The 144,179-nt window shown below is 44.1% G+C and overlaps 1 protein-coding gene across 4 annotated transcripts in view; it reads left to right on the top strand.

Annotated features, from left to right (window-relative positions):
• The window catches only part of BNC2 (basonuclin zinc finger protein 2), a 553,266-nt gene extending 550,220 nt beyond the window's left edge, over nt 1–3,046 (top strand). For all 4 annotated transcript variants that reach the window (XM_066604357.1, XM_066604358.1, XM_066604359.1 and 1 more), the window contains one exon: nt 1–3,046. This exon is cut by the window's left edge and continues 896 nt beyond it. The gene's annotated coding sequence lies outside the window, so the exon portion shown is untranslated.
• The last annotated feature ends 141,133 nt before the right edge of the window (nt 3,047–144,179 follow it).

A 144,179-nucleotide genomic window follows, 5' to 3' on the forward strand; every position in this document is an offset into this window, starting at 1 on the left:
AACACGCAGTCACTTATACCTTTCCTTTTTTTCCTTTATTTTGGTTTAAGGAATGAAGTACTTGGTTATCTCCAAAGATAGTGTCTTAATATTCCAGTGACTATTGCTTGCAAAGAAAATTAATGAACATTTCTTTTCAATTTACAAAAAAAAAAAATAAAAAAAATCACATCTACATAGGTATTTTTGGGAGAAGACTACGCATGGCAGATTCACCTGTAAATATGGAGTCCCATTCGGTGGACAGTGTTGTATTGATGGTTGTGTACTCCTGGTATTTTGTTGCAGTTCCATCCAACTGTATGCAAGATAACAAGCCACTGTCTAGCTCTGTTTCTTTATTTTAGCTTTAATGCACATTTTTTGTTTCGCAACACAGACACCAAAACGTGACCATTTTAGGACTACCTGCTAGATGTAGTATTATCCTGGTGTTGCATGCTTAAAGCACTATCTATACATTGTTCTTTTTTTTCCCTTGTTGTCTTTTGTACATTTGTATGAAAGCAGTCATGCACTTTCCACACCCAGACACTACATTGGTGTATATAATGATATTCTTATTTTACCTCTTCAGTGCTGAGAGAAGTATGATCTTGGCAAAACTCTCCCACCTCCCGTGCTGAAGTGAATAAAATAATTGTCATTATCTTGGGACGACCTTATAGGGCCGGTCAGCTTAAATGGCATGTTTGCCAAAACGGAAGAAGTATTAATAGAGTTTTGCAAAATGTTACAACTGCCAACTTTGCACATATGACGAAACTGCATAAAATTCTGATACATTGTAAGCCATAGAATACGGAGCTCTCAATTTAAAAAAAAGTTATAATATTACAGAGAAATCATATTATGATAGTAAGAGGAAATTTTGGCACTCTAACCCGGGCATCCCTATCCCTTACGTGGAGATCTTATATAAGGTTGCTTGTATACACAGTATATTGTAATGTAGAATAATCAATATTTTTCCAGGGCTTACAAAGTTCATCTACATAATGATTCCATGAAGGGGCCGGAATACCAGTCAGATTATTGGATAATGTACAACTGATTTTATATTTTCAGCGGTAGTAAATTTGTAGCATTGTATATGCCGGTTTCCACTCCGATGAGTGATGAAATCTTATTTTGATGTACACAAGTGACAGTATTACAGGAAATTACAACATTTTCAGCATTTCAAGCTAGGTTTATAGAAATATTGTTGAAAACAGTGTTTCTACACAAATGGTCCAATTGCAAAGCAAAGTGGTGTTCACTCTAAAAGTATTGTAGATAGAGGCTGGTTGAATACAATGTAGTAAGCGGTTCTTTCAAAATAAATGTCTATTGTGTTAGGCTTCTTTTCTTCCAAAAATACCCTACGCCAACCATAAGACCTCATCTCCAAGGCTAAAGTACCAGAATTCAGCTCGAATAAAATGGTCAACTTATTTAGGTACAAGGGGCATTTATTCTTACTCGTTTTACAAAATTACAAATTCTATAGTTTAGTCAAAAAATCTTGGTAGCCTTGAGATTCTGTTTGAAAGATCAGATTAACCATAAATTGAAATTATTGTGACTTTGTAAAAAAATATATATATTTCAGTGATTATTCACTTTAACAAAAACTCTACCAACAACTGTGCTCCCTGACCAGAGTGAAAGACATTTATTGTAAAAAGTAACTGTTCCCTCGTAAATAGTTTTGCAAACGCAAGATGTTCAACCCTCCAGAGATAATTCTTATGTCGCAAGTCATCTTCCAGTAAAAGATTTTAATAATACATCCTAACTTTACAAGGCTGGACCTGTATGTAATAAACAGTTCCAGATGATTCCTCTAACCTCTCCCGATAGAAGACTTGGCCACAGTCCGTCCCTTGATATTTATTTCACCAGAAACAGGCATGAGTATTAGTGTTTTTTTGCGCTTTTTGGCGTTGGCCTGGGAATTGAGATATATAGATTGGAAATCAACAAACATTTCTCTTAGCATTTGGGTGGTCACAAAGGCCTTGTGACTCTATAGTTATCACAGGTTCCTCACATTGGGTCAAAAGTTGAAGCACTTACAGTACAATGTAAAAAACTGAGAATCATATGCTTGACCTCAAATGGAACAGATTTGAATTCCAATAAAAAAAAAAAAAAGAAACAATTAGGAGAGAAATAAATTTGCCTCCTTTTCCTGTGAGATTTCTGCAGGCAAAAAAAACATAAATGGATAAAGTTAGTTAAGAAAACAAAAAAAAACTGAAATAAAAAGCGCAAGGCACTTTTTTCTTGAAACTTTGGTGTGTTTCCGATGTTTACGCATCTTGCCCAAGCGAGTGCACCGTTACATTGCTGCAAACTCTTCTAGAAGGAAGATTTTACTGGTGTTCAGCGTTCTGCCAAAATTGTAGATTTCTATCTGCATCGAAGCCTCTGTTGTCCAATTAATACCTCCGTCAACCAATATGAACTATAAGATGCATCAATGTACGTTCTCCATGTAGAATTCCAAGGCTCTGAATATCATATGTTTAAGTTACGGCATCGGCTATCTATGATTATCCTCGCCTTTCTTATATTTGCAACCAATGTCTCATGTTTGCCAAAGGAATTGATTCTATGCGTTCTTTTTTGTTGTCTTATTGTACATGACACTCATCATGGATTACAAACATACACATTTCTAGCAGACAGTATTTACAATGACACTGATTGCTGAAATTTTTTTAAATAAAAGAACTGTTGGAGATATTGGCCTAAAAAAAGGAAAGACCGCTTATGATTCTTCCTGGGTCAAAAAAGTGATTAAAAGACTGAAAATACTTGTGAAAACAGTAAAAGACTTTTTTTTTTTTAATTTAAACTTACATTTGTCCAACACTAATGTTTACTGAGAAAAGCTGAGGAATTTTTGATGACCATTTTTTGGGAAGTGTCACTGAGTTTTAAGTACTACTCTCGGTTAAACTGAATAGTATTCAGCTTAGTTTTTATACCGTTCATGTATACTGTATGTGTTTGTTAAATTGCAACCGGATTAAGTAAAGTGTACTCTTCTTACTCAGTTTGTATGTGTGTCCATGCTGAAACTCTCTTGTACTGCCTTTTATCTACAAAACTTGGGGAAGGTCATTGTCTCAAGACATAACGAACCGTTTCAAATCCGATTAGTTTTTACTGTGCAATGAAAACATGTTTTAATAATAAAAAGAACAAAGTGGCAAATTTACATACATCATTTCCTTAATTCCATTAAGATATTTGCCCAGAGGAAATCCAAAAATCATGATTATAAATAAGGAAGCACAAAATAGGATATCTATCACTACTAGCTAGAGGCTGTACCATTTCTGCCTGCTGGGTGGACAGTTTAATTATCATTATGTTCGATATTTATTTAAATGACCTACACACCTTAAGTGTACAGTCAGGAGGATGAGCTGTGATCTCCTCTATTATAACTGTGTGATAAGAGCTGTCTCATTATCATCAGTAACTGTGATAAGAGTGCCTATGTTGCCCTGTGGTAGAGTCCATGTAATATCAATCTCTCAGTCCGTGTGATGTTAAGTTACAGACAGCATAACGCTAAGCAAGAGGTGTTTCACTGCATCAGAACAGTCGGCTGGAGGTTCCATCATCGATGAGGCTGAAAATCCAAGAAGAAAAAGTGGTGCATTCAAAAGTCATGCAGGTGGATGGAAAGGGGGCAGACCCCATTATAATAAATAGGGTCCACCCGGCGCTGTTCAGTTCAGTCCAGAAACGGAACCGTTAAGCTGTAGGGATTCCTTTCTCCTGCTCCCCGATTAGAGTAGGAAAGCAGAATCTGCAGCAAGGTGTGGAAGCAGCCTAAACCTGAGCGGGTCAGAACTGAGATCACAAGACCATCTGGATACAGCAGCGAGACGTGAATAGTGCTCCAGAGGATGGAAAACGAGAGAAGTAAGGAGGTGAGATAATTAAAATTGAACTCACCCGACAACACCGGGCCAATAAAAGAAAGGCATCGGTTTGTCAAAATCCGAGATAGCGTGTAGCTCAGATTGGTATCTGAAGTTTTTCTGCCTAGGTCCAAAAAGTAGCAGCCAGCACTGGTCAAATTAAGACATCATCTAGAGAGCATCATGGTGGATTGCAAAGGTGAAAATAGCAAGCAAGGAATAGGAATAGACAGCGACAAAAGACTAAAATTACCAGCGCTCCAGTGGGGATGTCAGAATTAGAAATATAGAAACATTTCTAGGAAAAAGTTTTCACTTACTCCACAGGGGTGCCTTATGAACGGCACCCCTGAATCCCAGAATGCAGGCAATTATCACAGGTGCAACAAGGAAATGGTAGTTTTAATAATATCATGCAACGCGTTTCGGCCTTGTCCTAGGCCTTTCTCAAGCAATAGAAAATGTTGGGTGAAGGAACGCATAGGAAAGTATGGGCTTCACATACAGGCGATTTGTCCCACTGTTGCATTGCGCAATTTTGTCACCCATGTGAAACATGTCTAAGTCCCATTGAGGAATTGAACATGCAATCACATGTATAATAGTACATTGTGTACCACAAAGTGTTTCTGTGTTTAAATGGTCAGGATCGGTCATTGCAGGGTTTATCCTTGGAGCTTGAAAGGAGTCTATCAGTGCTAGTTGGGGGCAGGAGAGATGGGTAGAAATGTACTTGTATTAATGCTTTTAGGAACCCCAGCAGTCAGAAAACAAACTTTGATGCCAACACCGCAAGAGCTCGAGAGGCGGAACCTCTCAAGCAAGCTCCCTCCTTTCTGTCCATTGAGTTGATTCACAGCTTTGATGGACAGTCAATTAGAGAGTCAAGCAAACAATAACTTAACTTTCTATACTGCCGCGTTCCATAACCTATAGCATTTTTGCTTTTCCACTTACATAGCTGTTAAGGACTTGTTTTTTGTGGGATGACTTGTAGTTCTTACTAGGCCCATTCTGAAGTACGTGCTCCCCCCCCCCCCCCTATTTTGTGGGAGGCAAGTTGAACAGAAAACAGCTTTTCTGGCTATTTATTTTACAGTGTTTACCATTAAATTTATAGTATGGGTTGTTACGGATGCCAAGATGACCATTATGTGTTGTGTTTTATTTATTTTACTAATGAAACATTTTGCAACAAGAAAAGTTTTATTCATCCCTATAAAACCACTTAGGACTTGCGGTTAACATTGGCTGTTGCATCTGATCAGTTCAACAACTGGGTTGTAGAGCCAATAAAAAGTCTAATTAGGCACAGAAGATTGATTAGAATAGCACTTGCTCATCTAAGAGTTATAAAGCAAACTAGCTGATATACCCGGCTTCGCACGAGTTAATTTGGTACTGGTGTTTATCTGGTGTTCACACGGAAAATCTTATGAAGTTGTGGTTACTTTAGAGATACTGAGGAAAAAAGTATGTTCACCATTTTGCATGGTTCTTTGTGTTAGCCAGGAAACACCACAGGAGGTAAGCATGCAACGTTTCCTTTATATAAAATTACATCAGGAAGTGAGAGAATTAGATTACGTACATAAAATTTGGACGCTAATTCTTTGGCGCTTAGAATTGAATAATCGAGTTGGCACACATTAGCTTTTCTTATTTATGACAATCAATGCTTGTGCCAAATTTCAAGTTTCTATGACATCAGGAAGTGAGAGAATTAGATTCCGTATGCAAAATTTGGACGCTAATTCTTTTGCGCTTAGAATTGAATAATCGAGGTGGGACCCATTAGCTTTTCCTATTTATGACATAATCTACGCTTTTGCCAAATTTCATGTTTCTACGACCTCGGGAAATTGGAGAATTAGTGGCGAGTCAGTAAGTGAGGGCTTTCGTCTAATTTTTTATTTATATATATATATATATATATATATATATATATATATATATATATATATATATATATATATATACATACATATATACACACACACACACACACACATACACACATATATATATATATATATATATACACACACACACATATATATACACATACATATACACACACATACACACCTATATATATACACATACACAAAGACACACATATATTACAGTAAGTACATTTACTCTTAATATTTTTATCCTGTAAGCTCTCTGTAGATACTGCACCACAGAAAAGGAGATGGGTTCCCTTTTTAAATTCATTCATTCATTCCATATAAGATCATGGAAAAAACTTTTGTTTTGAAACTTTTTGTTTGATCGCTGTGCTGTAATGCATTCCTGATTCTGATTGCAGAGCGGACTGGATCCCCTTACACTAATGAAAAAGCACAGCATAAACTCAATTCACTATAGACACTGGATAGTCCTATTTAAGTATTAGGAAAATACAGTATTTGAATAACATGTTCCTGTAGCTTCAGAATATTACCCAGTAGATAAGCAGTCGCTGAAATAGCTGCTTTGTAAATGGCATTCTTGAGAGAAGGTCATGCAGACGAACTATTTATTTGCATATATTTTAGCGAGTAACACAAATGCCCCTAAAGGTATTTTCAATGTTCAAACAACTTTAACATATAAAATTCTACTTCTTCCCCTCCCTTAATGCAATTTCTACTCATTCTGCAATTGACAAAATTGTGCCATAACCCAGGGCTACAAAAATAAGCCACTCTGCTAATACAAATATATGGCTGAACTCACACTAGGAGGCTAAAGAGAGTAAACAATGTATTGATTAAAAGTTATGGATGGCACATGCAAAGCAAGAAACCAAAGTCATTTGCAAGTAGAAAACTCAATTAAAAACTTTTGCTTGCTTATTGTAATTAGGTCTTTTCTACAATCAATATTCTCCCATTTAACACAAAAATCCACATTAAAGTAATGACAACCACTTGTGTACAAACCCCAAAATGAGATCGTAGACAACCTAATTTTTAACTAAAACCTACATCTCTATATATCAATTTTTTTTAGAACATAAGACACTTTTTTGCAAGAAAATGATCCTAAAAAGATTTTTTTCTAGTCTACAGTTAGGATGGCCCTGTCGTGCCAGACTACATGACTAGCTCCTTAAGGATCAGGCAAAGTGTTCTGTCTGCTCATTGCTAGAATAATCCTCCACAGCAACACCTATGAGTCAATATTTTTTATGGCAAAGTCAGACGAGCATTTTTTTGCGCGCGCCTATGTGCGCAGAAAAAGCGCATCTGATAGAACCATTGGTTCTCTATGTAGTGTTCAGATGTCTGTCTTTTACAGGCGCAAAATACTCACACCTGCAAAAGATAGGACATCCTGTGTGCCTGGAAGGTCCGTGCTGTGCATAAAATATCCCTGCAGGGGAGTCCCCTCATCACTGAACACTGTGACCAGTGTTCAGTGACAAGGGGACTCCGTGCAGGAATGAAGGAATTTCCTGCCGCAGCTGTGGCAGAGGATCGCAATCTTCTCCAATTGCTTTCAATGGGGCCGGCGCTGCAGCTGCCCTATTGAAAGCAATGGGATACAGGCAACCCCCGCAGTGAGTGACAGCTGAACGCTGCCTGTGATTGGTCACAGCACTCAGCCAATCACAGGCAGCGCTTAACCATTCAATGAATGGCTTAGCGCTGCATGTGAATGGCTGAGCGCTCAGCCAATCACACCAGCGCTTTCAGGTGGTGGGGATTTATAAATCCCTGCCTGCTTAAAGAGCTTCAGAACAGTGCCAGAGACCAAGCAACAAGATGCACTGGAGCCCCTACAGCGGCAGACAGATGATGTATATAATTTTTGTTTATTTCTTAAACCAGCTAGGGATGATTTTTATGGAAGGGCTTATATTTCAAGCCCTTCCCTGAAAATCACTGCGGGGGTTGCCTGCATCCCATCGCTTTCAATGGGCATGGAGCTTCGGACACGCGCATTTTGCACATCAGTACAGCGCAGATGCGCACAAATACACACTCGTCTGACTCGTTGTAATACATATTAAGTGCCAAGACTAGGGTTGTAAGCCGAACCAGAATATCAATGCACATACAACTATTTCAGGATTTGTGGCCCTTATTAGTGTACAGTAGGATATTGGTTGACTAGATGAAGAGCCATCGATTCGAGTCTAGGAGATCATGTTTCTTGAGCACCAAATGATTTCAGTGAATGTTATGTAGGTCATACAAGTTAGGGATGGAATAATCTCCCATAACGTCTCTTCTCATTACAGATGACAATACTTTTGAAAAGTTTGGTTCAGCTGGTTTGCAGAATTTTGGAGAAAAGTTGGGTTTGAATTAGTTCAAAGCTTCAGCAATAATAATGATCCTGGCCACACAAGGGTGGCAATGGTGGTAACTAAGGTTTAGATTTGCTGCAAACCACAAACAGGGTTTGACTAGTTTGATTCACTCAACACAGCTTATGATGACGCTGCATCTTTGGTACTGTAGCTACAAAAATGTTTTCTTATTAGTTGTAGCTGTACATTCACATGCATTTCTGAAATTCCAAGTCATACTAATAACAATCGACATTGTATGTGCTTGTGCATCTTCAAAGCACAGGTATATTTTCTATATTGAATACATAGCTTCCTCTAGGATATTGGTGCAAATACCTATTAAAAATTCTAATATTATTTTATCTACTAAAGAGACACAGAACCCGCTAGCTCCGCCCCCTTACTTGGCTAGAGAGGGATCACTGATAACCCCTCTAGCCCCACCCCCTAGCCCTCCAAATATGGGGAGATATGTCCAAGGTCCCCTGCAGCTCCGCCCCCTCCCACTCCTCTCTCTCGAGGAGGGGGGGGGGGGGTCCTAGCCTGCTTTGCGATCTTGACCTATTGATTTCATTGGGCCAGCGCTGCTGCTGCCAGAACCTATTGTACCATATCACCTACTGTTTTCATTCTTCTTTGCGATGCGAGGTTAGAATGAAAAGATCGCTAATGAGAATGAAACCATTGAAAATCATTGGTTTCATTATAATGCGTTTTCACTGACTCTCGCATCGCAGGGAAGTCGGATCGCCAGCGGGTAAGAGCCCTTAAGGTTACAGTAGCATGCCCTGTTTCTCAAACTTGTACCTACACACATGACAAAACAGTACCTTATATATTCTGGCTGATGTGGTTAACCCTTCTGGATAGATTCCAACCTAGACAAGATGCTGGCTTGGGCACGATTCACAGGAAATGGAAAACAAGGAATTTCAGGGTGAAGAATCAAATCCATACTTTTATTAGGTATATATTAAAAGTATCACCGTCAGACCCCTGGTTCAGCTATCCCCTAATGTGCTTCAGACTTTTCAATTCTTATTCAAGGTACAGAGAACCAAATACAACATGCATAATTTAAAAACAAGACAAACCAATAGACAACTGACAACTTGAGTGGTATGAATGCTTAACCCTTAATGTGCCAGGCATGAAGTAGATCACCATGTGAACATGCGCCCAAAACATCACATGCTGGAATATCTCCAAATTATGTTTGCTTAATGAAGATAATTAAGGACTTGTCTCCAATTCATGTCATATGGTGCTCTAGGGATACACTTTAATATCCAATATGCTTGAGTATATATTAAATATTGCCAATCCCCATCCCTAGGTGGTTTGTTGGCCCATTAAATGACAGAAAAGTTTAAGTAGAAACATCCTGTGCATGTGTGTCCACAAAATGTTGAGTGAGCTCTGATGACTAAGGCGATTGTTTGGCAATATATGATAGATGGTCTGATATTCTCACTTTGAGTGGTCTGGACGTGCAACTTCTATATGAAGTCTGGCATGCAGTGCAATAAACACAATAAAATGACATGATCTGATCTGCAATTAATGAATGTATATTAGGACCTCTTGACCATTCATTAGCAAGGAAAAAGAAAGAAAGGCAAAAAAAAACAAACAAAACAAAACAAAAAAAACAAAACACATCCATTCAATGCATTTGATTCCAATATATTCATTCAGGAGAAAGATTATGGTCGCATTAAAAAAAAAACCTGGGAAAAATAGCACATACACAATAGAGATGAGCGAGTATACTCGTTAAGGCGCATTACTTGAGCAAATAGTGCCTTAGCCGAGTATCTCCCTGCTCGTCTCTAAAGATTTGGGGGCTGGCGGGGAGCGGGGGGGGGGAGAGAGGGAGAGAGAGATCATCCCTCCATTCCTCCCCGCTCTCCCCTGCCGCTCGCCCCCACCCCCCGAATCTTTAGAGACGAGCGGGGAGATACACGGCTAAGGCACTACTCGCTCGAGTAATGTGCCTTAGCGAGTATACTAGCTCATCTCTAATACACAACCATTTTCAGGTCGTCGATTTTATACATCGCATTAAAAAAAAAAAAAAAAAAAAGATAGGTCTTGCCCTATCTTTTGCCGAAATATGCTGGAAGCTCCCATAGACTTCAATGGAAATTGGGGCTACCTGGTGTACCATGATGGGAAAAGACAACCGCTAGCCCGAATGAAACATTATTGGTCATTTTGAGCATTTTACAGCGATCACTGGTTTTCATCACTTCTGTGTATTTTTTGCCGATACGCAGCAGTGGCCCATGTCAATGGCTGAAAATATGCGAATGAAGATGAGGACTCGATCGCAGAAAAACTTTATTCATGCGATTATATGGTGACGGGCGAACTTATAAACACATTCGGTCATGTGAAGGAGGCCTAACTTTGGCAGGAAATCCAGTTCAAATTAAAATCTTGCATTTGCTGACAGTGGTTTTCTATAGATAGACAAGACGTCATGCAAAATCTAATCATCACCAAAAGCATACCATCAGATCCGGCCTCCGTGGAGAATGTACTAAGATGATCATGCTCATAGGTTTCTGTATACAATGATAATAATCAACAACTTAACCAAAGCTCGATACTCAGACAGCTCAAACCCTGGATGTTAAATAGGGAAGCTGGTTTAGCAGAGAAAAAGAAAAGAAAATGTCTATTGGTTGATAGACCCCAAAATTACTTCAAGCCATTGCCCACCTTTTCTAGAGCCTTCAGTGATAATTTTGATCAGATTAGAAGTATTTTTTGCAAACACTTGATATTATACCAAGAATAAAAACGTTACTCCATTCTTGGTAATAGCTTCAGAATGGTAGCCAAGTGAGGGAAAGCTGTAGCTCAGTTCTCATCGCCTGGGTAATATTAAGTTCCCCAGAGCACACCACATGGTGGTCTACCAAAGATTTTTTTCAAATGCGGTCAAAAACAATGCTTAGTCTGTAAATATGCAGTCAATCGTACGCTCTCAGTTACAAATGTGAATGGTCGAGAGGTACTAATCAATACATTCCTCAATTGTAGAATGCATCATGTCATTTATGGTGTTCATTGGACTGGATGCCAGATTAAATACATTGGTTGCACATCTCGACCAATTAAAGTGAGAATATCAGGAGATCTATCATCTATTGCCAAATAATCACATCGGTTATCAAGGGTTGCCTGATATTTTGTGGACACACACACACACGCACAAGGTTTCCCCTTTTTCTTTTTTGGCATTGAACAGGTCAACAAACCACCTAGGGATGGGGAATGGCAACATTTATTATCTACTTGAGAAGCATACTGGCACCGTGTGGCATGAATTGGAGACCATTGATATCTTCATTAAAGATAGTTTAGAGATATTCCAGCCTGTGATGTTTTAGGTGCATGTTTATATGGTAAATTCTGTTCATGCATTCAACAGTAAGGGTTAAGCATTCAGACCAACCAAGTTCTCAGTTGCTTCATTGGTTTGTCTTGTTTTTAAATTGTTTGTTGCATTTGGGTCTCCGTGCCATGACTACAGACTGAAAAGTCTGAAACACTTTGGTCGGATAGCTGAACCAGGACTCTGCTGACCACCATTATACTTTTATTATATACTTAATGAATGTGTGGATTTTATTCTCCGCCTTGGAACTATTTTTTTCTTGCACCTACATACATTTATGGTTTGAGCTTAAGCTAGCTCTTTGAGCCAAATGTCAGGTATCAGACTTTTGAATACTACCGGGCACCCAGGAGAAAAGACAGAAGTCGAAAGGAATGAAAGAAGTATTGGTCACATAAAAAAACGACAAAACCTACGGTGATAGTTCATGAATAAAGCTATAATCATTATACTAATACATGCTATAAACAGATAAACTATGCCTGGTCTAGAAGTCCTGTTCTTGAACACCAGTAGTATCTTAAGTAGGAGTGTTATAACAGTTTCTCCTCATGGCTGCAGCTCACAGTTGGCAGCGTCTATTCTCCTTTAGTCTCTGGCCAAAACTCACATACAGACTCTCATAGGTTGGAAAAATCAGCCTGCTCATAGTGGACGGATGAGTGGTCTGAAGGGATAAACCACCCCTATGCCACCTTGTCACACCACATCTCTGCGTAGCTCACACATAAGCTTGGTCAACGGCTTCCAAATCCCTTCAACCACATGAAGACCCACCTCTGCAGGGAAGACCTGTTTTTATATGCAGGCACACCCACATAACGCAGTCAGGCTTCCACACATGATTTACACTGCACCCGCCATATGGAATATACTGTCACTTAAAGTGGAAGCAAAACATTTAAATAACAGTATTTTTCTCACCAGCATCCAAATTATTGGCATTTCAAATCCAAACCAGGTGGCAACTAATTGCCCTTCTACACTGTAAGAGAACCTCATGGTTCTTCTTTGCCCGAGTGAACGAGCTGGTGACGTCATCAGCTCATTCATGCAGCCTGTTTAGACAGGCAAATAGTCATGAATTTCTCGTATAGTGTTTCAGATACCTATGTACAAATAAGGGAGATGAAACAATACCTCTGCAGCGCCACCTATTGGAAAGCAGCATTCCTTCAAGTCAATGTTAGACTCTTTTTAAAAGCCTTCTAACAACGACTGGGAATTGAAAGCCAAGCCAGAATCCATACACAGATCAGAATACACTGTATGGATTCTGGCTTGGTTTTCAATTCCCAGTCATTCTAACAAGGCTTGTAATCCAACATTGACTTGCAGGAATGCTGCCTTCCAATAGGTGGTGCTGCAGAGACATTGTTCCATCTTCCCTATTTGCATATTATCCAGGGGAGCATGAATGGCCTTATAAGTCTCCTCACTCCCTGTCTAGGTGCTCTCCCTAATGACAAAAGATAGCATTCCTGAGATACCTATGCGAAACACAGTATTATCAGTGCTTAAACATAACAAGAATCCAACGAGTCGGTGATAATTTTACTCCGGTTGAAACCGAACAACAAACCAGAAGCACTTGATTCTTGCTCGTCACTCAGTCGTGGTCTCACATTCATTATCGTTCACGTTTGGTCATTTGAACAATTCTTGGAACGATAACCTTTCCGTCTAAACGCACCTTTACCTGTAGAATTGACCAGCCCGTGCCATATCTTATAGGACTAAAGCATACCAGAGCTGATCTAGTTAATTATCTCTAAAGGGTGCAATCATACTGTATTCTGCATATAGATGTGAATACTCTACTTAATGTAGGATTCCCCCTTAATAGGCTTTTGAATGGTGAAGTTTATACAATGAAACATAAAAAAGTGAAGAAAATAATTGAATACAATGTAATCCACCATGAACACATTTCTATCTGAGTATGCCTCACTAATAAAAATGAGCAGTTAAAGAGAATTCTTTGAAGAAATATACAGGACATGCCCCTTTGTATTTGGGTAATAAAATGTGTAGAGTTAATAAAAAGTCGATACGTTTCCATGAGCTACAAGTAAGGGACAGCTGCGCCATATCATTATCCTTTTGTTATGGTGACTACAGCATAAAGAGAATACAATGTCATATATGATACAGTTTGTCCAGCTGTAGGCAGGCATTGCCTTCTAATACAGGCAAAAAAAAAAATGACTTTCCCATGCCATGATGGGTTTCCAGACAATTCACTGACCTTGGAGTGGTCATGGATTTAGAGCAAATCAACCTTAGCATCTGATACATATGTTGTATAGGGTGATTCCAGTTCATCGGCTTTCATTGAAGTATATGCATAATAAGTTAGATGGTAATAACAGGAATGATTACAAGTATGGGAAATGTTGCATATACCAAACAGCTAAATGTTACTTTACAGAAATGTCAGCTCCACTTTTACTCACCCATGCACAGTTCACATGCGCTCTTCATTTCTCCAATCATCTCTCAGCCATCTGCTTACCCTCTCCATCCTCCTGCTATAATCTGAAAAGGACATCTCTCCAAACCCAGGTCCACTTTCTGTTTTACTTAACTACAGTATAACTTCTTACTTGCCCCACTACTGAATCTCACAGAAACATGGATTCAACAGTCGTTCAACCGCTTCCCTTGCTGCCCTATTCTACGATGTCCTATACCACTTCTCACATACACCCAAACCTGAGAACTGGTGTGGTAGAGGAATAGGCTGTCTTCTCTTTTCAAAATGCACTTTCCAGGCTATTCCCCCTGTACGTCATTTATATTCTACTCTTTCGAGGTCTACACTCTTGGACTCTTCCACCCATTGTGCATGCGAGTGGTGATAGTCTACCACCCTCTGGGCCCTCCCCACCTGTTTCTGGATCACTTTGCCCCCTGGCTCTCCCACTTCTTATCCTGTGAGATTTCAATTCTCATTTTGGGTGACTTTTATGTCCTTACTGACAATCCAATCTGCCCACCCATCTCAGCTTCTATCACTAACTTCCTTCCTAGGCCTTACAGGTTTTCCCAGGCACAGAGGCAGCAATAGGCTTGACTTGGTAATCTTCCATTTCTGTTCTGTTTCTGACCTTGCAAACTCCTTTCTCTCACTTCTGACTACAAATTTCTTTTCTCAAGTATACTTACCTCTCACAGGACTCTCCTGCTACATGCACACAGAAATCCTGCAATTTATACACTCCTTACAGTCATTGTCCTTTCCGTCTCTTGTCCCAATCTGCCTGCCAAATACTGCAATAAAACTTTGAAAAGTGCCTTGCATAAAGCAGAAACCTCCACACTCTGAATCTTCCGATACACACTGTGAAAAACAGGTTTCCTTCAGCGGTGCTCTAGTTCTGATGAACATCTGTAGAGAAAATCACAAATGACGGCAGATTTTCTTTACTATTAATTCATTAACAGAAATTACGACCATGCCAAACAATTCTACATCACGACTCATCTCCTCACTATCCAATTGTAAGAGACGTTCCAAAAAGGGTTAACTTGTCGCTATGGCAACAATTTGTGAATTACGACAAATCAGCCCGTGTGACAATTTTTGCGACAATTTGAATTGAGCACAACTAAAAGAGCATGGACTGATTGGCTGTAAAAGGAATTGTTTTCTGCAGAGCAGCAGCAAAACAGAGATTGTAGTTGTTAATGTAAGTGCTGCTGGTGGAGCAGACTAAGGGTGGATTCACACGAGCGTGTTTATGTGCTTACAGTTGTGCCCACAAAAACACACTCCTATTAGAAACATTGGTTCCCTATGGTGTGTTCACATGTCCGTGTTTTACAGGCGTGCAAACGTGCGTACCTGCAAAACATAGGACATGCGCGCACCATGGGTCCGTGGTGCACGTCAATATTCCGCAGTGGGGAGACCCCTTGTTACTGAACACGATGACAGCACTGTCACAGTGATCAGTGCCAAGAGGACTACCCGCGGGGGGTAAAGAATCCCCTGCCACAGCTGTGGCGAAGGATTTCTTCATCTCTGCAGGGAGTAATGAAATAACCCCTGCCACAGCTGTGACAGAGGATCGTGATGTTCTCCCATTGCTTTCAATGGGACTGGCACTTCTGCATTTCCATTGAATGCAATGGGCTGCTGGCAAGCCCTGCAGGGAATTTCAGGGAAGGGTTTTAAATATAAACCCTTCCCTGAAAATCATCCCTATAAAGTGTTAAAAATAAAAAAAAATTATACTCTGCTCTCCTCTGCTGCCGGGACTCAGGCGTGTCTAGCCTGTATTTTCCCTGCACTGCTCTGAAGCTATTTTAGGAGGTGGGGATTTAAAATCCCCGCCTGCTGAAAGGGCTGTATCTGATTGGCTGAGCGCTCAGCCAATCACAGGCAGCTCTGAGCCATTTATTGAATGACAGCTGAGTGCTGCCTGTGATTGGTCACAGCACCTGGCCATTCATAGAATTCAATGAATGGCCAAGAATTCAATGAATGGCTGAGAGCTGCCTATGATTGGCTGAGCGCTTAGCCAATCAGATACAGTCCTTTCAGCAGGCAGGGATTTTAAATGTGAAAAAGTGGTTCCAAACACTTATTTAGAATGAAAACAGATTGTCAGATGGTTATCCAATTTTTCATACAAGTTGCCGGGGAAGGGGAAAACCTGTTAGGCCATATCACCAAAATAGGATGAAACTGAAAGGGAGGAGACACAGATTAGATATTAGAAAAAAAACTTTGACAGTAAGGGTTATCGATGAATGGGACAGGTTACCACGTGAGGTGGGCAGTTCTCCTTCAATGGAAGTCTTCAAACAGAGACTGGACAGACATTTGTCTGGGATTATTTAGTGAATCCTACATTCAGCATGTAGTTATGCCTGATAATCCTGGAGGTCTCTTTCAACTCTACCATTCTATGATCCTATCACTTGTAGTAAGTGATATTCGTAGAACAGAGTTAGAGTAGATAACAGTAAGTAACTATAATGTGATGGTCTGGTTGCTTGTTTACTCTTGAGGCCCATTTATACACACATCTTTCAAAAGATTGAAAGATCAGCAACTGTTTTGCATAAAGTACTAATAGGCACTAATTGCCATTAGTACTTTATTAGCTTCATTTGCATGCAAATGGGAGCGGTTACAGAACTCAGCAGGAGGTCTAAGCTCTTTAATTAGCTCCATTGTTCAGCCATTGACTTCCCATGGAGAATTCAGCCCCATGGACAGCAGACACAGTATGCGGTCCTGCTCATCAGCTGTTTTGCCAGCTAAGCTGAGAACTGAGAATGGCTGTAACAAGGTTATCAGCTGTTATCAGCACTCCCCGGGCAGAACTAAGCATGTGGTCCTGCTTATCAGCTGTTCTGCTAAACAATGGTTTTTAAACAGAACTGAAAACCATCGTTCAGCCGATACTAAAACAGCCAACCTGTCATGTGCTGCCAACTATTGACCCATCTGTAATCTCCCCTTCATGTTCAAACCCTTGACACATCTGCTCTGCTCTCACCCAGTAACCTATCTCTCAGATAACTCTTCTTGATTCCTTACAGTCTGGCTTTCATACTTTACATTCAAAGAAACTGCTCTCGTTTAAATGTCTAATCTTCTCCTGACAGTTAATTGAAAACTACTTTCTATCGATTCTTCTGGATCGCTCTGTAGCGTTCAACACTGTAGATCACCAATTTCTCAGTATGCTTCACGCCCATTGGCCTTAAAGAAACTGCTATTGCCTGGCTTTCTTCCTTCCTCTCCATTCATTCAGTTTATCATTCGCCAGCGCTACAACTTCTACTCTTCTCCTTGCTGTTGGGGTTCCTTAGGGTTGGTCCTCTTTTTATATCTATACAGCACCGATTGGACAAATTATCAGCCACTTTGGCTTTCAGCATCATCTCTATGCTGTTAACATTCAATTATACATTTCTTGCCATGACATCATACCACATCATTACAAAGTGCCAGTGAATGTCTGTCCACTGTGTCTAACACCATGTCATCAACTCGATCTCATATGGAATCTCAAAAACTGAACTTTCTTGTGTTTCTGCCTTCTACTAACCTCTGGAATGCTGCAGAATATCAGGTCAATGGGTCAATGTGAAGTCTAACTTAGATTTTTGCATATGCCATTTGGTGACACATTAGATAGTCTGCTGTTTCCACTGAAATTGACCAATATCAATGTAATGAGTATGGCCAGTTAAATCTATATTGTCTCATTGACCCTCCCTTTTTACCTACTGCTTTGAGATGGTTCTTCTCAGTTACTGTAGCCTGCTGTGTGACACACAGAGGATGTAGCTGCAAGATCAATTGCTAATAAAAAGAGTCTGTGTGCTGGGGACTCTATTGGTAGAGTTTACTAAGACTACCTGAATACAGCATACCCATTTGTCTATACCCATCAGGGGCACAGCTAAGCAGCTCCCGCTGCTCTGTCCTTGTTCTCCACTGCTGGAAGTCAGGTGAGGACGCAGCATCACATAGCAAGCTCCTGGCATGGATGCTCAGATCCTGGGCACCATGATACTAAGAGTTCTCTGTGGCCTCTGATTGGTTGTTGCGGTCACCTGACTTCTGGTGGTGGACGACGGAGATGGAGCAGTAGGAGATGATTAACTGTGCCCGAGGGGAGGAAGACAGATGAGTATGTTTTTTGTTTTTTTTAACTCATGCCCATCCCATAAAAGTTCTTATATTGAAACTACACAACCCTTTTAGGGCTTTGCCGCTCTAAGTCTACTGCAAGTTGGAGTGGTAGGAAACAGACTTCTATTGATGCAATAAATTAGTATAACTTGGACTTCTGACTAATTTCTGGTTCAAAAAATGTTTTTATGCATTCGCCTTAAGACACTGGAACAACTGAGAATTGACGTAGACATTTTGTACAGGAATGGTGTAGTACATATCATGAAGTAGAATGGAACATAGTAAACATTAAATCCAGGCTAAATCTAGTCTGTAACATATAAACCAAATGGAGCATAACTTTTGACTAGAGATGAGCGAACGTACTCCGAGCTTGATACTCGTTCGAGTATTAGCGTGTTCGAGATGCTCGTTACTCGGGGCAAGCTCCACGCGATGATCAAGTTACTTTCACTTTCATCTCTGAGACATTAGTGCGCTTTTCTGGCCAATAGAAAGACAGGGAAGGCATTACAACTTCCCCCTGCGACGTTCAAGCCCTATACCACCCCCCTGCAGTGAGTGGCTGGCGAGATCAGGTGTCACCCGAGTATATAAATCGGCCCCTCCCGTGGCTCGCCACAGATGCATTCTGACATAGCTCAGGGAAAGTGCTGCTGATGGTGGAGCTGCTATAGGGAGAGTGTTAGGAGTGATTTTAGGCTTGAAGAACCCCAACGGTCCTTCTTAGGGCCACATCTGACCGTTTGCAGTACTGTTAAGGCTGCTGTGAGCAGTGTTGCACTTTTTTTTTTTGTATATCGGGCGTGCGAGGTATTGCGTCCTCAGTCTGCAGTAATTTTACATAGATTAGGGCCAGTAGTGGTGAGGCAGGGACAGTGGGAAAGGTGAAAGAGATATACTGTCTATATAGGCAGTGGGCTTTTTCAAATAAATTTGGGAAAAATACTATCTTTGGGCTGCCTGTGACCGTCTTGAGTGTACTGTGTCTCTGCTGGGGGTAGTAGTCCTAATTAATACGCAGCTAAGTGTTACAGCAGGCTTGCGCAAAATTCTTTCCTGGCTCTGCGTTGCCCGTTACATCACCGCCATCATCCCGTCCAGAGGGAAACAGTATACATATATACGCTGCCTACAGTATCTGTCTGCTGTCTCAGCTCAGCCTTAAAAAAAAATAGAAGCAAAATACTTAAGGTCTACTAGTGTCCTTTGGACACTTGACTGCTTCTGTGCTGTGAATTCCACTAGCTCAGTCATACGCACCTAAGTCTCACTACAGGCTTGCGCAAAATTCTTTCCTGGCTCTGCTGTGCGTTCCGTAAGCGAAGTCAGCCTCCAACCACAGGCCAATAAGCGGCACATTTAATTACAGCGTTCTGTTTCTGCACTACTGTACTACACCATGCTGAGGGGTAGGGGTAGGCCTAGAGGACGTGGACGCGGGCGAGGACGCGGAGGCCCAAGTCAGGGTGTGGGCACAGGCCGAGCTCCTGATCCTGGTGTATCGCAGCCGACTGCTGCGGGATTAGGAGAGAGGCACGTTTCTGGCGTCCCAAGATTAATCTCACAATTAATGGGTCCACGAGGTAGACCTTTATTAGAAAATGAGCAGTGTGAGCAGGTCCTGTCATGGATGGCAGAAAGTGCATCCAGCAATCTATCGACCACCCAGAGTTCTACGCCGTCCACTGCTGCAACTCTGAATCCTCTGGCTGCTGCTCCTCCTTCCTCCCAGCCTCCTCACTCCATTACAATGACACATTCTGAGGAGCAGGCAGACTCCCAGGAACTGTTCTCGGGCCCCTGCCCAAAATGGGCAGCAATGGTTCCTATCCCACCGGAGGAGTTTGTCGTGACCGATGCCCAGCCTTTGGAAAGTTCCCGGGGTCCGGGGGATGAGGCTGGGGACTTCCGGCAACTTTCTCAAGAGCTTTCAGTGGGTGAGGAGGACGACGACGATGAGACACAGTTGTCTATCACTCAGGTAGTAGTAATTGCAGTAAGTCCGAGGGAGGAGCGCACAGAGGATTCGGAGGAAGAGCAGCAGGACGATGAGGTGACTGATCCCACCTGGTTTGCTAAGCCTACTGAGGACAGGTTTTCAGAGGGGGAGGCAAGTGCAGAAGCAGGGCAGGTTGGAAGATTCAGTGAGGTGGCCAGGGGTAGAGGCAGGGCCAGACCAAATAATCCACCAACTGTTTCCCAAAGTGCCCCCTTGTGCCATGCCACCCTGCAGAGGCCGAGGTGCTCAAAGGTCTGGCAGTTTTTCACTGAGAGTGCAGACGACCGACGAACAGTGGTGTGCAACCTTTGTCGCGCCAAGATCAGCCATGGAGCCACCACCACCAGCCTCACCACCACCAGCATGCGCATGCATATGATGGCCAAGCACCCCACAAGGTGGGACGAAGGCCGTTCACCGCCTCCGGTTTGCACCACTGCCTCTCCCCCTGTGCCCCAACCTGCCACTGAGATCCAACCCCCCTCTCAGGACACAGGCACACCCATCTCCCGGCCTGCACCCACACCCTCACCTCCGCTGTCCTCGGCCCCGTCCACCAATGTCTCTCAGGGCACCATCCAGCCGTCGCTAGCGCAAGTGTTTGAGCGCAAGCGCAAGTACGCTGCCACGCACCCGCACGCTCAAGCGTTAAACGTGCACATAGCCAAATTGATCAGCCTGGAGATGCTGCCGTATAGGCTTGTGGAAACGGAGGCTTTCAAAAACATGATGGCGGCGGCGGCCCCGCGCTATTCGGTTCCCAGTCGCCACTACTTTTCCCGATGTGCCGTCCCAGCCCTGCACGACCACGTCTCCCGCAACATTGTACGCGCCCTCACCAACGCGGTTACTGCCAAGGTCCACTTAACAACGGACACGTGGACAAGCACAGGCGGGTAGGGCCACTATATCTCCCTGACGGCACATTGGGTGAATTTAGTGGAGGCTGGGACCGAGTCAGAGCCTGGGACCGCTCACGTCCTACCCACCCCCAGAATTGCGGGCCCCAGCTCGGTGCTGGTATCTGCAGTAGTGTATGCTTCCTCCACTAAACCACCCTCCTCCTCCTACGCAACCTCTGTCTCGCAATCAAGATGTGTCAGCAGCAGCACGTCGCCAGCAGTTGGTGTCGCGCGTCGTGGCAGCACAGCGGTGGCCAAGCGTCAGCAGGCCGTGCTGAAACTACTCAGCTTAGGAGAGAAGAGGCACATGGCCCACGAACTGCTGCAGGGTCTGACAGAGCAGACCGACTGCTGGCTTTCGCCGCTGAGCCTCCAACCGGGCATGGTCGTGTGTGAGAACGGCCGTAACCTGGTGGCGGCTCTGCAGCTCGGCAGCCTCACGCACGTGCCATGCCTGGCCCACATCTTTAATTTAGTGGTTCAGCGCTTTCTGAAAAGCTACCCACGCTTGTCGGACCTGCTCGGAAAGGTGCGCCGGCTCTGCGCACATTTCCGCAAGTCCCACACGGACGCTGCCACCCTGCGCACCCTGCAACATCGGTTTAATCTGCCAGTGCACCGACTGCTGTGCGACGTGCCCACACGGTGGAACTCTACGCTCCACATGTTGGCCAGGCTCTATGAGCAGCGTAGAGCTATAGTGGAATACCAACTCCAACATGGGCGGCGTAGTGGGAGTCAGCCTCCTCAATTCTTTACAGAAGAGTGGGCCTGGTTAGCAGACATCTGCCAGGTCCTTGGAAACTTTGAGGAGTCTACCCAGATGGTGAGTGGTGATGCTGCAATCATTAGCGTCACCATTCCTCTGCTATGCCTCTTGAGATGTTCCCTGCAAAGCATAAAGGCAGACGCTTTGCGCTCGGAAACGGAGGCGGGGGAAGACAGTATGTAGCTGGATAGTCAGAGCACCCTCATGTCTATATCTCAGCACGTTGAGGAGGAGGAGGAGGAGGGGGAGGAGCAAGAGACAGCTTGGCCCACTGCTGAGGGTACCCATGCTGCTTGCCTGTCATCTTTTCAGTGTGTATAGCCTGAGGAGGAGGAGGAGGAGGATCCTGAAAGTGATCTTCCTAGTGAGGACAGCCATGTGTTGCATACAGGTACCCTGGCACACATGGCTGACTTCATGTTAGGATGCCTTTCTCGTGACCCTCGCGTTACACGCATTCTGGCCACTACGGATTACTGGGTGTACACACTGCTCGACCCACGGTATAAGGAGAACCTTTCCACTCTCATACCCGAAGAGGAAAGGGGTTTGAGAGTGATGCTATACCACAGGACCCTGGCGGACAAACTGATGGTAAAATTCCCATCCGACAGCGCTAGTGGCAGAAGGCGCAGTTCCGAGGGCCAGGTAGCAGGGGAGGCGCAGAGATCAGGCAGCATGTACAGCACAGGCAGGGGAACATTCTCCAAGGCCTTTGCCAGCTTTATGGCTCCCCAGCAAGACTGTGTCACCGCTCCCCAGTCAAGGCTGAGTCGGCGGGAGCACTGTAAAAGGATGGTGAGGGAGTACGTAGCCGATCGCACGACCGTCCTCCGTGACGCCTCTGCCCCCTACAACTACTGGGTGTCGAAGCTGGACACGTGGCCTGAACTCACGCTGTATGCCCTGGAGGTGCTTGCTTGTCCTGCGGCTAGCGTCTTGTCAGAGAGGGTGTTTAGTGCGGCTGGGGGAATCATCACGGATAAGCGTACCCGCCTGTCAACCGACAGTGCCGACAGGCTTACACTCATAAAGATGAACAAAGCCTGGATTTCCCCAGACTTCTCTTCTCCACCAGCGGACAGCAGCGATACCTAAACAATACGTAGGCTGCACCCGCGGATGGAAGCTACGTTCTCTATCACCATCAAAAACAGAGACCTTTTAGCTTCATCAATCTGTGTATTATATTCATCCTCCTCCTCCTCCTCCTGAAACCTCACGTAATCACGCCGAACGGGCAATTTTTCTGAGGCCCACAAGGCTCAGTCATATAACTTTTGTAAACAATACGTTTAACTTTTGTTTATACGTTTCAATTCTCAATTCAATAAAGCGTTGAAACTTGCACCTGAACCAATTTTTATTTTAACTGGGCCGCCTACAGGCCTAGTTACAATTTAAGCCACATTAACCAAAGCGATTAATGGGTTTCACCTGCCCTCTTGGTTGGGCATGGGCAATTTTTCTGAAGTACATTTGTACTGTTGGTACACCAATTTTTTGGGGCCCTCACCTACATTGTAATCCTAGGACTTTTTAGCCCACCTGCATTAAAGCTGACGTTACCTCTGCTGTGCTGGGCACTGCAATGGGATATATTTATGTACCGCCGGTGGGTTCCAGGGAGCCACCCATGCTGTCGGTCCACACGGAGTTGTAACTGCATGTGTCCACTTGTAAAGAACCCCAGTCTGACTGGGGCATGCAGTGTGGGCCGAAGACCACCTGCATTAAACCTGACGATACCTCAGCTGTGATGGGCACTGCAATGGGATTTATTTATGTACCGCCGGTGGGTTCCAGGGAGCCACCCATGCTGTGGGTGCACACAGAATTCTCATTGCGGAGTTGTACCTGCCTGTGACTATTTATAAAAAACCCCGGTCTAACTGGGGCATGCAGACACCTTGACAGAATGAATAGTGTGTGGCACATGGGTTCCCCATTGCTATGCCCACGTGTGCAGCTCCTGATGGCGGTGGCACAGGATTGGATTTCTCATTGCTTCTGTACAGCATTATGGGCTATCGCCCCACCGCTTTTAAAGAGTGTCGCTGCCTGGCCGTGCCAACCCTCTGCAGTGTGTGCCTGCGGTTCCTCCTCATGGCAGACGCGCTCATACATAGACATGAGGGTGGTGTGGCATGAGGGCAGCTGAAGGCTGCGCAGGGACACTTTGGTGTGCGCTGTGGACACTGGGTCGTGCGGGGGGGGGGGGGGGTTGGGCAGCATGTAACCCTGGAGAAGTGGCAGCGGAGTGTCATGCAGGCAGTGATTGTGCTTTGTTGGAGGTAGTGTGGTGCTTAGCTAAGGTATGCCTTGCTAATGAGGGTTTTTCAGAAGTAAAAATTGTTGGGAGGGGGGGCCCACTCTTGCCGCTATTGTGGCTTAATAGTGGGACCTGGGAACTTGAGATGCAGCCCAACATGCAGCCCCTCGCCTGCCCTATCCGTTGCTGTGTCGTTCCCATCACTTTCTTGAATTGCCCAGATTTTCACAAAATGGAAACCTTAGCAAGCATCGGCGATATACAAAAATGCTCGAGTCGCCCATTGACTTCAATGGGGTTCGTTACTCGAAATGAACTCTCGAGCATCGCGAAAATTTCGTCTCGAGTAACGAGCACCCGAGCATTTTGGTGCTTGCTCATCTCTACTTTTGAGCCTTGTTGTTCTTCATGAGAGACAAGGACCAGATGGAAAAAGAAACTTACCACTAGGTAGGGAATAGTAAGAAAAGAGGGACAAAAACCTAAGACGAACAGAAAGAACAAAAAAAAAAAAAAGTATAAAAGTTTAGAAAGAGGATAGTTATATCCTAAGGGAGGCAGGGAGGGAAGGGGGGCGGGGGGGGGGGGGGGGGGTATTACCCAGTGTGAACCCGTCATCAAAATACAAGCTCATATAGCTTTTCTAATTAGTGCTTTGAATCCAAGACCTTCCTGAATCATTCATGTTTCAGCATCTGACGGTCTGAAGGGCTAATCTAGTTTTAATTTGGTTTACCATTGTATTGTCTGCATACACACACACACTATATAATATATATATATATATATATATATATATATATATATATATATATTACACACATACATACACACACACATATATATATATATATATATATACACACACACACACACACACACACACACGGGCAGAACGGTGGCATAGTGGTTAGTACTGTTGCCTAGTAGCAGTAGAGTCGTTGTTTCAAATCTGACCAAGGGCAACATCTATATGGATTTTGTGTGTTCTCCCGCCTTGTTTGTGTGGGTTTCCTCCACATTCCAAAAACATACTGATAGGATAATTTCATAGAACACTACTTAACCTCAGTGTGTGTCTGAAATAGTAACATTTGGAGATGGAATGAATCAATGGTGACAATATCTGTACAATGCCGCAGACTATAGTTGCGTTACATAAGAAACAGGAAATCAATAAATAAGACCAACTATAAAGTTTAGTTGTGGGTCTCAGGTGTAACAATCTTTTGGCTTAATTCTGAAAATATGATACTGCAACATATGATATTTTAGAGAACTGTGCGCTCCTTTTTGGACCTATTGTCCTGTTTTTTTTACCGACGTGCAATAGCGTGAAATTTGAACGCTAACCCCCCCCTTCCTCAAAACAGAATTTGAGCTGGTTCATGCGCTATATACTCGATAGCGGCGAGCGTTTTTGTGCATGCGCCAGTCAGTTTTAGCCCTGAAGTCCATATCAATGGTTGGGTGTGGGATAGCATGACTTGTCTGTACAGAATCTCATGACTTATCTTCCTCACCCCATAAGATGCCTTTATTGAATGAAATAGAACAAAAATAAAAGAAGTTTATGCTTGATTTTGGGGTTTTTCATCCAGCTACTGTACAATTCTTCAAAATATAAGGGCAACATTCATGAGTTAACCCCTTAAGGACACGTCCTCTTAAAGATGATGATTTTTTGGGGGAGATTTTCATCTCCACTTTTCAAAAACCATGACTTTTTCATTTTTCAGTAATTTTTATTGGTACCACTTTGGGGTAACATGAGGCTTTTTGGATCACTTTTATTGTTTTTTTCTTTTTTTTGTAGGCAAAATAAACAAAATAAGCATTTTGCTTCACAATAGCAATCACAGGCCATGGCAGGCCTGGACACCAGTGTATGGCGTCTAGCTACCATGGCAAATGATCGCGGAGGGCCGATGATGTTGTAGTGGCCTGAAGTGAATGGAAAGTTCCAGAGTGTGTTTAAATAACCCATGTAGATCTTGTGCCTTTGTAATGTCCTTGTTTTGCTTGTAGCATAAATCAGTGTTATGTGTATTGCATGTTTGAAGCCCCCCAAGGGTTAAGTGTCTGGGTATGTCTTGAAATGTATCATTCGTCAGTCACATGATTGTGATAGAGATAGATCTCTATCTATCTATCTATCTATCCACACACACTCACACACACGTGTGTGTGTTCGCAAGGTGTGAGAGTTGAGAGTAGAGTTGCAAGGTGTATGGTAGTTAAGAAGGAGAGAAAGCGAGAGAAGAGTCTGCTTGTACTCAGACACCTTCAGTCTGGGTGTGGAGAAGATGGAGGAGGCTGAGAGATTGACGGATGTTCTGCCTCTGTGGATAATCTAAAGCAGGAGAGAAAGCAAGACGCAGATAACTGGGACTGTGGACTTTTTAATGTATGCCCATGTCTACTTTGCCAAATTCTACCATTGGACTGTATCCTGTGTTGTTCAGTGAAGTGCACATCAAACGTTCCCGGTGTGTCCAGAAAACTACTACCTTGTGTGGGCTCTGTTTATTCCAAAGAAGAGTCGTACCAAAGAAAAGGAACTGTGGCCTCACCCATGACAACTAAAGACTTTCAGGTAACTTTTCCCCGTTTACCATCCCTTGTCTATTTTCCTGTGACCTTCCCCTGTTGCGACACAGATAGGTTCTGTGCTACCTGGAACTGGGGAGAGGATGGTAGAGCCACCGTGACAAGTGACCATCTCTACCCCCGCTGTCTCCTCAGCTGCGGGCCTGCTCTGCGGACACTGCAATGTCACAGAGGGAACGTGCTCACTTTGTGAACCTTTTATACACCATGTACATTGATCATGGCATGTAAAGGGTTTATAGCAGGGAATGGTGTTCTCATCGATCCCCACTGTGGCAGTGAAAGGCTGGCTATCAATCACAGCGGGCACGGCTCACTTCTGTCCTATTGCGTTAACTACCACCTTGCCATGATGTAAACTTACGTTCTGTGGCATTAAAGAATTAAATGACCCCAAGTGAAGATCAGCTGGTTTGAATAGGCTCTCTATTGTAGATCCTGAGAATTAGTAATAGATCAAATGAAGAAATCTTCAAAATATAGGGCTACATTAAGCATAGAATGGTTTAAAGGAACATACAAACTTTGAAAATAATTGCAGCCACCATGGAACTACTTAAAACATTACTGGGCTCAATTAAAGCATTTATGTAACATCTTTAAAAAGCACCTTATTCAAGAAACAAGCCCAATGTTTGCACGGCGCAGCGTATCAACTGGCAGTAGTCAGAATAGGAATCGTCACAAATGAAATATACAATAAAAAATAATGCATGCCTTTTATAATGTGCACTTTACAGGAGCTCACACATTGTTAAGAACTCAAGTGGTTAATACACAGTAAGGGCATGTTCACATGGAGTCATTTGTAACAGATCCATAATGGATTATTCCAGTGTGAACATGCCAGTATGTTTAGCAGCAGAACTCCAAGGCTGATGTTATGTTTGCGTGGGCAAATAAACACCAGGCCCGATGACACGGGTTAGGGGAAACTGACCCTGTGCTGCAGAGAAGGTGACAACGCCCTACCTACAAGCAGAGAGATCACCTCAATAAAGGCGGCCCCATGCTGGAACCTCGGCCCTGCTCTCCCTGAAAGGGTGACACTCGCAACCAGGCGTTCCGCACATTAAACATTGACACATTAAATGCACATGACACATTAAATGCACAACCTCACTTACCACACAACCTTGCACACTAAAGCAGATGGCAAAGCTGAATATAAAAGTGAGGGATTAGTTCGTACATTGACCAATGAACTTAAGCTGCAAGGCACCGGCAAGGCTCCTCGTATCTTGCAGTACCTACTCTAGCAAGACACTAAACAGGCAGCACAGGACACTACACACACAGCAAGCTGCAAGCTGACTAGACCCTACTCACACAGCAAGCTGACCAGCCACTACTCACACAGCAAGCTGCAAGCTGACCAGATACTACCCACACAGACAAGACTGAGGAAATACAGCTTCCTCATTGCAGAGGGGCTGGGATATATATCTACACCCAGACCCAGGGGATTGGCTGACCTGAACAACCACACCCAGCCAGCTCAATTAACCCCTACCTGTGCAGGTGTGCTCCTGGAACCCAGTAGAACAAACTCCAGCAGCACAACATAACAGCTGAGCATTGGAGTTCTGCCACGGATGTGCATGCGGGTCAAAAAATGGGTTTAGCCCAAGCTAATTGGCCCAATTTGCTTGTGGCTGTCCAACAGGGATTAAACACAGAAACCGTGTCCAGCATTGACATGTCAATTCTTTTTTTCTGAGACGTGGATTTCAAACGTATGAATTACAGGGCGGATTTCCATAGTATTCAGTTGAATGCTAAAATGGTGCAGATTCCAAAGCAGATTTCAGTGTGGAATTCACACTGAAATTCCGACATATTACAGTCTAAAGCTGCGCTGTAGTAAATAACATCAGTATAGTAATAATATTTATGTAAATGAAACAAATAAGTACCAGCAAGCAAACAAACAGCTGATTGCTTGCAAAAGCTCTCTTACCCACAGACACCATACAGAAAAACATTTCAAGACACGGGCCAAAATACAGGTTATAGCTGTGACCAACACCGGTTAGAGAGGAAAATGAGGGGCCAAAGCTCAATTTTCTTAAAGACTGGTGCAATCAATAATGGATTATTATCAGAAGTACCCTCTCTTGGGTGCAATGGCCCAGGTTGGTACTGCAGAGTCCTATTGAAGTCAATGGGACTTAGCCTGCAATACCCACCCGGTTTAGCTGGAAGTGGGACAAACCCTCTAAGGCTGGGTTCACACAGGGCGGATTTGCCGCGGTTTTGCCGCAGCAGATTCGCCCGCGGCAAAACCGCCCGCGGCCGCTAATCTCGGGATTAGCCAGCCATGTGGATGAGATTTCTCAGAAATCTCGTCCACACGGGATGGCTAATCCGCTGCGGTAAATCCGGTTGAAACCGCAGCTGCGGCATCCGCAGCCGCGGTTTCAAAATTAGCAGCATGTCTGTTTACTTTCGTTTTTTTGTTTATGTCGCGGCCGCGCTCTCCTCTATGGGAGCGCTGGCCGCAACGGAAAAGCATGCGGCCAGGCCACTTCAAAGCCGCCGCGGCTTAAACCGCGGCAGTTCTCCCGGCGGAAATCTCGCGGTTTTTGCTGCAGCCAAACCGCGAGATTTCCGATGGGAATCCGCCCTGTGTGAACCCTGCCTAATGATCATTTTTTAACCCATAGGTATTCTTAAAAAGATTTCAGCGCCTACATCTGTGTAGGTTTATAGATTTTTGTATGGAAGCAAATTTATGGAGCTACACTTGTGGAGATTATACAGTTTTTCTAGGTAGTGATTAGAGATGAGCGAACGTACTCGGTAAGGGCGATTTCGCAATCGAGCGCCGCGATTTTCGAGTACTTCACTACTCAGGTGAAAAGTACTCGGGGGCGTTGTGGGTGAGCGGGGGGTTGCAGAGGGGAGTGGGGGGTAGCAGCGGAGAACAGGGGGGAGCCCTCTCTCTCTCCCTCTCCCCCCACTCCCCGCTGCAACCCCCCGCTCACCCACAGCGCACCCGAGTACTTTTCACCCGAGTAGTGAAGTACTCGAAAATCGTGGTGCTCGATTGCGAAATCGCCCTTACCGAGTACGTTCGCTCATCTCTAGTAGTGATCTCTGGGGTTGTGGTGTATACAACTTATTAATGGTATATAGGGCAGGAACTCAAATTCCACCCAACTTCCATTATACAACTTCCATTTAGCCTAGGACATAACCACAAACTTTTTTTTAAAGAGTTAACCTTGCATATGAAGAGTGTGTGGTCACCAAAGATTAGACAGTAGTAAGTAGGTCCAGTGTTAAGTAGTCCTAGAGGCCATCTGCCAATGAAGTAAGAGTTTAAGTCAAGGTTGTCGGTGAGACCAATACTAGAGCCTGAACCTCTAGCTACATTAACAGTCAGCTGCATCGAATTCTGTCCGTTCTGATGTAATTATTATAGATAATTTTACTGCTCACTTCATGTGATAGAAGAACAATGTTGTATCTAGTGGAGCATGCTGGATTATAATCCCCCATGTCATAATGTGTCCTGTGTAGCTGAAAAGTGAAACATGAATGCATTGTGATGTAGACGGCAGAACCAGTGATACAAACATATCTGCGCCGGGGGAATGAAAGCTTAGCATCATACTGATATAACTGCTTCGGCATTCATAGCTGTACACATAAATACTGCATGAAAACCAGACATGCTCTTTCCATTAGTGACATCACACTGTTAACCCACTCAGTGCCAGATAGCGAAAAAACAATGAAGCCTCCACTAACATTCCTGGATGTTACAGGTAAAACATATCAGGGAAAAGATCTGTTGCCATAATCCCTTCTAGTCTTCATACTTCAGAGATTCCGATGTCCGATAGGTGCTGATCAGGGCCGTAACTATAGAGGATGCAGGGGATGCGGTTGCACCCGGGCCCAGGAGCCTTAGGGGGCCCATAAGGCCTCTCTTCTCCATATAGGGAGCCCAGTACTATGAATAAAGCATTATAGTTGGGGGCCCTGTTACAGGTTTTGCATTGGGGCCCAGAAGCTTCAAGTTATGCCTCTGTGCAGCATGGTTTAGGTATGGGTACGGGTACAGATACAGATAGAGGGGGGGCCCCAGCTCACCTTTTGCATCAGGGCCCCCGAGCCTTTAGTTACGCCCCTGGTGCTGATAACAGGAAGACCCAACTGCAGACTGGAATAACGACCAAAATGATCATTTTACTTTAGCAGTAAAACAATGTTGATCAATCTGACAGAAGAACTAGTGATCGTTTACGGTGGTAGAGACTGCAATATGCGTTTTTGCTGTCCTATCTTTTGCAGGTGCGTGCGTTGGCATGCCTGTAAAACACGGACATGTGAACACACCATAGGGAAACAATGGTTCTAATAGATGCGCGGTTTTGTGCTCACATAAACACGCTCGTCTGAACGAGGCCTAAAATCAATAAAATACAAAAAAAAAAAATTACAAATGCAGAAACACCTATTATGTCTTTTTTCTTTTGACACAGACAATGTGGTGAACACAGTAAAAATATTTAAAAAGTAATATTGGAATTGTTATTTTTCTTTTGCTTGCCTCCCAAAACATGTAATAAAAAAACACTTCAAAAGTCACATGCACCTCAAACTGGTACCAATAAAAACAAGAACTCTTCTCACAATAAAACAAACCCTCACATAGCTATGTTACCGAGAAAAATAAAAAGGTTATAGATCTTAGAATGGGGGATGCAGATTCAATGTTTTTTCTTTAACGACATGTTTTTATTGTACAAAAGTAGTAAGAAAAATTTTCAAAAATCGCAGTAATTGTGCTGATTCAGATAAGAAAATTATCATTCTATTATTACTGAATGGTGAATGCTGTAAAAACTAAACCCAAAAACTGTATATTGTATACTGCTTTGTATTGCCAATAAACTATTTGGATGAAGATCTTGTGCCACCACCCTTCTCCATGCTCTGGCTAACCTGGATTTGAGGGAGAGTTAGCTGTGGTCCAAACCCCCCTCAGTGAAGCAAGTTCTATTCTTCTCTACTTTATCCTTATTACAACTAGCGCAAGGATTGTTTTTTGGGAAGAAAAGGGATTTAGCAGCAGCACTTGTAGACCCAATCAAGGTAGGACTAACAATATGCAAGAGCCACTCAGGGACATGAATCGTGTCCCACAAATAGTCCAAAAGCTATTGTCCAAGCTTGACAAAGGCCACACTGGCTGAAATGTAGCTGTGATGTCTTTTGTTATGGGAGAATAAAATTGACGCATTGAGTCTTTTTGCACCCTTATATGCTGCCACGGTACTTCTTTTCAAGGATCGTTTTTTGGTCATCTTTGACTTTACTCTACTATTCATAGGGGAGGTGATATAATATGTGTGGGTACATTTGATATTGTGTGGGAAGTAGATATACTTTGTGTGGGACGACATGATATTCTGGGGAGGGGTATTATCTGGCGGTAAAAGATTATGCTAGGGGAGAGAGATGATACTGGGGTTAGTGAGATGATACTGGTGATAACAGAGGCAGGGGAGCTATGATAATGACGGATGAGGTAGGAAACGGATGATATTGGGGGGTGGACATGATATGGGATGGTGCAGATTATGAAATCTGCAACACATGTCCATTCCACTGAGGATTCCATGCAGATATTTTCTCCACCATGTAGATGACATTTGTTAAAACCTCTGATTATAGTTTTAGAACATTAACATCTACTATAGCTGTTATGTCTATTACTTAATATATGTTGTGATCACCGATACCAAAAGTAGAATTTTTTACATCTGTAGGGAGGATTCAGACGACCGTATACCGGCTCGGTTTTCACGCCGAGCCGACATACGGTGTCCTTGTCTGCAGTGGGGGGGAGGGGGGGGGATGGAAGAGCCAGGAGCAGGAACTGAGCTCCCGCCCCCTCTCCGCCCCTTGCCACTATTTGCAATAGAAGGGGGCGAGACGGGAGCGGAGCTAAGGCCAGGTGCTTAGCTCCGCCCCCATCCCTCCCATTGCAAATAGTGGCGAGGGGCGGGGAAGGGGCAGGAGCTCAGTTCCTGCTCCTGGCTCTTCCATCATCCCCTTCCCCCCCTGCAGACAAGGACACCGTATATCGGCTTGCCGTGAAAACCGAGCCGATATATGGTGGTCTGAATGCACCCGTAGACAAAGAGGCCAAGAAAAATTGTTGGGCTGATTTTAACGAGCATAGTAGTATGTTAAAAGGAATTTCATTGGTAGTCTAAGATGCAGGTAGATGTTGTACCATGGCGCAGTGCTGTCAGATGGAGGTGGAGGCAATTTGTTACAGCAACATAAACCTTTTACTATAAAGAAAATAGTTACAGTTCAGCACTCCACAGAAGTGCAGGACAATAATGTTGCATACCAATAAAGCTCAACTTCACTCAACACAAAAGAAATGGCAATTTAAGCAGTTGTCCTTTAAGCAATAAATGCAACTTAATCGTAATTGTTCATTAAACGATGAACCTTTTCTAATCTCTATCTATCAACACTATCTACCAGTACTCTGGGTACCGTAGATTAACACTTCAAAGCAATTTTTTACACTTGAGCTCATCACATGAAAAGATCCATTTTTTGTCAACTCAACGACCAGACATTGGAAACTCAACGGTCTCTCTATTCTCCACCTTTACCGTCATTTCTCTTTTTATGCTACTTAATCTTCCTCACTTGTCAGCTCTCCCCCACTTGCACACACTGAACACTGTCCTGCTTCCAGTCCTATGAATGGGAGAATTTGTCACTTGATTATTAACTCAGCATTGCTCCACTTTACAGCAGTTTGTCTCTCATTTATCAGTCTCTCCCTGGTGTCCACATCAACATGCATGCACCGACCAATAGCTACCACCACACAGATAACTCACCATATCACTTCTCTTCTATTGGGTGGGGACTCCTTTTCCAGCACTCAATGCTCCTGTCATTTTCCCCCTGGCACATCACTGGAAGGGGGCAGAGTTTAGCCGCTGCTGCTCAGGCAGTTCAGTGGAGCAAACGAGGAGCGCTCCCAACACCCCTCTACAAAAGCTCAGAAAAGTGTTTGTGCAATTGGAGGTTGCAGTTAAAAAACACTTTAATGGGTTAGGGAGAAACTGGTTGCACTTTAACTGGTTGTATTTTAACCTTTGACAACCGCATACTGTACATGTGGTCATGAGGGATATGAAATAGACTTGGGACTAGAGCTGAGTTCATACCTGAAGGGTGCTGGCTGTGTAAAACAGCTGACATCAGCCCGCAAGGGCTGCAGTTGAGGCTAGGCCCCTAGTGGGACTAAAACACAATGTAAAACAATGGGATGATGAAATCTTAAAAAAAAAAAAAAAAAGCATAATTAATATCGCTGCGTCCATAAAATGCGTCCTGTACAGTGATAGCTATAATATTACACAGCGCTAGAATTGCATATTTTTTTTTTGCATCACCCCATTTCCCCCAAAAAAGTAATTCAAGCCATAACCAATAAAAGCTAAATCTTAGCAGACAAATGCAAAGCCTTATAGCCCCATAGATGGAGAAATTAAAAACAAACAAAAAAAAAAAGTTAATGAGCGTCAGTGAGAAAATCTTTATAAAAAAAAAGTTGTTTTTTTAAAAAGGTAGTAAAACATAAAAAACACTATGCAGATTGGGTATACTGTAATCGTAACGAACCACTGAATAGGTTGAGCAGTCATTTTTACCACACCGTGAACATCAAAACAGAAACAAAAAACAATGGCGCAGCTGTATTTTTTTGCGCACCCCCCATCACAAACCAATGCAAATACGTCCATTTGGAGAAGCCCTAAGCCCCGCAGGGGACATGGAACAATCAGGATGCATTCCTGTTATTAAATAAATAACAGATAGTCTCTAAAATAGTGTTTTAACAGCATGTAGACGTTCTAATTACTCCTCGCCATCCTCTGCATACATGACAGGGATAGCCTTACTGGATGCTTGCTGCAGAATTCTACATTTCTTCTGTTACATTGTCTCAGACATACAATCTGCCAGCTTTGCTACTTTTCCATGTTTAGCTACGGCATGGACTGGATTTCCGTGCATTAGAGTCGTCGTCTTTGTGGCGTAGATGTAGTCATTTCTGCAGCTATTTCTAAACAAATCATCATCTGATTAATCTGATTTTGCAGTAACTAAGCAGCTCCTTGTTCCAGTTCATGCATTCCTTTGTAAATGTAGCGGGATGATAGAAAACATGATCACTATGATGGAAGAATCGGAAATCGGAGATAAAAAGAAAAGCTTTAAGTGACTGTGAAAAGCATTCTCGGTGCAGTTTTCCTCTTGTGCCATTGATGTGTCAGTGCAGTTCTGCATGGAAGCCAAGGCATAATTATAATCTTTTCATGTGTCATAACACATCTCTAATTGGCATGACTTCCCTCAAACAGATTTTTTTTTTCGCACACAGGTTTTCAGAACCAGTAAAGGGATGTACTCCGGCACCCATACAGACAGCTTTTGGCAAAGAGCGAGAAAACTGCCTGGGCAATGGCCAACCAAACACCCACAGAGACACTTTAAAGCTTGCCGCTTGCTTATTCCTGCTTTCAAAATTGACAATACAACACTGGATTAAGTGCCACTAATTTAATAAAAGTCATCTCATGAACATGTTCATGTACAAGAACCTGAGGATACAAATGATCAGCCTCGGGGAGACTGTGTATCAAAGGCCACTAGATTTCAAGGATAGAACAAATTAAAAACCCCCATTCTCTAAGATTGCTCAGTTTTAGAACATTTCTTGAAGGAGGAATGACATATTTTCTAAACCTGGCATTGAATGAAATATAACACTATTATATGGTAGATGTATTGCAGACCTTTGTAAGGTATAGTAACTTGTGAAACGAAATCCAATCTTTTCAATGCTGAAATAAACAAACAATAGACTTGTGTACATATATTTTATTTCTAAGGCCTCCTTCCCACAAATGGATTTACGCCGCGTAAATTCGCGGCAAAAATCCGCTGCGTTGCCCCCTGCTATTAGGTTCTATTGAACCTAATAGCACAATGCTCACGATGCGGAATTCCACCGCGGAATTTCGCACCGTGAAATCTCCCGTCCTCACCCGCAGCATGCTCTATTTGCAGCGGGTGTACGCGCTGACGGCTTCCATTGCAGTCAATGGAAGCCGTCCGTTCACGCTATCTCCCGCTGTAACACAGCAGAAGATAGCGTGAAAACGCTTCCCCGCCTACCGCCGCCGCGTCATATGACGCGGCCGGCGCGTCATGTGACACGGCCGGCCGCGTCATGTGACGCGGTGGGCGTGTCACATGACGCGACGGCGGTGGACGGGGAAGCGTCTTCACGATATCTTCCGCTGGTAAGTATGGGGTCTCTGGGGGGCGCCGTGACGGGCTTCACTGCGGAATATTCCGCAGCGGAGCCCGTCACGCTCGTGTGAAGCCGGCCTTAAAGATAGATGTTTTTGCAAACAGTACTGTGCAAAAGTTTTAGGCAGGTGTGTAAAAAAAATGCTACAAAGTAAACATTGATTTGATTTAGGTTTCTCTTTTGTTCATTGACTTTGCATTTTGTTAAGGGCTTAATCAGATGGGCGTGCTTTAGTCCCGTTATGAAAATCACAGATACATAATAGGATGAAATGAGACCAATGATTTCAATGGTTTCATTTGCATTAGCAGCATTTTCAGGCCACCCAAGAAAAGATAGGACTTGCCCTTCGCACATGTAGTTAATACCAATGTCACCCAACAATGACACTGCGGTGGGCTGTTCAGAAGACAAAGGGAGTTCGCTCGCTCTGTCGGGCGGTTTAAATACTAATGGCAGATTTGACAGTTGCACATAAAAGGTTAATAATAGAGATGAGCGAGTATACTCGCTAAAGGCACATTACTCGCTCTTAGCAGAGTATCTCCCCACTCGTCTCTAAAGATTTGGGGGCCGGCGGGGGGCGGGGAAATCTCTCTCCCCCTCTCTCCCCCCCGCAACTCACCTGTCACCGGTGCCGGCCCCCGAATCTTTAGAGACGAGCGGGGAGATACTCAGCTAAGGCACTACTCACTCTAGTAATGTGCCTTAGCGAGTATACTCGCTCACCTCTAGATAATAACCACAATCAGCGTTATCTCCGATTGTGGCTGCTGGGGACAGGTATCAGCTATCAAAAGGAAGCAGGAAAACGGAGCCCCGGGTGCAAGTGTGAAACCACCCTTAGGGTACTGTATCCAAAGTTATATATTTGGGATATCATCTCAAATATGTAATATCAAAGTTTAACTCTGCAGTACTAATGACTTTCGTAGAATTTAATTGGCTATGAGAAAGGGAACTTTTTGCATTCTACAACTACAATACTTTCTACATCCTCAAAGCTTCATCAGATACATTTATGAGATACTCACAACTGGAGAAATCAGTTGCCTGGATACCTTTTCAATTTGCAAGTGTAATATCTAGAATAGCTTAGTAGTAAAAACCGCATAAAAGTAAAATGTTAACATTGTAGTAAAGATCAAAGTCTTAAATATAACAATTTTCTCATGGTTGTTTCTTATAGTATAAATAATGGTTTTAAACATGTGTGTATATATTGTAGTGAGCTCAACTTTAAAGGAAACATTTTGAAAGGCCACAGAAACGGGGTATTAGTAAAATATTTAGTATTCCTTAAGTTGTTCCTCTCATTACTGATTGTTTCGACTTCCCAAAAAATTATACAAAATTAATAATCTTCATTGATCATTTATAATGATCCTGTGTTTAAGATACAGGAAAACCCTTTTGTATCAAATTTTGTTTGCCTTTGCTTGTATAGAACCATCATATTCCACAGAACCATGCAGAGATTTGCTCATTCATTGCCCCCAATAGGAGTCACAATTCCCTATTTTAAACACAGACTAGGGTCAATTTCATCAGAAGCCAACTAATTTATCAGTATGTTTTTATAGTGAGCGAGGAAAAACATGCAACACAGGGTGTACATACCAACTCCTTGCAAAAGGGTCATGGGTCAGATTCAAACCCAGAACCCAAGTGTGACAAGGGAAGAGCGCTAACCACTGAGCTTCTGCATGTTCTTGGCACCTACTGACAGAAGACGCCATGGGGAAATTGGAAAGGCTACTGAATATTTTCTGTTTGTTTTTGATAAATAAGTTAATTGACTGGCAGAAGTAATGTTTAGATCATTAGAACACAATGATGGAATAAGATTTAAAAAGAATGTGAACTTACTCATAACTCACTAAGCAATGTTGAGACTGCAAACTCATTACATTAACAAAAAGCCTAATAATTAGAGATGAACGAGCACCAAAATGCTCGGGTGCTCGTTACTCGAGACAAACTTTTCGCGATGCTCGAGGGTTCGTTTCGAGTAACGAACCCCCATTGAAGTCAATGGGCGACCCGAGCATTTTTGTATATCGCCGATGCTCGCTAAGGTTTTCATTTGTGCAAATCTGGTCATTTCACGAAAGTGATGGGAACGACACAGCAACGGATAGGGCAGGCGAGGGGCTACATGTTGGGCTGCATCTCAAGTTCCCAGGTCCCACTGTTAAGCCACAATAGCGGCAAGAGTGCCCCCCCTCCCAACAATTTTTACTTCTGAAAAACCCTCATTAGCAAGGCATACCTTAGCTAAGCACCACACTACCTCCAACAAAGCACAATCACTGCCTGCATGACACTCCGCTGCCACTTCTCCTGGGTTACATGCTGCCCAACCCCCCAACCCCCGCACGACCCAGTGTCCACAGCGCACACCAAAGTGTCCCTGCGCAGCCTTCAGCTGCCCTCATGCCACACGCTGGCCTCATAGCGGGTTGGCACGGTCAGGCAGCAACCCTCTTTAAAAGGGGCGGGGTGATAGCCCATAATGCTGTACAGAAGCAATGAGAAATCCAATCCTGTGCCACCTCCATCAGGAGCTGCACACGTGGGCATTACAATGGGGAACCTATGTGCCACACACTATTCATTCTGTCAAGGTGTCTGCATGCCCCAGTCAGACCGGGGTTTTTTATAAATAGTCACAGGCAGGTACAACTCCGCAATGGGAATTCAATGTGCACCCACAGCATGGGTGGCTCCCTGGAACCCACCGGCTGTACATAAATGTATCCCATTGCAGTGCCCATCACAGCTGAGGTAACGTCCGATTAAATGCAGGTGGTCTTCGGCCCACACTGCATGCCCCAGTCTGACCGGGGTTTTTAATACATAGACACTGGCAGGTACAAATCCCTAATGTGAAGTCCCTGTGGACCCACAGCATGGGTGGCTCCCTGGAACCCACTGGTGGTACATAAATATATCCCATTGCAGTGCCCATCACAGCTGAGGTAACGTCAGCTTTAATGCAGGTGGGCTAAAAATTAGTAGGATTACACTGTAGGCAAGGGCCCAAAAAATTGGTGTACCAACAGTACAAATGTACTTCAGAAAAATTGCCCATGCCCAACCAAGAGGGTGGGTGAATCCCATTAATCGCTTTGGTTAATGTGGCTTAATTTGTAACTAGGCCTGTAGGCAGCCCAGTTAAAATAAAAATTGGTTCAGGTGCAAGTTTCAACGCTTTAATGAGCATTGAAACGTATAAAAATTGTTTACAAAAATTATATGACTGAGCCTTGTGGGCCTAAGAAAAATTGCCCGTTCGGCTTGATTACGTGAGGTTTCAGGAGGAGGATGAATATAATACACAGATTGATGAAGCTAAAGGGTCCCCGTTTTTGATGGTGATAGAGAACGATGCTTCCATCCGCGGGTGCAGCCTACGTATTGTTTAGGTATCGCTGCTGTCCGCTGGTGGAGAAGAGAACTCTGGGGAAATCCAGGCTTTGTTCATCTTGATGAGTGTAAGCCTGTCGGCACTGTCGGTTGACAGGCGGGTACACTTATCCGTGATGATTCCCCCAGCCACACTAAACACCCTCTCTGACAAGACGCTAGCCGCAGGACAAGCAAGCACCTCCAGGGCATACAGCGCGAGTTCAGGCCACGTGTCCAGCTTCGACACCCAGGAGTTGTAGGGGGCAGAGGCGTCACCGAGGACGGTCGTGCGATCGGCTACGTACTCCCTCACCATCCTTTTACAGTGCTCCCGCCGACTCAGCCTTGACTGGGGAGTGGTGACACAGTCTTGCTGGGGAGCCATAAAGCTGTCAAAGGCCTTGGAGAGTGTTCCCCTGCCTGTGCTGTACATGCTGCCTGATCTTCGCGTCTCCCCTGCTACCTGGCCCTCGGAACTGCGCCTTCTGCCACTAGCGCTGTCGGATGGGAATTTTACCATCAGTTTGTCCACCAGGGTCCTGTGGTATAGCATCACTCTCGAACCCCTTTCCTCTTTGGGTATGAGAGTGGAAAGGTTCTCCTTATACCGTTGGTCGAGCAGTGTGTACACCCAGTAATCCGTAGTGGCCAGAATGCGTGTAACGCGAGGGTCACGAGAAAGGCATCCTAACATGAAGTCAGCCATGTGTGCCAGGGTACCTGTACGCAACACATGGCTGTCCTCACTCGGAAGATCACTTACAGGATCCTCCTCCTCCTCAGGCCATACACGATGAAAGGATGACAGGCAAGCAGCATGGGTACCCTCAGCAGTGGGCCAAGCTGTCTCTTCCCCCTCCTCCTCATGCTCCTCCCCCTCCTCCTCCTCAACGCGCTGAGATATAGACATAAGGGTGCTCTGACTATCCAGCGACATCCTGTCTTCCCCCGCCTCCATTTCCGAGCGCAAAGCGTCTGCCTTTATGCTTTGCAGGGAACTTCTCAAGAGGCATAGCAGAGGAATGGTGACGCTAATGATTGCAGCATCGCCGCTCACCATCTGGGTAGACTCCTCAAAGTTTCCAAGAACCTGGCAGATGTCTGCCAACCAGGCCCACTCTTCTGTAAAGAATTGAGGAGGCTGACTCCCACTACGCCGCCCATGTTGGAGTTGGTATTCCACTATAGCTCTACGCTGCTCATAGAGCCTGGCCAACATGTGGAGCGTAGAGTTCCACCGAGTGGGCACGTTGCACAGCAGTCGGTGCACTGGCAGATTAAACCGATGTTGCAGGGTGCGCAGGGTGGCAGCGTCCGTGTTGGACTTGCGGAAATGTGCGCAGAGCCGGCGCACCTTTCCGAGCAGGTCTGACAAGCGTGGGTAGCTTTTTAGAAAGTGCTGAACCACCAAATTAAAGATGTGGGCCAGGCATGGCACGTGCGTGAGGCTGCCGAGCTGCAGAGCCGCCACCAGGTTACGGCCATTGTCACACACGACCATGCCCGGTTGGAGGCTCAGAGGCGAAAGCCAGCGGTCGACTGCTCTGTCAGAACCTGCAGCAGTCCGTGGGCCGTGTGCCTCTTCTCTCCTAAGCTGAGTAGTTTCAGCACGGCCTGTTGACGCTTGGCCACCGCTGTACTGCCACGCCGCGTGACACCGACTGCTGGCGACGTGCTGCTGCTGACACATCTTGATTGTGAGACAGAGGTTGCGTAGGAGGAGGAGGAGGAGGGTGGTCTAGTGGAGGAAGCATACACCGCCGCAGATACCAGCACCGAGCTGGGGCCCGCAATTCTGGGGGTGGGTAGGACGTGAGCGGTCCCAGGCTCTGACTCGGTCCCAGCCTCCACTAAATTCACCCAATGTGCCGTCAGGGAGATATAGTGGCCCTACCCGCCTGTGCTTGTCCACGTGTCCGTTGTTAAGTGGACCTTGCCAGTAACCGCGTTGGTGAGGGCGCGTACAATGTTGTGGGAGACGTGGTCGTGCAGGGCTGGGACGGCACATCGGGAAAAGTAGTGGCGACTGGGAACCGAGTAGCGCGGGGCTGCCGCTGCCATCATGTTTTTGAAAGCCTCCGTTTCCACAAGCCTATACGGCAGCATCTCCAGGCTGATCAATTTGGCTATGTGCACGTTTAACGCTTGAGCGTGCGGGTGCGTGGCTGCGTACTTGTGCTCAAACACTTGCGCTAGCGACGGCTGGACGGTGCGCTGAGAGACATTGGTGGATGGGGCCGAGGACAGCAGAGGTGAGGGAGTGGGTGCAGGCCGGGAGACAGTCGTGCCTGTGCCCTGAGAGGGGGGTTGGAGCTCAGTGACAGGTTGGGGTACAGGGGGAGAGGCAGTGGTGCAAACCGGAGGCGGTGAACGGCCTTCGTCCCACCTTGTGGGGTGCTTGGCCATCATATGCCTGTGTATGCTGGTGGTGGTGAGGCTGGTGGTGGTGGCTCCACGGCTGATCTTGGTGCGACAAACCTTGCACACCACAGTTCGTCGGTCGTCTGCACTCTCAGTGAAAAACTGCCAGACCTTTGAGCACCTCGGCCTCTGCAGGGTGGCATGGTGCGAGGGGGCGCTTTGGGAAACAGTTGGTGGATTATTCGGTCTGGCCCTGCCTCTACCCCTGGCCACTGCACTGCCTCTTCCAACCTGCCCTGCTGCTGCACTTGCCTCTCCCTCTGAAGACCTGTCCTCAGTAAGCTTAGCAAACCAGGTGGGGTCAGTCACCTCATCGTCCTGCTGCTCTTCCTCCGAATCCTCTGTGCACTCCTCCGTCGGACTTACTGTAATTACTACTACCTGAGTGATAGACAACTGTGTCTCATCGTCGTCGTCCTCCTCACCCACTGAAAGCTCTTGAGACAGTTGCCGGAAGTCCCCAGCCTCGTCCCCCGGACCCCGGGAACTTTCCAAAGGTTGGGCATCGGTCACGACAAACTCCTCCGGTGGGAGAGGAACCATTGCTGCCCATTCTGGGCAGGGGCCCAAGAACAGTTCCTGGGAGTCTGCCTGCTCCTCAGAATGTGTCATTGTAATGGAGTGAGGAGGCTGGAAGGAAGGAGGAGCAGCAGCCAGAGGATTCAGAGTTGCAGCAGTGGACGGCGTAGAACTCTGGGTGGTCGATAGATTGCTGGATGGACTTTCTGCCATCCACGACAGGACCTGCTCACACTGCTCATTTTCTAATAAAGGTCTACCTCGTGGACCCATTAATTGTGAGATTAATCTGCGGACGCCAGAAACGTGCCTCACTCCTAATCCCGCAGCGATACACCTGACCAGGAGCTCGGCCTGCGCCCACACCCTGACTTGGGCCTCCGCGTCCTCGCCCGCGTCCACGTCCTCTAGGCCTACCCCTACCCCTCAGCATGGTGTATTACCAGTAGTGCAGAAACAGAACGCTGTAATTAAATGTGCCGCTTATTGGCCTGTGGTTGGAGGCTGACTTCGCTTACGGAACGCACAGCAGAGCCAGGAAAGAATTTTGCGCAAGCCTGTAGTGAGACGTAGGTGCGTATGACTGAGCTAGTGGAATTCACAGCGCAGAAGCAGTCAAGTAACCAAAGGCCACTAGTAGGCCTTAAGTGTTTTGCTTCTATTTTTTTAAAGGCTGAGCTGAGACAGCAGACAGATACCGTAGGCAGCGTATATATGTATAGTGTTTCCCTCTGGACGGGATGACGGCGGTGATGTAACGGGCAACGCAGAGCCAGGAAAGAATTTTGCGCAAGCCTGCTGTAACACTTAGCTGCGTAATAATTAGGACTACCACCCCCAGCAGAGACGCAGTACACTCAAGACGATCACAGGCAGCCCAAAGATAGTATTCTTCCCAAATTTGTTTGAAAAAGCCCACTGCCTATATAGACAGTATATATCTTTCCCTGCCTCACCCTTGGTACTTATTCTAATATAAAGGAGCAAGACATGGCTACACAGTGCACCCTTAGTACTTGTCCTAATAGATAAGGGACCCAGACATGGCTACACAGTGCACCCTTAGTAGTTGCCCTAATATATTGAGGACCCAGACATGACTACACAGGGCACCCTTAGAACTTATCCAAATATATTTAGGGACCTAGACATGACCTGTTGCCCTACTATGTGCAACTCCTCTAAATCCCTGACATGGAAACTACATGTGGGCAGCCAAGCATAGATATTTCTATGTCCAGATGATTGGGGCCACACAGAATGGCACTGTGGGCTGAATGTGGCCCCGGGACACATTGTGCATCCCTGCAATATTGCAACAAGTACATACATAAACAACCAAAAAGTAGATTCATTATAAAAAGAGATGGGAAGTGTGTGTGTGGTTAAACATTAATTAAAAATTAAGTTAAGATAATTGTCAATTTACATACTCGCTCTTGCTCTCTGAAACCTGTCAATTGCTGTTTAACAACACAATTGTTAAATGTCAAAGCCCCAAGATGGACTTGGTTAAATCCTATAAAAAGAAATTACACATTTTTCAACAGCCTTCATTTCTAACTAAGGTCTGTCATAGCCAGTAGATGTACATCAGCCATTCCCACTAATTTGAGTAAGATCCCACTACAATCTTAGGCTTCCTGAGACGTAAAAGCGCCCAGCCAGTCCAATATAGCGCCGGGTGTTTTTACTTTGGGCCCAAAAGATAGTCCTGGAACTATCTTTTCAGCCGGAATACGTCGGCCACTGCTATGGGAGCCCATGGCAGTGGCCACAGATGGGAGGGAGTTTAACAGCGTGGCTGGTAAACTCCCTCCCTCTGCTCTCCTCCCCCTGCGCAGGCTCACCATTCTTCTCCTCCCCACTGCATCTCGGCAATGGGAGTGGGCGGAACGAGGCTAAGCCAAGTGCCATCCCGTTCTGCCTCCTCCCATTGCTAGCTGTGGACAAGGGGTGGGTCATTGGTGGAGCTAAGCTCCTGCCCTCTCCCTGCCCCTTGTCCATAGCCATCAATGGGAGGAGGTGGGACAGGATGGTGCTTAGCTCTGCCCCAATCGCCCCATCCCATTGCAAAGAACAAGTGAAAGGAGAGGACAGGTGAGCCTGCGATAGGGAGGGAGGGGAATTTTGCGACTGCATGGTGAGCTTGGTGCATATGCACCGGACCCCATGCCATGTGAACAGGCGCACAAACATTAGATTTGTGCGCCCATTCACAAGCTTCTATGCCCCAGATGGAAGCGTATATTGGCCGGCCGTAAAAAATGTCAGCCAATATGCGCTCATGTGAAAGAAGCCCCATGTGGATGAAGACAGCCCAACAGTAGAGTTGGAAGCTAAAGCCCCCTGTCCATGGGCGTGATTACGCCGGCGGTAAATCGCCAGCGAATCACGCTATCTGAAGCTTTCCATTGTCTGCACGGCAGAGCATTATTCTGCTGCAAAAATGCCTCCTAGAAGCCACCATGAGAGGAACACGTGGCTGTAGGATGTCCTGAATATATTACCGAGTTGTTATTGTCCCTCATACCACTACTAGGAGTGACTGGCTGTCATATGCAATGGCCTCTCAGACCATCACAGCAGCAGGGGGCAGTGTGCCACTCCACGACAATTGCAGGATTGAGGCGCTCACCCCTAAGTCTCCAGACACGAACACAGATGTCGTCGGTGCCCAAACTAAACCTAGATTACTTACTGAAGATAACCTGGTTACACTCCACAGCCATCCAGTTTGGTCATTCACCACACCACTGCAAACAGAGGTGATGGGTGGTGGGTGTCAAAGGCAATACACATAGGTGCTGTAAGACCAATATTCTTCACTCAAGCACCTGGAAATTGTTCTGACAGACACAGGGGCCTGTAATGATAGCACCACCTGTCTCTAGATGGCAGACAATGCAACAGTTGGAGCTGCTGTGCTTGTTCGATTATCAGTGAACCCCCTCTACTGGTAGTCTGTAGGGGGCTGTTATGGACATACGGTGTACACCAACATAAAAATAAGCACAACCGTGCATAACACAACCAAAAGCATGACCATGCAACGAAAACACAAAACAAAACTAATGGGAAATCTTTCCCTGTAAACCCCTACCTAAATGACAGGCTGACTGCTCTGATAAGTGCGGACCCACACGCGTACCTTGGCCACTAATAAATCCCCACCAGGAAGCCCTGAATACCAAAAAAAAAAAAAAAAAACAGTATAAGGAAACCAACTGTGGTACAGGAAAGGAAGAGATACTGCTAAAAACTAGTCAAACATGAAAGCAAGGTGAAGATCTCAGAACAGCTGCAACAGGGGAATCCTGAGCTGAGTCAACTTGTGTACCCACACACATTCACTAGTCCTAACACCTTTTAACAGTCTGGTCAGACCGGTCCAGGTGGTGGGCAATTTGTCGATTTGGTCATCCAGCTTCTTGCATTCCAATAATGCGCCCCTCTAAAATCTCTTCAGTTGCATCGTAGAGGCGTTTAGTGGTCAACAAGCTCTACAGAAGTGGAAAAAGGGGCTACTACACAGAAGTAGCCTCTGTGAACCTTTTTATAGGCTAAGGGTGGAACCACCTTTAGGGCCTCAAGTGGCAAGACCATTCATCTAATCACCACAACTCTAATAATTTACATATCTGCCTGGGATGTAACTGCATGCCGAGTTTTGCACTAAATGACAACTCCTTCTAGGTGAATGATTTTTGACAATGAATGTACATGAATCTCCTTATTGTTATGACTATTTTGCTTATTTTATATTTATGGTAAGAGGATTTTCTGTCTGAGTTGTGCATGTGTCTCTACTTGGCATATTGAACTCTTTGCATCTCTTACATTGTGTTTGGGATCTTAATATTTATGTTTTTTCATCCACCATCATTTGTTTTCTTACATCTGCTTATTACTATTATCACCATAGTGATAACACCTTGACAACAGTTTACTCTTAAGTCCAATGTCCATGGACGGATTTTAATCATAAAATCCGTGCGGGAATTCCACAGCTCTACAGGCCCTTAGCGATGCATTAGCATCCGCAGGGCAATTTAAAACATGTAGATGTGATTTGCGGATCGCACGAGCGGGAAGAAATCGCAGCATGCTCTATTTTGTCTATTGATCCCGCGGGACAGCTTCCATTGAAGTCAATGGAAGCCATCCTATCCGCGGCACAGCTGTCATTGTGGCTGTGCCGCGGGTCTATGGGAAAGCAGGACATTCAAAAAAAATATACGTATATAAATATTGCACTGCGCATGCGTCCGGACACATCTGCCGTGCTAAAGAAAGAAGACCCAGCCAGCACAGACAAGATCCACGCTGGAGGCAGAGAGGTAAAAAAAAGTCAGCCTCCAACCACAGGCCAATAAGCGGCACATTTAATTACAGCGTTCTGTTTCTGCACTACTGGTAATACACCATGCTGAGGGGTAGGGGTAGGCCTAGAGGACGTGGACGTGGACGCGGGCGAGGACGCGGAGGCCCAAGTCAGGGTGTGGGCACAGGCCGAGCTCCTGATCCAGGTGTATCGCAGCCAACTGCTGCGGGATTAGGAGTGAGGCACGTTTCTGGCGTCCCCACATTCATCTCACAATTAATGGGACCACGCGGTAGACCTTTATTAGAAAATGAGCAGTGTGAGCAGGTCCTGTCGTGGATGGCAGAAAGTGCATCCAGCAATCTATCGACCACCCAGAATTCTGCGCCGTCCACTGCTGCAACTCTGGCTGCTGCTCCTCCTTCCTTCCAGCCTCCTCACTCCATTACAATGACACATTCTGAGGAGCAGGCAGACTCCCAGGAACTGTTCTCGGGCCCCTGCCCAGAATGGGCAGCAATGGTTCCGAATCCTCTCCCACTGGAGGAGTTTGTCGTGACCGATGCCCAACCTTTGGAAAGTTCCCGGGGTCCGGGGGATGAGGCTGGGGACTTCCGGCAACTGTCTCAAGAGCTTTCAGTGGGTGAGGAGGACGATGACGATGAGACACAGTTGTCTATCACTCAGGTAGTAGTAATTGGAGTAAGTCCGAGGGAGGAGCACACAGAGGATTCGGAGGAAGAGCAGCAGGACGATGAGGTGACTGACCCCACCTGGTTTGCTACGCCTACTGAGGACAGGTCTTCAGAGGGGGAGGCAAGTGCAGCAGCAGGGCAGGTTGGAAGAGGCAGTGCGGTGGCCAGGGGTAGAGGCAGGGCCAGACCGAATAATCCACCAACTGTTTCCCAAAGCGCCCCCTCGCGCCATGCCACCCTGCAGAGGCCGAGGTGCTCAAAGGTCTGGCAGTTTTTCACTGAGAGTGCAGACGACCGACGAACAGTGGTGTGCAACCTGTGTCGCGTCAAGATCAGCCGGGGAGCCACCACCACCAGCTTCACCACCACCAGCATGCGCAGACATATGATGGCCAAGCACCACACAAGGTGGGACGAAGGCCGTTCACCGCCTCCGGTTTGCACCGCTGCCTCTCCCCCTGTGCCCCAACCTGCCACTGAGATGCAATCCCCCTCTCAGGACACAGGCACTACCGTCTCCTGGCCTGCACCCACACCCTCACCTCCGCTGTCCTCGGCCCCATCCACCAATGTCTCTCAGCGCACCGTCCAGCCGTCGCTAGCGCAAGTGTTGGAGCGCAAGCGCAAGTACGCTGCCATGCACCCGCACGCTCAAGCGTTAAACGTGCACATAGCCAAATTTATCAGCCTAGAGATGCTGCCGTATAGGGTTGTGGAAACGGAGTCCTTCAAAAGTATGATGGCGGCGGCGGCCCCACGCTACTCAGTTCCCAGTCGCCACTACTTTTCCCGATGTGCCGTCCCAGCCCTGCACGACCACGTCTCCCGCAACATTGTACGCGCCCTCACCAACGCGGTTACTGCCAAGGTCCACTTAACAATGGACACGTGGACAAGCACAGGCGGGCAGGGCCACTATATCTCCCTGACGGCACATTGGGTGAATTTAGTGGAGGCTGGGACAGAGTGAGAACCTGGGACCGCTCACGTCCTACCCACCCCCAGAATTGCGGGCCACAGCTCGGTGGTGGTATCTGCTGCGGTGTATGCTTCCTCCACTAAACCACCCTCCCCCTCCTCCTCCTCCTCCTACACAACCTCTGTCTCGCAATCAAGATGTGTCAGCAGCAGCACGTCGCCAGCAGTCGGTGTCGCGCGGCACGGCAGCACAACGGTGGGCAAGCGTCAGCAGGCCGTGCTGAAACTACTCAGCTTAGCAGAGAAGAGGCACATGGCCCACGAACTGCTGCAGGGTCTGACAGAGCAGACCGACCGCTGGCTTGCGCCGCTGAGCCTCCAACCGGGCATGGTCGGCTGTGACAATGGCCGTAACCTGGTGGCGGCTCTGCAGCTCGGCAGCCTCGAGCGCGTGCCATGCCTGGCCCACGTCTTTAATTTGGTGGTTCAGCGCTTTCTGAAAAGCTACCCACGCTTGTCAGACCTGCTCGGAAAGGTGCGCCGGCTCTGCGCACAATTCCGCAAGTCCCACACGGACGCTGCCACCCTGCGCACCCTACAACATCGGTTTAATCTGCCAGTGCACCGACTGCTGTGCGACGTGCCCACACGGTGGAACTCTACGCTCCACATGTTGGCCAGGCTCTATGAGCAGCGTAGAGCTATAGTGGAATACCAACTCCAACATGGGCGGCGCAGTGGGAGTCAGCCTCCTCAATTCTTTACAGAAGAGTGGGCCTGGTTGGCAGACATCTGCCAGGTTCTTCGAAACTTTGAGGAGTCTACCCAGATGGTGAGCGGGGATGCTGCAATCATTAGCATCACCATTCCTCTGCTATGCCTCTTGAGAAGTTCCCTGCAAAGCATAAAGGCAGACGCTTTGCGCTCGGAAACGGAGGCGGGGGAAGACAGTATGTCGCTGGATAGTCAGAGCACCCTCCTGTCTATATCTCAGCGCATTGAGGAGGAGGAGGTCGAGGAGCATGAGGAGGAGGGGGAAGAGACAGCTTGGCCCACTGCTGAGGGTACCCATGCTGCTTGCCTGTCATCCTTTCAGCGTGTATGGCAGGAGGAGGAGGAGGAGGAGGATCCTGAAAGTGATCTTCCTAGTGAGGACAGCCATGTGTTGCGTACAGGTACCCTGGCACACATGGCTGACTACATGTTAGGATGCCTTTCTCGTGACCCTCGCGTTACACGCATTCTGGCCACTACGGATTACTGGGTCTACACACTGCTCGACCAACGGTATAAGGAGAACCTTTCCACTCTCATACCCGAAGAGGAAAGGGGTTCGAGAGTGATGCTATACCACAGGACCCTGGTGGACAAGCTGATGGTAAAATTCCCATCCGACAGCACTAGTGGCAGAAGGCGCAGTTCCGAGGGCCAGGTAGCAGGGGAGACGCGGAGATCAGGCAGCATGTACAGCACAGGCAGGGGAACACTCTCTAAGGCCTTTGACAGCTTTCTGGCTCCCCAGCAAGACTGTGTCACCGCTCCCCAGTCAAGGCTGAGTCGGCGGGAGCACTGTAAAAGGATGGTGAGGGAGTACGTAGCCGATCGCATGACCATCCTCGGTGACGCCTCTGCCCCCTACAACTACTGGGTGTCGAAGCTGGACACGTGGCCTGAACTCGCGCTGTATGCCCTGGGGGTGCTTGCTTGTCCTGTGGCTAGCGTCTTGTCAGAGAGGGTGTTTAGTGCGGCTGGGGGAATCAATCACGGATAAGCGTACCCGCCTGTCAACCGACAGTGCCGACAGGCTTACACTCATCAAGATGAACAAAGCCTGGATTTCCCCAGACTTCTCTTCTCCACCAGCGGACAGCAGCGATACCTAAGCAATACGTAGGCTGCACCCGCGGATGGAAGCATCGTTATCTATCACCATGAAAAACGGGGACCTTTTAGCTTCATCAATCTGTGTATTCTATTCATCCTCCTCCTCCTGCTCCTCCTCCTGAAACCTGACGTAATCACGCCGAACGGCCAATTTTTCTTAGGCCCACGAGGCTCAGTCATATAATTTTTGTAAACAATTTTTATACGTTTCAATGCTCATGAAAGCGTTGAAACTTGCACCTGAACCAATTTTTATTTTAACTGGGCTGCCTCCAGGCCTAGTTACAAAGCGATTAATGGGTTTCACCTGCCCTCTTGGTTGGGCATGGGCAATTTTTCTGAGGTACATTAGTACTGTTGGTACACCAATTTTTTTGGGCCCTCGCCTACAGTGTAATTTAATTAATTTTTAGCCCACCTGCATTAAAGCTGACGTTACATCAGCTGTGCTGGGCAATGCAATGGGATATATTTATGTACCGCCGGTGGGTTCCAGGGAGCCACCCATGCTGTCGGTCCACACGGAGTTGTAACTGCATGTGTCCACTTCTAAAGAACCCCAGTCTGACTGGGGCATGCAGTGTGGGCCGAAGACCACCTGCATTAAACATGACATTACCTCAGCTGTGATGGGCAATGCAATGGGATATATTTATGTACCGCCGGTGGCTTCCTGGGACCCACCCATGCTGTCGGTCCACACAGAGTTGTAACTGCATGTGTCTACTTGTAAAGAACCCCAGTCTGACTGGGGAATGCAGTGTGGGCCCAAGCCCACCTGCATTAAACATGACATTACCTCAGCTGTGATGGGCAATGCAATGGGATATATTTATGTACCGCCGGTGGGTTCCAGGGAGCAACCCATGCTGTTCGTCCACACGGATTTCACAATAGGGAGTTGTACCTGCCTGTGTCTACTTATAAAAAACCCCAGTCTGACTGGGGCATGCAGTGTGGGCCGAAGTCCTCCTGCATTTAATCTGACGTTAGCTCTACTGTCCAGGGCACTGCAATGGGATACATTTATGTACAGCCGGTGGGTTCCAGGGAGCCACCCATGCTGTGGGTGCACACGGAATTCCCATTGCGGAGTTGTACCTGCCTGTGACTATTTATAAAAAAACCCGGTCTGACTGGGGCATGCAGACACCTTGACAGAATGAATAGTGTGTGGCACATAGGTTCCCCATTGCTATGGCCACGTGTGCAGCTCCTGATGGCGGTGGCACAGGATTATATTTCTCATTGCTTCTGTACAGCATTGTGGGCTATCGTCCTGCCCCTTTTAAAGAGGGTCGCTACCTAGCCGTGCCAACCCTCTGCAGTGTGTGCCTGCGGTTCCTCCTCATGGCAGACGCACTTATAAATAGACATGAGGGTGGCGTGGCATGAGGGCAGCTGAAGGCTGCACAGGGACACTTTGGTGTGTGCTGTGGACACTGGGTCGTGCGGGGGGAGGGGGTGGGGGGGTTGGGCAGCATGTAACCCAGGAGAAGTGGCAGCGGAGTGTCATGCAGGCAGTGATTGTGCTTTGTTGGAGGTAGTGTGGTGCTTAGCTAAGGTATGCATTGCTAATGAGGGCTTTTCAGAAGTAAAAGTTGTTGGGGGGGGGGGCGGTCCCACTCTTGCCGCTATTGTAGCTTAATAGTGGGACCTGGGAACTTGCAGCCCAACATGTAGCCCCTCGCCTGTCCTATCCGTTGCTGTGTCGTTCCCATCACTTTCTTGAATTGTCCAGATTTTCACAAATGGAAACCTTAGCGAGCATCGGCGATATACAAAAATGCTCGAGTCGCCCATTGACTTCAATGGGGTTCGTTATTCGAAACGAACCCTCGAGCATCGCAAAATTTTCATCCCGAGTAACAAGCACCCGAGCATTTTGGTGCTCGCTCATCTCTAATGCCTACATTATGGATCTGTGTATAGATGACAGTGTGTGCTTTAGGTTTGCAAAGTGCATGACTGCTTTGTTATACTTGTACCTCCGTGTTCCACGCCTCAGTTTGATTGTTCCTTTTGGATACAATATATCACACCTGTGAAACAATCCCAATCTGGGAGCGTTTAAGAGGTCTGCAACATTTTTATCCTGGTAAAGCTTATGAAATAGTGGTACATGTAGGGTCTGTTTCTCAACAGTGCTACCATCTACTCTTGTTAATTACACTTAGGAGTATGTGAGGTTGATTTTGTTTTTGTGGACTTTCTCAGCTCTATTACAAGATGCTGCTTCAAAGCCCCTTTTGGCTTTTTTGGTATCTGATGTAATCTTACAAGCATATATGGATTTAATCATTAATTTATTATTTGCAGATGATACATTACTGCTGGTTGTGAAAGCTTGTGTACTAGCAGAGAGCCTAATGAGCACAGAGAGGCAGTTTTGTATAAGGGCAGTAGCACAACTACAGGCCTCTCCTCCACAATTGACAATTGGGCTGTAGGCTTCTGAGCCAGGACTGAGAAGAGCAGGAGTTGAACTGCCACCATCACCACCACCTTCACCAGCATTGAAATCTACCCCATATTCCAGTATGTCCCTGGTCAATAACTAGCCTTCCATCCCTCAACTATGGGAATGTAAAGAACAATACCACCCCAACCATCCACAACCACAGAGCCTGAATGCAAATATTGCACAGCTGGTTGAAATAGAAATGCTGCCCTTCAACCTAGTGGACACAGATGCCTTCCACACTATAATGCTCAATGCTACAGTACCAGATGCCCAGCCACCATTTCTTTACTTAAAAAGCAGCCCCTGTCCTGCACCACCATGTGAGTTGTATTGTGACCCTGGCATTGAAGAACGCGGTCAGTGGCTGGGTGCTCCTGACCATGGACACAAGGTCCAGCAAGCATGGCCAGGAGTGTTACATATCCTTAACAGTACCCTGGGTCAATGTCCAGCAGATGAGGCATGAAGCCAAAAGTGGTGGTCCATGTTTCATGTTCCCCCGAGTGTGGGACATTTGTCTTTCTGTTCCCCTCCTCCTCCATTGTATTATAGCACTTGTTAACACCCTCTGCATTGGTACAGATATGCGTATCTGACAAAATTCGGCCTCCATTGGTAAATGCCAAAATGCTGTCCTAAGTCTCATGTGTCTAGGAGGGTGCAGGCACATGGCCGAAGAGTTGTTGACACCTCTGCAGACCCAGGCTGACCCTACACAATCTGAAGCCAGGCAAGGTCCTGTGTGATAATGGAGCCAACCTGCTGGCAGCCCTTTGCCACAGAAATCTCACACACATACCTTGCCTGGCCCATGAAGTGAACCTGGTGGTGCCACACTTCCTAAATAACTATCCAGGTTTACATCCAGTGCTAGAAAAGGCCCAAAAAAACTGCTTGTACTTTTGGCATTCACACCCAGCCACCTTTCGTCTGTCGGAGGTGCAGCGACAGTTCGGGCTACCACCCAATCAGCTCATCTGAGATGGGCCTGCATGGTGGAATTTCATGCTACATATGTTGCAGAGGCTAAACCAGCAGCATTGAGCAATCATTAAGTACCAAATGGTGTATGCCATTAGTAAACGCTGCATGAAGGTCGGTCACTTAACACCTGTAGAGTGGCTGCGGATCAAAGCGGTGGGTTCCGTTTTAGCCTGCTTTAAAGAAGTGACTAAAATGGTCAATCATGATGACACACTGATCAGTATGACCATTCCTGTTGTCTGCCTGCTGGAACAAACACTACAGGGCCTCAGGGACAATGTTTGTCACATGAGGAGAAAGAGGAAGGGATACCAATCTTCCAATCACCTGGGCAGTGCAACATTACTGCTGCTCTCCACCTCTAAGGCCCCTGTCCACGGGCGTTGCAGTATCCCACGGTGACGCTCCGCCACGGGAGCCACCGCATCTCCGCCGATCAGCCCTATCTGATTCTCCGCTCGTGGACAGTGTGCCGGCACTTTCCATAGCAGTGCTATGGAAAGCTTCAGAGGGCGTGATTCGCTGGCAATTTACCACCGGCGAAATCACGCCGGTGGACAGGCACCCTAAAAAAGGAAAATTTTCTAAAGCACAACAAACAGCTGTAGTTCTACAGATGTTCCTCGTGGAAGGACCATGCTTGGCCGTTTTGTTCACCTGGTAGAATGTCCTTTGCAAACTTTATGAGATGGCTTTTAAAACTAGCAGTACATGTGCTATCTTGGAGCAGGTCCGTGCTTGAGTGTTGTACTCATCTTGAAGAAATTCTCCTTGTAAAATGTTGTAATTCTTTCTTTATTAAAATCCTTTTCAAATATTTAACAAGACAGTAGGGGCAACAACCCAAGTCTAGAACACAGACTTGGCAAACATATCACGGCATATAAACAAAAGTATCAGAAAGTATGTGCACATTTTACACAAACGTATTTCCATATACACTGAATGAGTAAATGTTAAGGATAGTGTATCCACCCCCACTAAATAGTACACCATGTTATCCGATGTAACCTACAGGCCTGGCACAAGCATCACATCTCTCACCAGAGGAGCAATATAGACAGTATAAACAATTATAGGGGATTTGTAGCGAGATTCTGTCCAGGGTTCACAGGAAGAAAATGTGAAAGTTTTAGTAACATATCTATAGGAATATATTTCTTCTAAATGGTACGCAAGATTGATAGAATTAATAACTTCACTAAGAGAAGGTGCGCCTGAGGACTCCATTTTTTAGCAATTGCTAAATGAGATGCTAGGAAAATATGAGAGATAAGAACTGAATAAAAGGATGGGAGCTTATTCACACATAGAAAGCAAAGAGCCAGCGCCAGTCCAAGAGAGCCGATTTACAGTATGCTGGAATTTAACATCAGTGAGTTTTTAGATTTTCCCAAATACACCATGTCCCTTGGGTGGGGGGTTGGAGGAAGGGATTGGTAGCTTTAAGAGTACCTGTATTGAGGAGGTTTCTACTTCTTTCGTGTAGCAATTTAGATTGATAACTGGACATTGATCCTTTTGATCACATGATCAAGTATTGATCATTTGCATTGGAGTTGCCAAAGCAGCACTTCAATTCCTTTCTCTATTGGCAGATTTGCTCATACAGCTTAATCTATATGCACATGGGTCTATATGCACATGGGTTGGTATGTTGGTTCTCTTCATGATGCAAGTTTGATTTTCATAAATCTGTGATGTCTGTCTGAGTGGTTGATTGGTTTGTACCATTTACCATATAATACATGAATATGTTCGTATGGTTGATAAAGACCTGCTGGTTGAAACATTGCTGTTTATGGAAGAATAAAGATCTTGATTTACTGTACCCTGGATGCTGTCACATTTGATGTTTGGTTTTAATATTGGGGCCATGGATTCTGGTCCTGTGTTACTTTGGATTGTGCTAACTACCTTTTACTTTTGTGGACAATGCTTAAAATCCATCTGAGACCCTTTTAGTCCAAGAGAGCGGATCTCCAATCTTCTAGTCATAATTGTTTAAAATCTTGCTCCCACAGTAGCATATGTGAGAACTTACTTTGAGAAGCTAGGGGAAAAAAATAAAAAAATAATAAAAAAAAATCATAAAATAGAGATACCTTTGGATGCCCAAGTGTACAAAAAAGACCAAAAAAAACCACACAACTTAAAAAAAAGCCTACTTGGCATCTGGAATGACTTACATATCATACAAAAATTTAATAAGAGTTATTTGCATATAGATCTCCATTTTTATATGCCCAGTGATTCCCAAGTTCCAAATTCAAAGTCTGCAAGAATGGAAGAAAGAAGACAAAGGAAGGACCAAGACTGAAACCAAAGGGGTTGATGAGGAAAGAAAATGGTGCCAGACAGACTGAAATTTGCAAACTCCGTACGGTGTAAATCAGTAAATTTAAGTCTTAATATCTTTATTAATTCTAATTTGTTCAGCTAGGGGTTCCACAAGGAGAGCAAAGATAAGAGGCAAGAGGGCAGCCCTGCGGTGTGCCATTAGAAATTGCGAACAGAAGAAAGAGCACCATCTACACAGGTTCTCTCATCTGGGTGTATGAGTACAATGACAAGATCGCAGATTGAATGGGATCTGAAAAAACAAAACAAAAAAAACAAAAAAAAAACAAAAAAAAAACACACAACCCTTTCAAAAAGTAGCCTCTAAATAAGCCCAGTGAATCTTGTCAAACGCCTTTTCCACAGCCAAAGCCAAGAATAGAGCAAGCACATGACCAAGCTCAAGGGTCTTAATGAGAGATAATGGAGATATCGCTCAATTTATGTGTAGGTCAGAGGAACAAAGGTCTCCATGTATCAGCTCTGCTCTGCGCCTGGCCATGCCTCTCCATCACATTGATTTTAAAATGGGCAGCACACCTGCTGTCTTGACTAGCAAGAAGTTTGGTAGCTCTACAGCTGTTCCTTGGAGCAGGTCTGTGCTTGAGTGTTGTGTTCATCTTGCAGAACTTCTCTTTGAAAGGTTTAGGACATTGCACCAAGGAAGACAGCAGGCGTGTTGCTTGTTTGAAAAACAAATGTTTGATCTACAAGACCTTATGTAGGCTTTGTGTTCTCCGTAATATCAATGTGCTCCGATTGACCCCTACACCATTTAACCAATTTTTGAGACAAGGACCGTGTTCCCCACATGTATGGATGTATCCCCATGCAATGTGGGGGGCTTTGGTTGCACTGGTGAGCTTTTGGAAAGAAAATTGGTAAACTTGATTTATACTCCCATTGACTTAAATGGGAGTTGGAATCGCCTGTCCCAATTCTTGATGATTTTTGTGAAATCGGCCTGATAGTAAGATGAACCAATTATTCCACTAATGACTCATTCCTTACCCCCACCCCTTTGACATTTGTTGGGACTAGTTTTTTTAGTTTATGGAGCTGCCGAGTTACTGGCGGCAGTCAGCTTTATACATTGCACAGTGGCTCGGAGTGGTACTGCAGGCTGAATCCCGTCAAGAGTTTTGACTATTGTTGCCACCAGAGCACAACCCCCCCCCCCCAAAAAAAAAAAAAAACCAAACACCTTTAAACACACCCCTACCATATGTTTGTATGAAACATAAGACCATTGTGCACATCCCAGATAGATCCTTCCGATATGTACATAGTGCCCATGAGTGTCTGGTGCAAAACTCTACCAAACTTGGCATCTAGCCTATGTGAAATGCATCACTGTAGTTGAGGTGCAGACACTATGGCTTCACTGGTCATGTCCATTTCCAAGGGGGGCAGAGGGCCACACAGTTCAGGCATGGGCTTTCACTGTGCAGAAGTCAGCAGCAGGTGGACAGTGGCCAGGCAGTGGAGGGGGGGGGGGGGGTATGCATAATATGATACTGTGTGACTTGGCCTTCAGCATCCTGCCTCCATGACTTGGCATGTCAATTGACATACATGGTGCCACAAAATAAGAGTAAGTTTCTGGAGTAAAAAGCATTATTCTATTTTATATAAACCTATGCCTGGGGTGTGAAGTGTGATTACTAGTGTTCTAGTAGCATTTTTAGTAAAAATCCTGATAGGTTCCCTTTAAAGGGAATGGGACTCAACTTGCAGTACCAAATTGGGCCATTGCACTGTTCACCTGCATTCAAAAGAGCTAAACCACAAATGGCTACTCATGGTTTCTTGTACAGAATCCACCTTAATAAGTGATATGAGACTTATTTTTTTTTTCTCAACATAGATTTCGAGTCCGTATACAGGAAAATCTATTCCATACAAACTGCAGTGCAGAATTCCATTGAAATCACCAAGATGATTTTCATGTGGATTCCGATATGTAATATGTGCTGAAACCTGTGTGAAAATTCTGCCATGCAAACAAAACCTCAGATTACTTTTGCTGACACTCATAAATAGCGGTAGGAGGTTTGTAACTCCATGGAATAGTACTTGCCATTCTGGGAATAAGATGCACTGCAGTTTGCTGCTGATAACGAACTTTAATAATTTGGGCATGGAGTTACTCAGGAGCCCACTCCAGGCTCATGCCATTGTAATTATGTTGTAACATTTGACAAGCTCCTTGTTTTTTGATAATCCTGTACAAACCTATTAAAGTAGAAGTATTTTAATATAGGGGTGGTTATGAAAACCACAAAGAGCTCCATCCTCTGAAGAATTGTAATGAATAAATGAGGGCATCGTTAATCACTGCTGGACATTGGGAGCCAGTAAAGAAAAACGTAGAAGCTCAATTCATCATTATGTAAATCCATATTTTTGTGACAGGTCCTATCGAGGGATTGTTGCTTGTGGACTGAATTTGAGTTTATTACTCAAACTTGTCATTTCCTAAAATAGGTTACATAGATAATTGCTGATGGGCTAATTTATTGAACTCATAATGATTTAAGAAATTATTGCTGCCATCATTGCCATGTCTGAGGTTTTCTTTATGTATCAGCAGTATTTTGTGGAGTAACTTTGAACTGCTGGATTACAAAAAAAAAAAAATTGCTTCTTGTTAAAACAGGATATGATGCTTATAGATAAACAGATGTAGCAAATGTTAACTTGACATTAAGAGATTAGAATTTAACTACAGTTTACTACGATACTGTAAATAGAGCTATCACAATGTGTCGGTCATGTTAATGAATGCTACATCTGTGCCACGACAGGAAAACTGTATAATGCTGTGTTTTATCACAAGGAGCAAGTCTTAGGGTCATATACGAATTTAAAGAGAGTAAGACAACACGGAAGGTTTAATAGTTTATTCAAATTAGGTGATAATTAAGCATAGTGATAAATTGTCCTTTTGTAACTAATGCTTATACAAAAAGGATAAAGGTTATAACTTCACCATCTATATACAATGGATAGAGATGGCAACTTATGTCACATCGTTTTCTATATACAACAGTTACAACTTACATCACATTAGGCAGCATCATCTGGAGTTGTACAACAGCAGCCAGGAAACTCACTTAAAACGGTGCTAAGACAAAGAAGTCTTCTGCAGGGAATTGAAATCGATAGGCAGAACATCCCTACACCTGTCATAAAAAGTTTGTCTTGGGTCAGGAAAGTACAAGTTTTATACTAATCACAAAAGTCTACATATTCATTTTTTTTATTCCTCGTGACAGAAACTAAGCAGCCTATTTCGTCACAAGGCAGAAAGCGAAACTCATGGCTGCAAGTGTGTCCTGTTACACAACCAAAAATGTGGATCCTGCGCCATGAGCATGATCTCTTCATTTGATTCTGCCTGGTGGGAAAAAAAAAAAAAGTTATTTCAAAGTTCATAAATAGCTGGAAGAGAAAAAAGTGGAGTCTAATCACATGTATGTGAAGCCCATGCTTTCCAATGGGTTTCTGAATATTGCTGTGATGGGTGAGGTTTTGCAGCCGACGTTTCCCTACGGAGCCTTCCTTTCTGTTGTGGTTTTCATGCGATGCAACTTTTAAAGTAGGAAATCCTACTGTTAAAGCCCTAAAATAAGCCCTAGCTGCATTAAAAAAATGAAATACATCACCCAACAGATGCTGTCAGGTCCACCGCATGTCTCTCCAGCTCTGGCAAACTTGCTTGTAGTTTACAGCAAGCGCCTCCTGGAAGCGCTGGTTGTGATTGGTTGTTGATGGATTTGGCCACTGAATTTACAGTGCAATTGCTGCAGGTTTTCCATTGCAGAATGCCCACAGTGATTACACCTTGTGTAAAGGGTATTGTCAGTAAAATTACTTTTAATGAGTTGCTTTAAATAAGCTTTTAAAAGCCTAGTTTAGGCACAACGATTATCAAATGATTTATGGTTGTGTTTTTTTACAGCGCAAGGCGATAGCCTAAATGTTTAGTGATCGGCTTGTCTTCTGCATCACCTGCAAGGGAGGGGGGCGCTTGTATTATGCATTCAGCTGTTCCCCGCTCAGAGCGGAGGATGCAGAAGACAAGCAGGGCCACTTGTCTTCTGCTTCCAGCTGGTCTCTGCTTGGAGCACTCAGCTGGTATACAGCTGAGCAGGGTATGCAGAACACAGCTGGACGGCTCTGTTCTTCATACCCTACCTGTCTTCAGGGAGTGGGATACAGCTGAAAAAAAAAAACAACCCGTTTCGGCGTGGGACAACCCCTTTAATGAAAACTGCACAATGTCAGTGCAGTTACACAAGTATTATCACTCATAAGAGGACTTTGAGCGGAAAAAATAAAAAATAAAAGTCTAAAAAGGGCCTTTACATTAAATATATTTCCATTTTCACACTGGCCCCCAAAATAGCCTTTTTTCTTTTTTAAATACATTTTTTCCCTAATACTACTAAGGGCTAGGCCACTTAAATACATTAGTGAGCTGGTGCAACAATCTCAAGAGTCCGCCCTATGTAAATAACCTATTTCTATGGTGTTCGATAATGAAATTTATCCTCATCTGTACAACTCTGAATACTGCATTGCTATGAGAATTGTCACACAGCCCCCATTTAACCCGTGAAAGGGAACTTGTTGGGTGTTATGCTGCCTTGGCTATTAGCAGCATAGTATAGTGACAGGTATGCCGATTACAGCAGACTGCCATTTGTATTAACCAGTTCATACGTGTGTGTATATATACACACATGTTGATGAATAAAACAGAACTCCCTTTTAAATTACCTTCTGCACACTTGCGAAAGTAAGTTTTTTGTTTTTGTTTTATATATATAAAACAAAAGAAAAACAAAAAACAAACAAAAAAAAAAAAAAACTTACTTTCGCAAGTGTGCAGAAGGTAATTTAAAAGGGAGTCGTGTTTTATTCATCAACAGCTGTGTATGGGTCTACTTTGTGGTATGGCGAGCTGTAGTTTCTATTGCTACCATTTTGGAGTACATACAATGTATTGATTGCTTTTAGTTTCTGCAAGTCAGTATGACGATTCCAATTATATGAAATTTATATCGGTTTTTTTAAAATCTTTTACTAGTTTGACAATTAAAGCATGTTTAAGTGACTAAAAGACACCCTGGCATTTTTTTTATGGAGTTCATCATGCATAATACATGTGTTTAGTTTTACAGTACAGGCTGTTACAGATATATGGAGATACCAATTTGATTTTTTTTATTTTTATTTTTTGCATTATAAAGCATTGCATAAGTGGAATTTTTGGTGGGTCTTTCATTTAAGTTTGATAAACTGTCTGTCGTGAGCAATATATATCAATGTGATGGGTTAAGTGAATGAGGTTGTATCTGTTTCAACACAAGAGTAGTTGATCTAGAATGACACCATTTAGGGTTTAATAATTAGAGTGTCACAGCAGCAGTTGGAGGGATTATTTCAGCATAGCCTCACACAGAGCTTCTTAAAAATCAAAGCATATTTATTCAGGGTATGCGTTCCACAGCACTGCAACGTGTCGATCGTTGTTCGATCTTTCTCAGTTCATTAACGTTTGTGGGCATTCACTTATGCACAGCTTTGAGGTTCCACCACAAAATTTCAATGGTGTTGAGGTCTAGACTTTGACTAGATCATTGCAATACTATGACGCTTTATTTTTCAGCCTTTCGGAGCTAGATTTGCTGGTGTGCTTGGTATCCTTGTCCTGTTGCATGACCTAGTTTCAGCCAAGCTTTAGCTTTTAGATAGATGGCCCCACATTTGACTCTAGAATACGTTGATATGCAGAGGAGTTTATGGTCGATTCAATGGCTGGAAGGTGTCCATGTCATGCGACTGCAAAACAAGCTCAAATCACCCATCCACCACTTCTTGACAGTTAGTATGAAGTGTTTGTACTGTGGTTAGTTTTTGCCAAGCGTAGCACTGGGCATTATGACCAAACAGCTCTACTTTGGTCTCATCTGTTGAAAGGACATTGTTCCAGTAGTCTTGCGGTTTGTTCATATGCAACAAACTTTAGCCATACTGCCAAGTTCTTTTTAGAAAGAAATTACTTTCTCCTGGTAACCCTTCCAGACAAGCCATACTTGTTAAGTCTTCTAATTGTACTGTCATGAACGTGAACATTTAACATGCTGACCAAGTTCTTTAGAGACTGAGAAGTAGCTCTTGGGTGACTTTCCTGGGACATCCACTCCTGGGAAGTTTGGTAATGGTCTTCATGGTTTTCACTTTTGAATAATCTTACACACCGCAGAATCATGGACGCCAAATTTGGAAATTGCCTTGTAACCCTTCCCAGCAGATAAAGAATTGCTTCTCTAAGATCATTGCTGATAGCTTTCCAGCTTTCCTCCTTTGCTGTTTTGGAGCATTCAGTTGTAATAACAAAACAGCAAACTGCTGAAACTTGCCATGATCACACTGGCCATGATCAATTACATAAGAGCATTTAATTAGCAGCATCTGGCTGCTACTTACCCTCGTTTTGCCTAGGTAAGCAGTTTGAAGTTAATTTTTCAGGCGTAGTTTCTGAGTTTGGCCTAGTTTGTTAGATAAATAATGACACTGTAATTTGTCATGAGTCGGTGTTCATCTAAGGTTGTATTTACTTAATGTTAAGACTTTCTAAAGACCACACGGTTATGTCCTAATAGGTAAAACTGTAGAATTCAAGTGTATTAAGTTTCTCATGACTTTTTAAACTACATTAACTGTAAATCACGTTCATACATGTATAAAGTTCTCGATGCACACAGAATACAGGAGGTTTCCTTCCCTCCAACTTTCTCTTTATGAATAGATAACTGGAATCTCAGCGTTACTTGTCTAGTATATTATGCGCTCTAAAGAGAAACCCCATAATTTCTTGCAGCTGTGATCATTACATTTCTTTCATAAAAATAATTAACTGTTTACATTGTTAATTCTATAATATCCAACCCTTTAAAATGGGCACAATCATCCAAAACTTGTAATCTAAACAAGACTGTCTTGCCAATTGACTTAGTGAATTCTATCTAGAATAGCTCATGTAAAAAAGTCATGGGTTTCTTCAATTAAGATCACTCTTTAAAGGCTAAAACCACCTCAACTAAATTTGCGTATATACTCTAAGACAAACCTAACCAACAAGGCACTGAGTTTCCAGATTTCCTCTATCAGCAGTGTAATTCTACTCTACTAGTCCTCACTGACTGTCTATTGTATAATGGCAATGTTCAATCATAATTGTAAAGCTGGTTTCACACAAGCATTTTATCACAACAGTTTTGCGCTAAAAACGCAGTCTGAAAATCGTGACAATCTGATGCATTGGATTCCAATGCATCAGTTCAGATGGGTGATTTTTTTTTTTACACACGGGGGAAAAAGGAAAAAAAGGGTGCATATGGTGCGCATTCGGCCCATTTTTACGCCAGCCAGAAAAGATAGGTCCTGACCTATCTTTTTGGGCACTATATGGGAGTCTATGAGAGCTGCCGAAAAAGGGAGATGGGAGGGAGTTAAGCAGAGGCTCTCCCTCCCCTTCTCTGCCCCTTTCAGGCTGCCAGCAAGGGGAGGGGGGTGGGGGATTAGCACACTAGCAGAGCTAAATTCTCCCTGCCTGACAGTATCCCAGCTTGTGGCATATACTCGCTGCACCCGGGCCATCTGAATGGGAGATGCAGCTGTGACTTGGTCACGGCTGCCTCTCACTTATGCATTTTGTCTGCGCTATTGCCGTGATGCAGCCGGCCAGAAGTCGCTGTGCGCGTGTGAAGGAGCCCCAAGCTGTACACCTATTCAAGAAGTTCATGATTTGGAGGCCTTTGCTAATTTCTCTCCAACATACATGTGATGTATTCTCTATAGAAGATGACAAGAGGTTCTAGAGGACAATCATTGGAGAATTTTCCCCAAACTAGTGGAAAACTATTTTGGATAGTTGTGGATTACTACTGAGTGAGTGTATGGTTGGTAAGATGGCACAACAGCAAGAATTATTAACTGCAAGTCCAAGATATTTCACCATAGTAGCATCCCCTACTGTACATTTACATCCAAGCAGCTTGTCTGTCACAAATAAGATTATGTGGAGGCCATTTTTTTTAAATTCTATTTTGCATTATTGTAAGTTTTCTGTGTATTCTAAAACAGATGGCTGTAAATGGATTGAAATATGTGAAGTAATAGCTACATCCAAACTGTCACTTTAACTTTTATCACTTGCTACTGCAGCAGTGGTTTCCAATTCCCTAACCTGAAGCTCTGATGCGCCAGATCGTTGAAACTAAACATGTTGTAATCCATAATTGTGCAGGATTTATTTAATTTAGTGTTTTATTTATAGTTGGATGGGGAATGTAATGTCTTTCTAGTGCTGTGCACTAAGAACTGTCAATTTTTATTGTGGATTTTCATTGAGTTCTACTAGCTCAGAAGCAAGATCATTAAGAGGAATGCTTTATATCCAGTCTCACTTGTCAAGGTACGTTGTGAATAGAGATGAACTGAAGCTGAATTTCTCCTCCACGCTTCTTTTTTTTTGTAATTCTTGTAGGTTAATATTGAGATTTAATACAAAATTAGAAAATATTTTCACAACTCTATACATAGAAGAATCCCAAATTCAGATAGGAGGTCATATATTTGATAGGTAAAACCCACAAGATTGGATCCCAGGACAGAGTTCTATGAAGTCAAACATTAAGTGGTGATCTAAAATAGCTACATTACTTTTAATATACCACCATTTAGGGGATTGGTTCACTCTGCCTTGTTAAATATATTTTAGCTTATAATTCTAGGACAGTCTTTCTATGTAAGAGAGTGAATATCTAGAGGCATTGGTGTTAATAGCCGAGTGGTCTACATTATCTCAGACCACCCCTGCAATCAAGTCCTTTGCAGACTTCTCCATCTAGTTAGTGTGGGTCTCCAGATTTACAATTAGAAAAACAAGTGTGGTTTAGAAGTTTGAATGCAAGAGTCTTGTAACACATCTTAATTGACCATCTGTAATCCTTTTGGCTGTATGTAGCCCAATTCGCATCATCTTCTATATATATTTGTCAGTTTCGGTTTCTTGAAGCATCGTGAACAAACTGTACGATCGATCGACATGAAATTTTGCACATAGTATAATTTCTTGACCTGGAGAAGGATATAGGTAAAAGAAAAAGTTCCAGACATTTTGTTGTCTTGGCAACCTTATTTGCATTTTTTTTGCCTTTGCTTGAATTTTAATACAGCAACCCCAAAATTTGCCTTCACCAATGGATCCTATGCACTCGATTTAGTGTTCCTGGTTATTTCCAACAAGTAATTCTTACTAGAAGAGTAAGACTGGACGCTGACAATTTGTGTTCCAGGACTGCTTTTTATCCCCAGTCTAACCCTGGCAGAGGCCAATCATTTGCCCATTGTCCTTCCCAATTCTGCCTTGGATGTCCGTGTGGATAACAGTTTGCAGAAATGATCTGTCCCCAGACAGGACCACATGGAGCAAGTTTATGAACACTGGCCCTCATTTATCAAAAAACTGTAACAGTAAGTGAAGCAGAAGAAGAAAAAAAAGTTTTGGGTGCCCATAGCAACCAATCACAGAGCAGCTTTCCTTTTACCACAGCACTAAGGATTAAATACTGGCGCTTATAGCAATCAATCACATCACAGCTTTTATTTTACCTCAGCAGTATAACAAACAACCAATCACAGAGCAGCTATCGTTTTACCCCAGCAGTATAATTTATAGCAACCAATGATGACACAGCTTTCATTTTACAGCATAATGAAATTAAAGCTGAGCTATGATTGGTTGCCATTGGCAGCGAAAATGGACCAGAACTAGGGATTTGTATATGACAGATTGTGTTTTAGATATAAGATGCCAAGCAAGTGAAGGACAACAGCCGCACTAAAAGTAGCAGCCACCCGAGTAGCTGCAGAGCCGAGGCAAGCCAACGCCTGACTTGAGAATCAACGCAAGGATCATTGAATTTGTCCATTTTAAGTTAATACATAAGCATAGCACTTAATCAGCATAGGGGTCCTTTCACGTATTGATGCGCATGTTTGATATCTTTTCTTACTTAAAATGTCAGGTTTTGTATTGGGTACCTGGACTAGTTGAGAAGTGTAAAATTATATTATATACACATACATACACACACTATATATGGAACCAAAGTACACAAGTCCGATATTACGTTACCTGTGCTACTTTGCAAAGCTTGTATAAGGCATTTATGAGCTCCATTATATTCATGCATCAATTATACTACACTGATATATGAATTATGACCACTTTAGATTACAAATAAATCATAGATCGCTATAGTGCCTTCTCCTTAAGTGGCATTCCAGAAGAACATATGGTGCCTCCTGTTCTGGATATCATATGAAAGGTAGCTAATGAGATTTAAAAACAGGGCAAATATTTTCTTATGAATAACTGAAATGTGTGAGTGACACCATTTCTAGAAGCTATAGTAGTTGGAAAATTTAGAGGTAAGGGAATGAAGACAAAAATTAGAAAATGACCTTATCTAATTGGTGAGAAGGCTGCCCCCATGGGGGTGGGGGGGTATATTCATGAATGGAGATGTCTTCAAGTTGTACCTGATTCTCCAGGGATATGACACTTGTTTTCCAGCACATCACACAGATACTCGAGCAGATTAAGATCTGATGAAAGTTGAGACAGAGTCAATGCCTTGCATGCTTTTTCATGACCCTTAAACCATAGCCAATTTTTGAAATGTTGTAGGGCACATTATCCTACTCAAAGGCATCGCTGCATTAAGGAATACCATTTCCATTAAGAAGTATACTTGGTCTGCAACTATATCTAGGTACTGCAAGTGATGTGTGTTAAACTGACATTTATAGAAATACCAGGACTCAAAAGATTCCAAGCTGAACATTCCCCAGAGAACAACTTGTCTCCACCGACTTGCCTTCTCCCCCACAGTGCTATCTGTTTCTCAGGTAATTGACAAACAGCCACCTAACTGTTCAGTTATTTAATCAGAACGGGACAGCTTCTTTCATTGCTCCTCGTTCCAGTTCCCATGCTCACATGCCCATTGTAGGTGCTTAGTGGGTCAACATGGTCACTCTGATCAGTCTGAGCCTGTGCCTTTTCTGGTACATTCTGTAGTGAGCCTGGTTCTCCTGCTGCATTTATGTAATTACAGGTTTAAGGTGGGCCACTACTGTGCGTTTGCTCCCTAGGCTAAATTTTGACAGCCAAGTCCTGGATAAATGCAACATTTTACTGCTTTGGCAGAAGAAAAGTAATCTGAAAAACAATCACCTGACTCAACCATTGAAATTTTTGAAGATAGCACAAAGTTGAGATGAATTAAATCCCTCATGGAATAAGGAAAAAAAAGGATCAATCAGTGACATTGTGACATTGGCAGACACTATTGTAAAATTAACCTCATGGCGTTACTCAGCAAGTAGGCTGACAAAGCAAAATGGATTGTACTCCTCAAAATTTGGAGATCTACTTACAGGAATTACACCCATGGAAACAATTCTAGCTTTATTACTTCTACAGAATGGGTGGAGTGCTCTACGAGTGTCCCCGACCTTCTGTCTTGTATCAGGTTTATTGTCTACTACTTTTGTCCCCGATTTTCTGTCTCTTTCATGTCTCATCCTTGCAGAATTCCTGTTTGTATTGTTCCGGATTTTAATATATTTTTCTTGCTGCTTTTCCATATATTTCTGTGAGATGTTGATTGTACCCTTTTAATGTGCTTTGTATGAAGGTAAAGCTATGCTATAAAGGCGTCAAACAGCTAAATATACTAGCATGCCGTATGAATTAAATCTATTAAAACAGTGCAAAAAACATACAATCATGTCTCAGGCAAGTAAATCGATCTAGTGATGTACCGTCCAAAGACAATATGGTAAATGGGACTTCTAGAATTTCCCATACAATGCTTGTAATAAACTTGTTTGCAACATGAAATCATTTGAACTAAAAAGGAATACAAGATTGTGAACTAGGTGCTGTAGGAAACATTGTACTGACTTAAACACAACATGGTTGTGGCTATGGGAAGATGTGTCACCTTACCATTCAGTGTCTTCTTTCCAATTCCATACATGAAAAAGGCACAGTTGCAATTAAAATTATTTAACCCCCATTGCAAATAAGGTATGTCAAATTAACAAACTTCAGAGTAATTTAAAAAGCTCAATATGACTACATGATGGCTTAAGGTCCATTGACATGGGACAAATGATCCAAAACACTGGTCCCTGTGTTTCCTCCCTCCCGTGCTCCTGCATGGGAGCTAGCAGAGTTGTCTTGCTCACTGAGCAGCCAGCAGGGGGGTGGGGCAGTGCAGGAGTTTTCTCTCCTCTCGCTCCCCCGCCCCTCTCCACTGAGATAGCACAGCGGCCGTTGATTACTGAACGGCTGCTGTTTAAACTGAACGATGAGCTAATTGTCCATCATTTACGCAGCATAAAAGATCAGAGATGAGCCCATCTCCCAATTTAAACAGCGGCCGTTCACTACTGAACGGCCGCTGTGTTATCTCAATGGAGAGGGGTGGAGGAGCAAGGGGAGAGAAATCTCTTGCACTGGCCGCTTCGTAAGCGAGACAGTTCTGCTAGCTCCCGTGCAGGAGCACAGGAGCGAGAAAACACAGGGATGAGTGTCAGGCATAGTTTTCCAACATTCGTCTCGTGTAAATGGATTTTTGGTGGTTAGCATTGTAGCCTTGGGTTCAAATCCAATCAAGGACAACATCTGAATGTAGTTTGCATTGGTTTCCTCTCACTCCAAAAACACATACAGGCAGGTGAATATATATTTTGATGATGGGGACTCAACCCCATACCAAGTGCTGTGTAATATGCATGTGCTATATAGAGTGTTTCTCTGAAAACACCAGCAGACCACCACTTCCTAGTAGCGGCATTCATAAATCCTGCCTCCAGGAAGCAATGGCTCTGACTAACTAGTGAGCGCTGCTCTCAGCCAATCAATGCAGCACTCCCTGAACAAACCTGATTGCGGTGATTGGCTGAGAGCAGCACTCACTGACCAATCAGAGCAATCGCTTCCTGGGGGCAAGATGTATGAATGCTGCAACCAGGAAGTAATGCTCTGTTGGCGGCTGAGGAGTGCAAAAAGCCCGGCGGAGCTATGGAACTTCAGACCTTTGGGATGGACCCGGACCATGCCTGCTAGGCAAGTATTAGTAAAACATTCCCTGAAGATAACACCCTGTGCCTCTTTTGGGACAAAAAATTAATAAGACAGGGTCTTATTTTCAGGAAAACATCAGCTATTAACATAAAAGGTGATTATTAATATAAGTGGTTTTTCTAAATCCCACACAAAATACCCCTTCATGACAAGTAACTACTTCATAGAGCACCCTTTCGCACTTCTTACCAAATGTAATGCATAGTCATACAATGATACTCAAGTTCCAGCTTACTCACAGATAGTATGACATTTTCTGTTAGCATTTCCTGAAGCTTGATCGAATTCATCTTGCACTCTGCACACTGCGGCAGTGGCTCATGCTCCAGGATAAAGTTGGTGCATCTTCAGACACTTCTGTGGAAGTTTACACCACCGAATGGTTAGCTTAGTATGTGTCAAAGTTCTGGGCCAAATTCACAGTGCAACTTTTTACCCAATCTCCTTTCACACAAAGCCACACTTCATTCCTGACAAGACATGCCCCCCTGCATAATGTTGAGCAGATAGTGTCTAAAATATTATTAGTGTGGTAGAAGATATGTGAGCAATTTTTTACCAAAAATTAGGCTGAATTTTGGTGCATCGAGTTTAGTAAATCTCCCACAATATGTATTAAATGCAAAAAAAAAAAAAAGCCCAATCTCATTATTTTCACAGTATTAACGTACTAAATTTGTAGTTTTCTAACAATTAGCATGCATTTACATTCTTTTTTTTTAACTTTTACCACCTTGTTGGACCCTGCTAACAAAATAAGAGGCCATAAATCTTAGTCAAACGATCAGCGTATGGAGCAGCTAAGCAGTCCTGACGTCCCCATTCCTTCTGAGAAAAAACAAATTCCTAATTTCTTGTAATGTGAGCTCTCTTGGGTAGGTCTATGTCAACCTATTAGACTTTTTACTTGGTCGTATTGATTCTGGTCTACACCAATGTGGTCCATAATGCTGCTTAATGTTATTGATGAGACATCAGTCACGTAGGATAGCACGAGGCCCGTAGGGTTCCTGAAACCACAGAAACATTTTGAAAAAAACAGTAATGAAGAAACTAGAGGAAGAAGCAAACTAAAATGGCTCGTTTCAAAGAGTGAAACATTAATAAAAGCTATATGCTAAACTTTATGAATGGACAGAAGCTTTTGAGGTTTTTGTTATGAAAGAATCATGAATTCAGGGCTTTGTCATGCGAAGTAAGCAGTACATCCTCGATGAATGAGATCTCCATAGCCTGACCTGAAGACACCTCTGCAATAAAGGATTTACTTACAGTGATTTGTGACTGAGCAACTCACCCGGAAATAGCTGTGTACCTTCTGCACTCTACAATATGCACCGCACTATAAAAATCATTAACTTGTTGCATTGCACTTAACGGATAGTTGTCCAAATGCATCAATAAGCAACTTATCTCTCCACGTCAGATGGTAGGCATAGTGTAGTTCATATTTTACTTAAGTGTCTGCATAAAAGAATAGGACTTGAGAATGAAAGTCTATATGGGGATGCAGACTATTATAAAGAGTTTTGACCCCTACATAATAATTTCAATTTACTTGTCTTAACCATGTCTATTTGATTGCGCCAACACTAAAACCACTTGGGCCGAGACGAAAACACATGCAAGCATGAAACATACTGAACATTTAGGAAGGTCGTAAACTAGTAAGGACTCATGTACATGGCTGTATTATGGCTTCAGAGCTGTGATGCAGCACCCAAAGACTTCTACGATGTCCTATTCTACCTCACTATGACCCTTCAGAAGAGATCTGGCAGAAAAAAATTGGATCCAATTTCTAATTACAAAGCTGTATTTCACGGGAAGCATACCGAATTCCCTTGATACCGACTACATGTAGTGCTATAGCACAGCATGAGGATTGCCTACTCCGGCTCTATAGCCTAGAATGGAACCCCCAGAACACAGAATTGTACATTTTTGTGCAGTCTCTGCACATTCGGCTTCCAGTGAAGTCAATGGAAGCTGCCCGACCCGCGGTCCATCCGCAACTGACTGTGGAGACGTCGCGGGATCTGCGTTGTTGTCTGGCGACGGTGCAGGAACAGCTGTACTGTGCTTGTCCGATGGCTCGTCGGCCGGACCATCCGCAGTACAGAAGGCTGCCTGCACACAATAAGAAATACCAGGTACGTGGGGGTCACCAGCTGGGTGCAGGGTCAGAGTCCGGTGCAGGATCCCGAATTCGGAATCAGACCCCATTGTGTGCACCCGGCTTTAGGTGACTTTTTAGAACGAGCTATTATGTGTATGTGAGGAGCAGCAGTATTTCTGGCCATTAAACAACTTGTATCTTGCATTTCTCACTAGCTTTCCCATGTGCAACCTCCATCTGTAATCTGTTTCCCCTGGGCTGGTGGGTATAGACTAGTTGCTATGATGGGTCACATATAGAGTACCCAAGAGAAGAGAAGACTCTACCCCTCTTATATCCCCCGAAGCAAAAGCAGTATGGAAGACATTATACAGAAGTACTTAGTAGTGTAACTGAATCCAGCATTGAGGTGAAATAAAGCACTTACTAAAAGCTGCATGTCTATTTGCCTCCGATACCCTCCAGCCATTCCCTTCCCCTGCACCAGAGTCTACCCTCTCCAATCCGTCCTAAATGCAGCAGCTAGGCTCATCTTCCTGTCCAGCCGCTACTCGGACGCCTGTGCCCTGTGCCAGTCACTGCACTGGCTGCCCGTTAAATACAGAATTCAATTTAAACTTGCTACCTTCATCCACAAAGCCCTCCACAGCGCAGCGCCCCCCTATATCGCCTCCCTCATCTCAATCCATCAACCAGCCCAGGCTCTCCGCTCTGCTAACGAAACCAAACTGAGCGCCCCGTTAATTCGAACTTCTCATTCCCGCCTCCAAGACTTCTCCAGAGCAGCACCGATCCTCTGGAACGCACTACCAAAGGCTACCCGAGCAATCCAGGACTCGCAGAACTTCAGGCGTGCTCTAAAAATGCACCTCTTCAGGGAGGCATACCGCATTCCCTAAACAAACCCCTCTGTACGCCACCTGATAACATGCTCCCTGACCTACCGACTGCAATCCCTGCTAGCCACCATATACCGCTCCTGCAGTCATACTGATTCAGCCATCACATGGCTAAATGTCTGACCATTGTCTATGTGTATAACATCGCTCACTCTCCACCTCGCCATACCGTGCACATCTCCAGTTTTACCTTCTGTATCAGCCCACTATTCGTAGTATGTAAGCTCGTTGGAGCAGGACCCTCACCCCTATTGTTTCCATCAATTGATTACTATGTAACCGTGGTTCTGTAATGTTTGTACTTTTGTCTTTCTGTATCCCTCTGTCTATGTAAGCGCTGCGGAATATGTTGGCGCTATACAAATAAAGTTTATTATTATTATTATTACTCCTCACCCTCTTCTCTTAAGAGACTTCTATGGGCAGCATGAGACATGTGCAACTTAACACCCTCCCCATCTTCCTGGTACCAACTCAGCATTCCTGCTACTGGAGACAGATTTCACATAGTAACAGGTAATGGTCAGCAAATTAGAGTGATTTTTTATATTGTTAAGGCCGCCTGCACATGGCATGGTCGGATCCCCTGCGAGAAATCTCGCAGCAGGACCCGACCCGTGCCCCTGCAGGGACCAGTGTGGGTCTCACCTTCTCCCGCGGCTCCAGCTCTGTGATGTGCCGGCTGCTGGTGCATGCACAAAGCAGAGCCGGGCGCTGGGAGTGACGTTTCTGTGCGGGCATCTGCAAGACCCGCACAGAAATAGAGCATGCCACGATTTGTTTTCCTCGTGTGTTTTCCCACGGACAAATCGCATCAGTCTGCATAGGATTGCGTTTCGCAATGCAATCCTATGCAGGCAGGGGTGGCAATTCTGCGGAAAACCTCGCCCCAGAATTTCCCCCCGTGTGCAAGGGCCTTAAGGTCCTATCTGGAAATTTTGAGTTAAAGAGGATTTGTCAACACTCCTGAGACATGGAATGCCAACATTTTCTTGTTTTTGATGGGAGATCTTGCATTGCATCACAGACACCCAGCATATGGTGCGATGCTGCCGCCAGCCCGATTAAGAAAATAAGAAATGTGAGGCAAAAAGATAGAACATGTTGCGACTTGTTTCTGGCATCGCAGGAAAACATCACTCATGTGCACGACCCCATTCAAAAGAATGAAGTTCATATTTGTGCATTCTCAGTGACCACTAATACACCATTTTGATGCAATTACCTTTTTACAGCACACTGAAAGGAGACCAGCATGGGTGTCCCTTGAAATGTATTGCTATGGCACCTGCAGGCTTGAAAATGGTCTCAGGGTATGTCATCTCCTTTAGTCTATGATGCCCTGTCACAGGCAAGGTCTAGTAGGCTGATGTAATACACTTGAATACTGAAGTATTGCAGTGCATTATAGGAAGGATCATTTAAGTCTCCTTGTGGGACAAAACTAAAAAAAAGTTTAATATATTTAAAATAGAAATAGGTCAAAACTCCACCTTATTCCCCTTAGTATTTAAATCAATGAAGATACACATCCCAAAATGGATATTGCCATGTTCATAAAAACCCATGTAAAAAAGGTAGCACATTATGTAACCCTCAGTGAATGCCATGAGAAAATCTATAAAAACATGGTGAAAAAGCAGTTTTGCCATCTCACCACAAAAAAAGCTGAATAGAAACTGATAAAAAAAGTCATGAATCACCAAATGGTACCATTAACAAGTACAGATTGGCCATTAAAAAAATGCCCTCACACACCAGCAGCAAGACATAAAATGAAACTATCTATAGACCTGCAGAATTAATTTAACATGTTACTCATGCCCCAAGGTGAATGCAAAACTGTAGACTGTTAGGCCGCTCTCACACTGGCCGCTTTTTACCATGGTTAGCATGGCACTCGGGACAGCGCGCTAGCTGTGGTACAATGCTGCCATTGATTTCAATGGGGTCTCGCAGACCAGTGCTGGCTGCCTTATTTGTGTGCATTTCTGCATTTAACACACCTAATCATAATGATGGGGTGCATTAAAAAATTCAGTCAAATGCTGTATGATGCGTTCAAAAACTCAGCTTGAAATTGCGGTAAAATTCTGTGCTTTTGAGTGGCGTTTCCTGAATGCATGTGTGAGAGCGGACTTAATCTCGCCTCCAGACAAAGATTGACTAAAGAGTGATTAAAATGCTTTTGGTCCCCAAATAGGAGATCAATGAAGACTAGAGCTCATCTATAAGGAAAAAAAGCCTACTGCTCTAAACGCCAGATGTAGAGAAACCTCAGATCCTGGCAACTTAACCCATGACATGCTGCAATTAATAGCAATGTATACAAATGACAGATGAAAGGGGATCCTTCTGTCACCCATCTTCACTCCACAGTGTGACTGCGTTCCCATAGAGCCTAACAGGCCTCCACATCTGCCATTTAACTCAACCGCTGCTGTCATATGCTTAGTACAATATACTACATATGTAATGCAGTGTACTATCCGAACAATTGAATTATTGCATCTTCAAATCTGGGAAAAAAAATAAAAAAATTAAAGTTTGATAAAGTTGAAAAAAATAAAGATCTTTCCCACAAAAACCCTTTAGGGCTTAGTCAGATGAGCGGGTTTTTTGCACATAAATAGCCTTGTGGAAAAAAAAACAAAAAAACCATGCACAATGCATGTAGAAAAATCATGTAAACAGGTGCATTTGCACTTGCATGTCACATCTTTTGCAGGTGGGATTTTTTTTGCGCTTGTTAAAAAAAAAACAAAAAAAAAAAAAAACAAAAACACATGAATGTTTTTATTGGAAAGAATTGGTTCTAATAGCCGCTTTTTTCATGCACGAAAAATATGTTTGTCTGACTGCGGCCTTAAATAAACTACCTAAACAAAAAAACAAACAAAAAAAAATGTGGGTATTACCACATTTGTAGTGACCCAAACAATAAAAATATTTTCTTATTTATTGCACATGATTTATTTTCATGCCTGGCCAATATATGCTGTCACTCTCTGCAGGGGGAGGAGGCGGGACTGGCCAGGAACAGTGCAAGGAGCTCCTGCCCCCTCTTGCCACCATTTGCAATGGGAGGGGACAGGGGCAGAACTTAGTTTCAGCCAGACCGGAGGCAGGAGCTCATTGCACTGCTCCCGGCTGGTCCCGCCTCCTCCTCCTGCAGAGAGGGACAGGGTATATTGGACGGGCGTGAAAACCCGGCCAATATACAGACCTCTGAATAAGCCCTTAAAATGTGGTGATCTGCATTCAATTGTTTTTCCTTTGAAAAGGTTTTTATTATGCAAAGTATAATAAAAATATAAGTGTATATAAACTTGGAATCACAAGTTTAAAATCCTGCTGATCCAGATAAGAAAATTATCTTATAGCTTTTACCGAATGGTGAATGCTGTAAAAGCAAAACCCCTAAACAATGGTGGAAAGTGTGTGTGTTTTTTTTTTTAGCTCCTCCCCCCCCCCCCCCCCAAAAAAAAAGACAATCGCTTGGTCCTTAACGCAAAGAATGGGATCATAACAAAGGGCTTATGCATATTATTTTGCCATAATGGTTGAATTAGACATGCAATAAAGAGCCAATGGTTTCACAGTTTCTCCCCCAACGAGAGGAACAAGGATATAACATTAAGGTTTCCTGGAGTAAAATACCATTTTAACGAGGTCTTAGTTTTAGCCTTTTGATGGTTGGAACATCAGAAAGTTATATGGCTTCACTTGAACGAATTACTCCATTGGTCAAGGGACATGTTGGTCTTCAGATCATTTCCCCATTTAGAGTTGGTATTTCTAGAGCTCAGCATGTTAAAGACAGAAATTCCTTTGGTTTTTCTGGTTGGTATCGCTTAGATAATCTGGTATGGTGGAGTTAAAGTTATATTTTTTTGGTGAAATGTTGTTACAAAAATATTAGAATCTGCAAGAACTTACAGAATTCTTGATTAGTTAATTGACACTTTTGCATTAAATGAGAAGTGTCGAGTTCTGTTTGAATCAAATAAGGCCCCCTCCACACAGGCAAAAGTTTCACAGCGGGATTTCCCGCAGAATTTCCGCCCGTGGCCGCTGCCATAGGATTGCATAAGAAAACACAATCCTAGGCAGACGGCTGCAATTTGTCCCCGTAAAATCACATGCAGAAAACAAATCGCGACATGCTCCATTTCTGTGCAGGTCTCGCAGAGGTCCGCATAGAAATGTCAGTAGTGCCGGGCCGGCTCCGCTTTGCACTTGCGCCGGCAGCCGGCACATCACAGTGCCGCGGGAGCAGGTAAGACCCGCACTCGTCCCTGCAGGGGCGCGGGTCAGGTCCCTGCAGGGGCGCGGGTCATATCCCGCAGGGGATCTAACCCGACCGTCTGCAGGTAGCCTTAGTCTTAGACAGCCTTTATACCTTTGCTTTCCCAGTTGTGCAAGCTTAGGTCAGGAATATGGTACTCAAGTGCTACATCCACACTGAATGCACAGGGCAAACAAACACAAAGAAGTAGAATCGTGCGACCAACACAACCAAAGCTCAAGCAACCACGGCAGACATAGAAGCAAATAACACACAAATATAACTGCCACAGAGGCGATACAGTAGAGAACCAAAAAGGAAAAGCTATCTTTAAACAAAACCACTTGCCCAGGAGAAAGCACTACCTAGTCAGCAGGCCAATCACCCTGATAAAGAGCAGCCCCACATGCAAACCTCAGCCTCTAAGAAGTCCCTACCAAGAACACAGAAAGAAGTAGGCCCTGTGGCAAAGAATAAACATAATGGTACTTAGCTCCACAGCAAGGACCAGGAGGATACTAAAACTGACCAGCACTGCTGACAAGCCAGAGCCAGACTATAGCGGGCCGGAGAACCAGAACCAGCTGAGAGCTGTCATCACTCACCTGACACCAGCCTCTCAGAACCAGGAAAAGCAAAGACACAGCTAAAACCTGGCCCGGCCTTAATGCAAGGGGACGATACCAGCAGGGCTGCAACAGCAAGGAATGTGAAAGAAATGTTTGACTCTTTGTAATACTTATATTGTTTGGATATAATGCAATGAGGCAGTTCCAAATTATGCCTGTGACACCCCATATTATAATAACTTGTTTTTAACCTCTTAACGCTGCAGAGCGTGACTGTACGTCCTGGCAGGGAGGTTCTTAGCGCAACAGGACGTACAGTTACGCCCCAAAAATAGTGCAAGATCTATGTAGATTGCAGCATGTAAAGGGGTTACATAGGGAGCATGCTCTGTATGTGACATCATCGGACTCTTGGGGTGCAAAAAAAAAGGGTTTTATTGCGGAAAAGTGGTAAAACCTAAAAAAAAATATAAGAATTTTGGTATCGTTATAATCATACCAACCTGCAGAAAAAACATATTGTGTCATGAAGGGCTTATTCAGACGATCATATATCGGTCGGGTTTTCATGCCAGAGCTATATACGCTGCCCCTCTCTGCAAGGGGAGGAGGCGGGACGGGACGGGAGCTAGTGCATTGAGCTTCTGCCCCTCGCCACTGTTTGCAATGGGAAGGAGGGGACGAGGCGGAAATTAGCTCCGCCCCTGCCCGCCCCTACCATTGCAAACAGTGGTGAGGGCTGGGGAGAGGGTGGAGAGGGGGCGGGAGCTCAATGCACTAGCTCCCATCCTGTCCCGCCTCCTCCCCTTGCAGAGAGGGGCAGCATATATCGGTCATGCGTGAAAACCTGACTGATAAACGATCGTCTGAATAAGCCCTTATCATGCATGATTTAAAAAAAAAAACTTGAAATATCTATGGCAGAATTCATGTTTTCTCTCTGTGCTATCATAAAAAAATTTATAAAAGTTTTACAACGTAGGCTATGTACCAGGAAATGGCACCAATAAAAACTACAGTTCGCCACGCAAAAAACAAGCCCATAATGGCCACGTCGACGGAAGAATAAAAATGTTATCGCTTTTGCAAAATGGAGATGAAAATTTGCTAAAAATCATTGCATCCTCAACTCCAAATTAGGCCATGTCCTAAGGGGTTAAGTAGGTTTTATGCCTACAACTTCTCACCATTTTCAAGTCATCATTTCTCAAGCTTGTTTGTCCAGCAATAAGATAATTAACTTAAAATACAAGCATATTAGTAGTCTCATAGAATAGGTTGTCCCAGACCCCATTTTCTTCTATGGAGTATCACAATGGTAAAGGCAATCTAGTGGAGAATACTATTAGCTTGGGAGAAAAAGAATTTTAGTAAAACTATTGGAATATTTTTAAATAGATACAATAGCCTAGTGAGTATCAACATTTTAAAGTGGTAATACATCCAAAGCATGGTATAAAATGATTAACCCCTTCCTGCTCCAGGGCATAAACTTACATCCTGGGAATAGCGTGAGATCATAAGCGATCTTGCACTATCCGACAGTGGGAGGCTGGCTATCACTGACAGCCGACTCTCGCTGCCAGATACTGCGTGCTCGGAGATGTACCCCCCCCACTGTTAACACCTTCCCTGCCACGATCTATGTAGATTGCGGCATTGGAAGGGTTCACAGAGGGAGCACACTCCCTCTGTGACGTCATCGGGCTATAGTGATATAATCGCGGAAAGCCCGACTGGTTGGCATGGCAACAGGACGCCAGATACCGGCATCCTGTATTGCCAGTGCCTGTGATCGCTGTAACAAGCGATAAGGCATTGCAGGACTTCTGTCCGGCAATGCCTTATCATAGCAATCATCAGTACAATGGTGAAAGTCCCCCAGAGGGACATAAATGGTGTAAAAAAATAAGAATAATGTACAAAAAATAAAAATGTAGAAAGAAATGTAAAAAAATAAATAAAAAAATCCCACATATATGGTATTGTCGTGTCTGTAACGACATGTACAATAAGTTGCACATGATTTTTATCCTGCACGGCAAAAAGCGTAAAAAAAATACTAAAAAACTGAGGCAAAATGCTAATTTTTAGCATTTTGTCTCCCAAAAAACGCAATAAAAGTGATTAAAAGAGCCGTATGTACCCCAAAATGGTTCCAATAAAAACTACAGCTTGTCCCGCATAAAATAAACCCTCACAGAGCTCCGTACATAGGTTACAGGACTTTGAATGCAGCTATTTAGAAAAAAAAGATTTCCAAAAAAGGGTTTTTATTGCAGAAAAGAGGAAAAACCTAAAAAAATATAAGAATTTTGGTATCTTTGTAATCGTACCGACCCGCAAGAAAAATGTATTATGTCATTTATGCTGCATAACTAACACTGTAAAAAAAAAATCTATGGCAGAATTGATGCGTTTTCTCTCCCTGCTATCATTAAAAAAATAATAAAAGTTTTACAATATAATCTATGTGCCCAAAAATGGCACCAATAAAAACTACAGCTCGCCACGCAAAAAAAACAAGCCCTTAAACGACCGCGTCGATAGAAAAGTAAGCAAGTTATCGCTTTTGAAAAAGGGAGATGAAAATCCACCAAAAATCGTTGCGTCCTTAAGCCCAAAATAGGCCATGTCCTTAGGGGGTTAAACATGATTTACAGTAGTTTTGCCTAATTTTTGCTACAAGAGCTATGAAGTTGAGGAGGAACTTTTTATTAGATGGGTAAGTCAGTCTAATAATTAATACTTTATTACTGTTTCTTGCCATTCTATATCATATCTAGATTTAAGGGCTCCCACTAGAGATGAGCGAGCACCAAAATGCTCGGGTGCTCGTTACTCGGGACCAAAATTTCGCAATGCTCGAGGGTTCGTTTCGAATAACGAACCCCATTGAAGTTGATGGGCGACCCGAGCATTTTTGTATATCGCCGATGCACGCTAAGGTTTCCATTTGTGAAAATCTGGGCAATTCAAGAAAGTGATGGGAGCGATACAGAAACGGATAGGGCAGGCGAGGGGCTACATGTTGGGCTGCATCTCAAGTTCCCAGGTCCCACTATTAAGCCACAATAGCGGCAAGAGCGGGCCCCCCCCTCCCAACCATTTTTACTTCTGAAAAGCCCTCATTAGCAATGCATACCTTAGCTAAGCACCACACTACCTCCAACAAAGCACAATCACTGCCACTTCTCCTGGGTAACATGCTGCCCAACCCCCCCCCCCCCCCTCCGCACGACCCAGTGTCCACAGCGCACACCAAAGTGTCCCTGTGCAGCCTTCAGCTGCCCTCATGCCACACCACCCTCATGTCTATTTATAAGTGCGTCTGCCATGAGGAGGAACCGCAGGCACACACCGCAGAGGGTTGGCACGGCTAGGCAGCGACCCTCTTTAAAAGGGGCGGGGCGATAGCCCACAATGCTGTACAGAAGCAATGAGAAATCCAATCCTGTGCCACCTCCATCAGGAGCTGCAAACGTGGGCATAGCAATGGGGAACCTATGTGACACACACTATTCATTCTGTCAAGGTGTCTGCATGCCCCAGTCAGACCGCGTTTTTTTATAAATAGTCAGAGGCAGGTACAACTCCGCAATGGGAATTCCGTGTGCACCCACAGCATGGGTGGCTCCCTGGAACCCACCGGCGGTACATAAATATATCCCATTGCATTGCCTATCACAGCTGAGGAAATGTCATGTTTAATGCAGGTGGGCTTCGGCCCACACTGCATGCACCAGTCAGACTGGGGTTCTTTAGAAGTGGACACATGCAGTTACAACTCCGTGTGGACCGACAGCATGGGTGGGTGCCAGGAAGCCACCGGCGGTACATAAATATATCCCATTGCAGTGCCCAGCACAGCTGAGGTAATGTCATGTTTAATGCAGGTGGGCTTCGGCCCACACTGCATGCCCCAGTCAGACTGGGGCTCTTTAGAAGTGGACACATGCAGTTACAACTCCGTGTGGACCGACAGCATGGGTGGGTGCCAGGAAGCCACCGGCAGTACATAAATATATCCCATTGCAGTGCCCAGCACAGCTGAGGTAATGTCATGTTTAATACAGGTCGGCTTCGGCCCACACTGCATGCCCCAGTCAGACTGGGGTTCTTTAGAAGTGGACACATGCAGTTACAACTCCGTGTGGACCGACAGCATGGGTGGGTGCCAGGAAGCCACCGGCGGTACATAAATATATCCCATTGCATTGCCCTGCACAGCTGAGGTAACGTCAGATAAAATACAGGTGGGCTTCGGCCCAAACTGCATGCCCTAGTCAGACCGGGGTTTTTAATACATAGACACAGGCAGGTACAACTCCCTAATGTGAGGTCCGTGTGGACCGACACCATGGGTGGCTCCCTGGAACCCACTGGCGGTGCAAAAATATATCCCATTGCAGTGCCCTGGACAGCAGAGCTAACATCTGATTAAATACAGGTGGGCTTCGGCCCAAACTGCATGCCCCAGTCAGGCTCGAGTTTTTTATAAGTATACACAGGCACGTACATCTCCTTAAAGGAGATGTCCCGAGGCAGCAAGTGGGTCTATACACTTCTGTATGGCCATAATAATGCACTTTGTAATATACATTGTGCATTAATTATGAGCCATACAGAAGTTATAAAAAGTTTTTTACTTACCTGCTCCGTTGCTAGCGTCCTCGTTCCCATGGAGCCGACTAATTTTTGGCCTCCGATGGCCAAATTAGCCGCGCTTGCGCAGTCCGGGTCTTCAGCAGTCTTCTATGGAGCCGCTCGTGCCAGAGAGCGGCTCCGTGTAGCTCCGCCCCGTCACGTGCCGATTCCAGCCAATCAGGAGGCTGGAATCGGCAGTGGACCGCACAGAAGAGCTGCGGTCCACGGAGGCAGAGGATCCCGGCGGCCATCTTCAGAAGGTGAGTATGAAGACGCCGGACCGCCGGGATTCAGGTAAGCGCTGTGCGGGTGGTTTTTTTAACCCCTGCATCGGGGTTGTCTCGCGCCGAACGGGGGGGGGGGTTAAAAAAAAAAAAACCCGTTTCGGCGCGGGACATCTCCTTTAATGGGAAGTCCATGTGGACCGACAGCATGGGTGGGTCCCAGGAAGCCACCGGCGGTACATAAATATATCCCATTGCAGTGCCCAGCACAGCTGATGTAACGTCAGCTTTAATGCAGGTGGGCAAAAAATTTATTGGATTACACTGTAGGTGAGGGCCCAAAAAAATTGGTGTACCAACAGTACTAATGTACCTCAGAAAAATTGCCCATGCCCAAACAAGAGGGCAGGTGAAACCCATTAATCGCTTTGGTTAATGTGGCTTAATTTGTAACTAGGCCTGGAGGCAGCCCAGTTAAAATAAATATTGGTTCAGGTGCAAGTTTCAACGCTTTAATGAGCATTGAAACGTATAAAAATTGTTTACAAAAATTATATGACTGAGCCTTGTGGGCCTAAGAAAAATTGCCCGTTCAGCGTGATTACGTGAGGTTTCAGGAGGAGGAGCAGGAGGAGGAGGATGAATAGAATACACAGATTGATGAAGCTAAAAGGTCCCCGTTTTTGATGGTGATAGAGAACGATGCTTCCATCCGCGGGTGCAGCCTACGTATTGTTTAGGTATCGCTGCTGTCCGCTGGTGGAGAAGAGAAGTCTGGGGAAATCCAGGCTTTGTTCATCTTGATGAGTGTAAGCCTGTCGGCACTGTCGGTTGACAGGCGGGTACGCTTATCCGTGATGATTCCCCCTGCCGCACTAAACACCCTCTCTGACAAGACGCTAGCCGCAGGACAAGCAAGCACCTCCAGGGCATACAGCGCGAGTTCAGGCCACGTGTCCAGCTTTGACACCCAGTAGTTGTAGGGGGCAGAGGCGTCACGGAGGACGGTCGTGCGATCGGCTACGTACTCCCTCACCATCCTTTTACAGTGCTCCCGCCGACTCAGCCTTGACTGGGGAGCGGTGACACAGTCTTGCTGGGGAGCCAGAAAGCTGTCAAAGGCCTTAGAGAGTGTTCCCCTGCCTGTGCTGTACATGCTGCCTGATCTCCGCGCCTCCCCTGCTACCTGGCCCTCGGAACTGCGCCTTCGGCCACTAGCGCTGTCGGATGGGAATTTTACCATCAGTTTGTCCGCCAGGGTCCTGTGGTATAGCATCACTCTCGAACCCCTTTCCTCTTCGGTATGAGAGTGGAAAGGTTCTCCTTATACCGTGGGTCGAGCAGTGTGTACACCCAGTAATCTGTAGTGGCCAGAATACGTGTAACGCGAGGGTCACAAGAAAGGCAGCCTAACATGAAGTTAGCCATGTGTGCCAGGGTACCTGTACGCAACACATGGCTGTCCTCACTAGGAAGATCACTTTCAGGATCCTCCTCCTCAGGCCATACACGCTGAAAGAATGACAGGCAAGCAGCATGGGTACCCTCAGCAGTGGGCCAAGCTGTCTCTTCCCCCTCCTCCTCATCCTCCTCATGCTCCTCCTCCTCAACGCGCTGAGATATAGACAGGAGGGTGCTCTGACTATCCAGCGACATACTGTCTTCCCCCGCCTCCGTTTCCGAGCGCAAAGCATCTGCCTTTATGCTTTGCAGGGAACTTCTCAAGAGGCATAGCAGAGGAATGATGACGCTAATGATTGCAGCATCGCCACTCAACATCTGGGTAGACTCCTCAAAGTTTCCAAGGACCTGGCAGATGTCTGCCAACCAGGCCCACTCTTCTGTAAAGAATTGAGGAGGCTGGCTCCCACTGCGCCGCCCATGTTGGAGTTGGTATTCCACTATAGCTCTACGCTGCTCATAGAGCCTGGCCAACATGTGGAGCGCAGAGTTCCACCGTGTGGGCACGTCGCACAGCAGTCGGTGCACTGGCAGATGAAACCGATGTTGCAGGGTGCGCAGGGTGGCAGCGTCCGTGTGGGACTTGCGGAAAAGTGCGCAGAGCCGGCGCACCTTTCCGAGCAGGTCTGACAAGCGTGGGTAGCTTTTCAGAAAGTGCTGAACCACCAAATTAAAGACGTGGGCCAGGCATGGCACGTGCGTGAGGCTGCCGAGCTGCAGAGCCACCACCAGGTTACGGCCGTTGTCACACACGACCATGCCCGATTGGAGGCTCAGCGACGCAATCCAGCGGTCGGTCTGCTCTGTCAGACCCTGCAGCAGTTCGTGTGCCTCTTCTCTACTAAGCTGAGTAGTTTCAGCACGGCCTGCTGACGCTTGCCCACCGCTGTGCTGCCGTGCCGCGCGACACCGACTGCTGGCGACGTGCTGCTGCTAACACATCTTGATTGCGAGACAGAGGTTCGGAGGAGGAGGAGGAGGGTGGTTTAGTGGAGGAAGCATACACCGCCGCAGATACCACCACCGAGCTGGGGCCTGCAATTCTGGGGGTGGGTAGGACGTGAGCGGTCCCAGGCTCTGACTCTGTCCCAGCCTCCACTAAATTCACCCAATGTGCTGTCAGGGAGATATAGTGGCCCTGCCCGCCTGTGCTTGTCCACGTGTCCGTTGTTAAGTAGACGTTGGCAGTAACCGCGTTGGTGAGACGTGGTCGTGCAGGGCTGGGACGGCACATCGGGAAAAGTAGTGGCGACTGGGAACTGAGTAGCGCGGGGACGCCGCCGCCATCATACCTTTGAAAGCCTCCGTTTCCACAACCCTATACGGCAGCATCTCCAGGCTGATAAATTTGGCTATGTGCATGTTTAACGCTTGAGCGTGCGGGTGCGTGGCGGCGTACTTGCGCTTGCGCTTGCACTCAAACACTTGCGCTAGCGACGGCTGGACGGTGCGCTGAGAGACATTGGTGGATGGGGCCGAGGACAGCGGAGGTGAGGGTGTGGGTGCAGGCCAGGAGACAGTAGTGCCTGTGTCCTGAGAGGGGGGTTGGATCTCAGTGGCAGGTTGGGGCACAGGGGGAGAGGCAGCAGTGCAAACCGGAGACTGTGAACGGCCTTCGTCCCACCTTGTGGGGTGCTTGGCCATCATATGTCTGCGCATGCTGGTGGTGGTGAGGCTGGTGGTGGTGGCTCCCCGGCTGATCTTGGCGCGACAAAGGTTGCACACCACTGTTCATCGGTCGTCTGCACTCTCAGTGAAAAACTGCCAGACCTTTGAGCACCTCGGCCTCTGCAGGGTGGCATGGCGCGAGGGGGCGCTTTGGGAAACAGTTGGTGGATTATTCGGTCTGGCCCTGCCTCTACCCCTGGCCACCACACTTCCTCTTCCAACCTGCCCTGCTGCTGCACTTGCCTCCCCCTCTGAAGACCTGTCCTCAGTAGGCGTAGCAAACCAGGTGGGGTCAGTCACCTCATCGTCCTGCTGCTCTTCCTCCGAATCCTCTGTGTGCTCCTCCCTCGGACTTACTCCAATTACTACTACCTGAGTGATAGACAACTGTGTCTCATCGTCATCGTCCTCCTCACCCACTGAAAGCTCTTGAGACAGTTGCCGGAAGTCCCCAGCCTCATCCCCCGGACCCCGGGAACTTTCCAAAGGTTGGGCATCGGTCACAACAAACTCCTCCAGTGGGAGAGGATTCGGAACCATTGCTGCCCATTCTGGGCAGGGGCCCGAGAACAGTTCCTGGGAGTCTGCCTGCTCCTCAGAATGTGTCATTGTAATGGAGTGAGGAGGCTGGGAGGAAGGAGGAGCAGCAGCCAGAGGATTCAGAGTTGCAGCAGTGGACGGCGCAGAACTCTGGGTGGTCGATAGATTGCTGGATGCACTTTCTGCCATCCACGACAGGACCTGCACACACTGCTCAGTTTCTAATAAAGGTCTACCGCGTGGACCCATTAATTGTGAGATGAATGTGGGGACGCCAGAAACGTGCCTCTCTTCTAATCCCGCAGCAGTCGGCTGCGATACACCTGGATCAGGAGCTCGGCCTGTGCCCACACCCTGACTTGGGCCTCCGCGTCCTCGCCAACGTCCACGTCCTCTAGGCCTACCCCTACCCCTCAGCATGGTGTATTACCAGTAGTGCAGAAACAGAACGCTGTAATTAAATGTGCCACTTATTGGCCTGTGGTTGGAGGCTGACTTCGCTTACGGAACGCACAGCAGAGCCAGGAAAGAATTTTGTGCAAGCCTGCTGTAACACTTAGCTGGCTGCGTATTAATTAGGACTACTACCCCCAGCAGAGACGCAGTACACTGAGGACGGTCACAGGCAGCCCAAATAGAAAGTTTTTCCAAAATTTTTTTGGAAAAGCCCACTGCCTATATAGACAGTATATCTCTTTCACTGTCCCTGCCTCACCACTACTGGCCCTGGACTATGTAAAATTACTGCAGACTGTTTCCCTCTGGACAGGATGACAGCGGTGATGTAACGGCCAACGCAGAGCCAGGAAAGAATTTTGCGCAAGCCTGCTGTAACACTTAGCTGGCTGCGTATTAATTAGGACAACTACCCCCAGCAGAGACGCAGTACACCAAGGACGGTCACAGGCAGCCCAAATAGATTTTTTTTCTTCAAATTGTTTTGGAAAAGCCCACTGCCTATATAGACAGTATATCTCTGTCACTGTCCCTGTCTCACCACTACTGGCCCTGGACTATGTAAAATTACTGCAGACTGTTTCCCTCTGGACAGGATGACAGCGGTGATGTAACGGCCAATGCAGAGCCAGGAAAGAATTTTGCGCAAGCCTGCTGTAACACTTAGCTGGCTGCGTATTAATTAGGACAACTACCCCCAGCAGAGACGCAGTACACTGAGGACGGTCACAGGCAGCCCAAATAGATTTTTTTCCCCCAAATTGTTTTGGAAAAGCCCACTGCCTATATAGACAGTATATCTCTTTCACTGTCCCTGCCTCACCACTACTGGCCCTGGACTATGTAAAATTACTGCAGACTGAGGACGCAATGCTCTGCACGGCCGATGTACAAAAAAAAAAAAAAAAGTTCAACACTGCAAAAGCAGCCTCAACAGTACTGCACACAGTTAGATGTGGCCCTAAGAAGGACCGTTGGGGTTCTTCAAGCCTAAAATCACTCCTAACACTCTCCCTATAGCAGCTCCACCATCAGCAGCACTTTCCCTGAGCTATGTCAGAATGCATCTGTGGCGAGCCACGGGAGGGGCCGATTTATATACTCGGGTGACACCTGATCTCGCCAGCCACTCACTGCAGGGGGGTGGTATAGGGCTTGAACGTCGCACGGGGAAGTTGTAATGCCTTCCCTGTCTTTCTATTGGCCAGAAAAGCGCGCTAACGTCTCAGAGATTAAAGTGAAAGTAACTCGAACATCGTGTGGTGCTCGGCTCTAGTAACGAGCATCTCGAACACGCTAATACTTGAACGAGTATCAAGCTCGGACGAGTACGTTCGCTCATCTCTAGCTCCCACCCACTGGCATCCACATAGCCCAATATCTTAGCTATTCATGAATGAATAGCTAAGGGCTATGTGTCATTGGCTGAGCGCTCAGCCAATAGCTAAGCACTAGCTGCTATTGGCTGAGCCCTCAGCCAATCAGCACAGCCCTTTCAGGAGGTGGGGATTTTTAAATCCCTGCGTGCTGAAAGAGCTTAACAGCAGTGCAGGGGAGTCAGCCGGAGGACGCGTCTGAGCGCCGGAGAGGTGAGTAATTTAAAAAAAAAAAATTTTAACACTTTTATTGATGATTATCGGGGAAGGGCCTATATTTCAAGCCCTTCCCCGATAATCATACTGCAGGGCTTGGCAGAAAGCAGTGCTTTCAATGGGATCCCATTGAAAGCAATGGGATAGAATGCCGCGAACTTCTGCCACAGCTGTGACAGCTGTGACAGCTGTGGCAGAGGATTCCTTCCTCCCCACAGTCCCTGCATGTCCGCGGCATTCTCCCTGTGTTTTCAATGGGGCTAGCGCTGCTGCTGCTAGCCCCATTGAAAGCACTAGTGATATGCCGGTTCTATTCCGGCGTCTTTCTTGAGCTGCGAGGCGGCAGTTTTCTCGTGCTCTCGCTGCGCAAGAAAGAAAATATCAATAGGGAGTGTCCACCCTAAGAATATGAAGGAGTTTTCCTGAAATGTGAATAGCCAGAGTTTGGGACTTAGGGTTTATTCAGACCGGCGTGTATCGGTTGGGTTTTCATGCCTGGCTTATATACGCTGTCCCTCTCTGCAAGGGGAGGAGGCGGGCCTGGCCAGGAGCTAGTGCACTGAGCTCCCACCTCCTCTCTGCCCCTCACCACTGTTTGCAATGGGAAGGGGCAGGACAGACGGAGCGTAGCCCCGCCCCCATTGCGGCCCTCCCATTGCAATCAGTGGCGAGGGGCAGAAAGGGGGCAGGAACTCCGTGCACTAGCCACTGGCCAGGCCCACCTCCTCCACCCGTAGAGAGGGACAGCATATATCGGCCGAGCATGAAAACCCTACTGATAAACACCTGTCTGAATATGACCTAAAAAAGAAAATTAAAATGTTATGGCTCTTGGAATGCGACTTTGAAAAAAGCAGAAACATTTGTCGTCCATTAAATATTAATTCTGGATCATCTTTTCTATTGGCTTTGTGGTGTGCCGTTTCTCTATTATTCCTTCTAGAAATGCATGAATACACTGACAACTGGGTGTTCTCATTCTCCTTGTCAAAGAGGAGTGTTTATACAATCTGACTTTATCTGCACTAATTAAAGTGTTAAGACTATGTAGCTAGTAGGGACACATCATTAACTGGTAAAATCCAGATGTCAATTTATTCATACATTTCTAATAGGAATAACAGAGAAACGATACAATGCAGAGTTCTAAGAAAAGAAAGTGCTCCAGAATTGTTATTGGGCAATAAGCTATTTACTCACCACCTTCATCCACAAAGCTCTCCATAGCACCGCGCCACCCTACATTGCTTTCCTCAATCCACCACCCAGCCCGTGTCCTCTGCTTCACTAATGAAATCCGATTAGGCACCCCTTTAACCCAAACCTCTTATTCCCGCCTTCAAGACTTCTCCAGAGCAGCACCAGTTCTCTGGAACGTGCTACCCCAAACTATACGGGCAATCCATGACTGACAAAACTTTAGGCGTGCTCTAAAAACGCACCTCTTCAGGGAGGCACACCATATCCCCTAAACCAAACCCCTCTGTACTCTGCCTGATAACATGCTCCCTGTCCTACCGACTGCAATCCCTGCTAGCCGCCATCAACCGTCTCTGTAGTCATACCGATTCAGCCACCACATGGCTTATGTCTGACCATTGTCTGTGTGTAGCATCCATCACTCTCCACCTTGCCATACCGTGCACATCTCCAGCTCCTTTACCTTCTGTCTCACCCCATTATTTGTAGTATGTAAGCTCGTTGGAGCAGGACCCTCACCCCTACTGTTTCCATTAATTGATTACTTCATGTAACTGTGGTTTTGTTTCTGTTCCCCTCTGTCTTGTAAGCGCTGCAGAATATGTTGGTGCCATATAAAAAAGATTACTATTATTATTAATTAATAGACTTGTCCATCGAGCTGACTAGTCCTCTTTACAGAGTGCATAACCTCAATCAGAACCCGCATCAAATAGCCAGAGCAAATAACAGCTACAAAAAAGGTATCGTTAGGGTTCCTTCCCACTGGCGAGGGCAATATCGGGTCATGAATCACAGCCCAATATCGCCCTTGCCATCCATGTGAAACCTGTGGATGCGAGGCGTTTTCACATGAAAACAGCCTTGCATCATTGAAGACAATGGGCGATATTGCAGGAAGCTAGGAAATGTTGTGAAGAGGATACAATGAAGGGACCTCCATATTACTTTGTCTTGGGTATTTCATGTAAATAGCTGATGCCTTTGCATTATACCTATTATTCCAATTTCACCGAATAGTTTTCATGAGCGTGAATATATATATATATTTATTGATTGCAGTCGCCATCCTGGGATGGACTTTCTATTAGTAATGTATATGTAATAATAATTTATGCAAAAGAGATAAAAATAATCATAGATAAATGTTAAACATAACTTAAAGACATGACTCACAGAAAAAAAAGCCAGATACATGATATATACTACAGGAAATGCTCAATCGCCATTTGACCTGATAGTATGCAGCAAGCCAGATTACTATATAGAGGAGCAAAAATGTTCAGGTGCCTACTGATTGATCAGCCACTCAACTCAACCCAGGGTGGGGGAGGGGTGACTGCCAACAGACCCAGCCCGCAAAATATGAACTGATACCAAGGATGGCCGCCATAGATATGTGTGCCACACATACAGGGGTACAACCCGCACTAACAAAGCACTGGATTGCCCTGCATTAAAAAAGTGTGCCACACAGGCAAGCCAGTCTGGGCTCCTCCAGCATCTATAGCAAACTGCATGCATAAAAAATACACACACTGAAAAATGCGGGTGTTAGTATTTTAGGCCCAAGACACGTAAGCTCGCGTGCCAACAGCAAGGCCACCGCGCGTGCGCCAGAACCTAGGCTGCCTCACAATTAACTACATAAAATCACAGAGGTGAGAAAAAATGCTCAAAGACAACTGACAGAAAAAGAAGCCAGATAGAAAATATGTACTACAGGAAATGCTTAATCGCCATTTGACCTGGATTACCTGGGTGGCACACTTTTTAAATGTAGGGCAATCCACTGCTTTGTCAGTGCAGGTTGTAACCCTGTATGTGTGGCGCACATATCTATGGCGGTCATCCCGGTATCAGTTCTTATTGTGGGGGCTGGGTCTGTTGGCAGTCACCTCTCCCCCACCCTGGCTTGAGTTGTGTGGCTGCTCAATTAACCTACACCTGCACATTTTTGCACCTCTATATAGCAATCTGGCTTGCTGCATGCTATCAGGTCAAATGGCGACTTAGCATTTCCTGCAGTGTATCTCTTGTATCTGGCCTCTTTTTCTTGAGTTATGCCTTTGAGCATTTTTTCTCACCTCTGTGATTTTAAACATAACTTACTAGCTCCCCTGACATGTTTTTGTAAATACTTGCATTCTCCATAAAACCAGATGCTGGAACACATTTTATTAGAACTTAGCATTGCTCTATTTCTCTGTTATTGTTCCTGGAAGTCTATGAATAAATTGACAACTGAGTGTTATTCCCCTTGTCACAGCACCACCTATTGGAATGGTAGCTACCCTACGAGTCAGTATCCAATCATTTAACAGATCTTGCAATATGACCATGGATATTAGCCAAGCCAATACAGTTATTTCAGGGTTATTTCCCTCATCAGAGTAGAGTAGGATTCTGGCTGGCTAGATGAGAGGCCATCAATGTGAGTCCAGGAAGGGTAATTTTACTCCTTGTGGGGAGCACCACTGGAGAGAACACAAAGATATAGTGAGTCTTATGTACAGTAGTCTATGCAGTTGTCCCTGGGAAAAAAAACATGCAAATCAGTGTTGGAATAATCTTCCACAGTGCCACCTGTTGGAATGGGAGCTACCCTACAAGTCAATATCCAACTTTTTGAGAGGTCTTACAATATGACTAGGGATATAAGCCAAGCCAGCTGTATGTACATGGATAGTTTGGTCTGGTTTATATCCAAATTTCAAGGACACCTTTGGAGGTCTTGTAGAGTCCATGCCTTGACACAGTGATGTTTTGATGGTACAAGGGGGACTTACACAATAGTAAGCAAGTGGATTTAATGTTACTGCTGATCGATGTATGTTTAAGGTAAAAGCATGATTTTTAAGTTGAATTGAGTGTGGCTAATTTGTCAAAAATTCCACTTTATATTCCCCTGCAGGTGTGCAACTGGTTGGGGATACGGTGCAGGCTATATTAGAAAAACAGTACACAAGTAGTCTTCAAAAATGTCCCCTAAAGTGTATTTTAGGTTTAGTAGTCCTAAGTTCTTCTGTGTGCTTCTAAACAACAACCCCGAACAGGTGCATGATTTATAGTACACCTTAAGAAGAGCTACATCAGTTTTACTTTTCAGGCAATAATTGGAGATTTGTTGGTTTTTTTGCCAATTTAGTTGAGATTAAAGTGAACAATTAAAAAAATAATAATTGTTTACACTAAATAATTCTACCCAATATTTGAGTACATATACAGGTCATGGGTTTATAAGTCATGAAAAAACAACCTGGTAAGAATTGATATTAAATTACAGTCCTAAATGACAAATAAAGTTTAGGTCCAACATTATTCTGCATACATCATTACATGACAAGCGTCGATAAATAAAAAGAGAAGCCAATTAATGGGTTAATAATAAGCCACTGACACTGTGTTACAGACATAATCAATACATCACAAAAAATATTACAAATTGTAATTGATTTGTCTGCTTGGGAAGGATGCGAGGCTGAGCAGACCCTAGAGACGGGAATTTGCAAAGTCTCACAAATATTTCATGGAAGAGACTTTATTGTTAAAATAGCAGTAATCATAAAACATTGAGCAATGGCTTCAATTCGTTCATTCATCTAACGTTGGGCAGCTGAAAATTTATGATGTTGTCTTTGATATACCTTGTTAAGAAAATTCCAGTTACAACCTAAAAAGAAATCTAATACTGTCGTACAGCAGAACATCGTGTACGCGGCGTACGGCATTCTGAATCCATTTACTTGGAAGTTATAGTAAACCAATGTTAAAAATGACTGCCATTTAATAGTGGCTTCATGAATTGGGTTTTTAAGAAAAAAAAGTATGCTTTTTTGATACTTTTTTCCTTCAAAAATGTCATTGCCCCATGTTGACTGTAGGTCAGTTGGGAAATATGAAACACATTACAAAGAATCATTTATGTTCGCAATCTGGTAGGCAATTGCGTTACCTTTGGCTGAAGACTATTTCTAGCTGGAAGGTTGGGAGTGTTAAGGGGCAACATTACTTACAAAATGTGTCAGGAACAGTAAATGGGACGTCCGAGCAGACATCTAACAACAACTGACCAACACCAAAACACTTACCAAGGATACCAACATGAATAAGCAGATGGAATAGCTAAATTACCTACAAGGTATTGGTTCACATTTTGGCCAAGATACTTAAGCTCACAAGCCCATGGCAAGGGTCCGCATTGTTTCGTTAGTCCCTGCTCTAACAAGACAACTTAACCTCAGGGAGTCCGGCCAGCAAGCAGGGCTATCCTCCCAATAGGGACGGCCCCATTCTGGAACCTAGGGGCCTGGCTCGCCATAGATGGTAAACGACATACACTGTTCGATCCTGAAAGCTTCCTTGTTTGACTTCCTTGGCCGCTCAACCATTGTCACAGTCAAATAGGCCATGTATGATAAATTCTGAGTCTTAGACCATAGTGCACATTGCCTGGAGATGCGGTCTCAGTAAGCTCACAACATACTTATTAGCAGCACCAACTGCTTTCACCACCTTACTTCTTTCCTGCTCAGTTTGCAGTTGCTGAGCCTTTCTCCTGAGGCTCTCCCACCCAGGTCCACACAAGTCCAGCTGCAGGTTAGAATATCTCTCTTCTATGCCCTCTCTAAAATGGATGCATCACGCAAGAGCTTGGAAACAGGACCTGTCTTTCATACCAAGCCCTTCAATCAATCACTGTGCAATTCAGGTCTTGTCAGTCCAAAGTAACAAATATCAGAGTGAGAAAAGTCATGTGACCTCTCTCCGAAGGGCCTGACAGAAAAATATATGAGGTACAACATTTACATGTTGGCATTTAACCTCTTACAGAGGTTTAACTAGTAAAATTTGAAAGGGTCCTTCCTCAACCATAAACATTCACCCCATGTAAAAGTTATATAGAAGTTCATTTAAGGACACAATTTTCTGCTGGGTTAGAAAAATAAAAAAATATACTCTTACCCATAGGAGTTATGTAACAAATAGCTAAGCACTGATATGTTACCCCAGACCTTACCCCTAAATTATATTGCATACTGCATATGCAAAGTGCACATATTATTACCTCCATACTGTCAATGAACAAGACCCACTATACCAAGACCAACATTACCAATAATACCACTATATAAATAATACCAGCATACCATGATCACATATCACAACCACACAGTAGTGATGGGATTATACCACCATATTGTAAGTAAAAGAAAAAAAAACTATACCAGGACCAATATTACCCCCACAGAGAGACCGTATAGTGGTAAATACCAGCTCACTCTACACAGATGTTCTGCAGATAAGTGATTATAGTAGTGTTATATTGTTATATCCAGTGACTCATAGGTGATGTCTTCTCTGAATGGAGTCATTCACTTTCCCTTTATTTCTCCATCTGGCCCAAACCACGATGACTTCTTGTCTTTGCAAACATCTTGTCATAACCACTTGTCTTTGCAGAATTTTACATACAAACATCTTTGGCTCCTTGCTTTTGCAGTACTCCCCCTACGTTTTCCACACCTCTACACAATCTCTCTATACATAGTGTCCCAAATAGTAATTAAACCCCACGCAACAATTTTAATGCCCTTCACACAGTAAAAGTGCCCTTTTTCCTGCCACTGTGCAATAATAATGGCTTCATGCATCCACTCAGTAATAATGCCTCTCTTTATGCCCCATCAGTAATAATACTCACTATGCCCCCATCAGTAATAATTCAATCTTATGCCCCTTCAGTAATAATGCCAACATTTATGCTGTAAAGGGAAAAAAACGAAACTTAACTAGACTTTTTTCGCTCCCAGCTGGTCCGCTCTGGTCCTTCCTCACTTCTAGGTAGCACAATCATATACTTGACAGCACTCCACTGTTTGGCATGTGACCATGGACAAGAGTGCCAGGGGAAAGAGGTGAATATAGTGTCAAGTTTTTTTACAACCTGCCCCGCTTAGAAGCCGCAATCTCTGGTGGACCTAGCAGGCTGGATCCCCCTGATAAGCAGGCCTTAGAGTAGCCACAGTAAGAGCACCCCTGTCCACAGGATATGCCATGAAAGTCTAATAAATGTGGATCCCACCTCTGGGACCCACACCTATATCCAGTTCAGGCCCCCATGTACACTGACCCAGCTGTTTGCAGTGATCGCAGTTTTCCATGAGTGACAAAAAACAGCTGTTGCATGTGCTACCATATGGTGTTTCTACACAGCATGGTAGTACAGAGATATTCTTTACCAGAGTCACTCCTTCAAGGGTAGAATTGCTTAGTAAGGGCATGTAAGAGCACGGATTAATTAGTATCAAATCCGTGTAAGATTTTTAAGACATAGATCTGACATTCAATCCGCAGCAAAAAATTGAGGCTGAGTCTCGGAATTCTGACACAAATTGGCTGTCACGTCCCACCTAAGTGTAATGCACACCAACACCAAAACACTTACCAAGGATACCAACATGAATAAGCAGATGGAAAAGCTTAATTATGTACAAGGTATTGGTTCACATTTTGGCCCAGATACTTAAGCTTACAAGCCTATGACAAGGGTCCTCATTGTCTCCTGAGTCCCTACTCTAATAAGACAACTTAACCCCAAGAGGTCCTGCCTGCAAGCGAGCCAATCCTCACAATAGGGATGGCCCCATGCTGGAACGTAGGGGCCTGGCTCGCCATAGATGCTAAACACCATACACTGTTCACACCAACAGATGAGGGAATCCCACCCAAAACCTCATGCATGCTGCATGATTTAGCCCCACTCAGTGCAGTTCCCACACCAAGAACTGAATGTAAATTCTTTTTTTCCATGGATTTGTAGTGAATAGAAAGGTAAAGGGCATAGATCCTAATGCAGACTTTGGTGCGGAATTTGCGCAAAAATAAGTAGTGTGAATGACACCTAATACAGCATGCAATATTTTCTCAGATGCTATACCTTTTGAGCCCTAACTCTTCTAGAGATGCTGTATTATGACTTGGAACGTGTTCAGAGCCATTATACGGCTGTGTGCATGGGCCCTTATGCTCAGGCTTGTCAGTGCTACTGACTAATGACTAAACTGCTAAATTAAGAGCCCAGGGGCTAATACATATGTCTTGTCTTTGTCTTGGTTCTCTTATTAAGGGTTAAATGTTCCAGTTATAAAACACTACCCATCAAATCAGGTTAAGCTTATTGTCCTTAAAAAAAAAACTATTAAAGGACTCCTTAGTGCTTTGTGTCATTGAGTTGACCTTTGGAATCACCTACTGGCATTAGCATATGACAGCTTATGAGTAGAGTACATCAGAATTTGCTGGCTACCTTGAGCACATTAGGTCATGTCTAATAGTAGTGGCAGATCAATCAAGATTTTATATCCACTGATGGAACAAAGACTTTTTTTGGTCTTAGTCTGAAAATGAGACTTAGCGCTGAATTTGTGTAAAAATATAAATTACCTATATTATGCTTTTCATTCACAAATAGATGTCCTGCACCGTCAAAAAGTGTCATTCCTGTTTGTAATTTTTCAAGCAGGTAAATCTCAATGCTGTAAATTTTACGATATATTTATTTACCTTATGCCTTATTTAGATATAGCTGGAATCTGCAAGTCTTCTTGGGCAGGCTAACTCCATAATGTGGCATCGGATGGACCGTACCAAACTTTTATTTAACAAAACTTATAAAAAAAATAGAGTTTATCAAATATACCTTTTACCACCAATAAAACTATAAAATAAAACCTAATCTGCAGTAAACATGTCCTGCTATATAACTGACCCATACAGTAACAGCAATAGCAGAATGAAGCTCTAGGATTGCTTAAAACTGAAGCCCACATTCACCCGTGTTCTTGCAATTGTGTCTTTTTCTGCACTTTGGTTATGGAATAAAGTGCTGCTATGGAAATGATCGAGCGCCGCCAGGGGATATGGATATCCTTGGAATGGCGGAAAACGTGGTCAAAGATTTATTTATCTTTTTGGTGAGTGGTATCTGCTTCTTTTTCATTTTTTTTTGTAATTTTCTGGAGTATTTTCACCCCAAATAATGTATATTCTGCTCTGGAACACATTTATTAACCCTTTCCAATCCACTGTCTGACCTCTGAAGACATTATGATTTAAGGCTGTACAGCTCCGATGTTGGAAGACGTCCGTCGGGGTTCTCTTACTGTATATTGCCAGCCTCTCTGCTGTCGGAGCCTATCCAACGTGTCATCTCATGCAGTACTGGCTTTAGCCAGCAGATAGCGCTGTTGTATAACAGCAGAAAAAGAGTAAGCCCCCTAGGAAAACCAGTATGGAAATTGAATTGGAAAGGGTTAATCATTTGCACCAGAATTTAGAGCTTTTTGTACCATGTATGTCAGTTTGTAAAAATAAAACGAAACATAGGAGTGGCTTGCTACGAGGCAAAGAACTAGACGCATTTATGAATGTGACTATTTTAAAAAGTTGCAAAAAATGGTGAAAAACAGGAAAGAAAAGCTGCATCTGGACAGAAAAATGGCTTCATTTTAGCTAGTTAATTGAAGTGAGGTAGGCTGTGACAGACTTATCAAAGGGAATTTGCAGTCATAAATGTGTCATAACATACAAGGTCCAGCTCATCTGCCAATAAAGGCCTCAGTGGTTGTACAAGTCGCCCTGCTCAGTAAATTTTTGGTGCCCTCGGTCTTCTTTCTTGCTCCCTTTATTGGGGGTTGGAATTAGTTACAAGGAGCCCGTATGTCCACAAGGCGACCACCAACCAATGAACAGACAGGAGCAGCATAGACAGGGAAAAATCTAGAAGGCAAGCTAAGGGCCAATGCGGGGAAGATAGAGGAAGGTCAGAGATAAAGGATAATCTGGTAGCAGAATCTGGTACAGAACAGGGTCAAAACCAGGAGGACTGCAAGGCACACTACAGCAAGAAATGCAATGTAAAGCAATCCGGGTCAGAATCCAAAGCACATCCAGGGAAATCCAATGATAAAGTCAAAGACAAGCCGGGAAGACTATCAGAATGTATTGCACCACAGACAACTGACAAAGAGCAACATTAACTGGCAGCGTAGGTCTAGCTGAGTGACTTGAAACTAATAGGAAAATTAACCCTTAGACACCTTTCGCATGGGTGTTATATTCTGCATCTGTTAGAAATTGCTATGTAGAAAATTTTGCATTAAACTCAGCATGCCTGGATGCAGATCTTGATGGGGAATTGCCTGCAAAATTCTGCCATTTTCAAATGTGCATCAGAATCCACACTTTAGGGCAGCAAATTACACTGGTGATGCAGAAATATTCCACCCGTGTGAAAAGTCCCTTACTTATCAGGAATAGGCTGTGGTGACATAGCACAGAAAGGGCAGCAGAAAAACAGCAGAGCTGAATAGGTAATGAGTAGTCTGGAGCAAACTAAAACAGTCAAATCCTATTTTTGGTTGAACTTCGCTAAAAGTTTGTCCCTCGGGCAGTTTGTTCTAGCCCAACCCACTAAAATTCTTCTTCTTTTAACTTATTTTAAAAATAAGGAAACTAAGGTAAAAGAAGGTAAAAGGAGGAGAAGAAGGAAATGAAAAAAGGAAAGAGAAAAATGAAAAAGGAGAAGGGAAAAGAATAATTTTTTCTTCTTATTCCTCTTTCTCTCTCCTTTTTTCTCCTTTTCCTTTCCCTTTGTCCTTTTACCTCTTTTTTTTTTTTTTCTTGTTCATTGACTTACAACAGCTCAAACGTGTTTCTCTACACACTCCTAGGTGACCTAAGAATGTTACACGGGGCTTTTATGTCTCTAAGACAGTGTTATACACCAGCTTTAGGGGTATTAGTGAAGTTCTGGTTTGGTTCAAACTAATTCAGACTGAACCAAACTTTTTGTTGAATTTCAGCAAACAGGCTGAACCGAATTTTTCAAAAGCTTGCCCATCAGTAGTAATGAGAATACAATGTGCAGCTATACATGCTAATCAGAATGGCAACTGCTGATTGAAGCTTGATCAGGGCAATGGAGCACAATAATCACGCAATGCATGAAGAGACAGGGCCAGGTTTATATAGAGGGCTAATTGGGGGAGGAACAAGACGCGTGTTGACTAGACAGGGAAACTTGGAACCAGGAACAAGGGACAGTAGACAAGGGATGAGGAACAAGGTATCAGAACTCAGGGGAGCTATTCTGCATGTTGAATAGCTCAATCAACAGAGGCCTCACCCGCAGCATGTGAGGTTGCCAGTTTGAATCCTGGCATTATGCTTTAGAACTTATGAGGGGGGTGGACAAAAAATGGAAACACCTACGAAATTCATGAGATTTTAAACATGGCACTGAGCTGCCCTTTTGACCCCTGGTTGGCTGAGAGCTTTCCCACCAAATTTGTGTTTACTTCACCTCTTGCCCTGCTCTGATTGGTTTTCGGGCTTTCGGAGCCAGCTGGTAACAGCAGCTGAGTGGCTCAAAACCCTGACCAATGGAACCTTGTTGTTCAGGCAAATGTGTGTCATATTACTTCCAATTAATTTACATGGGATTATAAATCATATTTCAGTAAAACATCTAAAGACCGACTTTACGGCATGCATTTCATACAGTGTTTCCATATTTTTGCCTACCCCCTGTATATTGCAGAGCAAAAGTAAAGCAAAAAGAATAGAAATAATAATAATAACAATAATGATAATATCTTCACCATTGGTGTTTTTAAAAATCATCGGGTAGAGATCGGGTAGAGAAATACAAATTGCTTGGTGATAATTGCTGGGAAATAGTAAAATATCACCAGCCAAATCCAGTAAAATCAGTTCATGTATTAACATATGTTTAAACATCTGTGGCAATGATCTGCATAGCGTATTTACTGCTGTGTTCCTTATAAAGCCTGCTATGAGAGCTAAAGTACTGTCATTGTGATGCCAATGGTTGCATAATGATAAAGCAAATCTCAGCAGCTCATGACATATTGTAGCTCATTTTGTAGTATACATTATATGTATACAAACATAAATGCATCCAATATTTTCAAGTGCCAGAGACATGACAGTTATCACAATTCTGCTACCATCTGGGTCATTGTTATATTAATATCTGATATTAGAGGCGTCTGTTCGACTTGCTGTGCCTGACACCCGCACTGGAATATCATTACGGAGTTGTAATCACGTCATTACACCTTCCTTTCACCAGATGTCCTCATGAATCCTAAGCAGTTACTGAGATATAGCAATGTGACACGGTAGGCTCTGAAGCTGAAGGGATAAAATGATTATATTGCAGCAACATTCAATAACTTCCTTCCAAATAGAGAATTATTGAATATGATGAACATTCGTTACAGGCAGCTGCTTACAAAGCCGGATAAAGTAGAACTTTCCATTACAAGTTAGTACAGTCACATGACTAATTGTGCATCAGTAAGCAACTTAAAGGGCCCCCCAATAAATAATAAAGTTGTACTGAAAAGTTTGATGTCAAGTAAAAGTGTTGAGTGCCAGCAGCTAATGGCATTGTAGTGAGAATCATCTAATTGTCTATAGTCAGAACGATATAACGCTTAATAAGTCTACGTAGAGCAAGCTATAAAGTTGTTATCACTGAGCAAGGCTTCGTTTTGCTGAAAACATGACGGCCAATTAATCAATGATCCACTTAGGGTGGTTACCTATCGGTGCTCAGGGTTCTGTTTTTCTGCTCCGTAAGGGGAGCAGAAAAGGGGAATCCCTGCAGACCAACGGCTCCATCTCAGGGCAGAAACAAGCACCGAATGGACCCCATTGACTATAATGAAGTCCATTTGGTTTCCGCTCAGCTACCTAGCTATTGGATGAAAGAAAAAGCACTGCATGTAGAGCTTTTTTTTCAGTTATTTTGAACCAACCAGAGGTGCCAACACAGATGTGAAACCAGCCTTATGTGGTGAAAAGAGAAGCTGGGTCCTCCAAAGGTATAGCTGCTTATTAGTACATAGACTGATGTACTAACATATATGCTTACATGCAGCACTTTATTATATAAAAATATTAATAGCATTTCCATTATATTTTTCACTAAACGTGAGATAACATACAGTAAACATATTTGGTATTGCCCTAACTGCAAAAATCTGAATTATAAATCATGTTTTAAAGACGATCAACTGTAGTGGCCCAGAACATCTATTCCTGGCCCCTCCATAAATGTCATACATGTAATGTATTTTGTGTAGATGCGCTGTGCACCTTGTCTAGCCTCTTGTTATGTGTATTGTACAGCTGCAGTAAGTGAGAGGTTAATGTCTGCATGAGACTGGGAGATGTCTGCAAATGTATCAATTTATGTCTTGTCATGTGGTATGCTAGAGACTATTAGTATGAGTGTCTGAGAGGAGTAAAGGTCTTCTGTTGTTCTAGGTTCCTGAGAGAGAGTGCCAGCCACATGGGGGTATCTTCAACCCTCATGTTGTGAAGAATGGAAGAGGAAGAAAGGTTTCTTGAAGTCCCCAATGCCAGTAGCCAAAAGAGAGTAAGGAGAAAAGGGAGAGAGAGAGCGAGAGAAGTAAAGGAATGTCAAGACCACCGTGCAGAGGTACTTCTAAAAGTGAGCGTCTGTGGAGAGTTTTCCCCTTCCAGGAGCGGTACCGTACAAATAATGAGGACTGTAGGACCGGCATCATCCTGACCTCGCTTCTTCTGTTTTACCTGCACCAGTATGTTCTTGAATTGTAAAGTGTAAAAATTTTACAGTAAAAGGACTGAGGTACTTAAGCACAAAAACGTGTGTGAACTCTCTTTATTTTCACCGAGGGTCATTCTGGGGAATAAAGGAATGGTGGTGTCACATGACAAGTTAAAATTCTACAGTATGTATATTGGCCATCGCTCTCCTAGGGATGTCCGGAACAGGCCCAGCGATGCTGTGGCCAAAGCTGCATGTGTCCCTCTGGGGAGGAGTCTGGTAAGTGCCACCATGACAAATAACAACTTTACACTGGACACTGCACTATTTTTTTACTCCTTTAGTTAACACATACATACTCTACATTACCTGTGCAGACTCATCATTTACACTGGACCCTATTCCCATGGAGACTCATAATCTATATATGTATGTTTTTGAAGTTTCGGAAGAAACCTAAGTACACACAATCTCCCTGCAGATGTTGCCCTTGAGTAGGTTTGAACCCAGGACCCCACTGCTAGAAGGCAACAGTGCTAACCACTGAGCCACCATGCTACGCATACTGAGACATTCAATAGAGGTCCCCAAAATAAAAGTTGTTCTAACTGGAAAAAAGCCCAATAAGGCTGCTTGAGTCCAGCAACTTTTGGGAAAGAGTTGGCTCTGAGTGAGTTAATGGGATACAGATGTTTAATAAATGCTGCAAAACAGTCATCACTGTGTGATACCTTTAATTTAAGTGTACTTCCACTTTCAGGTGACTTTTCAGAATAAGCTGCCAGGTGTGTGAACATGAGGAATAAAACTATTTCTGGCCATTTTCACCCGTTTTCTTTTCTCTGCAGGATCATCAGTATCTCTAATTCTTAGTTTTCCCTGAACTAGTTGGTGGAGACTAACTGCTATGATGTTCCCTGTACTATGTACACGAAGAAGAGCAGGACATCTATTTCTCTATAGTATACCCTGATAAGTAACAGTAGCATGGAGGATATCAAAGAGAAGCACTAAGCGTGACTTTAGTAAGTGTGAGACAATAAACATTTACTATTAGCTGAAGCACCATCTCTGTGTGAGTCTCTCTACTTCTCTCTTCCTCTGCAGTAGCAGCTTCTCTCCATGGACTCCTTAGGGCAGCATGAAACAATACCTACCTCCACTCCCTGTAATCCTTTTTTGTGTCTCTGTTAGTAGAGATGGACTTCATTTGACAAATAGCTGCCAACATCAATTTGGAAGGACGTAAAGGCCCATTTACACATAAAGATTATCGCTCAAAATTTGTTTAAACAACTGAAAATGAGCGATAATCGTTACATGTAAATGCAGGCATTGTACAGCTTTCGCTGGGCATGTGATTATTCACATACTGGGCTCTGCAAACAGCTCCTGGAGGCCCTTTTACATACAAATGAAGATGATAAAGTGTTAATGGCCATTAAGGGCCATTAATACTTTATGCAAATAGATGACACAATCTTTCAATCTTTCAGTCGTTTGAAAGATTATCTTCGCATGTAAATGGGCCTTAAGACCCCTAGTTGTCAGCACTTTAGAGTGATTTTTCAGAAGTAAAATCACATTTTAGGTAACTAAAGTGACTTTCCCTTTTGTTAGTTATCACATTGGCTATCAGATAAGCACAAGTTTATTCAAAGTGCAGTGCTTATTTAAGTAAATGGAGTTGAGGGGCTGAGCCCCACAGCAAATTGTTCAGTGGACCAACTTTCTCCATCATCGCCACCCTAGGCATAAAGATTTACCAGGTTCATGTAAAGCTTCCTATGTACAGGAGTGGGCATTGAAGTATAACATCCTATATCCTTCTTTCCCCAAACTTCATCTGTTGGGGGAAAGTTCAGTCACCCTGTACACATTAATCATTACTAATGGGTTCAGACAACTAAATTGTAATGTTTATGCGGGCCTTACAACTAAAGGCAAGGACACACAATACTATCAAGTCTAAATATAACTGCTTGTTCCCTTACCCTTATAGCGCTAGAAATAACAAAAACAGCTAAGCACTGCTATATTACCTTAGACCCTTGAAATCACTCAGACTCCAGACCACTGAATTAATGAAAATCAGTATTTTGAAACTTAAAAACAACTTGCCTCTGCAAGCACACTTATCTGTGAATGACAGTCATAGAGTTACCAAATAATGCCATGGTACAAGGAGAAAATATCATCCCCAACCATTATCAACATATTGTAACTGATCAAAATCCATTATATAGGACAAACATTACCAATAATAACGCTATATAAGGACCAAATAACACTGCAAGACTATTAACAGATAAACATAAAAACACATCAAACACATAGTACATAGACCAACATTACCTCCCCACAGAGACCATTTAACAGTAGATACCAATTTTACACAGGTCCTCCACAGATCTTGTACAGTTAGTGAATACACTATAGCTAAATCCAAAGATTCATATGTGACATTTTCTCTGCTTGGAGTGGTTCACTTTTCATTTTCTTCTCTATGCGCTCAGACCACCATGTAGACTTCTTCTAGAGATGAATAGTCTTTGCAGAATTTGACCCTACTTGTCTCTGCCCAGACATCTTTAGCTCCTGTATTTTCTAGCAACCCATCCCTAGCTCCACATAAACAACCATAGTGCCCAAGACAGTAATAGAGGCCCCAATTGTAGGAATAGGTCCCTTTTGCTTCATAGCCAGAAATAGAATCCCCCTTTTGTACCCGCTATACACCCCACACACTGTAATAGTGTCCTGTTTAGGCCCCACATAATAATAGTGCCTTCACTCCATAAAGCCTCCTTTCTCACCAAACCCAATTCCACAATGAGGTAGGGCTTCTTCCAATCTGAGCTGACATGTTTCCAAGGCTGAAAGCCTAAACCAACCTGTAGCCCACGCCGGTCTGTGGTCTACAAGAGAAAATGGTGGGGCAGAGAATCAAAGACGTTCATCAATCATAGTCCTCAACAGTCGAAAGTCATGTTAACAGTGTCTGGAGGGCCAAGGCCGCACCAGGCATATGGAACATATGTCTTAGCATGCAAGTGCTGAGATGGCATTTATTCACATGGAGACTATGGATGCTGCTGTAGCATATATAATTCATTATAAATATAATGTACAATACACATATTTTTAATAAATGTGCTTTTTCGGTATTGTAGACCTTTTTATACATTTATACATACTACTTTGGCCCCAATTATATTCCATGCAAGTTCATTCACAAGACACAGTTCCATACACGGAAGCATCTAATGGCAGCAAAAGGATTGCAGTCTTGGGGCCACAGGGAACAAGGCACTACCAGTGAATCTGAATACAGAGGTTAGCAAAGGTTACAGTGAAATGGGCCACTCAGGGAATAGCTTTGTTAAATAAGGTCTAGAGAATAGTTTGAGGCGTGTGGATTATTTTTTTATTTTTTACATACAACCAAAAGTCTCCTTAGTGTTCCTGTTGCATTATAAATAAATCATGAGAGGCGATCAAGGGCCGATAGGTTGAGATGTGAAGCATTTTCTGTCCTGGCAGTAAAGCACACACACATACACACAGACACACATGCAGCCTTTTACTTTAATCCCATGAAGATAAATATGAACCTCAGGGAAATGTTTTAAATATTTTAGTTAGTGAAAGCCTATCGGAAGCCTACTACTGAAGAGCAGATACATTTACAATCTGAGTGCAATATATTGTATAAAACGCCCCGCTGTGTGGGCTGAAATGTCGCTACTATTTACATGGGTGAATACAATCACTTGCATTATGTAACTTGGGAGTACTGGCACCTGATTAGAATGTTTATGGAAGGGATTTGGGATTTATTTCTTCTGGAACCCTGTTTTTTGAATGTACACTGTCCTACTTACTTCTGTTATTTAGATAGATATTAGACAGACAGATAGATAAATAGATAGATATAGATACATATGAGATAGATAGATAGATAGATAGATCTGAGATAGATAGATAGATATAGATAGATATGAGATAGAGAGATATGAGATAGCTAGATACATAGATAGATAGATATAAGATAGATAAATACATACATAGATCTATGGAATGTTTATGGAAGAAATTTGGGATTTATTTATTCTAGAACCCTGTTTTTTTGAATGTACACTGTCCTACTTTCTTCTGTTATTTAGATAGATATTAGACAGACAGATAGATAAATAAATAGATAGGAGATAGATAGATAGATATGAGATAGATAGATAGATAGATAGATAGATAGATAGATAGATAGATATGAGATAGATAGATATGAGATAGATAGATAACTAGATATGAGATACATATAAGATAGATAGATAAATACATATGAGATAGATAGATAGATAGATAGATAGATAGATAGATAGATAGAAATGAGATACATATGAGACAGATAGATAGATATGAGATAGATAGATGTGAGATAGATAGATAGATAGATAGATATGAGATAGATAGATAGATATGAGATAGATAGATAGATATGAGATAGATATGAGACAGATAGATAGATAGATATGAAATAGATAGATAGATAGATAGATAGATAGATAGATAGATAGATAGATTATTGTGTGTGACAGAGCCACAATGGCCTCTTTGTGGGGTTATTGCTGTTTTTTTTTTTGCTACATTGGCACAAGAATGTTTAATGTGATGAAATTAAGAAATCCCAAGAACCAGGGTTTAAAGCATAATACCTTTCTTTTCTATTTCTTTGTTGATGTCAGTAGTGATCATATATCAGTGCACACATACAAGCCTTTTATTAAAAGTGGTTATTCTCTTTACATGTTGGAAGTATATTCACCAGAAATAATGTAGATGGGATTTTTCAGGTTCCAGACAGAGATGATGCTCTGGGTGACATATGATAATGCTGTTAGTTTTCCTTGGGCCGATTTTATGGCTCTTCAGTGGTGTGAACTGTGAGCAGTACACACCTCAGTTTTGGCCCAGGTTATAAGTGTATCCTGTGGCTCTGGTGTCCACAATTATAACTCTGCTCTGTATTTTGAGCCCTCTCTTTATGGTAAAATGTATACTTCTGTATTTTACCTCTTGTGTCTCGGCCACCTCGCAGGGACTCTCCTTTGACAGGCCACAGCTCGCCTCTCTGGATCCAAGAACTCTTCTGGTAGCTTCCGGCAGCTCCCTGACTGCAATACAGGGATCTTTCTTCTCCTGGTAATCCTTATTCACTCTCTATACACACTAACATTGTCCCTCTCTCTCTCTGATGGACGCCCAAAGATTTTTACCATCTAATTCTCTCACTTGTCTGATTAACTCCTTTCAACTACACACATGGTCACACTAACTATACAGTTCACTTGTTTAACAGCTGACTTACTGACAAACTCTGCGCACTTTACTGTTCTGATCTGACTGAGATCTCACTGACTGACGATCCTCTGACTATAACTATGACATGACTACTCTCCTACCTCTCTTTATTCACTACCCAGACCTGCACCATCAACTGCCTCCCAACTGTCACTCCACTGTCTTGAACCAATCCAAGTTCAATCTGCTGGCAACAGATGAGAATCATCTGTCCATCTGGCAGATTATTAAGAGCTCTATTGTAGGGCAAATTAAGTATTGATTAACCCCTGCTGCTGTATACATGAACAATGCAACCTTTTTGATATATTATGCTAGGCCATGTTAAAGTGGCTGTACAGATGTAAATGAATCATGATGAATCTTCAGGATAGTCATCAATTAAAGATTGGCAGGGTTCTGTTGCCTGGATCCTCTACCAATCAGCTGTTCTCTAGACCTAGTACTCTTGTGCATTAAGCAGGAAGCAGACAGCCCCATTTTCATTTCAGTGGCCAGGTTTGGTATTGTAGGCCAAGCTCCTATTAAAGTGAATGGCCTGTAATACCAGGACTGACCACTGCAGTGAAAACAGAGCTGTTTGCTTCCTGCAGAAACCAGTTCAGTGCACAAGAGAAGCACTCCAGAGAACAACCCAGGCGGCCTGTTCTAAAAAGACCTCATCAGTAGCTTACAACCAGACAAGCCTTTTAAATTGTCAAATTTAATGGCCCATATTTATTATTTAATTTGCACCAAAATTCTGACAGCATAAACTAGCTGTTTTGGGGCACATGGCAAAACTGTGACTTTTCTGACATTTACGCCATGCCCCGCTGCTCTTTCAGAAAGCGGTCAGGATCCAGCTTAAGGGGGTGTGGCCATATGGAGACTGTCACTTTTACTATAATCTGCACTAGAAATTGGTGTAGATTATAGCAAAAACCTACTGCAGCTCATAGGTTTTTCACGTGGTACACGGAGATGTTGTCAGATGAAACAAATGTATTAAGAGACTTGCACCACGTTTGTGTATGATAGATAACAGCACAGTTTACTTCGACCGGCGTGTAAGCACTGCTCTAAGTATATATGCGCCAATAATCTGGTTTGTGGACTGTAACCACCTATTGACATCAGTAATCACCCCTGGCATGCTGTACCAAAACTGTCCCAAGTCATTGTGATTACATGAGCACTTGTACATTTTTATTAATACCGCAAAGATCAAATCTAGAATGCCTTTGGGATTTAAAAAGTAAAACAATTTAAAAGCCGTATTAAAATTCTCAGCAAACAAAAAAAAAAAAAAATTAAAAATTAAACCAAAGAAAGAATATTTGTCTGGTCTTCAATGAGTTAATTAAATCAATAAATTCCTTGAAACTAATAATAATATTTTATTGTAATATTAACCCTTTCCAATCCAATTTGTATCCTGGTTTTCCTAGGGGGCTTACTCTTTTTCTGCCGTTATACTGCATGAGGTGACATGTTGGATAGGCTCCACTAGCAGAGAGGCTGGTAATATAGAGTAAGAGAACTCTGATGGCCGTCTTCCAACATCGGAGATGTACAGTCTTAAATCATAGTCTTCAGAGGTCAGACAGTGGATTGGAAAGCGTTAATATGACAATAAGGCCTGGCTCACACAAATGTGTTGGTATGGCGAATTCCGGGTGCGTGTTTTACCGGCTGCCTTGTAAACATCAGAAACAGAGGGCAGGATAAGAAGGTAACGACAGCGTGATTTATACCCATAACCAGCTCTGTATAAACATGGCGCAAACACCTTTCATTTCTGCAATTTTTGAAAAGTCACTTCCCAACTGAAATACCCCTTTAACAGGTATTGCGCTGTACATTTTTCTAATAGAAATCACAAACATTACACAAATATATAAAAGTTCTTCAAATTCTCTACATGGCTTTTCTATAGACAAGTTATGTCCAACTCTTCTTTAGGTGTTCTTCGCATGTCTCACATGTACAGCAGTCCGTTTAGGGGTTTGGTATGTCAGATCATGACTTCAGTTTGTATGGATATAAACTACAGTATGAGCATAAACACATACAGCATGTACGTTAACTAATTATTAATTATAAGATCTAAATGTAAGTCTGGGAAGTAATTGAAGTTTAAGGAAAGAATTCCTAAAGTGATAAATGCAATCCTATGACCTGAAGAAGCCTTAAGAGCCAGGACAGAGTGTGATGATCTGGAGGATAGGAGGTTCATTTGCATTGGATGACTACATCATGAAAGATCAGCATATAAATGTACATTTTAGTCTTAAACAAGGCAGCCATAAATATTGAACCTTTAAGTGTGTCTCCTGCTTCTACTCCTTGTAGCTGGCATTAATTTACAATACATTTTAGCTTCAACCTGATCAATATTGTTTTATAAAAAGTGAAAAACTAGTCAGAAAAGATGATTTTATCTCAAGTCAGCAGAAAGGTTCTATAGTCCATCTCAAATGTGTTTGTTGTAATGTTTTATACCTCATCCTGTCGACCGTGACACTTTAAATGCAGGTATCTACTAAAAGTGAACGAGGAGATAATACAAGATATTCAAAGATATGATGTGCAGACCTTAAAACGGGGGTAGAGAAAGGGGTCTCTTTAGTTTGTAGGTCCGCCCAACTAGTGGTGTCAAGCAGGGGTGCAGCTAAAGGCTCAAGGATTAGCAAAAGTTTAGCAATAGAGATGAGCGAACGCGTTCGTCCGAGCTTGCTATTCGTGCGAATATTAGGGTGTTCGGGATGTTCGTTATTCGTAACGAACACCATGCGGTGTTCTGGTAAATTAAACTTTCTTCCCTGAGACGTTAGCGCTTTTTTTTGGCCAATATAAAGACAGGGAAGGCATTACAACTTCCCCCTGCAACGTTTAAGCCCTATACCACCCCCCTGCTGTGAGTGGCTGGGGAGATAAGGTGTCACCCGAGTATTGAAATCTGCCCCTCCCGCTGCTCGCTATGGATGCATTCTATATGCGCTCAATGGGGCCAGCGGCAGCAGCGCTGACCCCATTGAGAACATATAGAAGACAAATCCTTCTTCTCTGGCACAGCTGTAACAGCTGTAGCAGAGAAGAACGATGTTTGCCCATTGAATTCAATGGAACCGGCAATACAGCCGACTCCACTGAATGCAATGGGCTGCCGGCGATCGCAGGATGAATGGTCGGAAAGGGGTTAAATATATAACCCCTTTCCTGCAATTCATCCAGAAATGTGTTACACTAAAAATATATACCGGCGTATAAGGCGACCGGGCGTATAAGACGACCCCCCAACTGTCACCTTATACGCCGGTAATACAGTGGAGCAAAGAATAAAAAGCATTACTTACGTTTTTAGATGATCTGCGGCGCTCCTGCAGGCTGTCACTCCCTCCTGGTCCACGGCAGACAAGCTTTCTCCACGAAAGACTTTAAATCCCTGCCTCCAGAAGCACATGTGCCTTCAGCCAATCACAGCCAATGACAATGATGTCATTGAATGGCTGTGATTGGCTGTGTTTCTGGAGGCGGGGATTTCAAGCCTTGAAATCCCCGCCTCCAGAAACACAGCCAATCACAGCCATTCAATGACATCATTGTCATTGGCTGTGATTGGCTGAAGGCACATGTGCTTCTGGAGGCAGGGATTTAAAGTCTTTCGTGGAGAAAGCTTGTCTGCCGTGGACCAGGAGGGAGTGACAGCCTGCAGGAGCGCCGCAGATCATCTAAAAACGTAAGTAATGCTTTTTATTCTTTGCTCCACTGTATTACCGGCGTATAAGGTGACAGTTGGGGGGTCGTCTTATACGCCCGGTCGCCTTATACGCCGGTATATATTTTTAGTGTAACACATTTCTGGATGAATTGCAGGAAAGGGGTTATATATTTAACCCCTTTCCGACCATTCATCCTGCGATCGCCGGCAGCCCATTGCATTCAGTGGAGTCGGCTGTATTGCCGCTCCATTGAATTCAATGGGCAAACATCGTTCTTCTCTGCTACAGCTGTTACAGCTGTGCCAGAGGAGGACGATCTTTATGCTGACAGTGGGGGGGGGGGGGGGGGGGGCACTCTTGCCGCTATTGTGGCTTAATAGTGGGACCTGTGAACTTGAGATGCAGCCCACCATGTAGCCCCTCGCCTGCCCTATCCGTCACTGTGTCATTCCCATCACTTTCCTGAATTGCCCAGATTTTCACACATGAAAACCTTAGCGAGCATCGGCGAAATACAAAAATGTTCCGGTCGCCCATTGACTTCAATGGGGTTCGTTGTTCGAAACGAACCCTCGAGCATCACGGGAAGTTCGTTACGAATAACGAACACCCGAACATTTTGGTGTTCGCTCATCTCTATTTAGCAACTTCTCTTAACCCCTTAAAGCAGAGGCGTAACTTGAAGCTCCTGGGCCCCAATGCAAAACCTGTAACAGGGCCCCCAACTATAATGCTTTATTTATAGTACTGGGCTCCCTATATGGAAAAGATAGATGGGCCCCAAAAGACTCATAGGCCCGAATGCAACCGCATCCCCTATAGTTACGCCAGTATTGTCAAGAGGATGTTTGTAATTACTTGATACGGTACAATTGAGGTAATGAGCTTGCACTTCAGTAATTTTTTTTAGCTAGTTGGTAGCCCCATAGCATCCCAAGGTATACAGCAGTGAAGGCTCAGTTAGCACTTTTAGGTGGTAGCTATTCTCTTCCACGGGGACGGATCCGCAGCGGATCACCCACACGCGTGATCCGCGCCCCTTAGGGATGCATTGGACACCAGCAGGTAATTAAATACCTGCGGATGTCATTTTCCCTTGAGGCGTGGATTGCGTGTGCGGGAAAACACCCGCAACATGCTCCATTTTAGTGCAGGTCTCCCGCAGGCTTCTATTGAAGCCTATGGAAGCCGCCCGGATCCGCGGATCAGCTGAATTCCTGCTCTCCGGCGCGGGAGAGCAAGAGTTAAAAAAAAAGTAGTGCACGGCGCATGCGCCCGGAACACTGCCGGCATGCTGAGCACATCCGCCAGGCCGAAGAAAGAAGATCTGGCCGCGACAGAGGGGGGATCCGCAATGTCCGGACAGGTGAATAATTCTTATTTTTAGGCCTTATGTCTGTGGGAAAGGAGGGACCCGCTGCGGGATTCTGCATGAAAAATCCGCGGCGGGTCTGATTTTCCCCGTGGACATGAGGCCTTAGGCTTTTGTTTCCTGCAAACCTTCACACAGGTAATGGAATTGCTAGTGATATTACGAAAAGTGCTTTACACATGTGGCAATGCCAAGTCACGTGTTCGTCTTTCCCACCACTTTCTCCACTCTATTTAGTTCCCTCCTTCCTCCAGGAACAATCCACAGAAATATCTAAGCCATGGTCTTCTCTCAGGTGTCACGGTTTTAAGGCCCAATGTCCATGGGCAGATATGAATTGCAGAATCTGTGTAGATGATCTGCAGTTCAAGCCGACCATAGGGAAACATGGGCATCCACACCTGAATTAAAGCATGCACATTTGATTTGCAGATCTTTGGATGTGGAAATCAAATCGCAGCATGCTCTATTTCAGTGCGGTTCTCGCACGAACGGCTTCCATTGAAGTCAATGGAAACCTTCCCATCTACCACAGCTGACACATAATCCGTGGTAAAGAAGGAGTTTAAAAAAAAAAAAGTACTGCGCATGTGTGCGGGCGTGCCAGCTGACACTTCCACACACATCCATAGTACAAAAAAAAGAATACCTGGACAGGTAAGCAGGGTCATCAGCTACGGGCCGGGTTGGATAACAGCTGCGGGCTCCCGCATGCGGAATCTGAGCCACCCATGGACATGAGCCCTAAATCTACTTTTAGAGGCTGTCACCAAGTAGATGTTTTAAAGGAACTAATTCCTACAGAACTGTTGGAGGATCTTACTTTTCTTCACAAATTGTCTGATAGGCAAGTGTGCAGAAACTTTGTTAGAAAGCTTGATCTACCACTGAGAGACACCAATTGGCTCGAAGATTTTCTTCTCCTTCCTAAATTCCCACTTAAGCTTCTCTCCAAAATTTTAAAAAGTTATTGCTTGAAGCCATTGCACCTAAAAAGCCTGTCTGTATTAGCGCTTCAGAGTCGGAACTGGACAAAAAATTCAAGGAGGGTAAAATAAATCTGATACTGAAGCATCCTCATGGCTTCTCTAGCTGCATAAAGATCCAGGAAAATTCTTTCAAGCTTATCTTGAGATGGTATAAAACCCCTGTGCTTTTAAAGAGGGCGCATTTATCACCTTCTTATGCTTGCAGGAGATGCCAATCAGCACCTGGCATCCTGACGCACATCAGGCTTTCATATTCTAAACTTAGAGATTTTGGGAGCCAGGTTAAAGAAGTAAGTGAAATCACTGCCAGTGGCCATACTTACTGATATACCGATACAAAACACAAGGGCAGGTGTAGAACCACATTGAGATGCAAACAGACAAACTGCAATATGGAGGAGCGCAGGTGCCAAATACTGATGAACAATCACTCACATATCTACCACATATTGGACGGAATTGACTGCTTAGTATTATACTTGCATATAGATAAGGCACATAAAGGGTGCCAGGTCAACTGATACATGTGATGCACCATGCAGACTTACAACATATTAATAATGCTAAATACGATTCAGCCCGGTGGGTTGCCCTGCACCTCAAAAGTGAACCACGCTGCTACTGCCACCCTGGGCTCCCCCAGTATTTAAAGCCAGACTACTTGCTGCAACAATAACAATAAATACAGAGAAATACAAGCTATTAGGATTTTGGCCTAAATACAGAAGCTTGCAAGCCCACGTCAAGGAGCAATTATGAAAGTTTATAGGACAGAGATTAGCCTCTGACCTGATCCAGTTTTAGTTTGGTTACCCTCCTGCAGTCTCGGAGTTGCTAAATACGACCTTGAGAATTGAGAATTTAGAGAACATCTTCGTATTACAACCTCAGAAGTTTAGAGGAGCTGCTCTGATGGCAAACTATTACTACTGTGCATTTAAATGCAATTGATCTGTACAGGACAAGTAGAGTAAGAATATAGATACATTTTATACCTTTATCAAATTGTAAGGGAATAATGCAATATTAATATTTTTGTCTGCTGTGATATGTGGTATACCTGTTTCTTTAATAGATAGAGATCATAGCTCCCGGAGGACTGAAGAGATAGCAGGGGTCCTGGGTTTGTTCCCGTCTTCCTTTCTGATTTCTAGGACCAGAGTCCAGGGAGAGGCTGAGTGTGTGCAGCGAGCCGAAGATGGAGAATAAGCAGTGCATGTGACCCTCCAGGATTTTGCTGCCTGTACCTCTATGGGCCATATATGTCAGTGACCCAAAAGGCCTAGGTATCAGTGCCCTGCCATGTCTGCACCACAAGTGGAATGGATGCACTGGGCCTTCCAGCTTTCTATAAACACAGCTGACATTGTGGCCAGCATCTGGCCTGAACCTCCAAGTGTTCTTCCTCTTGTAAGTAAACTGCCTCCTTCTTTTGGATATGTAGCTGTGTTTAAGAGTTTGAAGAGATAGAAAGCACCAACGGACTAAATGAACTGCGGCTGTGCATGGTGTCATCGGTGCTAACTATCTGCTATTATGTTATATGGACAATAACAAAGCGCAGGGCTGGATCTAGGTCATAAGCATGTGAGAGTATAACACATGTGGTCGTTGCATTATTGGGATTTCCTCATGGCTGTAGGAGGAAAGTGAAGTTGCTACAGGAAATAAAGGACCATTTTACAGTTCTTTGGAAAGAAGAACCACCTACAGTAGTCAAGAGGCCATACAGTGCAGAGCATACTAGGCATTATGTAAGTGAGGCTGGGACTCGGTAAAATGTGAATATTTGCACACAACTAGAGAGACTATAGGAACTAGGCCTGGTAGTCCTAATCCAACAGGAAATTGTGAGCTCTATATTTAGGAGCAGATGGAACTTTACAGCATGTAATGTAAAGGCTTTAGGAACTTTGATGTATTTACACCAGTTACAGACCGTCTTTCAGAGAACCCTCGTATGACTTCTGAACTGCATGCGGCAAACTGTTAATTTTGCGTTATTATAGATTGGTGAAGTACCATTACAGATGAAATACCATGTCGACATTGAGTTTATTTGTTCTACTGCTGAACGTGTTCTACAGTAGTTGTTCCTAATAGCGTTAGTTAGGAGTGAAACACAGTACTGACCAAGTTTCGTGACTTTTTCCTATCACTTTCATTTATAATCATTTTTCTTTTGCAGCTATTCATTACAATAAAAAGTTTATACTTTTGCAAATCTGGTGTCCACTTTGTATCCTGGTACCTGTGTCGCCAACCACAGAGGACTTCAATCCCCCAACTGGATTTGTGTATGTAAGGAATGTTTTTGACTATACCTTTAAATTCATAACAGATCTTAAATGTCTTGTATGGGGAAATCTTTTTTGATATCTTGGATGTCTTTTGATATCTTGCATGTATATCTACTTTTAGCACTTTAAGTAAACTTCATTAATATTTGGCTTGTGTGTGTATTAGCCCATTTTTTTAGCCATGGAACTTACTATAAAACAGGATTCTACTCATCTATTTTATCCAGAGAAATGGGTTTGACATGTAAAAACACATATGCTACTGACAAGCTAGAGCATTTTATACAATTTAAGGCTATGGCAAGTAGCTCTGCATCTACTGAGCACTCAATACACATAGACTCTGAAAGGCCTCCTGCTCCTCTACTAACAGAGTACTCTGTAAAAGCTAAGATGTGAGGAATTCATACATACTACCCATGTCTACACTGTAAGTTGCATGTGTTAAAGAACCGCAAAATCATAGGAATGTGCCAACCAAATTTTCCATGCAAATAAAATTGGGGATATATAGGTATATACCATCCCCCAACACAAGCTGTCACCCTGTAGAAACCTAAACCTAATGTGTGGGGTGCAAAGCTTTTAGCCTCAGGCACATTTGCATATTTTTGGACAGTGTGTTGTCCGTCTAATTCTTTGGCCAGCACAAGGCCCTATCATATTCTATGAGGCTATGGACTTTTTTTTCACACGTAACGATAGTCCTCATGACATGTCTTTTTAACTGTCTATTTAACAAATGAGAAATAGGACATGCCGATGCATGTCAGTGTGCAGATTCCATGTATATCACACAGCAACAGGTGATTGTTCTCAGTAAGAGAAACCAAGCAATCTTGTTGATATGATAGCTTTTAATGGCTAACAAAAATACATCATGTTATAGTGAGCTTTCAAACCTATGCAGGGTTCTTCCTCAGGCTTAAATGGAACAGATCTGAAGAGGCATGTATATATATATATATATATATATATATATATATATATATATATATACATATATACACTACCGTTCAAAAGTTTGGGGTCACCCAAACAATTTTGTGTTTTCCATGAAAAGTCACACTTATTCACCACCATGCGTTGTGAAATGAATAGAAAATAGAGTCAAGACATTGACAAGGTTAGAAATAATGATTTGTATTTGAAATAACATTGTTTTTACATCAAACTTTGCTTTCGTCAAAGAATCCTCCTTTTGCAGCAATTACAGCATTGCACACCTTTGACATTCTAGCTGTTAATTTGTTGAGGTAAGCTTGTGAAATTGCACCCCACGCTTCTAGAAGCATCTCCCACAAGTTGGATTGGTTGGATGGGCACTTCTGGCGTACCATACGGTCAAGCTGCTCCCACAACAGCTCAATGGGGTTCAGATCTGGTGACTGCGCTGGCCACTCCATTACCGATAGAATACCAGCTGCCTGCTTCTGCTGTAAATAGTTCTTGCACAATTTGGAGGTGTGTTTAGGGTCATTGTCCTGTTGTAGGATGAAATTGGTTCCAATCAAGCGCTGTCCACTGGGTATGGCATGGCGTTGCAAAATGGAGTGATAGGCTTCCTTATTCAGAATCCCTTTTACCCTGTACAAATCTCCCACCTTACCAGCACCAAAGCAACCCCAGACCATCACATTACCTCCACCATGCTTAACAGATGGCATCAGGCATTCTTCCAGCATCTTTTCATTTGTTCTGCGTCTCACAAACGTTCTTCTTTGTGATCCAAACACCTCAAACTTGGATTCATCCGTCCACAACACTTTTTTCCAGTCTTCCTCTGTCCAATGTCTGTGTTCTTTTGCCCATCTTAATCTTTTTCTTTTATTGGCCAGTCTCAGATATGGCTTTTTCTTTGCCACTCTGCCCTGAAGCCCAAAATCCCGCAGCCGCCTCTTCACTGTAGATGTTGACACTGGTGTTTTGCGGGTACTATTTAATGAAGATGCCAGTTGGGTACCTGTGAGGCGTCTGTTTCTCAAACTAGAGACTCTAATGTGCTTATCTTCTTGCTTAGTTGTGCAACGCGGCCTCCCACTTCTTTTTCTACTCTGGTTAGAGCCTGTTTGTGCTGTCCTCTGAAGGGAGTAGTACACACCGTTGTAGGAAATCTTCAATTTCTTAGCAATTTCTCGCATGGAATAGCCTTCATTTCTAAGAACAAGAATAGACTGTCGAGTTTCAGATGAAAGTTCTCTTTTTCTGGCCATTTTGAGCGTTTAATTGACCCCACAAATGTGATGCTCCAGAAACTCAATCTGCTCACAGGAAGGTCAGTTTTGTAGCTTCTGTAACGAGCTAGACTGTTTTCAGATGTGTGAACATGATTGCACAAGGGTTTTCTAATCATCAATTAGCCTTCTGAGCCAATGAGCAAACACATTGTACCATTAGAACACTGGAGTGATAGTTGCTGGAAATGGGCCTCTATACACCTTTGTAGATATTGCACAAAAAACCAGACATTTGCAGCTAGAATAGTCATTTACCACATTAGCAATGTATAGAGTGCATTTGTTTGAAAAGTACAGTGCTTTTCCTTCAAAAATAAGGACATTTCAATGTGACCCCAAACTTTTGAACGGTAGTGTATATACATATACATATGAAAAGGCACAGAGATGGTGTGATTAATTTGCACTTAAGACAATACCAGAACGAAATAAGCATGTGACAGTTTTATGGTCTCTAAATTTGTGTTAGGGGGTAACCAGGCCTGTGTGTTATCTCTGCTCTAGATTTATCATATTCTCCACTGATGCAAGAAACACCCTAAGAGATTAATTCCAGTCCTGACAGCATATATGGAATGGTGTCTGTGCTGTCTGATGAGAATTTGAACCTGAGTCTCTCAGGTGCAAGTCACAGTCACGGCAAATGTGCACATATCTTTAATGTGACTTATTTGATGCCACAACTAGTAAAAGTCTGGGTTGTGGAGTCAATAAACATCCTAATTAGGTACAGAGGAGTGATCAGATGGCATTGTGTTTATCGTCTCATGACTTTTCGGAAAGAAAAAAACCAAAACGATATGTGACAGTTAGAGAGCAAGTATGCTTTCTGACTGATAAGGAAGGGGGTGATAACGTTAATAAATGTCTATGTTCAGGGAGACAGGAGGATCTAATTTATGTCTCTCCACCTTGCTGTAGCCTGTGGACTTCTCTGCAGCCTCCCTCTCCTCCTTCATGCTAAAGTAAAAATGAAAAGCTGGCTGAAGGGGGGTGGGAGCCACTTTAAATTGCTGTATCATAGTCTGTAGAAGAGCTAGGTCTTGTTTTAAAACTAAGACATGTCTTCAAAACAAGATGCTTTAGATGTAATACAACCTGAGATAGAGCCTGTAGTAACACAACTGTCAGATTGCATGATGGTCATAACAGCAATCCATTCTTATTTTAATATCAAGATTCTTGGTGTTAAAGGGGTTGTCCCGCGAAACAAAGTGGGGGTATACACTTCTGTATGGCCATATTATTGCACTTTGTAATGTACATTGTGCATTAATTATGAGCCATACAGAAGTTATTCACTTACCTGTTCCGTTGCTAGCGTCCCCGTCTCCATGGTGCCGTCTAATCTTCAGCGTCTAATCGCCCGATTAGACGCGCTTGCGCAGTCCGGTCTTCTCCCTTCTGAATAAGGCCGCTCGTGCCGGAGAGCGGCTCCTCGTAGCTCCGCCCCGTCACGTGTGCCGATTCCAGCCAATCAGGAGGCTGGAATCGGCAATGGACCGCACAGAAGACCTGCAGTCCACCGAGGGTGAAGATCCCGGCGGCCATCTTCACAAGGTAAGTCAGAAGTCGCCGGAGCGCGGGGATTCGGGTAAGTACTGGACGGTTTGTTTTTTTTATGCCTGCATCGGGTTTGTCTCGCGCCGAACGGGGGGGCTATTGAAAAAAAAAAAAACCGTTTCAGCGCGGGACAACCCCTTTAAAAGAAACCTACATTCAATGCTATAGCTTTCCTACAGCCTGATATACAGCTATTAGTATTCAGAACATATCACATGTGGTCTTGGCTGCTGAGCTGCCTCCCTACAGCTTTGCATGAGATACATCATTGGGGGGAATGGGTTAAAGTGGTTGTTCAGTCGCCAGACAATTTAGGCTCAAATGTGTTGAACTAATGAAACAAGGGTACTTACCCATCCTCTACCCCAGCAAATAGGCACTGCAGCCCTGCGGTTCTCCGAGTCTTTGTTATCGAGCAGCTATCACCTGACCACTGCAGCCAATCAGAGTCAGCGGTGGTCTGGTTCGGTCCCACTCCCTCCAACCTGGTCTTAGTATATGAGCGGTGATGCCAGGAGAATGTCACCTGACTGTTGTGGCCTCTGACTGGCTGCAGTGGTCAAGTAGTATCCTTTCCACAGCAAACACCAGAAGGACCATGGGGCTGTAGCACTGAGTCACTGGAACAGAGAATCGGTAATTACCCCTGCTTTTGTAATACTTAAGAAATTGTCTGACAACTGGACAACTCCTTTATTTCCTGCCATGTATATTGCAAACTTCACTAGTAGAGATGAGCGAACGTACTCGCCCGAGCTTGATATTCGTGCGAATATTAGGGTGTTCGGGATGCTCGTTACTCGTAACGAGTACCACGCGGTGTTCCGGTTACTTTCAGTTTCCTCTCTGAGACGTTAGCGCGCTTTTCTGGCCAATTGAAAGACAGGGAAGGCATTACAACTTCCCCCTGTGACGTTCAAGCCCTATACCACCCCCCTGCTGTGAGTGGCTGGAAAGATCAGATGTCACCCGAGTATAAAAATCGGCCCCTCCCGCGGCTCGCCACACATGCCTTGTGACTTAGCTGAGGGAAAGTACTATCGTGCTGGAGCTGCTGTAGGGAGAGCGTTAGGAGTTAGTGTAGGCTTCAAGAACCCCAACGGCCCTTCTTAGGGCCACATCTACTAGTGTGCAGTACTGTGTTAGCACAGTATTTTTTTTTTTTTCCAAAATTGGATCTGCAGAGCATTGCGCCCTGCAATAGGGACAGAAGTGGGGGTTAGGCAGGGAGAGTGTTAGGAGTTAGTGTAGGCTTCAAGAACCCCAACGGTCCTTTCTAGGGCCACATCTATCCGTGTGCAGTACTGTCCAGGCTGCTGTTAGCAGTGTTGCATATTTATTTTTTTTCTTCTCAAAACCGGCTGTGCAGAGCATTGCACCCGGCATTAATACTACAGGGATAGAATTGTGTAGGCAGGGCCAGAAGACATACATTATTCATTGAATACACGCAGTGTGGGTGTTCCTTGTAAAAAGCAGGGAAAAAATTCTATTTGGCCTGCCTCTGACAGTACTCAGGGCTCTGTGTACGTGTGTGCTGTGCGCTGAACGTTCAGAAAAAATCAGACGCAGTCAGCTACGTTTTACCGCAGGCGTGCGGCAATTTTTTTCCTGCATGGGAAATCCCTGATCTGCTGTAGGTAGCGAATTACTTTGCATCACTGCAGTTCTGGGACAAATTGGCAGGGCCACAACACAGTTATTAAACTTAGTATTCATTGAATACACGCAGTGTGGTTGTTCCTTGTAAAAAGCAGGGAAAAAATTCTATTTGGCCTGCCTCTGACAGTACTCAGGGCTCTGTGTACGTGTGTGCTGTGCGCTGAACGTTCAGAAAAAATCAGACGCAACCAGCTACGGTTGAGTGCAGCCTTGCGCCAATTTCTTTCCTGCCTGGGAAATACCTGCTCTGCCACAGTTAGTAACTCTGCAACAGTAAAGTTCTGTGACAGTTTTGCAGGGCCGCAACACAGTTATTAAAATTATTATTCAGTAAATAGACGCAGTGGGCCTATCCTTTTAAACAAAAGGGAAAAAAGTATATTTGCCCTGCCTCTGACAGCCGTCAGGGCTCTGGGTACGTGTGTGCTGCGTGGAGAACGTAAAAAAATCAGACGCAACCAGCTACGGTTGAGTGCAGCCTTGCGCCAATTTCTTTCCTGCCTGGGAAATACCTGCTCTGCCACAGTTAGTAACTCTGCAACAGTAAAGTTCTGTGACAGTTTTGCAGGGCCGCAACACAGTTATTAAAATTATTATTCAGTGAATAGACGCAGTGGGCCTATCCTTTTAAACAAAAGGGAAAAAAGTATATTTGCCCTGCCTCTGAAAGCCGTCAGGGCTCTGGGTACGTGTGTGCTGCGTGGAGAACGTAAAAAAATCAGACGCAACCAGCTACGGTTGAGTGCAGCCTTGCGCCAATTTCTTTCCTGCCTGGGAAATACCTGCACTGCCACAGTTAGTAACTCTGCAACAGTAAAGTTCTGTGACAGTTTTGCAGGGCCGCAACACAGTTATTAAAATTATTATTCAGTGAATAGACGCAGTGGGCCTATCCTTTTAAACAAAAGGGAAAAAAGTATATTTGCCCTGCCTCTGGCAGCCGTCAGGGCTCTGGGTACGTGTGTGCTGCGTGGAGAACGTAAAAAAATCAGACGCAACCAGCTACGGTTGAGTGCAGCCTTGCGCCAATTTCTTTCCTGCCTGGGAAATACCTGCTCTGCCACAGTTAGTAACTCTGCAACAGTAAAGTTCTGTGACAGTTTTGCAGGGCCGCAACACAGTTATTAAAATTATTATTCAGTGAATAGACGCAGTGGGCCTATCCTTTTAAACAAAAGGGAAAAAAGTATATTTGCCCTGCCTCTGACAGCCGTCAGGGCTCTGGGTACGTGTGTGCTGCGTGGAGAACGTAAAAAAATCAGACGCAACCAGCTACGGTTGAGTGCAGCCTTGCGCCAATTTCTTTCCTGCCTGGGAAATACCTGCTCTGCCACAGTTAGTAACTCTGCAACAGTAAAGTTCTGTGACAGTTTTGCAGGGCCGCAACACAGTTATTAAAATTATTATTCAGTGAATAGACGCAGTGGGCCTATCCTTTTAAACAAAAGGGAAAAAAGTATATTTGCCCTGCCTCTGGCAGCCGTCAGGGCTCTGGGTACGTGTGTGCTGCGTGGAGAACGTAAAAAAATCAGACGCAACCAGCTACGGTTGAGTGCAGCCTTGCGCCAATTTCTTTCCTGCCTGGGAAATACCTGCTCTGCCACAGTTAGTAACTCTGCAACAGTAAAGTTCTGTGACAGTTTTGCAGGGCCGCAACACAGTTATTAAAATTATTATTCAGTGAATAGACGCAGTGGGCCTATCCTTTTAAACAAAAGGGAAAAAAGTATATTTGCCCTGCCTCTGACAGCCGTCAGGGCTCTGGGTACGTGTGTGCTGCGTGGAGAACGTAAAAAAATCAGACGCAACCAGCTACGGTTGAGTGCAGCCTTGCGCCAATTTCTTTCCTGCCTGGGAAATACCTGCTCTGCCACAGTTAGTAACTCTGCAACAGTAAAGTTCTGTGACAGTTTTGCAGGGCCGCAACACAGTTATTAAAATTATTATTCAGTGAATAGACGCAGTGGGCCTATCCTTTTAAACAAAAGGGAAAAAAGTATATTTGCCCTGCCTCTGACAGCCGTCAGGGCTCTGGGTACGTGTGTGCTGCGTGGAGAACGTAAAAAAATCAGACGCAACCAGCTACGGTTGAGTGCAGCCTTGCGCCAATTTCTTTCCTGCCTGGGAAATACCTGCTCTGCCACAGTTAATAACTCTGCAACAGTAAAGTTCTGTGACAGTTTTGCAGGGCCGCAACACAGTTATTAAACTTAGTAGTATTCATTGAATACACGCAGTGTGGCTTGTCCTTTGAAAAACAAGGGAAAAAATTGTATTTTGGCTGCAGGCTTGCGCCACTTTCTTTCCTGCCTGGGAAATCAAATCACTGGTAATACACCATGCTGAGGGGTAGGGGTAGGCCTATAGGACGTGGACGCGGGCGAGGACGCGGAGGCCCAAGTCAGGGTGTGGGCACAGGCCGAGCCAGTGTGGTGGCCAGGGGTAGAGGCAGGGCCAGACCGAATAATCCACCAAATGTTTCCCAAAGCGCCCCCTCGCGCCATGCCACCCTGCACAGGTCAAGGTGCTCTGCGGCAGTTTTTCACAGAGACGCCTGACGACCGACGAACAGTGGTGTGCAACCTTTGTCGCGTCAAGATCAGCTGGGGAGGCACCACCAACAGCATGCGCAGGCATATGATGGCCAAGCACCCCACAAGGTGGGACGATGCCCGTTCACCGCCTCCGGTTTGCACCACTGCCTCTCCCCCTGTGCCCCAACCTGCCACTGAGATCCAACCCCCCTCTCAGGACACAGGCACTACCGTCTCCTGGCCTGCACCCACACCCTCACCTCCGCTGTCCTCGGCCCCATCCAGCAATGTCTCTCAGCGTAGCGTCCAGACGTCGCTAGCACGACAGTTTGAGCGCAAGCGCAAGTACGACGCCACGCACCCGCACGCTCAAGCGTTAAACGTGCACATTGCAAAATTGATCAGCCTAGAGATGCTGCCGTATAGGCTTGTGGAAACGGAGGCTTTCAAAAGCATGATGGCGGCGGCGGCCCCGCGCTACTCGGTTCCCAGTCGCCACTACTTTTCCCGATGTGCCGTCCCAGGCCTGCACGACCACGTCTCCCGCAACATTGTACGCGCCCTCACCAACGCGGTTAATGCCAAGGTCCACTTAACAACAGACACGTGGACAAGCACAGGCGGGCAGGGCCACTATATCTCCCTGACGGCACATTGGGTGAATTTAGTGGAGGCTGGGACAGAGTCAGAGCCTGGGACCGCTCACATCCTACCCACCCCCAGAATTGCGGGCAACAGCTCGGTGGTGGTATCTGCGGCGGTGTATGCTTCCTCCACTAAAGCACCTTCCTCCTCCTCCAACGCAACCTCTGTCTCGCAATCAAGATGTGTCAGCAGCACGTCGCCAGCAGTCGGTGTAACGCGGCGTGGCAGCACAGCGGTGGGCAAGCGTCAGCAGGCCGTGCTGAAACTACTCAGCTTAGGAGAGAAGAGGCACACGGCCCACGAACTGCTGCAGGGTCTGACAGAGCAGACCGACCGCTGGCTTGCGCCGCTGAGCCTCCAACCGGGCATGGTCGTGTGTGACAGCGGCCGTAAGCTGGTGGCGGCTCTGCAGCTCGGGAGCCTCACGCACGTGCCATGCCTGGCCCATGTGTTTAATTTGGTGGTTCAGCGCTTTCTGAAAAGCTACCCCCACTTGTCATACCTGCTCGGAAAGGTGCGCCAGCTCTGCGCACATTTCCGCAAATCCCACACGCACGCTGCCACCCTGCGGACACTGCAACATCGGTTTAATCTGCCAGTGCACCGACTGCTGTGCGACGTGCCCACACAGTGGAACTCTACGCTCCACATGTTGGCCAGACTCTAAGAGTAGCGTAGAGCTATAGTGGAATACCAACTCCAACTTGCGCGGCGCAGTGTGAGTCAGCCTCCTCAATTATTTACAGAAGAGTGGCCCTGGTTGGCAGCCATCTGCCAGGTCCTTGGAAAATTTGAGGAGTCTACCCAGGTGGTGAGCGGCGATGCTGCAATCATTAGCGTCACCATTCCTCTGCTATGCATCTTGAGAAGTTCCCTGCAAAGCATAAAGGCAGACGCTTTGCGCTCGGAAACAGAGCCGGGGGAAGACAGTATGTCGCTGGATAGTCAGAGCACCCTCCTGTCTATATCTCAGCGCGTTCAGGAGGAGGAGCATGAGGAGGATGAGGAGGAGGGGGAAGAGACAGCTTGGCCCACTGCTGACGGTACCCATGCTGCTTGCCTGTCATCATTTCAGCGTGTATAGCCTGAGGAGGAGGAGGAGGAGGAGGAGGATCCTGAAAGTGATCTTCCTAGTGAGGACAGCCATGTGTTGCGTACAGGTACCCTGGCACACATGGCTGACTTCATGTTAGGATGCCTTTCTCGTGACCCTCGCGTTACACGCATTCTGGCCACTACGGATTACTGGGTGTACACACTGCTCGACCCACGGTATAAGGAGAGCCTTTGCACTCTCATTCCCGAAGAGGAAAGGGGTTCGAGAATGATGCTATACCACAGGGCGCTGGTGGACAAACTGATGGTAAACTTCCCATCCGACAGCGCTAGTGGCAGAAGGCACAGTTCCGAGGGCCAGGTAGCAGGGGAGGCGCAGAGATCAGGCAGCATGTACAGCGCAGGCAGGGGAACATTCTCCAAGGCCTTTGCCAGCTTTATGGCTCCCCAGCAAGACTGTGTCACCGCTCCCCAGTCACGGCTGAGTCGGCGGGAGCACTGTAAAAGGATGGTGAAGGAGTACGTAGCCGATCGCACGACCGTCCTCCGTGACGCCTCTGCCCCCTACAACTACTGGGTGTCGAAGCTGGACACGTGGCCTGAACTCGCGCTGTATGCCCTGGAGGTGCTTGCTTGTCCTGCGGCTAGCGTCTTGTCAGAGAGTGTGTTTAGTGTGGCTGGGGGAATCATCACGGATAAGCGTACCCGCCTGTCAACCGACAGTGCCGACAGGCTTACACTCATCAAGATGAACAAAGCCTGGATTTCCCCAGACTTCTCTTCTCCACCAGCGGACAGCAGCGATACCTAAGCAATACGTAGGCTGCACCCGCGGATGGAAGCATCGTTCTCTCTCACCATCCAAAACGGGGACATTTCTGCTTCATCAATCTGTGTATAATATTCCTCCTCCTCCTCCTCCTGCTCCTCCTCCTGAAACCTCACGTAATCACGCCGAACGGACAATTTTTCTTAGGGCCACAAGGCTCACTCATATAATTTTTCTAAACAATTTTTATACGTTTCAATGCTCTTAAAAGCGTTGAAAGTTTAACTTGAACCAATTTTTCGTTAAACTGGGCTGCCTCCAGGCCTAGTTACCACTTAAGCCACATTAACCAAAGCGATTAATGGGTTTCACCTGCCATCTTGGTTGGGCATGGGCAATTTTTCTGAGGTACATTAGTACTGTTGGTACACCAATTTTTGTGGGCCCTCGCCTACAGTGTAATCCAATTAATTTTTTGCCCACCTGCATTACAGCTGACGTTACATCAGCTGTGTTGGGCACTGCAATGGGATATATTTATGTACCGCCGGTGGGTTCCAGGGAGCCACCCATACCGTGGGTCCACACGGAGTTGTAACTACATGTGTCCACTTCTAAAGAGCCCCAGTCTGACTGGGGCATGCAGTGTGGGCCGAAGCCCACTTGCATTAAACATGAAATTACCTCAGCTGTGATGGGCAATGCAATGGGATATATTTATGTACAGCGGTGGCTTCCTGGCACCCACCCATGCTTTGGGTCCACAGGGAATTATAAATGCATCTGTTTCCACTTGTAAAGAACCCCAGTCTGACTGGGGCATGCAGTGTGGGCCGAAGCCCACCTGCATTAAGCACAACATTACTACCTCAGCTGTGTTGGGCAATGCAATGGGATATTTTTGTGTATCGCCGGTGGGTTCCAGGGAGCCACCCATGCTGTCGGTCGACAGGGACTTCACAATAGGGAGTTGTACCTGCCTGTGTCTATGAATTAAAAAGCCCGGTCTGACTGGGGCATGCAGAGACACCTTGACAGAATGAATAGTGTGTGGCACATAGGTTCCCCATTGCTATGCCCACGTGTGCAGTTCCTGATGGCGGTGGCACAGGATTCTATTTCTCATTGCTTCTGTACAGCATTGTGGGCTATCGCCCCGCCCCTTTTAAAGAGGGTCGCTGCCTAGCCGTGCCAACCTCTGCAGTGTGTGCCTGCGGTTCCTCCTCATGGCAGACACACTTCTAAATAGACATGAGGGTGGTGTGGCATGAGGGCAGCTGAAGGCTGCGCAGGGACACTTTGGTGTGCGCTGTGGGGGGGAGGGGGGGTTGGGCAGCATGTAACCCAGAAGTGGCAGTGGAGTGTCATGCAGGCAGTGATTGTGCTTTGTTGGAGGTAGTGTGGTGCTTAGCTAAGGTATGCCATGCTAATGAGGGCTTTTCAGAAGTAAAAGTTTTTGGGAGGGGGGGGGCACTCTTGCCGCTATTGTGGCTTAATAGTGGGACCTGTGAACTTGAGATGCAGCCCAACATGTAGCCCCTCGCCTGCCCTATCCGTTGCTGTGTCGTTCCCATCACTTTCTTGAATTGCCCAGATTTTCACACAAGGAAACCTTAGCGAGCATCGGCGAAATACAAAAATGCTCGGGTCGCCCATTGACTTCAATGGGGTTCGTTACTCGAAACGAACCCTCGAGCATCGCGAAAAGTTCGTCCCGAGTAACGAGCACCCGAGCATTTTGGTGCTCGCTCATCTCTATTCACTAGGCTTCATTGGACTGCCATGTAAACCGACTAATAACCCATGATCTTGCTATGGAAATCACTAAGTTGCCCCTCCCGTTTAATGGCTTGGATGTTGCAGCTAACATTGACTGCGACATCCAAGTGGTTAAATGACTTCAATCACAGCCTTTGCTGGTGTATATCAGCTTCTTCATACAGCTCCCACCCACTAGGTATGGAGCAGGTTCAGCTCCCAAGCATACCCAACCTATGACCACATAACATACATTTATGTTACATGGTCATAAATGCGTTAAAACAAACATAGATCTAATTTATATGGGTCCTGAAATGACTTAGGCTGCAGTAATCATGTGGGAGAACCTGTCAGCAAGTGTTCAATTTCTCTGCACCTCTGCCACAAGATGAATGAAGCACTGCACAGTAATGTACAGACATACCAGGTCCTCCAAAGCAAGAGCTCTTTGTAGCTGCTCTTCACTTTGGCTAATAGAGGAAGGTAATGAATGGTGAACCTCTCCTGACCTAGAATTCCCTAGCAGGGAACCGTGGACGGTAATGCTTAGGTTCTGTATCTCGCTCGAAAGTTTCCTTTAGTTTTTCAAAATATTTTAACTTGAATATATGTTACCTAAAATACTTCAGTTTACTTCGTTCTATCACTCTGAATGCTGCTTGAACAAATCTATGACTATTTTGGTTACACTGGCACATATACATATATAAAATACGACCGAGAGAACTCTTTAAGTTCCATATGCTCTTCTTCAAATACTTTCTGGGCTGTGATTCATTGCTGTGTTAAAAAACGTCATTTTATCTTTTGAACATTTTCACCTTCTTTTTGCGCCACAATAAGAATAAATGAACCACTTAAACTTCTGTATGTAGTATAAATCTAAAGAACAGTAGAGATCTTGAAGCTAAAAGCAGAAATGGGCTATCTTATATACTTCCCTGTTGTCATGTGTGAGAGAACATCTTTTGATGCTTTTATTGTTCTACTTATAAATCAGCCTCTGCAAAAAGTTTACCACATAGTAAATTTTAGAAGAAAGGACTTACTTGTTTCAAGTGACTACATTTAGTGAATAATATAGTGATTTATCCATAGATTTGCACTGGAGTCAATTTTATTTTCAGTTAAGCTACCATCCCTTCCTAAAGAACTCCCTTCAGATGTCTTCTAACCATTAAATGTATTTACAGAACAGCTTAAACAGCAGATGTCTTTTTACTGTTGGGGGTTTGGATTAAATTGTGATGTAAACCCCAATAGAAAGATTACACTCATTAAAAAGAATCTCTCACCCAGCAAACTTGGACATCTTTCAAATCCTGCTCCACTTCCTTTGTTTGGTCATGGCAGATAGGTTTTTATTTACTCCTGCAGTACAATAGACAACTGCTGCTTAGTTATATTTTTGCAACATTGTATCCAGCAGCGAACAGAAATCTGGATGGTTACAGTTCTTACTGTACTTGTGCCATGAAAATAAAATGTGTATGGAAGCTTGCAAGGCAGTGATTGACTCATATATATAAAGTAACGGAAATATTACTATCCAAGAGCGTGTGGATTTAATTTGCCCTTAATACCCATTATATTTACAATAGTATTTTGTCAATAGATTAGTTATTTCATATAGAGTAAATCAAATCTTGGGATATAGCGATTCAATAAAACTACAGTAAGCAATAGCATGCAATCTGATGCTTCTGCCTTTCAACCTGTTACAGGTGAAAAAAATGCTAGAAAAACCTTCAGAAATGCCATACATTGTATCTTTACAGCATACTGACTGCTGTTTACTGCCCCTTTATCAGGCAGTATGTTATATAACCTGACTATTGCCTGATGGAGAGGCATTAAACAGCCTCGAGAGCTTGTATATATAATTTTTGATGTTAGTCAATAAAGGTATCATCTCTATAATATTAGTGCTTTTTTGTACAAGAGTGTTTAACCCCTTAATGGCCCATGATGTACAGTTACGTCATGAAGGTTCAGGTATGGTGAGGGCCAGCAGCCATGGGGCCTCGGCAGCGAAACAGATGTTGGGGACACAGAAAAAGGAGGCATGACACAGGCTGATGGAGGAGCGAGCACAGCGGAGGGCCGCAGGACTACAGCAGTTGGTCGGAACACAGGATGAGCCATGACAGTGGCGGATGGAGGAGCGTGTTCCATGTTGCGGGAGGCACTGCTTGTCTGGGTGGAGGACCGAGCAGTGAACAGTGGTGCTGACTTATACGGTGGCGCCTCCATTAATGCAGCCATGGTGAGAGTGGGGACAGCGTAAGTGGTGCTGCAGGAGAACCGGAGCATAGCGCTGGGAAGCCTGACAGTGCATGAGCTGCAATGGCAGAAGGTGAGAGTAGTGGGGTGAGTGACAGGAGCTATGCCACCAAGGGGAGAACGAATGCGACCCGGGAGCCTGAACGCAGGCTGGGAACACACCTACATCAGCCAATCCACTGCTTGGGGGCATCATCTACCCTTTCCATGTCACTGAGCCAGCCCATCCCATGTCTCCACCCCTAGTTCTGGTGGAGACAAGATACACCAGTACCCAAGTACCAGTGGGGATTGCAGCAAGCTAAGGCCAGAATCCCTATTTCAAAGGGTCCCATAGCAGTCACATGCTACAGTATATTCCCATTTTTCTCTACCTGATTCTCATGCAGTGGTCTCATTAGAAAGGGGAGAGTTGTTTTCTTTTTTCATCTATATATTATTATGGCAATGAATTAATATTGTAATAATTACAGTTTGAGTACAACTTCAACCGGTGTAATCATGTGAAACATTGTAAGGAATTGTACTGTGATTGCCCTGTGAGTGTTACAGTATGTTTCTAAAAAATATGTACTTATTTTTTTTAACAATAGCATATAAAAACCTATAAAAAAAACTGTAACTACCAAATCATGTCTTATATTTTTGTCAAGGTAAAGCTAATAGTCATTCTTAAAGCTGCAGTGCTTTATTTTGCTATTGTGCAATCCCCTCGTTAGTGCATACATGTCCTATTCCCATTGCAGTTCTATCTATGTGGAGGTGCATGGTGCCACTATGACCTATTGATTTGTCATATCTGTTTCATGGGGAAAAGCCAATGCTTGAATCTGATATGCTTTTAATCCATTCAGCAAGACAGTGCAAAATGTCATTATTAGGGGAAAGTGACCTAAAAAAGCCCAGATAAACATTACACAATCTTTTAAGAAGGACACCTGAAACTAAAATGTCACTAAGAGATGGGAGAAATATGCCTGATGGCTTGCCGAATCCCGCCTACGTGTCTTTGCTAATAGATGGAATATATCCAAGTCTTAAAGCTTTCAGACCAGCCAACATACAGCATGTACAGATACATTTCATAATAAAGGTAGTTAAGTACAGATCACAGTGATTCGGAATAAGTAGTCAATTATATGCTGAATAAGAATACAATTTAACAAAAGTCACCAGAGGACTAATGAGAAGTGTTCTACATATATGAAATAGGACACAAATAGAAAAAGGGGAATCTAAAATGCAGGTTCATGCTAAAGTGCACCATGTACTCACAGTGAATGTTCAAAGGAAGCACATAGGTTTATTTAATACTATTATGCATATACTTGGTCTAAATCTCTTTGGGACATACTGTATGTTCCATAATCATATACTGGCTACAACAAATAGTCCTATTATCTATGTCCTATTACCCCCCAATGTAGATCCAGAGAAAGTCAAAAAACAATGACGGGTACCCCCGAAGAAGATCAAAGCTTTGGAATGGCCCAGCCAGAGCCCAGACCTGAATCTAATTAAAAAACCTATGTATTGACCTGAAAAGGGTGCTACACACAAGATGCCCTCACAATGTTACAGATTTGGAGTGCCCAAAAAGACTAAATGCTGTCATAAAGTCAAAGGGTGTATCAACAAAGTATGTTTTAGGGTGTGCATATTTATGCAATAACATTAATTTAGGTTTTTTTTCCACCTTAAAAGATTCCAGTTTGTTTTTCAATGGAATTATACAGAAATGGGTCACACTGAAGGTGGATATAAATCCGAAATGATGCATCTCTGTTGGATTTTTTAAACATTATAGAAAGATTGCATTTTCACAGGAGTGTATAGACTTTTTATATCCACTGTAATGTTCCTTAGTGCCCTTAGTAATAGTACTCCTTAGTGCCCCCTCCATTAAGTATAGATGCCCCCATAATGATAGAAAAATCATTCCTGAGCAATTTTTGCACCATAAGGGCGCCCACCCACTGGCGATTTTTTTTTCTTTGCGTTTTGCGTTTTTTCTCAAGAGCAATTAGAATTGAATGTACTCCTGTCCACTGGCGTTTTTTTTTGCGTTGCATTGCGTTTTTTAACATAGGAACTGTCAGTTGCATATGTGTCCTTATTTTTCTCCTAATGCACCCATGAAAGTCAATGGAAATTAATGGAAAAGCCGCGAAAACGCGGCAAAAAACGCAGCGAAAAACGCGTGGAAAACGCGGGAAACGCTGCGTTTTTCCCACACGAAAATCGCAAACGCCAGTGGGTGGGCGCCCTTACTGGGCACATTATCCTGCTGAAAGAGTCCACTGTCATTAGGGCATACAGGCTCCATCATGGTTTGTACAGTACTTGGTTACTGTCACGTTGTGCTCCCGGGACCTGTAGTACTGTGGGTTTTGGGGAGCATACTTTTGCAGGTGAGGTTCATTTGGCTGGCTAATGGTGTGGAGCTCTCCAACCAGCCAATTACCATCAATCTTGTGCACATACATGCCAGCCCCTCTTACTAGAGGGTGCTGGTCATTTTGCCATTTATCTCTCAGAATTCTGGTGTTTGGAGTCATGCATGTTCTGTTTCTGTATAAGTTGCATGCGTTAGTTCTGGGTTGCATTCCCTTGTGTCCATTTGTTAATTAAGCAATGACGGCTTCAGTATCTGTTTACAGGTGTTCAGACATTAGGTGTGAACAATGTCTTGTTCTGTGTCAGCATGCATAGTTCATTTTCTGTTTGGTGATGTCTGTGTCTGTAGGTGTGCAGATACCTGGTGAGTTTAATGTTGCATTTTCCTTGTATGCTGGTCCTGCCTCTTACTATCTAGAGCAAGACAGTTTCCCCTGGGTTTTAGCCTGGGGCCCTCCCTATTGGGATAATCGCCCCGCTTTTAGGCAAAACTTCCTTGTTGTAGTTTTAATTGTCTTGTTAGAGAAGTGACTCACAAGACAACGAGGACCCTTGATGTGGGCTTGTGAGCTTACGTATTCTGGCCAAAATACAAACCAATGCCTCACACGTCCTTATTAGCAATTTCGTCTGCTGTTCGTTGGTAAGTATTTTGGTGTCAATGTCATTGTGGTTGTTTGTATACATGTTCAGTTTATGTTTCGGTGTTAGTTCGAGAGCATATCTTTTCTGTCTCAACCCTCTTTCTTCCGCTCCAGACCGTATTTTGGTTGCGTTCAGGTAGGGTAGTACTATTTCTTTGAAACACTGTGTTTTAATTTAATCAATGGCAACATCTGCATGAAGTTTCTATGTTCCCGCCGTGTTTGCACGGGTTTCTTCTGGGTACTTTAGTTTTGTCCAACACTCCATAAACATACTAATACATTAATATAGATTGCGTGCCACCTTACATTGGGTCCAGGGCCTATTGTAAGTGATGACAATCTATGTACAGTACTGTGGAACATGCATGTGCTAAATAAATAAGTAAAAATAAAGTAACATGTACAATTATACAGGAATGCTAGAATTCAAGGTTTTCCAACGTAATACCACCTAGAACATCCCACTCTCTCTGCTGACTTACCTCCTACCAATAATGTTTCCTGTTGGCATTCCTTTTCTGGATAGGCAATGTACATGCATCTGGCTGTCTAAATAATGTATAAAATGTGATTCATCAGATCATACCTCCAGCGCCCACTTTTAACATACCACGTGCAAGATGGAGGTGTTTTTGGCAGTAGAGCTCAAAATGACCATTCTGAACAGTCTGTTGCTGTGCAGCCCCATATTTAATGAGCTGCAAAGAACTATGTGTTCTCAAACCTTTTTATCATAGCCAGCATTGATTTTTTCAGCAAATTGCACTACAATAGCTCTTCTGTAGGATTGGACCAGACTGGCTAGTCTTTGCCCCCCAAACATATCAGTGAGCTATGGATGCCCAGAATGCTGCCAATGGTAGCCCTTCCTTGGACCACTTGTGATAAGTACTAATATTTGTTTATCAGGAGCACACCCCAAAAACTATTGTTTAGGAGATGCTCAGACCCAGTCATCAAGCCATCACAATTTGGCTCTTGTCAAACTTGCTCAAATATTTACTTTTGCTCATTTCTCCTGCTTTCAACACATCAAGTTCAAAAACTGACTGCTCATTTTCTGCCTATAATATACCCTCCCCCTTGAAAGATTCTGTAGTGGTTTTAATGCTTAGTAGAGATGACCGAGCACCAAAATGGTCGGGTGCTCGTTGGTCGAGTCGAACTTTTCGTAATGCTCAAGAGCTCGTTTCGAGTAATGAACCCCATTGAACCCCATTGAAGCATTGCTTAGTGTATATAGGAGAGGGACTGTGTTGATCCTACTTATTTTCTATGATCTCTAAATAATTCTGCCTCTCAGGTTAAAATCTTTAGAAATCTCTGAACTGTATCAGATGAATCAATGCCTTTTTAAATGGAAGCCCCCATTTGTGAATAGCTGATTATAGTGTATCAAACTCTGCAGGAAGTTATGGCAGATCATGCAGTTCTAGCCATTACGTCTTTAAAAAGATGTTGCTACTAGTGATGTTCATTGATAAAATATGATTGGGTCTTCCTGACCTTGAGAGTGTGTGTTCTTTTATGAATGTGGCTCAGTTGTTAGCACTTTAGCCTAAAAAGATAACATCTGCATGGACTTTAAAAAACTCCATCCAGATGTTGCCTTTGAACCTAACATTCTATCACCATAAAGCAGCAGTGCCAACAACTGAGCCACCACACCTTTCCTTTCTGCTCCAAAATAAACACAAAGAGAACATAAAAAATCCATTTAGATGTTGGCTTTGGTCATATTTGAACCTACAACCCCGACAGTGCAGAGCAGCAGTGCTAACACCTGAGCCACCATACTTGTTTGGTTTAATCTAGAGAAGGGGAAGAACAAAAAGAGTAGACACAAAGAAAACAAACTATCCATACAGATGTTGTCCTTGGCCAGATTTGAACCTAGAACTCTAACACTGCAAGTGCTAACAACGGAGCCACCATGGTGCGATGGCTCTGTTGTTAGCACTGCTGCTTTGCAGTACTGGAATTATAGGTTCTAATCTGACCGAGGACAACATCTGGATGGGTATTTTAAGTTCTCTTTGTTCTTGTTCTTTCCCTGTACTGGAGCACACACGCAACTCTCCAATTTTTACTTGGCTTTTCCGATTCATGATTTTTTTTGAAAATTGGGTTAGAAGTTTTATTGTATTTTAAGACATAACAAGGATAACAAAAGGAACAATGCAAAGTAGTGCAGATATTGGCTGTGAAGCAATTGTACAGAATATATCACAGAAATGATTATAGACTTTAAGAAGAAAGCCAAAAAGGAAGCTTAATATAGATATGCAAACAAGGAAATTAACTGAGTGGGAAAGATGGAGAGGGAATTAGGAGGTCCGAAGGTGAGGAGGAGGGAAGCACCGCTATGTAGTTGCCATAAAGATTTAACTTACTTGTGTCACAAGAATTATAATATAATTAAGTAGCAATATGATATAGTGTGAGATGATATGAGTGCACTACATATAGGGTGTAGTAAGGGTGAATGGCACGGTACTAATTACCAGATTGAAAGCCTAGAAAGAGTCTGGCTCAGGGGTCCCAATTTTCCTAAACCAGTCCAGCTTGATATTTTGGATAGCTGTTATCTTTTTGAATAAATAGCTTGATGAGGTTATATTTACAACCTCTTCAATTAAGATTAGTGCAGATTTCCAGTGTCTAGCCACCAGTAGTCCAGTAGCATGGAGAAAATGGTAGACATGTACTCCATAGCTAACTGGAATGGCATCAATGCCTGGCAGTAAGAGTGCAAGCTGATGATCTTGCTTAACATTGGGCAACTGGAGTTGGTTGAGGAGCCTGAACATGAGGTAACGAGGGAGGGGGGGGGGGGCAGCTCCAAAAGATAGGTAGAAGAAAACTGGAAAACTCTGATGTAGCAGTCACAATTACATAACCTGAACCCTTATATAAAATCTTTGCTGGGGTTTGAAGAAGGTGGTTGCAGCACACAAGCTCAGGAATATTAGTGAACTGGAGGCCTTTGCCCATCAGAAATGGCTAAGATTCCTCAGGAACGCTGTAAGAAGCTGCTGTCCGGCTATGCATCATGTTTGCAGCAGGTCATAACAGCAAAAGGTGCCCTACTATATACTGAAGACGATTGTCATGAAAGAGTTGAATATTTTTGAGACTGCAGCAGTCATTAAAAGTGGTATTTTGTGTTGAATTTGTAGAACATACTTGTTTTATTAGTTGCGTTCAACTATTCTCATTGCCAAAAACAATTCCATCCCCTAGAAGGAGTTATTGGAATCAAGTGAAACTGTCTGTGTGATTGTAATGTTGATATAAGTAAGTGATTACAATATCAGAGCAAAAGGAGAATATATTGCAGAAAACTGAACATTTGAAAGGAGGCTCTAGTACTCTGTTGTACCGCCCCTAGCTTGGATACAAGATGTGATACAGACAGGCATAAAGGTTCTAGTACCCTGTTGTACTGCCTTTAGCTTGGATACAAGATGTGATATGGGCAGGCATGGAGGCTCTAGTACCCTGCTGTACTGCGTCTAACTTGGATACAAGATGTGATACGGGCAGCATGGAGGCTCTAGTACCCTTCTGTACTGCGTCTAACTTGAATACAAGATGTGATACGGGTGGGCACGGAGGCTCTAGGACCTTGTTGTACCGCCTCTAGCTTTGATATAAGATGTGATATGGGCGGGCATGTAGACTTTAGTACCCTGCTGTACCACCTCTAGCTTGGACACAAGATGTGATACGGCGGACATGGAGGCTCTAGTACCCTGTTGTACTGCCTCTAGCTTGGATACAAGATGTGATACAGTTAGGCATGGATGCTACAGTACCCTGTTGTACCACCTCTAGCTTCGATACAAGATGTGATACGGGTGGGCATGGAGACTCTAGTACTCTGTTGTACCGCCTCTAGCTTCAATACAAGATGTGATATGGATGGGCATGGAGACTTGAGTACCCTGTTGTACCGCCTCTAGCTTGAATTCAAGATGTGATATGGGGGGCATGGAGACTCTAGTACCCTGTTGTACCGCCTCTAGTTTGGATAAAAGATGTGATACAGGCGGGCAGGGAGGCTCTAATACCTTGTTGTACTGCCTCTAGCTTGGATACAGGATGTGATACAGGTGGGCATGGAGGTTCTAGCACCCTGTTGTATCGCCTCTAGCTTGGATATAAGATGTGATTCAGGTGGGCATAGAGGCTCTATTACCCCATTGTACAACCTTTAGCTTGGATACAAGATGTGATATGGGCGGGCATGGAGGCTCTAGTATCATGTTGGTCTGCCTCTAGCTTGGATACAAGATGTGATATGGGTGCATATGGAGACATACAGATTCTGTATGGTATCCTGCATATACCGGTCTACATTTGCTGTAACTGAGCCTCTAGATCATGCTAACTCGTAGGCTTTTGAAAACAGGGTTCTATATGGTCACATACATGGAAGTGTGGCAATGTTATGGGGCCATTCCTGTGACACCCTTTTGTGTGTGGCCGACCATTATCCTGCTGTATAATGACTCTTGGAAGCCCTGTCATGTGGCTGCAGGATGTCCTGAACATATCGCTGAGCTGTCATTGTCCCTCATACCATTACTAGGGGCGACCGACTGTCATATGCCATGGCCCCCAGATTATCACAACAGCAGTGGGGGGCAGTGTGCCGATCCACAGCAAAGGCAAGATAGAGGCGCTCACTACTTAGGTCCCAAGACATGAATGTCGCCACCACCAGCACCCAATAAAGCCTGGATTTATCACTCAAGACAACCCATATTCACTCTGTAGCAGTCCAGTGTTGTCGATTATGACACCACTACAAATGGAGGGACGGTGGGTGTTAAGGGCAATACACGTAATGGGTGCCATGAGACCAAATGTCCTTCAGCCATGCTCCTCGAAATGGTTCCAACAGACACAGAGGCCTGTAACGATGGCACCACCTGCCTCTGGATGGCGGACAATGAAACAGTTGAACCTGCTTGTGCTTGTTGGATGACAAGACAACCCTCTCCACTGGTGGTCTGTCGAGGGCGTTCTGAGCTGATTGCTTTGTATGCATACCCTTACACATCCCCTGGTCCCAAAACTTCCTAACAATCTGATCAGCACAGCTCAGGTGGCGGCAATTCATCGCTACGACCATCCAGCTTCTCGCATCCCAATAATACGCCCCTCAAACTCAATTAGCTGGGTTACAAGTCATAATGATGATGATTTATCCGTTCAGTCGTTGTCCACTTTGGGTCACCATGTGGATCAGCATACGCCATGCTTCCCTGTCTTTGGCCGCTTCCTTCAGATTTTCCACAGCCATGTTCGTGTCAACCTAAGGTACTGTAAATGGTCTAAAGATTCCCCACAAATATTTTACTTCGTCTCATAATATAAAATGTCCTTTTTCATGTACTTGCAGTGGTGGATTTTCTAAGAGTCAATTTGGTCTCAGTTTATTCAGGTAAAGACACTCGAGGTCACCGACAAGAGGAGATATAACACTTACAAACATATGTTATAGTGCCAGACTAATCTGTAATCAAATAGTGATCTTCAAATGACATTTCTCTGTGAATCATAAACCAGCTGCAAAAATACATCTGACATTTCCACAGAGAATAGATTATTTTACAATCAAAAGTGCAGTGCTAGTAATCAGAATACTGCTAGAGGGGAAGAGGAGATTTGTGTTTGTAATATTGAATTATCTTTCACTAGACTTGAATATTATTTTTTGAACTAGTTCTAAAGAATTCATTATTTTTATATATTGTGTTCTTGCGCTCTGTCATGGCATGCACCTTAAACCCCTAAAATCTTTGAGTTTGTCTATGTTTAATGGATAATTTCATTTAAATGAAAGCAGATTTATTACGCAATGTCAATGTTACAGGGCTGTTGTCCATAGACTAATGCTGATTGGATGGGAATGGATAGAACAGGAAGAGATAAAACCTTTAAAAGAAAATGAAGCAGAATAGTTAACTGTAATTAGAGAATCATCTCTGCAACAAAATGCCCTGGGGTAGGATGATATAGTTATGGGACAAACCTACACTGCATTTTAAGTGGGCTGTAGATATTTGTTGGCGGCTCCACCAAATTCGACCCTATTAACCAGTGAAGATTCTTATCCAAGGCCACCAATGAAGGAAACAAGACAAGATCATTTTTGGTTCTGTTGAATCGTTACGTTTCTCCTATAGGTAAGCAGTGTTGATCATGTTTAGCAGCTACTTATTTTCCTTTGCTCTTTGGAAATAATATACATGTCTAGCAGAGCCATGGACAGAGATGGATTGGCCATTGGCTCTACAGGGAGAAATTCCGATAGTCTAGTTGGATCAGGAGCCGGTTTGGTCAGGCAGGGCTGGCAGATGTCAGCACCGACTACATTTCAATGAGTTCACTGAGGCTAAATAAGAGTTGATGGAAGATGAAACACATGCTACATACCCTGCTGTCCCGTTGGCTCTGGAGGGAGGTGACCCAGGGAGCAGTTGCAGGTTGGCTGCAGTGGGGGACCTCTTGTATAAAAGCACAGTGGCAGTATAGCATGCAGGTGGTGCTAGCACCTGTGTCATCATCATACAACTTTAGTGTTCCTTCTAATTGAATATTGTGGGGTAATAAGCTGAACTGGATGGATATATGCTTTTTACCGGCCTTACATTCTATTGTTACTATGTTAAACATTCCCTCTGCTAGGTGGGATAGAATGCTAAACTGGTATAACTCTGCTCTGCACTCAACTCACCCAGGCCCAAGGAACCAAGCATTGAACAGATGATATCTCCAATGTAAAAAATCATCATCTGGTAATGGGGAGTCCTATTCAGGCACCTCCTTAGCCTCCATGTCCTCATCTCATATGCTGCTTTTCATTTTCTGCATCTTTCATGTCACTCTCACTCTCATAGTCTCTCTCATCATCCCAATAGGTTTCGGTCGCTGCTCTCTCTCTTTGGTGGCATAGACTCATATGGTCAGTTACCTAACACAGAGGTATGACCGATAGGATGGGAAGAGTACAAGAGAAAAAATACAGACAGTACAGGACAATAACTACAAGATAAAAACACATAAGGAATGGACAGACAACGAAGATAGATAAGATAGTGTCATTTAAAGGGCCAGAACCACAACCTTAGCGTCCTTTTAGAAGAGCCAATTATCGTTTAAAAAAGTGAGCAAACATCATCGCTAGCTTTTTAGCTCGTGGTTAGATCAATTATCGTTCACTTTTGCTTGTTTGAATGATTTTTTGAATGATAATCGTTCCATCTAAAAGCACTTTTACACACTTTCTATACCCACTTCCTAGGCCACAGCTACCAACACTCTGGCTGTACCTACCATTTTGCTGACACTACAAACTTGCATTGACTCTTCTTGTTAATAACACTGGTCAACAGTGAACATCTTTCCGACTTGAAAATAAGTATTTCTTAATCATTTCATCATGGAAGAAATGAAAAGGACATTGAACACTTTGAGTTAGCTCTTGGCTCTGAGATGTAGCCCATTTAAGTTATGCCCCCTCAACCCACAAAACTTGGACTCATGACGAACTTTACAAAAGGGAATGAACCAGGTTGGAGAAGCTTTTCAGTACCTCAGAAGACAATCTCCGGAGCTCAGTGATGCTGAAGTTAAAGAAGACATCATCATTGGCCCACAGATTCATCATCTTATTAAAGATAAAAACTTTGAGCAAGTTCTCCAGGGTCATGAGAAAGCAGCATGGGAGACATTTAAAAATGTTGCACGTGGCTTCCTGGGAAATCGAAGAGTTGATAACTACATTGAGATTGTAAATAAATTTTTAGAAAAGTACCATCGATTAGGTTGTAACTAGGGATGAGCGAGTATACTCGCTAAGGCACTACTCGCTCGAGTAATGTGCCTTAGCCGAGTATCTCCCCGCTCGTCCCGAAAGATTCGGGTGCTGCCGTGGGGCGGGGAGCTGCGGGGGAGAGCAGGGAGGAACGGAGGGGAGATCTCTCTCTCCCACTCTCCCGCCCGCTCTGCCCCGCTCCCCGCCGCAACTCACCTGTCAGCTGCGGCGGCCCTCAAATCTTTAGGGACGAGCCGGGAGATACTCAGCTAAGGCACATTACTCGAGTGAGTAGTGCCTTAGCGAGTATACTTGCTCATCCCTAGTTGTAACATGTCACTCAAAATCTATTTCCTACATACTCACCTAGACTTCTTCCCTGATAACTGCAGTGCCGCGAGTGACGAACATGGAGGACAATTCCAGCAGAATATATTGAAAATGGAAAGGAAGGTATAAGGGAAAATGGAAGCTTCTCTGCTTGCGGACTACTGTCGGACTGTGACAAGAGACGCCCCGGAGTACAAGCGACTAGCAAAGAGAATCTTTTCATGTGATTAAGCCATTTATTTGAGATTAGTGTATCGATAAAACCAGAGATAGGCCTACTAAACAAAATATAATGTCACATTCATTTTCCTCGACCCAAAATTAGGGTAGTTTAGTTACTTTGAGAAAAGAAAGAGCTTCAAAGCGTATTTTTAGTATTTTGATTTGAGATTTGTATATCTTAAAAACCAGAGCTAGTTAACAAAATCTAATGTCATATTCGTATTTCTTGACCCAAAATTAGATTAGTTTAACTATTTTGAGAAAAGAAAAAATTTCAAAGCTCATTTTTGTTGTCCGGTGTAATGTGGACTCACCTACAACATGAGGTCGCTTCTAGATTTTTTTACCAGGGTCATTTTAACTTCCCAATCCTCCCCTGGCCATGGAGATCATAACAAGCTTAGTTTTTACCTTTTCAAACAGTTAAGAGGAAGAGTAAAACTCAGTTGTCCATTTATTCATACATTTTCAGGAGGAATAACAGAAGAGCAAAAGCAGCAGTCTAGAAAAAAATGCTCCAAAATGTTTATTTTACAGAACACAGTTTTACTAGAGATGAGCGAGCATACTCGTTAAAGGAAAATACTTGAGCAAGTATCGTCCTTTTCGAGTACTTGACTGCTCGTCAGAAAAGATTCGGGTGCTGGTGGGGGTAAGCGGTGGGTTGCGGGAGGTAGCAGGGTAGAGTGGGAAGGGGAGAGAAAGAGAGAGATCTTCCCCCCCCCCCATTTCCCCCCACTCTCCCCCGCTCTCCCCCGCCGGAACCCGAATCTTTTCTGACGAGCAGGCAAGTACTCGAAAAGGACGATACTCGCTCAAGTATTTTCCCTTAACGAGTATGCTCGCTCATCTCTAATTTTTACCAAAACAGCTATATCAAAAGAAATGACATGTCCTCTGTTTGAATGAGGACAGAAGATGACAAACTTTCAAAAAGGAAAACATAGAAATAAAGCATCCCAACATGCCGAAATAAAGCAATGTCATGTCTAAACTATATACACTATATGGACAAAAGTATTTGGACGCTGCTTGTTTTTCAGAAAAAGTGCTTTATTCTTCTAAATAGTAACATGTCGGCCCTCCTTCTGCTTGTATTACAGTGGCAAGACGTTGAGGCATACTTTCCACAAGTTCTCTAAGTCTGGGCAGGATTAGCTCGCCATTCCTCGTGCCAGTCTGTGAGAAGAGATTGTTGTGAGGATGGGTGGTGTCGTACCCATCGCTCCAGTTCGTCCCACAAGTGCTCGGTCGAATGAATGAGTAGTTATTACAAAATGAGCAGCTTTTTATTTTACCCATGCCCTTCCCAGCATACCGTTCGACAAAACCTTATTTGCATATTTGCTGATTTTCTGCAGTGTCTAAATACTTTTGTCCATATAGTATAGATATAACCTGCAAATTGCAATTATTTGCAAACACAGTCACACTAAAAAAAAAAATATGAAAAAAATCACACTAATAAGATTATATATGTAAAGACTACATTCGTATAACTATCCACTAAATCTTGACTGATCCAAGGGTGGATACAAACACCAGTTCCCAGCGGCATGCAAAGGCAAAATGGTGTTTGTACCTGCCCCTGTACCCTTTGAACAGTTAGTATGGCCACTTTCAGTGATTTCTATGTGGATTTTGTCCCTTTCATTGAATTATCATTATTAGGAATATCATTATTTGATCTTCTAATTAAAATGTAATCCAAATGACTTATTTACAGCCCATTAAAGGCTACATAGATTTCATTATCCAGGTTAGCATGATTTCACTATTGGCCTCTCACAACAAACTCTACCCTACAGGAAGACCCAAAGACCTAATTTGTTCTTCTTCATATTTTATAAGTCATTTTGAAGACAATGACCCCAAAACTGACTTTTCGAAATGACAAGATCTTACATTCACTATTGACAACCATATCCCCTTACTACAGAGACCCATATTAATGTCATCTCCTTAGTAATGTAAACATCCCAACAAGTAACGATTGGATCATGCTCCATATTAAGCTTACTTTTTTCATTTGAGTCAGCAGGTTATCCTGGAACTGGTAAAAATGACTAAAATGAAGTGTTAGAAAAAGAGTTATTGACAGCACATATGTCACTTCTACTGTGTTCCCAATGTCATTTAAAGGTCTCATCCAGCTGAAGAGAGATTGGAAAAAAAAAACTACCCGGGGGGAAAAACTTTTAAAGGAAAATAGAAAGAAAATCTTCAGATAAATATAGCTGGCTAGCTTTGCATACTTGCGAATTTCCTAATAAATCACATTTTTACACATATAATCAATAACCAGTTAACCAGCTACTTCATATTAATGTGAAAATCCAAGCACGCTGCTAATGTAAAAAAAAAAAAAAAGTAAAAATATAATTGTAAAATAATTTATACAACTAAATATCACGTGTTTTTATAGATTAGGATAGAAAACTACAAAGATAAAATATCATTATTTACATGTCTTTCTTTGAATTCTTTACTGCGGACAAGCTGTTAAACCTTCCGGGTTTTTACAATTTGTGCAGAGCTCATAGGGAGATGACAAATCTACAGTACTACACGCCGCAGAATAAAACTGTTACATTTATTTTTTAACAGGTATATCACCTCCTAAATCAGGATCATCACCTACTGAATCAAAGATATCACCTATAAACAGGCTTGATCCCTCAAGGGAATTCAGCGCATTGCATTTAGAGACAGATTTATCAGCTCTTGAATCTTATACCTCACCTTGTAAATCATGTAAATATCACAAGCGCTGTGTGTTCAACAGCTGTATAGTAGATAAAGGTAACAAATTACTTGCTAGA

This window comes from Eleutherodactylus coqui, chromosome 5 (genome assembly GCF_035609145.1).
Source record: "Eleutherodactylus coqui strain aEleCoq1 chromosome 5, aEleCoq1.hap1, whole genome shotgun sequence".
NCBI classification, from domain to species: Eukaryota; Metazoa; Chordata; class Amphibia; order Anura; family Eleutherodactylidae; genus Eleutherodactylus; species Eleutherodactylus coqui.